The 110,412-nt window shown below is 39.9% G+C and overlaps 1 protein-coding gene across 2 annotated transcripts; it reads left to right on the top strand.

The window, feature by feature from the left end:
• Positions 1-18,850: 18,850 nt before the first annotated feature.
• edar (ectodysplasin A receptor) lies at positions 18,851-110,183 on the top strand. 2 transcript variants are annotated; one of them, XM_060826035.1, is made up of 13 exons: positions 18,851-19,032; positions 22,491-22,579; positions 55,288-55,350; positions 64,346-64,471; positions 70,848-71,029; positions 89,217-89,302; positions 91,209-91,295; positions 91,938-92,063; positions 92,160-92,234; positions 97,977-98,052; positions 99,703-99,859; positions 103,371-103,431; positions 105,866-110,183. In XM_060826035.1, the coding sequence occupies exons 2-13, from the start codon at positions 22,544-22,546 to the stop codon at positions 106,198-106,200; spliced, it is 1,410 nt and encodes a 469-aa protein (XP_060682018.1). In that variant the 5' UTR covers positions 18,851-19,032; positions 22,491-22,543; the 3' UTR covers positions 106,201-110,183. The 2 variants fall into 2 exon arrangements, with proteins under 2 accessions (XP_060682018.1, XP_060682019.1); XM_060826036.1 differs by having other exon boundaries at positions 91,935-92,063.
• The last annotated feature ends 229 nt before the right edge of the window (positions 110,184-110,412 follow it).

Below are 110,412 nucleotides of genomic sequence, written 5' to 3'. Positions count from 1 at the left end.
CTAACCATTGAGCCACCTTGCTGCCCCATCTTTAACAGCTGGCTGAGCTTTCATTGTCATTTAACTAAAGCTCAGCCATTAATTTGGCTTAATCAAAGCTTTTACTGATTTTCTGACTGACCTTAAAGGCTTTTTGTATATTCGGCTCAGTGGGAATGATGGAATTGGAGGGATGAGGGATATATTAAGTTTGATGGGTGCAAAATGATAAGAGGTTTGAGGGTATGAGGTGTGGTGTAGGGGATTGAGGAGGGAGAGGTGTGGGGAAGATAGAAGGCTAAACGCATCTGTGCTAATGTCCGGGAAGAAGGAAATGGGCCTTTTTACTTCGGCCAACATGGCATCAGCCCACCTCTATCTCAGCCGTAACAATTACATGCAGAGATATTGTCATATAGGAAGTAGGATTATAATGTTGGGAAGTTACCCGACACCTAATTCCTGCCGCCAAATAAAAAAAAAATTGACATTTGCATCTGACTTTATAATAAAACAGAGGGAAAACATTTTGGAAACAGTGAGGAATGAAGTTGAGCAAGAAAGAAGATCTTAAAGAAATCAGGAAAAGTAAAGAACTACTGAAGAACTTATTGGGAGCACAAGTCAACACATCTCTGAACCAAATTGGCCTGCAATGTAGAGTTTTTGAAAAGGTGGCTCCAGATGATTTTCCAATGGTTTTCGTCTTCTGGTTGGTTCAAGATTCTAAAATGAACCCCAGGAGTGGTCGTTTTCCTATTCAAAAATGGAGACAGAAAGAAGCGTTGAAACATAGGCCATTAGCCTTACAGTAGTTGTTGGGAAAATGATAGATTCTTTTATTTGGGACATTGTCATAAATTAATTAGTTAGAGGCAACATGGATTAAGCAAAAACATCAACAACATTAAAATGGACACATAGTTTTCCAACTAAAGATATAGTAAACTTCAGACTTGTTCCAAATTAAAGAAAAATTTAGTATGTTATGTGTGGACTTATCTTGGATGGCTAATATGAATCAAGCCCAGATTTTCTGATGGCCAGACAATTGCTTCTGCAGCATAGTTGGGAGCTGTGTTTGGAGACTGTGAGGAATCCACGATGTATCAGACTCTGAGGGAATAGCTGGGGAAATTGAAGTTTTTGATGCTAATTCCCCTTAAGCATCCATTTAATCAGAGAATTCAGAGCTAATTAGCTGGTTACTCAAGAAAAGTTAGACTGTTTAAAATCTAGATAAACTCACAGGTAACTATTTAAGTGACTCCCAACTCCCCACACACACACACACACACACACACCATTTATACTTCCTCCACACCTGTTACATCTTCCAGACTCTGAGCAGAAACTCTCCTTTAATCCTCGGAGCCGAACCCCTGACTACCCCTGGAATCCAGCAATATCTTCTTTCCTGAGACTCAACAAACACTGCCCCACCTCCAGTACCTGAAACCCTTCCTTTTGCTGACCTGACATTCCACCAACTCCACCTCTCCACATCTCCAAGGACCTGAACCTCCTTCCTCCTACCCTGGACTGGAACCATTTCCACCCTTGGATTTACTAATCTCCTAGACTATCCTGCCCTAGGACTGTCATAGTCACTATCTCCCATCCCACATAGCAATCCCTGGGAGATCATCCCATCCCCACCAAATCCAATATCATCTACCTACTCTAACCTGCCATGAACATTCCATCACTTAACTGGCTCCCTTATCACATTGTGTTCTGTCACCCTATCCACCTGACACCCCGGCACTCTACAGAGTTCCATACTTACTTAGCGCTGTACCCCTAATAACCTGCCCCTTACATAACCCTGAAGCTGACTGATCTGGCACTACACACTCTTGGCATGAAACCTCACATTTACCTTACGTACTCATCCTTTCATAGGAGCTGTCAAAGTCTGTGATGTTGGACCATTAAGTCACAGAGGTGAAAGTGAAGACTGCAAAGGCTGGAGGTTAGAGTCAAGAGTGTGGTGCTGGAAAAGCATAGCAGGTCAGGCAGCATCTGAAGAGCAGGAAAGTCGAATGAGGCTGAGAGCCTTGGGGATGGAGAGATAAATGGGAGGGATGGAGTTGGAGGAAAGGTAGCTGAGAGTGCAATAGGTAGATAAGGTGGGGGCAGTGGTGATAGGTCAGAGAGGAGGGTGGAGTAGATAGGTAGGAAGGAGGATGGACAGGCAGGACAGGTCATGAGGGTGGTGCTGAGCTGGAAGGTTGGAACTAGGGTAAAGTGGGGGGAGGGGAAATTAAGAAACTGGTGAAATCCACATTGATGCCATGGGGTTGGAGCATCCCGAGACGGATGATGAGGCGTCCTTCCTCCAGGCGACTGGTGGTAAGGAAGTGGCAATGGAGGAGCCCAGAATCTGCCTGTCCACGGTGGAGTGAGAGGGGGATTTGATGTGTTCAGCCATGGGGTGGTGAGGCTGGTTGGTACAGGTGTACCGAAGATGTTCTCTGAAGCACTCTGTGAGTAGGCATGCTTTCTCCCCAGTGTAGAGGATGACCACATTAGGAGCAACAGATACAGTAAATGACATATGTGGAAGTGCAGGTGAAATTTTGATAGATGGAGAAGGCTCCTTTGGGGCCTTGGAAGGAGGTGAAGGGGGAGATGTGGGCATGGGTTTTGCAATTCCTGCAGTGACAGGGGAAGGTGTCAGAAGGGGGAATGGGTTGTTAGGTGGCGTGATCCTGACGAGGTAGCCGTGGAGGGAACGGTCTTTACAGAAAGCAGATGGGGTGGGGAGGGAAATATATCTCTGGTGGTGGGTTCTGTTTGTAGGAGGCAGAAATGGTGAAGGATGATGTGATGTGTGTGAAGGTTGGTGGGGTAGAAGGTGAGGACAGGGGAGTTCTGTCCTTGTTGCAGTTGGAGGGTTGGGGTTCAAGGGTGGAGGTGTGGGAAGTGAATGAGATGTGCTGGAGGGCATCATCAGCCATGTGGGAGGGGAAATTTGCAGTCTTTAAAGAACATCTAGTGTGTTCTGTGATAGAACTGGTCCTCTTGGGAGCAGATGGGGTGGAGGTGGAAGAATTGAGAATAAGGGATAGTATTTTTACAGGAGGCAGGATGGGAGGAGGTGTAATCCAGGTAGCTGTGGGAGTCGGTGGGTTTGTAGAAAATGTCAGTGTTGAGTCGGTCACCATTGATGGAGATGGAGAGGTCCAGGAAGGAGAAGAAGGTGCCTGAGATGATCCAGGTGAATTTAAGATCAGGGTAGAATGTGGTGGTGAAGTTGATGAACTATTCAACCTCCTCGTGAGAGCACGAGGTGGCGCCGAAGCAGACATCAATGTAGCAGAGGAAAAGGTGGGGAGTGCTGCCCATGTAATTGCAGAAGATAGACTGGTCCATGTAGCCAAAAAAAAAGACAGGAGTGCCCATGGTTACCCCTTTCATCTGGAGGAAGTGGGAGGATTCAAAGGAGAAATTATTGAGGGTGAGGACCAGTTCATCCAAGCAAATGAGAGCGTCAGTGGAAGGGTAATGGTGGGGACATCAGGAAAGGAAGAAATGCAGGGCATGGAGGCCCAGGTCATGGCAGATGGAGGTGCATAGGGACTGGCTGTCCATGCTGAAGATGAGGTGTTGGGGGCCAGGGAAACAAACGTCTTGGAGGAGGTGGAGGGTGTGGGTGGTGTCCCGAATGTTTGTGGGTTGTTCCTGGACTGGTGGGGATCGGACAGTATTGAGGTAGGTGGAGATGAGTTAGGTGGGGCAGGAGCAGGCTGAGATGATGGGTTGGCTCGGGGTAGTCAGGCTTATGGACCCTGGAAAGGAGGTAGAACAGAATGAGGCCATTTGATCCATTGTGTCTGAATGGGCTCTTTAGCCCACCTCTGTAGACTTGTTACATTTCTCCATTTTGCATTTATTATTCTCTTTTGGCTGATATTATTGAAAATGTTTCCACCATCTTTTCAGGCAGTCTATTACACATAACAATTCCTCACTAGATTGATTTCGCTGCTCGTTGGATGTTGCCTGAACTGCTGTGCTCTTCCAGCACCACTGATCCAGAATCTGGTTTCCAGCATCTGCAATCATTGTTTTCACCCTGTAAAAGGTTATAAGCCATATAAATGATTTAGACGAGGGAACAAAGCTTGTTTGACAACGGAATAAACTTCGATGGGTAAGTGAGCAGTGATGTGGACAGAAGCAGGCTGCAATGGAGTATGGATAAGTTAATGGAGTGAGCAGGAATGCAGCAGATAAATTATAATGTGGAGAAATGTGAAGTTATTGACTTTCGTAGAAAAGATACAAAAGCAGAATACTTTTTCAAATCCTGAAAGACTGCAAAATGTTCATATTTAGAAGGACATGGGTGTCATACAGAAAGTTAACATACAGGTAAAGCAAGCAATCAGAGAGCCAAATGGTACATTCATGTTTATTACAAAGGGATTAGTGTTTATGATTACAGAAGATGTGCTGAAATTATATAGTCTTAGTGAAACCACACTTGTGACTCCCAGAAACCCACGTCCAGTGGGGAATTGTTTGGAGTGAAGGATTTCATACGAGTCAATTCCTAACTAGTACGGAGATAGGTTTCCTGTCCAGCGAGAACTAGCAGGGACAGGAACAGAAGCTGATCAGATGAAGCATTGAATCCCTATGGCAGCTGTCACTGAGATACCTGCTTGTCCTGAAAGAGAAATCTCCTGTTGCAAATCCAGAGGTCTGGTACCCAAATCAGTACTACTTTTACTACATTAGCTCTAATCTAGATCTAACTCTTTAAATATTCTACAATATTCATCCAATAAATTTTTTAAAGGTTTTTAACTTGTTTAATTGGCCTCAATAGGAAATTGGCCCGTCATTTAGACTTGTAACACCTGCCTTTCACACCAGATCAGTTCATTTCCATTGACCTGAAAACTGGGTCCTTTAATTCAATAAATGGACCACTGAGCTAAACATATGCATTCTGTCCTGCTTTATATTTGAGCCAATGTTCTTGGCCTGCTGGCACTGGATTTCTCAGCCTCCACCATGACAAAAATTATTTATATGATATATCTTGCAACCGAAAGACTGGCCCCAGAATTTTCAGACCCTTCCCTCCATGCACTTATTGATTTCAGGGAAGAATCCCCTGTACCATGTTGATCGCCTTAATTAAGAAAGTATATACCTGCCTGAGAGAGAGTGCAGTAATTCATTAGACACATTCCTGAGTTCAGAGCTTACCCTATGAGGAGAGATTGAGTAGACTTGGCCATTATTCCCCAGAATTTGGAAGAATGAAAGGTGATGGTTTTGGAAATAAATAAAATTCTTAAGGGGGTTGATGACATAGATGCTGGGATGATCTTTCCACAAGTTGGGGAATCCAGAATACAGGGTCACAGTCTCGAAATAATGCATTGGTTATGTAGAGCAAGGATAAGGAGAAATAAGTCTGTAAGTTAGCTCATTGAGATGAAGGTTTGTTTTCAGAAATTTTGTCACCATACAGGGTAACATCATCAGTGAGAGTCTCTGGTGAAGCGCTGGTGGTAAGTCCCACCTCTCTATTTATAGGTCTTGGTTTCTTAAGGTGGATGATGTCATTTCCGGTTTTTTTTCAAGGGAAGGTAGATAGGGTCTAATAGGGTTTATTGATGGAGTTCTGGTTAGAATGCCATGCCTCTAAGAATTCTCATGCGTGTCTTTGTTTCGCCTGTCCTAGGATGTGTGTGTGTGTTGTCCCAGCCAAAGTGGTGTCCTTCTTTGTCTGTATGTCTAGAAACTAGAGATAGTGGGTCATGTCTTTTGGTGGCTAGTTGGTGTTCATGTATCCTGGTAGCAAGTTTCCTGCTTGTTGTCCGATGTAGTGCTTTTTAAACAGTTCTTGGCATGGTATCTTGTAAATGATGTTAGTTTTGCTGGTAGTATCTAATGGATCCTTAGGGTTCATTAGTCGCTGTTTAAGTATGTTGTAGGTTTGTGGGTTAACATGACGCCAAGGGTTCTGAGTAGGCTGGAAGTCATTTCTGATATGTTTTTTTCTGAAATGTTTATTGGATACCTGTTTTTCAAATCCTGAAATGTAGATATTTTTCTGCTGCCTAATTTCAGAAGTAAGCACCCCAACACCCACAAGTGGAGCTGGATTAAGACACTATCTTAATGAGTTACATCACACTGCAGCACCCAAGAACTACAAAAAGCAGAAGAAAAATATTTACACAACAGTTTCAAGAAAAACGGGTACCCAATAAGCACAATCCGTTGATTCCTCAGAAACAAACCCAAACAAGCAGACACAACCCAACCAAAACCTATAGCCACATTACCTTACATCAAAGATATATCAGAAGTGACTTCCAGACTACTCAGACCCCTTGGCATCATGGTAGCACACAAACCTACAACACACTTAAATAGCAACTAATAAACCTTAAGAATCCATTAGATACCACCAGCAAAACTAACATCATTTACAAGATACCATGCCAAGAACTGTTTAAAAAGCACTACATCGGAAAAACTAGCAGGAAACTTGCCACCAGGATACATGAACACCAACTAGCCACTAAAAAACACAACCCACTTTCAATAGTTTCCATACAATCAGACAAAGAAGGACACCACTTTGACTGGGACAACACATACATCCTAGGACAGGCGGAACAAAGACATGCATGAAAATCAGTGTTACGCATGAGAACTAAAACTCCATCAATAAACATATTGACTCAGATCCTATCTACCGTCCCTTGAAAAAAAAACGGAAATGACATCACCCACCTTAAAAAACTGACCTACAAATAGAGAGATGGGACATACCATCAGAGCTTCACCAGAGAGTCTCACTGATTATGTTACCCTGTATGGTGACAAAACATCTGAAAACAAGCCTTTAAGCTCAGCGAGCTAACTTACAGACTTATCATCAACCTGAGCTACTAATCTCAAAAATTGATAAGGAGAAATTTTTTCACTTAAAGGCTTGTGAATCTTTGGAATTCTCTATCACAGAGACTTGAGATTCTCAACAGTACTGAGTAAATTCATATAGAAGGACAAAGGTAACGAATGCTTGGAAAGAGCCCCATTATATGTTTTCTACCTGATCACATGGGGATATTATTAAATTGAAGAGGATTTAGAAAATACTTACCAGGATGTTGTGAGGAATGGAGGGTTTGTGTTATAAAAATAGGCTGGAAAGGCTGGGACATTTTTCACTGGAGTGTAGGAGGTTGAGGGATAACCTTATAGAGGTTTACAGAATCATGAGGGGTATAGATAAGATGAATAGCAAGGGTCTTTTCCTTAGGGTAGCGTAGTTCCAAACTAGGGGACATGTTTTTAGGTGAGAGGAGAAAGTTTTAAAAAGTATATGAGGGGCAATACTTTTACACAGAGAGTGGTTCATGTGTGGAATGAACTGTCAGAGGAAGTGGTGGATGCAGGTACAATTATAACATTTAAAGGACATTTGGATAAGTACATGAACAGGAAAGGTTGGCAGGGATATGGGCCAGATGCAAGCAAGTGGGACTAGTTTAATTTGGGAATATGGTTAGCATGAAATAGTTGGACTGAAGGCTCTGTTTCCATGCTGTATGATTCTATCACTCTATCCTGATTTGAACTATACTGCTATTCCTTCATTGTCACGGCTCAAAATCCTTAATCTCCCTTTCTAACAGCACTGTGGATTATATTCCACATAGACTGCACTGACTCACAAAAGTGGCTCAACTCATTGCTCAAGAATCTCACTAATCCATTGCATCATGCATGATGTACAGACTCACTCCATGACATTTAGTGATTACATTTTAATGATATTCAGCGTTTATGAGGTTGACATCCTGCTAATTTCTATAACCATCTCACCTCTGTCCCATCAATGAGAATGATCTCTTAATATTCATTTTGTGGAGATATGCTCAAAGTAAATGACATCAGTATGTTTAGGTTTCTCAAATCCACCCAGGATCAAACCACCTGCCTCCTTCCTCTGGAACTGATTTCTCCTAATCAACATCCTTTAACTATGACATAACTACACATATTCATCACTTATCAACTGGCAATGTGTCTTGAAGTTGGAAACTTTCCACTCACTCAATTAGGGAGTCAAAAGTTTTCATCAACGAAGTTCAGACATCTTAGTGCAAACAGTGGATTGCTAGTTGTCAGGTTAAACCATTTCTCAGGATATAAACTTGTGTGGGTGATGGTGTTGCTTTCTATTTCTCTGTTTTTGTGATCAGGAAGATAATCTGTGTTTGGTAGCCAAGGAAATAATCCATTGAGTATTTGCATAGCTCACTATGTAAGTGCTGAATTGCATCATACATCTCACGTATAGTTGTTTGCATATGCTGTAGCTTTGGTTTCTTCAAACACAGGGAACAAGTTGGCTAAGAGCATTAGGTAGATTATGACAATAGCTCTACTGACAGTTTTATTATCGCCCCCCTACCCCATGCTGCTCTTCACTTATCATAAAGAGTATTCACTAATAATTGGCACAATTGATACTGCTGAAATGTGAGATAACTCAGGCCATACTTTCAAATTACGACTCACAGCTTTTTCCCAAGGACAACGAACATGTATCAAATGTTTGGTGAGCTCAACCAACTCTATATCAACAAACTATAAACATTGGGCTTTACACTCTGTACTGTCAATGAAGACAAGTGATCAGATATTTTGAGAACTACTTCATCTGTGTTAACATCTAGCTCATGCAGACCTGCACTGATACATTGTTGACACCATGAAGTTAGTAACAAGATTTTTGTTTTTATTTAATTGATCTATTTTCCTCATCCACCTGTTCAGAGATATTAGGAGACACCTCTGGCACAAGTAGATCTTGAACCTGGGCCTCCCAGTCCAGAGTTAGATTCAGTACTACTATCCCACAAGCTTTTAAAAATCCTTACAAAAGTATTGCAGAATGATTAATTCAAAAATTGCTATTGGAATTATCCGCTTAAAGAGCTGACACTCGTAGGAGCTCCAATCCTTCCGACTACAGAGCTCTCAGAACAGGTTCTGCACAATCTCAACTGATTCAGAAACTTTTAGCAGTTTGGATGTACTTCCTTTTATTTTGACAGTATGACACAGTAAGCAAATATGGTAGATATGCTTTTTCTTTTATTAGAGGGGATCATTGCAATCAAGAGAAAGGAGGGGAATGGTGATATGACTTAGAACGTTTCGGTTCAGATTCTAGCCTAACTTGCTAAGAGTATTTATGACAATCTGTTCTGCTTTTGCCCCATCAATATGATGCTCTTTTTTTAACATGGAGGAATCAGTGTACAGCTGGGACTCAGCTTCAAGACACAGCTTCGTGATATAAGTCATAATGCTTCACAGCTTGTTATCCAGTTCAATTAGTGATCCATTTTCAGCCTCTGGAGAATCTTTATTGGGGAAAAATGCTTGCATTTCATTCTCTTATCCAGGAACTCCCCTTACTTTCGCCTTGTGCCTTTGTCCCACAGCATACTGTTCCACATTGCTCCGTTCACTGTGAGAAACATCAGGAATAGATAGTACAGCATGTTTCTCAGTGTAGAATTTTAGGTAGTAGTGATAGAGGCCTCCCCCCTTTCCACAAAGATGGTCCTTTCAGCCATTCTTCATTTTTAAGTTTTCATCATGCTTCAGAAAGTGTCCTTTTGAAGTAGCCTTCTGATCTCCTATCCGTTTCAACAATGTCTCACATCTCCCGATGTGGGTCATCTGATTTAGCCTGTCGCTTCAACGTGCCCATACTGCGTATTTGAATGTCAAAAAGTTTGGAGGTGGCCAGTTAATTTTGTTGTTTCCTGGAAGATAGGATCTGTCAACATATCTCTAACCCAATGCAGGCTGAGACTTGAAATGGAAATAAGCCCTAAATTATTCAAAGACCTGAACATTCCCCCCAATGCTTCTGCTGCTCATCAGTTTTACCATTTCTGCCCACTTACCCAAAGCCCCTGACCTGGAGAACTTGTTTCCAGTGAAGAGAAATGCCCTTCTTCCTGCTGGCATCCTCCAACCATAACCTGAATGCATCATTGGAAAGCCAGGTGAGGAGAAAATCTTGCAGCTACCAGCTTCATCAACCTTTATTAATGGTTACTTGTAGCCAGAATGAGCTTTTTCTTTAAATGGAGTCAGTGATGTGCAATATTTATACACTCCATTAGGCAAGTTGCCTAAAAGCAGCATAAGTAATGCTGGCTGGTATCTTTTTATATGCAAATTAGGATGAGGGAGCAACTGTGAATCAAAGTGGTATCCATGAGGCTGGACAGCCATTTTGCTCTAGTGACCAAGTCCTCCTCATTTCCATCACACACAATGATTTTCATTTAATTAATAATTGTTTTTCTTGTCATTAACTTAACTTTTAAACAAAATATAAATAAAGTCATATTATGCAAGGAAACAGAAAGTAAGTGAAAATGCTTGCAAAGATTAAATGACGATCGCAGTACATGGAACACTAGCAAACCTAAGTATAGCTAAAAACACTTGGTGCCAAAGTATGTCAATAACAATAATTCCCAAACATGATAAAATCCAGAAAATAAGAGTTTCAACAAAGGCTGAATGGGAAGAATCACAGTAGTTTAATACAGGTAGGAATTAGAAAGTGTCCTTTCACAGAGTGAAGGGGAAGATTTTATCGGGTCAGCCAAAAAAAGCTCTAACAACAGGAAACAAGGACTTGGGTATACAAGGGGCATAAACACTAGACTTGTCTGTAAAACAAGTGCAGCAAGGAAAGGAATATGGGGTAATACAGTGGGCATTTCTACCTTCCCGATGTAGTGATTGGAATAGCATCAGCCAAATGGATCCCGTAGAATATGAGTTCCCTGATTGTAGTTGTTCACCTAGTCCAATCAGGGAATCCTGGCTGACAGATATAAACAGGAGTGCTGTGGTACTGTGGAGTCCGTGGACCATGTGTATATTGGGTGTGGGCGTTTGCACTCCCTTTTTGATTTTCTTCAAAACCTCTTCCTCTGTTTTTGGTTGCACTTCAGTCCCATGCTCCTGATCTTCGGGCACACGGTACGGAAGAGGGAGGGCAGGTCTGAAGACCTCCTCGTGGGTCTGCTCCTGGGCCTGGCCAAACTGGCCATAAACAGGTCCATGCAGTGGGCCATGGAGGGTGTCGTTAGGGCTGACTGCCTGCCCCTCTTCCCCAGTTGCGTTAGAGCCCGGGTGTCTCTGGAAAAGGAGCATGTGGTGTCCACCAACACCCTGGAGTTGTTCAGGAAGAGGTGGGCACTGCAGGGAGTGGAGTGCATTATTTCCCCCTCCAACTCTATTTTGATTTAATCCCTGCCCTCCCCTTCACTGTTTGATCACACAGCATTGCCCTTTAATGTGAAGAGCCTTGTTTGTCACCGGCCACCCGGGTGTTTTCTTTCTTCCTGGTGGTGGAAATTGAATAGAGATTCATACACCTTGTGTGGCTCACTGTGTCTCACACCTGCACACACAAAACAAGGGTGCTGGGGAAAAAATAAGCACTACCGCAATTAGGCAGTAGTGTGGGGGTAGAAAAGAAAACAGGAGTGTCTGCCCATTTGCCACCGGGCTGTGGAGATCCCCAGTGGATGGCTCTCTGCATGGGAGCCTTTCTCTCGGGGATCTGGGGTGGAGGGAGCTGCACGCAGCAGTCCCCTGCAACCGCAGATTGAGGTGGTTCACGGACTCCCAGCCCAACTGCTTGTTCTGTTGCGCTGTGGAGTCCGTGGATCACGTGTACATTGGATGTGGGCATTTGCACTCTCTTTTTGATTTTCTCAAAAACCTCCTCCTCCTCTGCTTTTGGTTGCACTTCAGTCCCACTCTCCTGATCTTCGGGCACCCGGTACGGAGTGGGGAAGGCAGGTCTGAGGGCCTCCTCGTGGGTCTGCTCCTGGGCCTGGCCAAACTGACCATAAACAGGTCCAGGCAGTGGGCTGTGGAGGGGGTCGTTAGGGCTGACTGCCTGCCCCTCTTCCGTGATTACGTTAGAGCCCGGGTGTCTCTGGAGAAGGAGCACACGGTGTCCACCAACACCCTGGAGTTGTTCAGGGAGAGGTGGGTGTCGCAGGGAGTGGAGTGTATTAGTTCCCCGTCCAATTCTATTTTGATTTAACCCCTGCCCTCCCCTTCACTGTTTGATCACACAGCATTGCCCTTTGATGGGAAGGGCACTGCTTGTCACTGGCCACTCGGGTGTTTCCTTTCTTCCTGGTGGTGGAAACTGAATAAAGATTCGTGCACCTTGTGTCTTTCACTGTGTCTCACACCTGCACACATGCAACATGGGAAAAAAAATAAACAGGAGTGTCAGAGATTCTGTTGACTCTAGGAGCTGGCTCTGAGCCAGTTGGGCGAATACACACGAGTAAGTAAAGGGTGACTTGGTGACAGGATACTGGCCTTTGTGGAGTTATTTCACCCTTCTGATGCAAACTCAGAGTAGAAAAATTTAGCTTGTACTATCTTATTGGACGCAATGTAAAATGGAGGCCTGCAATGAATGCACATAAGTACATTATTGCATTTCTATCTCAAAATCCCTTTTCATAGAAAAAGATTTCACACATTATAATTTACACTATGATTGCTCCCTGCTATCCATGATGCACACAACTGTTTTCATGGATTAACAGTGTTTAGCAGCTCTGAACACTCCTGGGATCTTCTTTTAGTAACTATGCTTCCATACAGCTCTTAAATATACCAAATCAACTCCACTTTGAAACCTTGTTACAGGCTCACAGGAAACCATTCTAGTTTGTACTGGGTCTTTATTGAACTGACTGTAAATTGAAGACCCACTATGAATGCCTCTTGGTAGAGTTAGTGATGAGGAGATTGTGCTTAATTGAGAAAGGGGGCACACACTGTAAGAAAACTATGCATGAGTGAAATGTGGATATTATCCTCGAATCAACCTACTCAGATGTATTATGAAACACCTCTAATACAGGTGAGTCATGAACCCATGCCTCCTGGCTCAAAGGTGGGAATATTATTACTGCACCCAAAGTCTCTGAGTTAAATATGGATTTTTTTTGTTAGATATCTTTTCAATTCAACAAAATGATACAAAGAAATGCAAGAGATCTGAAATAGACAAAGACAGAAATTGCAGGAGAAACTCAGCAAGTCTGATAGTATCTGTGGAGAGAAAACAGAATTAACATTTTGAGTCCAGTGACCCAGCTTCTGAACTAGAAGTTCTAATGTGACTCTTCTAGAAAACTCTCTGTTATTGCCTGTTGGAAACAAAGACATAAACAGAGTTCATGCAGCAGGTCAAAAGTACAATTAAGAATCTTCAAGATAATTTTACACATTGGAACTTAATCTGTCAATCCTGCAAAATAATTATTGCAGGGTGTAACTGTCAAGGAGGCTCAGGTGCCAATATATCTCACCTCAGAATATAAAGTCTGTAAGGAAACACGGACAATATGCATTAAAACCAGAATGCTCTAAATGACATGTAAAATTGAGTGTAGTTCAAAATGAAGATTCCCTTTAGCTTGTTGAAACTGGCTTAACACAGAAATCAATTGCCTTTTAGATCCACTAATTTCAAGTTAAGATAAAACAGAAACTGAAGACAATTAAGAAATAAATTATGAATGACTGAGGGCAAAAGTTAGGGGTGGGGCACTGGGGCATTGAGAGTAAAATGAGAGACCCAGAAATACATGAGCTCTTGATCCATAATTCTTCTCTAGGTCTTGCCAATTTGTCTTTCTTTCTAATAAATTCCATGCTCTTTTGTTCAATGACAGCCCAGAATCCAGGATAAGATCCAATGATCTGTACGCAGAGCTGGATGTGTGGTTTGATACAATCCCAATGCAAAACTCTGGTCATATATTCTATTGAAGTTATAAGATACAACCTTCACATGGCTGAGAATTCTTTGTCCCAGTGTTATCAGAGACTAATAACTTTGAAGAAGAAATTTGAATTTCTATTTACTAACTGAAAGAAACTTGACAAAATCTCACAAATATAAATTTTTACAGGAATGAATGATTAAAACACATTGATGAAGCAGTAATTCATTTTGCTGGCAATTTATACTTTAGCTACATATAGTAACATTCCCCATTTAGAACCAACACCTATCACACTCCCTGTAGAATTACGATTCTTATAGCAAATAGTCCACAATTATTCCCAGTTTTCAAAGAATATTTGTCTCCCTATCTCACTGAAAAGCAAGCTTGAGTGACCACCTCCAAGCACTTCCTTCAAATTTCAGAGAATTCCTTAAATCACCAGCAGTAATAAAATCTGTCCTGAAGATTTGATTTTTCTCAGCCTTGTCAGTGTATCTCCTGGAATGCTTAGATGGTTGTACATGTGCCTGAACCTGGAAGGTTTTTCTCCTATATTGAACTTGGTGCTCACACAAAGCGAAATAGCCTTGTCTTTCTGCTGACTACACAGAACTGCTATCTGTGTTATTTGTGGATTAATAGGGAAGTCTGTAACCTGTTCTCAAAAATGGCTTCCTCCGCCTTTTAGATCCACTAATTTCAGGTTAAGATAAAACAGAAACTGAAGACAATTAGTTGAAAGAATGAAACACCTTGCATTCAAATAGAAATTCTAATTTGTTATCCTTGAACATAACTCTTCTTCCTGTTGGAACCTCACATTTCCATCATCTTCTTGGGACTTTTGGGATCAGAGCTGAAAATGTGTTGCTGGTCAAAGCACAACAGGTTAGGCAGCATCTTAGGAACAGGCCAGAGCCCTTCACCCGAAACGTCGAATTTCCTGTTCCTAGGATGCTGCCTAACCTGCTGTGCTTTAACCAGCAATACATTTTCAGCTCTGATCTCCAGCATCTGCAGACTTCACTTTTTTACTTTTGGAATCAGAGTCTATGCATTATGATCTTAAAGGCCACTGCCATTACATCCACAAGTAAGTACCTAGCACTTCTTTCTCAGGGAAACAATCTATGCTTTTCATTGATTTCTAACAATCAAACCTGCCAGACGTACGAACAGGCATTCTGTCAAACAGATCACATGCCCCCTCTTAATTTACCCAATGTTTAAGCCACAATCCTAAAACATAATTATTTTATGAATCTCATTATTGCAACATATAGGCAACTTACATTTCCTTACTGAAAGGAAGGTGGTGAAAATGGTGCACAGCACAATGAAGACTTTTCTGAAACATTTACACATTACAGACTCAAAACTGAGTACCTACGAAGTACTGACATCATCTCATAGCCCTGCGTATGCCTCAGTCTACTTCTCTAATATCAAATTGAGAAATTGACATCGGCTTAATGAGCTGTGCAGGAAAGTGTGCCAAAAAAAGCAGCATTAGACATTCCTGAAAATGATACATGTACCTCAAACAGCAGAAGCAACAAGCAATAAACAGGGCTAGAGAATCTCAAAAATCAGTGCATCAGGTCAAAACTCTGCAGGCCTGCCACATCCAGTCAAGAATGGTAGTGGACAATTAAAGAACTAACAGGAGGAGGAGGCTCCACAGATCGCCCAACATATCAATGCAAAAAAAAGGTTGAATCACTTGCATTCATCTTGAACTAAGAACACCAACTAGATGTCCTTCCAGATTTTCTATGAGTACAGGAGCAGAGGGACTTCAAGGTTCAAGTGCATAATTCTCGGAAGGTGGGAAGGCAAGTTAAAACAGTCATTAAAAAGACTTATAGGATCCTAGGATGCTACACCTCTACAAAACATTGGTCAGACCATATTTGGAATATTGTGCTCAGTTCTGGGTACCTTATTTAAGGAAAGATTTTAAAGCATTGGAGAAATTGCAAAGGAGATTTACTAAAATGATACCAGGAATAAGAGATTTTAAATACAAAGAAAGTTTGGAGCAATTAGGATGGTTTGGTTGCTCAGTTGTTAGCACTGCTGCCTCACAGCACAAGGAACCTGGGTTCAATTCCACCTTTGTATGACTGTCTGTTTGGAGTTTGCACAGTCTCCCCATGTCTGCGTGGGTTTCCTCCCACAGTTCAAAGGTGTGCTGGTTAGGTGGATTGGTCATGCTTAATTGAACATAGTGTGCAGGCCAGGCAGATTAGCCATGGGAAATATAGGGGGATGGGTCTGGCTGAGACATTTGCAGAGGGTCAGTAAGGGCTGAAACGTCTGCTTCCACAGGGATTATATGAAATTGGGCTTATTTTACTTGGAGCAGAGGTATCCAAAATTATCAACAATTTTGACAGAGTAAGAAGGACATTTTGTATCCACCAGTTGGTACGTTAGTAACTAGGAGGTTATAATTTCAAGACTGCCAGCAAAGAAGCTAGAACTGAGATGAGGAGAAAGTATTTTTATTCAGAGAATTGTTCAGATTTGAAATGTGCTGCATGGGAGAGTGGTGAAGTTGGATTCCATCTGAGGTTTCAAAAGAGAACTGGGTATATATTTGAAAGTGATGAATTGAGAGGGCACGGAGATAGGCCTGAAGGATGAGACTAAATGTGTAGCTTTTTTTGGGATTCGGTATAGACACAATGGACCAAATGGCCTCCTTCTGTATTGTAAAATTCTAAAGTTCTGACAGTCTGACCCAGCTAATTACAACCTCGTCAGTATATTCTCAGTCATCAACAAAGTGATGGAAGAGGTCATTAGCAGTGCTGCCAAGCAGGACTTATACAGCAACAACCTAATTCCAGTGTTCAGTCTGGATTCTACTACGACCACTAAGCACTCATTTTAGCCTTAGTTCAAACACAGGCAAAAGAACTGAATTTAAGTGGGGAGAGGAGAATGACTTTTCTTGACAATAGGGCAGTATGCTCAGTTGTTAGCATTGCTGCTTCACAGTGCAAGGGACCTGGGTTCAATTGCACCCTTGTATGACTGTCTGTTTGGAGTTTGCAGTCTCCCTATGTTTACGTGGGTTTCCTCTGGGTGCTCTGGTAGGTGCGTCATCAAGGAGTTTCAGTAAAACTGAAATCCATGGATAGTTGTATAATGGAATAACAGAAAGTTATTCGCTGACTGAAGTCATACCTAGCACACTGAACTATGTTCCAGGGACATCACTGCAGGAATTGCTGAAGGTAAAATCCGACGGCCAACTGTCTTTAACTCCTTTGTCAACACCTTCTGTCCATCTTAAAGTGCGCATTGGGGATGTTCACTAATGATTGCACTTTGTTTAGTGTATGCATTCATAACTTCTCAGATACTGAAGCAGATTAAGTCCACATGCAGCGAGATCTGAAGACAATTCAGACTTGGCTGGTAAATGACAAGAAACATTCGTACCACACAAGTGCCAGACATTGACAATCTTCAATAATGTAGAATGTAATCATCCTCTCTTCACAATTGAAAACACCGCCACCTTTGAATACCACTCCATTAACAAAAGTACAAGACCAGGTCAGAGGCTGAAAATTCTGCAGAAAATAATGAATCTTCCGGAATCATAGAATGGTTACAGCACAGAGGGAGGCAATTTAGCCTGCTATGACACACTAGCTCTTTGCAAGAGTGATTCACCTAGCACCAAACCCCAAAGATAGCATCTTCTATAGTGCAATGCACGCAGTGCTGATCAGGAGCGTTAGTCTTAAATTTTTTTTCTGTTCTTGAGTAAGATGTGAACCTGGAACCTGTGATACTGAGGCAGGTGCTCTGTGAATAGAGACACAGCTGTTGTGGGCCTCCCTTTGAAATGCAAGCAAGAAAGAAGTTATTTTATGACTATGTGGATGAGTTAATGAATGTTACTCCTGGATAGTAAAGGTTGAGTCAAAATGCCTCGTGATGTTTTGCTCACATTTTTAGCCACTTATGAACCAGATCCCCATCATTTCAACCATGCAATGTGAAAGGCAAACAACAAAATCAGACAGAAGACGACCAAACAAATGACAAAGCAGGAGAGTAGAAACAACCACCAGAAGAAGGGCACACAAGTTAACTTATAATTTTACAGAAATTCCATTGTAAATGAGAGTGTATGAGGGAGATGGAGAAATAGAGAGGGAGGGAAACCCAGTTGAGAGGCAAAGACTGAGAGGTAGGGGTACAATAGGGATGAGAGTGATGCGACACCCTCTGAAACAATGAGGAAAAAGATATTCTTCCAAATGAGGCTAATAAAGATCAGTTCAGGAGGGTAAAGATAGATGCAGACTTGTAGTAGGGAAGGGGGAAAGCACTTTTAACATTCCCTCAGGGGTGTTATTGGTTAAGCCATCTTGCTATCACATCCCTCCAAGAAAAGGAAGGAATTGTTACAGAAACAATCAGTGAAAGCATTGGTGACAATGTGACACAAACATATTGATAAAGGATGTGGGAGGCATGTTGAGAGAATCAACGGAAGCTACAAAGTACAACAAAGAAGAAGAGGCCAACAGTAAAAAGCTACATGGATGAACTAGATTTTGTTTTATTAAAAACAGCCTGTATAGGCATGTTACCTATCCAAGGTAGGTGGAATTTGAACTCATACCATTCTAACTCAGAGGGTTAGTATACCATTACCAATGCACTACAAGAACACGCAATGGCAGAACAAAGCTAGAGAAAAACTGGAGTAAATAATTACTTTGATCCACGCTCCAAATTCCTTTTTAGTCAATGGCGCACAATGAATCTCGTATTTTTCTCTCCACATACTCTTGGCTGGGGATACATACATTCAGAATTCTTACATTGTCCTATTTCAGTGAAAGTGCTGAAGTATTAGCCCCGGCCCTACAGAGGGCGCAGGTTAGTCGCCGCTCTCCAGCTGTTAGAAGCCGAGCCTCCAGATGTTGCACCTTACGTCAGGAGAAGGAGGTGGGCTGAATTCACTCAAACTTGAAGATTCAGGGAGAGAAGCTGAAATTCCACCGGAGCACAAAGATGGTTCAGCGAAAGTGACAATTACCCGGGGAAAGAGGCTGCACACATTAATCTCAACAGCTCAGCGTTTACTTCAGGTTTATCTGTGTTGTTCAGTGCTATTGAAGGAAGAAGGGTTTTTGCCGCCGTCCTGAAGTTATTATTATTTCAGGTAAGTTTCTCCTGTCCCCTGGCTTTGCACGGAATGAGTTCCAAATAGGTGCATGTCCATTCTCAGTATCCAATTATTATAAGCATGTGTTCAGGCGGTGAGAATTGGAGGTCACTTCAAAAATGCAAGTTGTATTAAACTGGCAGCTGTTTCAGCATTATTGTATTGCTTATTCTCCAGCAATTTAAGAATATTTAACGAGGCAGCCTTATTTTGTTTGCTTGAATAAGAAAAAGTGTTGTTCAAGAACAGTTTTAACAGAGTTTCACAATTTATACGTAGTTTTATTTTGTAACAGCTTTCAAAATAATCTAGCCTAACCGTAGAGAAAATGCACTTAACTATTTACATACCAACTTAAAATTCTATTTTCCCAATATACTATGTAATCGCACATTTAGATACCTACAATATATTTCTAAATTCATAATGTTTTGCAAAATCCAACACAAGTTCTTAACTCACAGTAGTTTACTTAAGATAAATTGTGAGCATTAAAAAAACTCATCAAAAAGTGTTAAATTAAAAGGGTACTGTTTGTAAGGACGATGTAGTTATTTCAAATAAACAGTGGACAACTTTTGTTTGTGGTAAATTGATTTGACCTCAAGTTTGAAATCCATCAGAAAATAGATTTGCGTTTCCCACCTCAAAGCATCTCACTGAGATATGAATACAACTCCTACTTTACTATTAATTATGAATACCTTGGTGAAGAGACTCACTGGACTGCTGCAGAGGCAGAAATATTGCTTTTATTCTACCTGGTGGAAATGAAAAGATTATCCAACTGACATAACTGAAACAGCAACCTGCAGGCCAAGAAAATGTGGGGGACAGAGGGGTCAACTAAGGATAATGGAAGGGTATGTTAAACAAGAATACTGCCAAAGATAAGAAGCATCTCATTCAAGATTTTCATATTTTAAAAATTATTAAACTAATACTAAAAACAGTAAAATGGATATGCTAATGTGTTCAGTTTATGAATGGTATTTCATTTTAATTGCCCAGTGAAATTTCCTTTCCAATTATTATGCCTTGATTTCAAGGGATCCTATCATAATTAAATTTTTAAAATGGACCCAAAAATCCAACTTGTATGAATCATGGTGATGGGAATTTTATTCCTTATTCCAGTAAGTTTTCAATTTCAGCCATATCACTTTGGGAGATATTAATTACAAATAAAGTTATTCTGTATTGAACGGGGGATAAGTTTAAAAAAAAAGGGATTGTTTTCACTCATATGACTCTCAATAGCTGTTTGATGGTGACTTAGACAAAAGTCAGGGACCTAGGCTGAACTATAGTGAACCAAAGGAATTAGAAGTAGGAAAAAATTTGGACTAAAGATTACCATCTTGAGGAAAAAAAAACATTCAGTTGTTCTGAATGTAAAGATACAATTGATTTAAATTGATTTCTGATTTTACAAAAAAAGACATGCTGTTGAATTGCACTCATCAGGACAGATACAAGAAAACCAAATTCAAAGGGAACAACAATTTATAGTGCATGCTCCTCATGCAGTATACATTGCTGCTTCCTTTGAAATTTGACGTTCTTGCATCTGTCCTGATGAGTACAAGACAAAGAACTTCAACACCATATCCCTCTTACAGATGTATTTAAGTTCTAAACCATCAAGAAAGAGTATCAGAGTTACGGAATCAAAAATTCTTTGCAAGTCTTGCAACTATTAAGTCATAGGAGAAGCTGAGGAATTTGTAAAAAGTATCCAAGACATGAAGTTCACTGTAAGACATGAAGTAGGACCAAATTTATGTCAATTACTGTTAAACAAACAATGTACCAGTCACACTTTTTCCTTCATATGTAACAGATTATTAACTACTGTCTTTATTTTGAGATGCTGCATCCAAGTGTAACCATTTCCAGAAGGATAATAGAAAGCAGAAGAGCATTTCTACAACCCAATTAATAAGTCACTGTAACTTGAATAAATTCACATTTATTCCACATGGTATTACAAATGAAATTATAGGGTTGCCAACTTCATATCTACTTTTATTATAACCTGTAAGATGATTGTTAGTATTTATAACATTTATCTTGAATCCAGATTAAAATGAACCAGGAAACTGAATACAAATTCCTGTGCTACTTTAAAATTCTGTAGTTAGATATCCTAAACTGTTTACATTTCAGAATTTCACATCAAGTGCTAAATGTTAATGTTCTCTCAGAATTTGAAAATTTAATTTTAACAAATATGACAGATACACATTTATGAGGAAGTGGTTAATATGCTGGTTTATTGCTATTTTCTTCCTACTAACACAAATTTAATTATGCAAGTCTAAGGCAAAGCTTTTTATGTCACATTTACTTCATCATCCTTCAAGTAGAATTTATGGTTAGTGAATTGCAATTAATAACAGGAACTGTACAGCTTTCAACAAAGGAGTAGTCCAGGCTAACTAATAAAACTAACAAAATCACAGAATTGAAGTTGCGAAACTGCCAACACATCTGCCTGTAGGCATTTTTAGTACTGTACTTTGGTGAGAAGGAGGAGATGATCTGTATGTTCTCTGTGTTTTAGAAAAAGAAAACTTTCCTGGCCTTTTTCCTGCATATATTATTTCTAATTGATCCCCAGTGCAACACAAATCCCATTTAGCTGTGAGGGAGAACATTTGGGATCAAAAGCATTTCTGTAATTTCTTTAATGTCACTTCATGAGAGGAGGCTGATTTTGGGAGAGAAATATGAGAACGAGATCTTTCAAATGTGTCCCCAAGGTAGAACTGTTCAACTGACCAAAGTTCAATATACTGACGTATGCAGAGAAAGTTAAATATTCAAACCATACCTGCTGGCCACAACCAGGTCGTGAGGAAGCTAAAGTGCTGACAATAAAAGTTAGGCTTTTATTTTGGAAGTAGGATTTTTATTACTTCTGTATTTTTTTGCTCATTTGTATTAATCAAGTTTGTATTTAATTGCTAGAATTGTTTCCAAAGAGTGATAGGGAAAGTCACAGGATATGTAATCCATAAAAAAAACAAATCCTGGAGCTCTTTGTAAAATCAACTTTAAGTCGACTTTTTCAATCAAAATTAATCAGTGACAGAATTCCAGATTGTATTTCCAAGACATTGATAATAATCCTAGAGTTCCAAATTGTCTGTTCAGTCCATGAAAGAGTGACTATGTCTGTCATTTTTTAAAATCCTGCTGTTAGTCAGAATGAGCTGACAAACCACAATTAAATAAACACAGTTTTGGCAATATCTTGGGTGTTAATGCATTCCAGCTCGTTAAACAATTAAGAAGTTATCATTCATTAGAAACGCAACAGTGATATTTATAACTTCATCACTGCCACAGTTATTTGAATCCTGCCTTTAATATGGCTACAGAATGCATTTTAAGAGGTTTTATTCAGAAAGATACCATTTTACATTAATGTAATATTAAACATTTTGCAGATTTGTTCCTGTTAATCCCTTGGACGATCTACAATGTAAAATTCCTGAAGGCTATGATTTTTGATTTCTCACAAACAAAACACCAAAAGGTATTTTTTTTTCAAAAATGGAATGAAACAATGTTTACTCTTTTGAACTCACTGTCACGGTTTAATTAATGAGTGTGTCAAGAATGATTTGCCAACCTAACTGCACAGATTACCTTCCCCATGAAAAACAATTTGAAATTAGCTTTAGCAAAATTTTCAGTGTGATGCTTCTTCCCTCATGATCCACTGCTTTAACACTTGGACAAGGGAGTGTACTGTTAATATGAAGTTGGATGTTATCATGAATAAGTAGCGATGTATGTGACTAGTCCAGTTGAAACTGGGCAGACTGATCCTATGATCCTTGGAAGGAATCATTTAGAGGAAACAGAGTCGATGGAGAGAAAATTGAACAATGCGTATAATCGATGACAAGTCTTCTGCCTCCAGTTTTGTAACCTTGTCAAAGTTGAATTTTTAATCAGTGTTGTTTCCTCCTCAATGAAATTAAACCTCCATAAAACTTCATCTGATCTCTCCCGATACATCTAGAATATCACTAGTCACTGGCTGGTGTACAGTAAAGGCATAATAACTGACGTCAATATCTCTAGGTTAGGGTGGGAAAATTGGTTAGGATCCCGTTTGTGAACATAATTCAGCAATTCAATTGGAAGTAATGGTGTGTGGACAATCATATGTGGACTACTGCAATATATTGCATAGTCAAAGAGTCTACTGTTAATAGTCACAGTTAAATCTCACTCATAAATAATAGGTGTTTTGGGTGAACTGTCAGAGGTTGGCCATTTTCCATAGTAGGAGAAAGTGAGGACTGCAGATGCTGATGAGTCAGAGTTGAAAAGTGTGTTGCTGGAAAAAGCACAGCTGGCCAGGCAGCATCCAAGGAGCAGGAGAGTTAAGGTTTTGTGCATAAGCCGTTCACTAGGAATGTGGTGGGGGTAAAGTGGGCTGAGAGATTAATGTGCGGGTGGGGGGGGGGGAATGCGGGAAGGTGGCTGGAATGGCGATAGGTGAATGCTGGTAGGAGGTCATTGTGATAGGTTGGTGGGGTGGGTGGAGCAGAGAGGTGGGTAGGAAGATGGGCAACTAGGACAGGTCAAGAGGGTGGTGCCAAGTTGGAGGTTTGGATCTGGGATGAGGTGGGGGGAGGGGAGATTTTGAAACCGGTGAAGTCGATCTTGATGCCTGGTAATAGTAGGGTCCAGAAGTGAAAGATGAGGTGTTCTTCCTCCAGTTGACGGGTGGCTTTGATTTGGTGATGGAGGAGGCCAGGACTTGCATGTCCTTGGGGGAGTGGGAGGGGGAGTTGAAGTGGTTGGCCACAGGACAGTGAGGATGTTCGGTGCATGTGTCCTAGAGATGTTCCCTGAACCACTCCACAAGTTGGCCTCCATTTCCCCAATGTAGAGGAGACCACATCAAGAGCAAAGGATACAATAAGTGAAGTGGGAAGATGTGCAGAAAAATCTCTGCCAGATTTGAAATAATCCTTTAGGGCCTTGAGTGGAGGTGAGTGGGGAGGTGTGGGCACAGATTTAGCATCCAGTGTGGCAGTGAGGGAAGGTGCCAGATATGTAGGGTGGGTTGGTGGGTGGCGTGAACCTAACAAGGGAGTCATGGAGGGAATGGTCTCTGCAGAACGCAGATAGGGGTGGGGAGGGAAATATATTTTTAGTGGTGGGGTCTGACTGTAAGTGGTGAAAATAGCAGAGGATAATGCACTGTATCTAAAGACTGTTGGGATGGAATGTAAGAAGCAGGGGGTTCTATCCTGGTTGTGGTTAGGGGTTTGGGGTTTGAGGGTGGAGGCGCAGGGATTGGAGGAAATGTAATGGAGGGTATTGGTGATCACATCGGAGGGAAAATTACAGTACTTGAAATAGGACGACATCTGGGAAGTCCTGAAGTGAGTTTGAAATAGATGTCTGTGCTGAATCAGTCGCTAGAGACGAAGAGGTCCAGGAGGGGGAGTGAAGTGTCAGAGATGGTCCTGCGACTCCTCCCGCTTCCTGCAAGTAAACTGGGTAGCCATGACACTTGCATGGGGCCCAGCGATGCCTGCCTCTTTGTAGGATACATGGAACAGTCCCTCTTCTGTAGCTACACTGGCAGCATTGCCCACCTTTTCCTCTGCTACACTGATGACTGTATGAGAGCCTTCGACTTCACCAACACCATCTACCCATCCCGAAGTTCACATGGACCATCTCTGACACCTTCCTCCTACTTGTGGATCTTTCCATCTCTGACTGTTGCGACTGACCCAACATGGACATCTATTTCAAACCCACCGACTCTCACCGCAATCTTGACGACACCTCCTCCCACCTCCACCCCCATCCCCCTCCTGTAAAAACACAATCCCTTTCTCCAATAATCCTCTGTCTTTGCCATATATCCACCATCTTTGTCACATATCTGCTCCTAGGAGAAGCAATTCCATTCCAGGACTTCCCAGATATCCTATTTTCAAGAACAGCAATTTCCCCTCCCACATGATCAATGTCCTCCATTCAGGCCAGCACATTGGCTCAGTGGTTAGCACTGCTGCCTCACAGCAGCAGGGTCCCAGGTTTGATTCCAGCCTCGGGCAACTGTCTGTGTGGCGTTTGCACATCCTCCCTGTGTCTGTGTGGGTTTCCTCTGGGTCATCCGGTTTCCTCCCACAATCCAAAGATGTGCAGGTCAGGTAAATTGGCCATGCTAAATTACCCATAATGTTAGCTGCATTAGTCAGAGGGAAATGGGTCTGGGGTGGTTACTCTTCAGAGGGTCAGTGTGGACTGGTTGGGCTGAAGGGCCTGTTTCCACACTGTAGGAAATCTAATCTAATCATTAAATCTCCTTCATTACTGCCCTTGAGCCCCACACCCCCAACCACAAGGATAGAACCTCCCTGGTCCTCATATTCCATCCCACAAATCTCTGGATACAGCGCATTATCCTCCACCATTTTTGCCACCAACAGTTAGACCCCACCACCAAGAATATATTCCCTCCCCAACCCTATCGTGGGCCTCCTCCACTGCCCAATCAAAGCCATCCACCTCATCTTCTGCCTCGGGACCCTACGACCACACGGCATCAACATTGACTTCACCCATTTCCAAATCTCCCCTCCACCCACCTCATTCCAGATCCAACCCTTCAACTCATCACTGCCCTCTTGACCTGACCTACCTGTCCATCTTCCTTCCCACAACACCCTCCTCACCGACCTATCATACGGCACGGTGGCACAGTGGGCGGCACGGTGGCACAGTGGTTAGCACTGCTGCCTCACAGCGCCAGGGACCTGGGTTCAATTCCCGCCTCAGGCGACTGACTGTGTGGAGTTTGCACGTTCTCCCCGTGTCTGCGTGGGTTTCCTCCGGGTGCTCCGGTTTCCTCCCACAGTCCAAAGATGTGCGGGTCAGGTGAATTGGCCATGCTAAATTGCCCATAGTGTTAGGTAAGGGGTATATGTAGGGGTATGGGTGGGTTGCGCTTCAGCGGGTCGGTGTGGACTTGTTGGGCCGAAGGGCCTGTTTTCACACTGTAAATAATCTAATCTAATCTAAAAATAATCACCTCCTACCTGCATCCACCTATTGCCCTCCCACTACTTTGCCTCCAGCCCCACCCTCACCCCCCTCCCCCAATTTATCTCTCAGCCCCTTTCCCCCTCCACATTCCCAGTGAAGGAGTTATGCCTGTAATGTCGATTCTTCTGTTCCTTGGAAGCTGCCTGACCTGCTGTGCTTTTTCAAGTGCTACACTTTCCAGCATTGTCACTTTGGCTAAATCTTCACTGATTGAAGTTAATTTGAAGCATATTTTCAGACAATCAGCTTTGGATGGGAACACATATTAAGTATTAATTTCAAGTGGGTTCAAACCTTATAATTCTTCCAAACAAAAAGAAATGTGGATAATACAAGAATACACAGGAAAGATATACTTAAAAGTAAAAACCTGTAAAAAAATTGACATTTTTTGTGTGTTTTCATACATATAGTGTTTCACTTCCATTTCTGAAAAAAATGTTTAAGCAGAGAATATAGGGAAAATAATTGAAAAAAATCATAAAATTAAAGAAAGTCTGCAAAGGAAGGTTAATGAAATTAAGTTGAGTGGCACTTTGAACTAAGTTGCACTCTGCTAGATAGTAGAATTCTCAGGGATAAAATTGCAGTAGGACTCATGCTGATTTCTTTCCATTTTACAAGAATTAAAACAATTACTTGCTGAGGTTATGTCAGAAGATTGATGAAACCATTATAGAAATGTTTTATTTATTATTCTAAATAGTAAGGCAGCAAGAGTGGGAGACAAATCAAGAGAATCCTACGTTGAATCAATGACATCCAAGTATTCATATTGTACTTTATGCCGTCAGCAATCACATATGGTGTTATTTTGCAACTAATTCTCATACATGTTTAGGAATGGTAAACAGGACCATTCCAAACAGCAAAGGGATGTAGGCATTTTGGTGCATGACTCACAAAAAGTTAGTATACAGGTACATCACATAATCAAGGCAGCTAATGGAATGCTATTCCTCATTATGAGAGGAATTGAACATTGAAGTAAGCAGTCAAACAGAAATGGCTGGAAAAACTCAGCAAGTCAGGCAACATCAGTGGGAAGAAAGCAAAGTTAAGGAAGTAGGCGTTTGGTTTGCTTTCCTTTATTGGTCCAAATATTGACTACAGGAGTTGGGAGGTCATGTTGCGACTGTATAGGACATTGGTTAGGCCACTGTTGGAATACTGCGTGCAATTCTGGTCTCCTTCCTATCGGAAAGATGTTGTGAAACTTGAAAGGATTCAGAAAAGATTTACAAAGATATTGCCAGGGTTGAAGGATTTGAGCTATAGGGAGAGGCTGAACAGGCTGGGCTGTTTTCCCTGGAACGTCAGAGGCTAAGGGGTGACCTTATAGAGGTTTACAAAATTATGAGGGGCAAGGATAGGATAAATAGACAAAGTCTTTTCCCTGGGGTCGGTGAGTCCTGAACTAGAGGGCATAGGCTTATGGTGAGAGGGGAAAGATATAAAAGAGACCCAAGGGGAAACATTTTCACACAGAGGGTGATACGAGTATGGGATGAGCTGCCAGAGGAAGTGATGGAGGCTGGTACAATTGCAACATTTAAGAGGCATTTGGATGGGTATTTGAATAGGAAGGGTTTGGTGGGATATGGGCCACGTGCTGGCAGGAGGGACTAGATAGGTTTGGGATATCTGGTCGGCATGGACAGGTTGGACCGAAGGGTCTGTTTCCATGCTGTACATCTCTGACTCTTCATCAGAACTAATATTCAGGAAAAAGTGGTATTTATAGAAGGAGGGTGGGGGATGGAGGAGAAGGGGTCGGGGGGAAGAGAGACTTGTTAGGCATAGGAATCAATGGTCAGCAGGGATAAATGGGAAACAAGGAACTCAAAACAAAATAAGTCAAATCATTATCTGAGAGCCACCCCAAACACATTTTGACTCACCCGTCCCCCTTTCCCTGCAAACCCCAAACTCAGATAGGCCGATGGGGCTCAGGGAGGGGATGGTGTATCAGTAGCACTGCCAAGTTGGTCAGATGTTGGCCTCCTGGTGAGCAAGATGTCAAACTCAGGGGTCATAATTCCAGCAGAAAGCCCACTTTCACCCAACCAGTTACCTGATTTCCAGAAGATCTGGTGGGCTTTCTGAACAGGATATGCTTTGGAGTTTCTCTTTAAGAAACACTTCCACCTTCAGACCTGCAGGAGAATCCCAGCCTCTAATTTAAATGCTAACCCTGCACAGTAGCATTAAAAGGATAATTATATAAAATAGCTTCTCTAATTTATTATTGGTTATAGTGATGCCTATATTGATCTAGTTCCTAGACATTACTTTCCCTGTATGGAGTAGATGTTTGATCTCCTCAATCACAGTGTGAAGATACTCCATGTCTATACATTTCAGTTCGTCATTACAATTACCATTTATTTCCAGAGGCAACAAGTCTGTGGTTGAATAGAAAAAGGCATGTCCCTGCAAACAGCTTGAACAATCACAACCAACTCCGTTTGCAAAACCATCAATCTCCTCATCTTCAAACACTAATACACATTCCAGACTTGCAAGCAAGTACCTTTGTGCATAAATTTGCAGACTAGAATATGAATAAAGTCTAGGGGGTGTATACATTTAGTCTGTTAATGAGGCAGAGACTTGCATTAGAGCATTTGACCAAAGCCACACTTCCTATAACATTGTAAAAGTGCTGAGGGCTTTCTTTTAAGAAAACAGTTCTACTTCAAATTTGTGGTTCACTTCAAGAAGACATCTAACAGATAATTATACACACTTTAAAGAGGTAAAGAATCTTTGAATACTTAGTCATGTCTGTAATTAATAATCAAAAATAATGTTGACAAACCAATTTCTTTCATGTGTGATTGTGCTTCATGCATTTCCTCAATTATTAAGTTCAAAAGACAGACTCGCAAAGAATAGGTTATACTATCATACTTATGTGGTTAAAATTATACATTGTGGCTAAAATTTTTATAACAAATACTGCTAAAAGTAATACAGCTGGTTTTGTAAAACACCGATGCAAGAGTTGGACTTCAAGTGGACTGTTAAGTATTTCACATTTTAATTTAGCAAAAACAAGTCCACATCCTTTAAATAAAAAACTTGATGGGCTTTCCAAATTTCTTAACTTAAAAAAAAATCAAACCTAGAGTATTTCAGTTACCTGTTTGTTAAATCTTGTTGACATTGCTTCTACCACATCAAAGAAATTCCTTTTAATTACAGCTTCCCAACTTGGCAGAGTGTCTTTATAATGTATCTTTAAGGTTCTCCAGACATCAAACAATTTTACTTTTTCCTTTAGGGCTAAAAGAAATCTTAGTTCTATCCAAAGGTTTTAGGTTTCACAGACCCTGGAAAAACCTATTGATTTCAGTGTTGTGCTTAAACATAGTTGGTATGTTTAGGTAAATAAACAATGTAATTTTTCCAAGAAGTGCAATGAGAATAGAGATCTTGAGCAACAGCTTTCTTTCTAAAAATGCATATTGTGCCTGGAACCCACACAAAAAAATTTATCTTTCATGCTTTATGGAAATTGGTAGTTTAATCAGTGCAACAAGTTGCCAGGGATGCAATGGCTTAACATGTCAAAATAACATTGTAAGTCATTTACTATCCAAATGGGAGACAGCACAACAGCAATACATAAGGAAAAAATGCAATAGTCCTCTCTCTAACAATATCTACTTAGTTATAATTTGGAGCATACTGTAAGGAATAAACTTCTATGGAAGCAAACTAAATGACAGCACAGAGGAGGTCATTCTGCCTATTACCCCTATGGCAGCTCTTTAAACGATCTTTGTAGTTTAACCCTACATGACAGATCTTCCTCACTCCACTTATCTGCCTGCCATAACCCTGGAGAAACCTGCAAACCTTACCACCCAGATGAATAAGGGCAGCAGATGCAGGATACCACCACTGCCTTCAACTCCCCCACCAAACAACACAGCATCTTAACTTGGAATTACATTGCTGTTTCTTTACTGTTGTTATGTCAATGTCCTGGAACTTCCTTCAACACCATATTATAGAAAAGCCTACACCATATAAGAACTGGGTGCAGGAGTAGGCCATCAGACCCTTTGAGCCCACTCTGCTATTCAATAAGATCATGGCTGATCTTTTCAGGGCCTCAGCTCCATTCCATCCTCTGACCATAACCCTTAATTCCTTTATTGTTCAAAAAAAATCTATCTTAGCTTTAAAACATTTACTGAAGTAACATCAACTACTTCACTAGGCAGGGAATTCCAGAGATTCACAATCCTCTGGGTGAAGAAGTTCCTTCTCAATTCAGGCCTAAATCTGTTTCCCCCTAAATTTGCAGCTTGTTCTAGTTTCACCTGTCAGTGAAAACTTCCTTTATACATCTATCTTTGCTATTCCCTTCACAATTTCATATGTTTCTATAAGATTCCCCCACCCCCTTCTAAATATAATCACAATCTACTCAGTCTGTCTTCATAAGTTAGCCCCCTCAACTCTGGAATTAACCTAGTGAACTTCCTCTGCACCCCCTCTAGTGCCAGTAAATCCTTTCTCAAGTAAGGACACCAAAACTGTAGGTGTGACCTCATCAGCATCCTATACAGCTACAACATAATCTCCCTGTTTTTAAACTCAATCCCTTTAGCAATGAAGGACAACATTCCATTTGCCTTCCTGATTACCTGTTGCACCTGCAGACCAATTAAATCATCTATTTAAATTGGGCATAATTATGGTCCTAACACTGATCCCTGAGGAACACCACTAGATACTGATTACCAACCAGAATAGCACTCTTGTATCCCCACTCTTTGCTTCCGGTTAGTCAACCATTCCTCTCTTCATGCCCATACTTTACCCGAAACATTATGCATCTTTATCTTATGCAGCAGCCTTTTGTGCCTTTTGGAAATCTAGGTACACCGCATCTACTGGATCCCTGTTGTCCACTGTGTTCGTAATGTCTGTGTATGGCCTGCAGCAGTTCAGGAAGGTGGGCCATTATTCTCTCAAGGACAATCAGAAATGGGTATTAATTGCTGGCTTAGACAGTAATGCCCACATCACATGACCAGATATTAAAAAAAATATGAAATGGTGAAGGAACTGCAGTGGCTGTGGGGCTGTCTTAGCAGATGTATTGAAGTCTCGTGCTCCTGAATGAACCATGTTTACCTAAATTGCTACAGTAGAGCTACAATGCTGGCATGTACCCCACAGTGCGGAAAATTGCATAACTATGCCTAGTCCACCAAAGAAATAATTTGTTCACAGATGCTCAGTTTAGGTTCCATTAGAAAACTTGGTTCCTGGTCTTATACATCTTGGTTCAATAATAGACATATTATTATAAGACATAAATAAGAGATGATGTCAAGATATGAACTAAGAATAACTGCACTTAACACCAAAGCAGCCATTGACTTGAGTGCACTATCAAGGAGCTCTAATAAAACTGTAATCAGTAGGAATTGGGGGATATCTCTCCACTGATAGGAGTCATACTTAGCACAAAAGAAGATGGCTATGATTATTGTGGTCAATCTCTCCTGAGACTCCAGTACAAGAGTAACTCAGGGTAGTGTCCTTTGCTGCAGCTGCTTCATCAGTGGCATTCCTTCCATCGTAAGGTCAGAGGTGAAGATGTTCACTGATGATTGCACAATGTTCAGCACCATTTGTGACTCCCTCAGTTAATGAACTGGTCTAAATGCATATCCAGCAAGTCTGGTCATCCTAGGCTTGGGCTGATTAGTGGTAAATAATATTCATGCCATGCAAGTGCCAGGGAATGACTCATTTTCAGGAGACCATCTAACCATCACCCCTTGAAGTTGAATGGCATGATCATCGCTGAATACCTCACTATCAACATTCTGGGATTACCATTGACTAGAAACAGAACAAGTTACATAAATGTTGTGGCTACAGGAAATGGACAGAAATTGGGAATTTTGCACTGCTGATTCATCTCATAACTCTTCAGAGGCTGTCCACCGTCTCCAAGGCACAAGTCAGGAGTGTAGTAGAGTACCATTCATTTGACTGAATGAGTGCAGTTTTGACAATGCTCAAGAAGTTCAGCAGAACCCCAGATGAAGCAGCTGCTTGACTGGCAACCTGTCACTGCCTTCAACATTCAAACCACTAAGGTAAAGTCGCAGCAGGGTGCATAAAATACACTGCAGAAAATCACTCATTCTCCTCCAACAGGACCTTCCAAAGCCATGACCTCTACATCAAGCAGGACAAGGACAATAGATACAGGTGAATGCACCTGCAAGTTCACCAGCAAGCCACATACCATCCTGACTTGGTACAATCTCACCATTCTTCCTCTGTCACTGGGTCAAAATCCTGGAAAGCCCTTCCAAACGGCACTGGGTATACCTTTGGTTATATATGCAGCTGAATTGAGTCTGATTCTCACCCAGTGGAATGTCTGCTACCACCAATCTCTTTAAATGTAGGGACCTACAGGGCCTGCTTGGTCTTGAGTGGTGATAGAAGAACATTTCATGGTCTAACTAGAACAGGCTGTCATATTAAAGTAGAAGTAGTTTATTGCATGTTAGCAACAGGTCATGTTGATATGATAAACCTTGTAACAGAGACTTTGAGGAGCACCTGGATGTTGAGTTTTATACTTCGAAGATCCTAAACTGTTCTGCCTGCAAGTCCATATGACATCATCATAGTGAGTGGAGTTTATGCCTCTCCTTAGTATTAACACTTTTATCCATTTTTAAACTTAATTACAACACATAGAGCAAACAAGTCAGAGCAATTCAAAAACGCAGCACATCACCATCCTCTGAACAGCAATTAGAGACAGATAAAAGGGCAGTACAATAGTTAGCATTGCTGATTCACAGTGTCAGGGACCTGGGTTCGATTCTATCCGGTGGTGACTGTTTACACATTCTCCTTGGAGCAGCGTGGGTTTCTTCTGGGTTTCCCAGTTTCCTCTCACGATCCAAAGAGGTGCAGGTTAGGTGAATTGGCCAAGCTAAATTACCCATGGTATCCAGAGATGTGCAGTCTGGATGGATTAGTTGTGGTAAATGCAGGGTTAGAGGGACAGGGTAGGAGCATGGGTCTGAGTGGAATGCTCTTTGGAGGGTTGGTGTAGATGCGATCGGCCAAATGACCTCCTTCCATACTGTAGGGATATAATGAACAGGTGCAGGCCTCACAAGTGATGCCCAATCATGTCAAAGGATGAATTGTAAATAGCCATGCAAATTATCTTTGAGTTTTGCATATCCGTTAATCTTTTAATAGTTATTGTAAAGTTTGTTTACATTACTCTGTTTATTGGTACATTCCAGATCTTTACAACCTGCTGTGTGCAGAAATTTCTTTTCATTTCCTCTCTCATTCCTCTGCCAATTATTTAAAACCTATTGTCTTTGATTACCGACCAGAACGCACAGTTTCTCAATAGTTACTCTATTGAAACTCCTCATAGTTTGTAATACTTCTCTTGGTTTTCTGTTAACCTACGCTACTTTCAGAACAGTGGCAGGTTTTACAATCTTTATTTAAAAGAATACAATCTCACAAATAATTTCTACCTCCTATTCCCTAGCAATTGTGCATCTAACTGTCAATCCTGCAAGCTTTTATTTGATAAATAAATCCTTTATGGCGTAATGTATCAAATGCCTTTTTAAAGTTTGTACATAGAATGTCTATCACACAATCTCTTTAAATTCATAAAAAAAAACTTTATTAAGTTAGTTCGACACAATTTGTCTTAAAATCCCTGTTGGCTGTTGCTTATTAAATTAAACAGTATTGTGCCAGTTTGTAGCAATTATGTGAGTTATGCCATGATAAGATCACACAATGTTACTCAACATAGTAGGCGAGTTTGTGCCCATGAAGTCTGCGTTGGCATTTTTCTTGCCATCAGCGAGCTAGTTTACTGCCTCGTTACTGTCTGTTTCGCACTCCTTTGATAATTATTCATCCTTTTCAAGCAAATTTCAGATCACTTTTAAAATAATTCATGGATTCTGCTTGTTCAGCGTTATGTAAACTACATTCCAAGTTAATCTCCAAATACCTGCCTGTCTTGATAGCCCTTTAAAGTTATGCAGTTTCTCACAATATTTTTTACCATGTGTCATGGTTCTCAAAGTAGTGTCTCCAGCACATTTTTAATACATTTTATAATATATATGCATCGCAGAATTGATGCAGTGCAGAAAGAGTCCATTTGGTCCCAAGTGCCTGGATCAGCTCTTCAAATCAGCACCTTGGTGCTAATCTCCTGTTTTCTCCCCTCTTGAATATCTCAATGGAACCTGCCTCCATCAAATTTCCACACAGTGCATTTCCCTATTACTCAGTGTGAAAAAGGTTTTTCTCAGATTACTCTTGCTTCTCTTTCACATCAATTTAAATGTATGTCTTCTTGTTTTTTGTTCCCTTTTAAAATGGGAACAACTTCTCCTGGTCTATTCGATCCAGCCCATTCATGCTTTCGAAAACTCCTATCGAATTGCATCTTTGCCCTCTACTGTCTAATGAGAACAGACCCAATTTCTTCAATCTATCCTTATAAGTGAAATTTCTCATTCCTGGAAGTATTCTTCTAAATCAGTTCTGTGCTTTTGCCAATGCATTCACATCTTTTCTATAATGTGGTGTACACAATACTCCAGCTGAGATCTAACAATTGTCTTGTACAAATTCAACACCATCTCCTTGCTCTTGTACTCTATGCTGCTATTATAAAAGCTGTGGACATTTTTTGCATCATTAACTACTCTCTCCAACCATCTTGCCACCTTCAATGATCCGTGCACTTACGCACCCAGGTCTTTCTGCTTCCGTATCCCCTTTGGAATTGTAACCCCTATTTGTATTGTCTTTCAGTGTTCTTCCTATCAAAGTGTATCACCTCACACTTCCCTGCTTTGAAACTTATCAGTCACCTATCCATCTACTCTAATAACTTGTCAATGTCCTTAGTTCCATACTGTCATCTTCGCAGTTTACAATTCTTCCAAGTTTTGTGACATCTGCACACTTTGAAGTTGTTCCTTGCACACCAAGAGCCAGATCATTAATATCTCTCAGGAAAACTATATTGACCCCTGGGGAACACCACTCCAAACCCACATCCAGCCCAGTAAATATCAATTTACCATTACTGTCTGTTTCCTAACAATCAACCAACTCTAGTTGCACATTGTTACTGTCTGTTTTGTAGCATGACTTATAACTTTCCTCATAAGTGTGGCATTGTATCAAATGTCTTCTGGAGATCAATGTCTCCTATATCAACAGCATTACCCTCATCGCGTTCTTCTGTTATCTCTTCAAACGTTTCCAGTAAGTTTCATAAATATGATTTTCCCCTTTAGAAATCCATGCTGGCTCTTTTTAATAGACCCACCTTTTTCGTGCAACTACCAATTTAATCTCAAATAAGCTTCCTCAACACCAAATTTAAAACTGGTCTGCAATTGCTGAAATTATCCGTAAAACTTTTCTTGGACAGGCCATAATGTTTGCAATTCTTCAGTCTTCTGGCACTTCATCGAGGGAAGATTTAAATATCTAGGAAAGATTTAAATATCATGGTCGGTACCTCTACAATTTCTATTCTTACTTCCTTCATATTCCTTGGATGTTTCTTATCTGATCCCAGGGTGTTTGTCAACTTTAATTGTCAACAGTCTACCAAAACTTCTTCCATATTAACTTTGAACCCTTCTAGTGACAGAATTTACTCCTCTGTCACCATGGCTTTAGCAGTAGTTTCCTCTTTTGAAAAAAAAAGATGCAAAGTATTCATTTAACACCTCAGCCATGCTCCATATGTAAATGCCCTTTTGGTCTCTAAACAGCCCTACGTTCCCTTCAACTGCTCTTTAACTATTCGTATGCCTATAGGAGACTTTAGGATTCCCTTTTATGTTAACTGATAGTCTTATCTCATAATTTCTCTTTGTTTCTCTATTGTGCTTTCTCACCTCCCTTCAAAACCTTTAGTAATTCTCTTCATTCTCAATTTTATCTGTAATACCTGTTTTTGTCTTTGTAATGTTAATTTTGTTATCCAGGAAACTCTCGGTACGTTTGCCTTGCCCTTCCTATTTGAAGGAATGTACCTCAACTGTACTTAAGCCAAATGCTCATTGAAGTTGGCATATTGTTCAGTTGCTGTTTTTTCTGCCAACTTTTTGATTTAGTTAATTGTCCCAGCTCTGTTCTTGCTTTGTTTATTAGATAATTAGGTCATCTCTCTCTGGCTTTTTCTATCTATATAAAATGCACACACTGTATACATTTAGTGAAAGCAGCTTCAGCATTAACCCCTGCGGATCCCCACAGACCACACTTTCTTGTCCAACTCTTTTATTTTGGTCCTGCAGTGATCTGTCTTCTCACCCAGACACCCATATACATCTATATTTCACCCTATTATATAAGAAAGGAGCAAGAGAGAAAAGCAGAGAACTACCAATCCATTTGCTTTACATCACTTGCAGGGAAAATGCTAGAAACTATCATAGGGGACATGATAAACAGACACTTAGATTAAAAATGACCTGATTGTGTGTAGTCAGCATGGATTTGCAAATGTAAAATCATGCTTGATGACATTGTTAGAGTTTTTGAGGATGTAGTTAACAGAATTGATAAACAGAAGCTTAAGAAAATAGGAGGTGGAGCTCAAGCCTGCTCCACATTCAATATGATAATGGTTGATCATCCAACTCAGTGCCCTGTCCCCATACCTTTGATCCCTTTAGCACTAAGAACTATATTTAACTCCTTCTTGAAAACATTCACTGTTTTGGCCTCCTTCCTGATGCAGAGAATTCCCCTGTCTCGATGAAGAACTTTCTCCTCATCTCAGTCCTGAATGGCCTCCCCCAAATCCTGAATTGGTGACCCTAGTTCTGGATTCACCAGTCATTGGGAACATCCTTCCTCCATTTGCTTTGTTGGTTCTGTTAGAATTTATAGGTTTCTGTAGGATGCTCCCTCAATCTTCTAAATAAAATCCTCACCAATCCAGTCTCTCTTCACATGTTAGTCGTGGCATTCCAGGGAAGCCAAGTCGATCGATGTAGTATATTTAGATTTTCAGAAAGCTTTTGATAGGGTCCCCCACAGGAGCTTGATTTATGAAATTAAGCACTTGCAATTGGAGGTAACGTATTAGCAAGAATTAAAGCTTGGCAAACAGGCAGAAAATAGAGAACAAAAATGAATGGGCCATTCTTGCATTGGCCGATTGTGACTGGTGGTGTACTACATGTTTCAGTACTTGGGACTACAGTTATTCTTATTACATAGCAATCATTCGGAGGTGGGATCCAAGTGTACTATTTCCAAAGTTGGTGGTGATACAAAGCTAAGCAGGAATGATTTCATTACTGTTTAAAAACCTGTCTATCTCAGCCTTGAAAGCCCTTAACAAAACAAACTCAATAACCTCTGCGCTAAAACATTCCAAACATTCACCAACCTCTAAGGAAAGAAATTCCCTTTCACCTCTGTCTTAAGCGGTTGACCCCCCCCCCTGCTCTGAGATCATGCCCTCAGCTCCTAGACTCTTCAAGAAGCAGAAACAACTTTTCCACGAGGCGAAAGTAAGGACTGTAGATGCTGGACATCAGAGTCAAGATTAGAATGGTGCTGGAAAAGCATAGCAGGTCAGGCAGCATCCAAGGAGCAGGAAAATTGATGTTTCAGGCAAAAGCCCTTCATCAGAAAAGAAGGGCTTTTGCCCGAAACGTCAATTTTCCTGCTTCTCAGATGCTGTCTGACCTGCTGTGCTTTTCCAGCACCACTCTAACCTTAACAACTTTTCCACACATAATCTGTCAAAACCCTAAAAATCTTGTATATTTTAATAAAGTTTCCTTCCAGTTGTTTAAAATCCAATGCAGGCCCAAATTAATCTCTCCTCATATCACAGACCCTCCCACCTGGGACCAACTCAGTGAACTGTTCCTCGACTGTCTCCAATGACAGTATATCGTTTCTTGAATAAGGGAACCAAAACTGTTCACAGCAATCTAAGTGTGATCTAACTGGTGACTTGAATAGTTTTAGGAAGACTTCCCTATTTTTTATACTCCATTATCTTTGAAATAATGGCCAACATTCTATTTATCTTTCCTATTCTCTGTTGAACTTGTATTCTAGCATTTTTGTGATTTATGTATGAGGACTCTCAAATCCCTCTGTGTTGTACTTTTCTGCCTTCTTTCTCCATTTAAATAATATTCAGCTCATCTATTTTTCCTGCCAAAATGTATAACCCGACATTTCCCACATCATATTGCATTGGCCAAGTTTTTACCACCGAGTTAACCTCTCTTTATCCCACTGCAAACTCTTACTGTCATTGTCAGCACTTGACTTCCCAACAGTTGTTGAGTCATCTACAAAACTTGGCTGTAATGCATTCACTTTTCTCATTCATTTCACAATTATACATTGTAAATCATTGCACTCGACACCAATCCCTATGGTACTCCACTAGTTATAGATTGCCATCTTGAAAATGCCCCCTTATTCAAAGTCTTTGTCTTCTATGAGTTAGACAATCCTCAATCCATGCCAATGTCCTACCTCCAACACTATAGGCTCTTTCCTTATTAAGTAATTAAGTGTGGTATCCTATCTAATGCCTTCTGAAAATCCAAATATGTTACATGCTTGGCTTTCTCTTGATCTATCTTACTTGTCACCTCCTCAAAGAATTCTAATAAACTCCTCAGATATAATTTCTCTTTCATGAAGCCATGCTGACTCTCCTTAATCATATTATGTATTTATAAATGCTTTGCTATTAGATCCTTTATATTAGACTATAGCATTTTATAAACAACAGATGTTATGTTAACTGGTCTATTGTTACCTTTTTTTCTGTCTCTCCTTTTAAATAAAAGTGCTATATTGGCAGCTTTCCAATTGTCTGGAACATTTGACCAGAATCTAAGGATTCTCAGATAATTGCTACCAATTCATCCACTATCTCTGTATGTGTTTCCTCGGATACATCCCAACGGGTCCAGAGAGCTTACATTTAGCCCTATTATTTTCCCAAGCACTTTTTGGTCTTACGATTAGTGTCTTCTATTCTGAAGACTGATGTAAAGTATTTATCCAACTGCTCTGCATTTCTGGGTTCCCCATTATTATTTTCATAACCTTGTTCTCTGAGGGATGTACGTTCATTTTGGCCTCGGTCTTATTTTTCATATGTTGAAAGAAGTTCTTACTGTCTATCTTGATATTGCTTGTAAGTTTATTCTCAATATTTATCTTCTCCCTCTATTTCTTTATAGTCATCTTCTTATTGTTTCTAAAATGTTTCTAATTGTTTGGCTTAGCACTATTCTTTTCCACAATGTAGCATTCTCTTTCCATTTGATACTACAGTTTCCTTAACTTGTCTGGTTAACCATCATTGGCTTGTCCCCTTTGTGGAATTCCTCTTTCTCACTGGGATATTCTTTGTTACAAACCATTAACTATTTTCTTAAATGTTTGCCTTTGTTCCTTAATTGTATTTGCTGCTAAACTCCTTTCCCAGTCCACTCCACAAGCTCTACCCTCATTCCTTTGTAATTGCCCTTAGTTAAGTTTTGCACAGTTGTTTCTCTCCCAAATTTCTCCCACTCAAATTGAATGCTTGATTCTACCATGTTATGTTTGCTGCTATCTGGAGGATCTTTTACTCTGAGATTGTTTATTAAACCTGCCTCATTATACATAACCAAATCTAAAATAGCACAATTTATGGCTGGATCCACAACATATTGTTGTAGGAAATTGTCCCAAGTACATTCTATGAATCCTTTCTTTTGGATACCTCTGTTAATCTGACTTCAGTATCTACATAAAGACTAAAGTCACCAATGATTAATGTACTGTCTTTTGTTTTCAAATCCTTCAGATTTATTCTGTCCTATAACATGACTATTGTTAGAGGGCCTATAGACTACTTCTATCAGTGCCTTTTTCCCCTTGTTATTTCTTACCCCTACCTATATGGATTCTACTTCTTTCGCTACAAGATCATTTCTTGCTAAGTTACATATTCCATCCCATATTAACAAAGCCACCCCAATACCCTGTCCTTCCTGCCTGTCCTCTAGAAAAACCTCATGCCTCTGAATATTTAGTTCACAACTTGGATTTCCTTATAACCATGTCTCCATTATGGCTCTAAAATCAGACCCTTTAATCTCTATTTGTGCTGTGAGTTCATTTATTTTGTTCCAAATGCTACATGTATTTAAGAAAAGAGCCTTTAATTTTTCCTTTTTATCATTTCTTTCCCCTTGATTCATAGCGCTGTCTACTTTTCTATATTTATACACTGTCCCTTACTGCCCCACTCTGGGTACTGTTATCCAAATGACTGTTCTTAATGCTGCAATATCACTTTACTTTGTAAACCTACATTTCTCTTTTCCCAAACTCTCCCCACTTCTAGGAGGAAATGAAACTTTTGTCTAATCCACAATGAGACGTGCTTAGATGTGTGGTCAGCTAATACCTGAGACCATTTTCAGTTAATGCCTTTGGTCCATTTTTAAAACATCAGTCCATGAATGTTCCAGGTATAAAGTTGGACATTGAAATTTGAAAGTTAATAGCCCCTATTATGTTGATATGGTATTATGTGATTGGAACCCTAACGTGTATGGGAAATGGGCCCACAGCATGTTCTAGGCAGATGCTTCAGCAGCTCTGCAGTAGACCCATGTGAAATGACAGTAAATTCGTTACCAGGGCTAACAATGTGTAAGCACCGAGTTACTGCTGGGCCTGCTCATGAGAGACAAGCTTTTGTTTCTTAAAAGTAAAGTTCATGTTTCTCCTAACTCCAGTAACACTTTCTAACCTGTTGTCAGCATGTTCTCACTTACCCTAGGATCCACTCCTGTGCCATTGGGCTTCATGAACAATCCAGCAAAGTTTTTCCTGCAGATCCCCTTGATGTTGTCCATTTGGTGATAGCAGCTCACACGCAAAATATACCTGAGATCTGAACCCAAAAATGGTACGAGTGTCTCAACTATTGCTTTGAGTGAGTGATGGCCCACCATTTTTGAGCCCAAAATATCACCCCCAAGAAAGGAAGGAAGATAGTCAGAGAGGAAAGAAAAGAAAGTGAGATTGATTAAATGGTGCTAACTTTCAGCACATGTTCAGTCAGCAAAATGAAACGTTTTTCAGTGGTTATTTAACAAAGTATTTCAAATATGACCATTTTTCAAATTTGTGGTTTTGTGGTTTCATATTTCTTACTGTGCCATAACATAAAACATTAAATCATATTATACTTGATGCTTAATCTGCAATAGTTATTCTGCTTTATATTAAAATTTGATATTAGCAACTGAAGAGAATAATGCATAATTTTGGATATAGAGCATTTAATAGTAATAATAGTATCATTTAATACTGAAAGAGGAAGATTTCTTCACACTCAGGGTATTGAATCTTTGGAATTATTTATGCCAGAGAGCTGTGGAAACTTATTGAGCATGTTCAAAACATAAATCAATCGTTTTCTAGAGACTTCTTTTTACAGCTATTGTTTATTAGATTAGATTCCCTACAGTGTGGAAACAGGCCCTTAGGTCCAACAAGTCCACACCTCCCTTCCGAAGAATAACCCACCCCCTTCTGACTAATGCACCTAACATTATGGGCAATTTAGCATGGCCAATTCACCTGACCTGCACATCTTCGGACTGTGGGAGGAAACCAAAGCAAACCCACGCAGACACTGTGTGCAAACTCCACACAGGCAGTTGCCTGAGGCCAGAATTGAACCTGGGTCTCTGGTGCTGTGAGGCAGCAGTGCTAACCACTGAGCCACCATGACACCCTACAATGAAACGGTAGTTGCCAAGAAGATTTGAGCCATTCAAAACAACTTGAGGAACAAGATCAATCAGCGGCAAATTTGGAAACAAATGTGGGTGTACTGTATCAACATAAGCAAATTCTGGTACAGCAACAGCAGCCCATGTAAGAAAACTCCAGACACAGTGACTAAACAACATCTGGATGTGCTAGCAAATTACCTATACACTTTTGAGTCTCGTAGGCTCATTTATTGTTGAAAGCAGTTAAAATTTCTTTTGGAAAACAGCAGGTTGTCGTATTTGTACCCTGTTTTAAGATAGTTCACTTTTAACGACAGTATGTATTATGTGGATATAACACAGCACCTCAGCCTGGCAGTTTAGTCTGCTTTCTCTTTGCAAGTTACAAACATACAAGTCATTTGATTGCTGTGATGTCTGCTTCATAATTTATAATGTGTTTACTATTCCAAATAAACCAATGCACAGAGTTAATCCCTAACAAGGGTTTGAATGTTAAACCATTACTACAGAAATGTCACAAAGTGCTCTGAATAATTAAAGCCATAAATGTAATTTTACATAAATAATAAGGACAATATGTTTTTTTCTCAATGAATGTGCAGAGATCTTTTCTGAATGAATCATGTATTTGTATAAAAAACATGGAACAGAAGTCGACCAATTAACCTCTCGAGCCTGCTGTGCATTCAGTAAGATAATGGCTGATACGATTGTAACTTTACGTCCACATTCCCTCTTACTCCTGAACCCTTGCTTGATAAGGATTTATCTACTGCTGCCTTAAAACTATTAAAGGACTAAGCTTTCATCACTTTTTCAGAAAAAGTTCCAAAACCTCACTACCTTCTGAAAGAAACATTTCATTTCATCTCCATTTTAAATGGTTGACTCTTGGGTCTAGATTTTCCCATAAGCAGAACTATCCTCCCCACCTTTACCCTGTCAAGGCTCCTCAGGATCTTATGATTAAATCAAGTCTCTTCAATTTTTTAAGTCATTTGGTTTTTTTTTTAAAGTTCTCACCTGCTACTTGTATTTATCTTTAACATTTTGACTTCATTCCCGATGATATGTTCTTTCCTTGAAATGTTTCTTACTCTTTGGAATGTATCTATTCTGTGTGTTCTTAAATATTACCTTAAATGGCTGCCATTACTTCTGTAATTAGCATATAATCTAATTGGTCAATTACTTTGGCCAACTCTGCTTTCATACCCTCATAATTACCTTTCTTTTAAAAGTTTATAAACTACTGTGAGCCCCTCTCTATCTTGCAGACTGAATATAAAATCCAATCATATTTTGATCACTGCCATCTAAAGGAACCTTTGCTTTGAGATCATTAATCAATACTATCTCACATTATCAGGTCTAGTATAAACTGCTCTTGGGTCAGCTGCAGAACATGTTATTCTAAGAAGCTATCATGAAAGAATTCTGCAAGCTTCTGATCTAGGCCACCTTTGCCCATCTGATTTTTCCAGTTTATATGTAAATCTCTCATGATTATTGCTGTGTCTTTCTGACAAGCTAGGATTGTTTATTTCTTTATATTCCACCCATTCATTTGGATAAAGTTAAAGAACTTAGAGGCTCACTCCCAAATGTGACTTTTTGCCTTTATCATTACTTATCTCTGCCCAAGTTATTTCCATAACCTGGTTTCCCAACCTTAGGACATTCCTATTTATTGTGTTAATACTATCATTAACTAACAGAGCTACTCACCACCTTTCCTAGCTTCCTGTCCTTACTAAAAGCTGGTACCCTTCAAGATTCGGGTGGCAATCCAAGTCATCCTGCTGCCATGTTTCTTAACAGCTAACAGATCATACTGATTGATTTTAACAGCTAACAGATCATACTGATTGATTTTAACAGCTAACAGAACATACTGATTGATTTTAACAGCTAACAGATCATACTGATTGATTTTTATTTGCATCATCAGTTCAACTGTTTTATTTCTTTATTTTCTTCATCATCTTCTTGAGAGCAATATGATAATGAGTTGTATCCTTGAACCACTGTACTTCAGGGAATTCCTGGACTTTCACTTAGCAACAGCGAAGGAATAGCAATATATTTCCAAGTCAGGATAGTGAGAAGTTTGAAGAGGACTTGCAGATGGTGGTGTTCCCATATATCTATTGTACTGAGTATTGATAGTTACTGATCAGTAGGCCACCAAGCTTTATCTACAAATGTACATATTGATCATAGCCAATTAGTGCTGCAAAGGTAATTCATTACCATCTTTTAGGTCAGTTTTGTTGTCAAACGATCAAAGTTTAGTTTCAAAGTAACAACAGCATGTACGCCTTCTGGGATCTGATGCATCACAGGGGGTGGCCTGGTGGTATTATCACTTGATTAGATTAGATTAGATTAGACTTACAGTGTGGAAACAGGCCCTTCGGCCCAACAAGTCCACACCGACCCGCCGAAGCGCAACCCACCCATACCCCTTACCTAACACTACAGGCAATTTAGCATGGCCAATTCACCTGACCGGCACATCTTTGTGACTGTGGGAGGAAACCGGAGCACCCGGAGGAAACCCACGCAGACACGGGGAGAATGTGCAAACTCCACACAGTCAGTCGCCTGAGGCGGGAATTGAACCCAGGTCCCTGGCGCTGTGAGGCAGCAGTGCTAACCACTGTGCCACCGTGCTGCCCCTGTGCCACCGTGCTGCCATTATTAATCCATAGACCCAGGTAAGGTTCTAGGGACTGGGTTCAAATCCTGCTGTGGGAGATGGTGGCACTTGAATTCAATGAGAATCTGGAATTAAGAGTCTAATGATGACCATGAATCCGCTGTCAATTGTTGGGCAAACCCCATCTGGTTCACTAATGTCCTTTAGGGAAGAAAACTGCCATCCTTACCTGGTCTGGACTCCATGTAACTCCAGATCCACAGCAATGTGGTTGATTCTTAACTGCCCTCTAGGCAATAAATGTTAGGTAAAAACAATGACTGCAGATGCTGGAAACCAGATTCTAGATTAGAGTAGTGCTGTAAAAGCACAGCAGTTCAGGCAGCATCCGAGAAGCAGCAAAATTGACATTTCGGGCAAAAGCCCTTCATCAGGAATACAGGCAGAGAGCCTGAGGTCACACGCTCAGTGAATTCCGCCCCCCCCCCCCCCCCCCCCCCCCCCCCCCCACTACTGCCATGGCTTGGCCAGCAACATCCTGTGAGCATATATAAAAAAAGAATTGCTAAAGTTTTGCTTGCTTGGATTAGTCTTTATGTTGATGTTTATTTAAGTTCCTCTGTCCAAAGCAGATGGCCGGGAAACTGGATAGCACCATGTTAAGAGACCCAACCATTAAAATTGGCATGAACTCCTAATGTTGCCATACGGCCTCATAGGTCTGAAATACTGCATGTTTTAAACCTGCTTTAATACTATGATGACTTCCCTTTCAAACTTCTGTGTTAATATTAATTGGTGTAGTCATGTTTAAATAGAAATAAGGGAGGAGAGTGAACTCTGTTTCTCCAGATGACAGCTACCTTTGATATAGGATGGAATAATATTTCTTTTGGCACCTACAGCAGATAGAGTATATGCACCTGCATGCAGCATGTTGGCACATGCCATTTATACATGCTTTGAAAACATTTTCCTTGTCCAGTCTTACATTGCTAAGTTAGGGTAAAATTAAAATGTGGTAAAATTGTTCTGAGTTGAGCATCGGAGCATATATTCAAGCTGTCAGTAAGATCATCAATTTCTTCCCCTGTAACGTGGCCCGAGTCTGTCCCAGATCATCTGCTGCTGGAAACCTCATTCACACCTTTACCACCTCTACACCTGATTATCCAAATGCATTCTTAGCTGGCCTGTCACATTCGACTCTTTGTAAATTTCAGGTTATTCAAATCTCTTCCACCCTTGTCATTTGCACTGAGTCCCAATTTCGCATTACTCGTGTGCTTGCTAACCTACATTGGTTCCGGGTTAAGCCAAGCCACCATTTTAAAATACTTATCATTGTTTTCAAACCTTGATGTGATCTTGCTCCTTTCTATCATTTTAATCTCTTCCAGTCCTACAGTCCTCCAAGCTATCTGTGCTCCTCTCAGTTTGAAAACTTCCACAGTTACACTGGGGTGCAAGAATCCAATCTGACTGGTAGATCATGCGCTTAGGCCACGGTTGGAGATCCTGGTCCTTACATACTCCTTCCTCAATTATCCAAAAGCTGAGCTGTTAAATAGGAGGCAATTATATATTTTCTCCTCAATGCTTGCCGTCATCACGCGGAGGCTCTCTTGTGGTTGAAAGTGGCTACATTTTTCTAGATCTCAGTATTGATCTTAAACAATGGGTTAGATGTTTTACTGTGGGTGTTGGTTGGAAGAGGAACTTAATTTTCTAGGTATCTATTGAAAGGTCCATTTGCACATATGATTCAGAAAATGGTCTGGAGCACAAACTTCACCTTCCTACGGAACCTCAACGACCTAATCACAGAATTTTTACAGTGCAGTAAGTGTCCCAATTTGGCCCTTGTATTTGTACCAGTTCTCCCAATGAGTAACTCACCTTGTGCTATTCTCCTGTCTTCTCCCTATAAACCTGTATATTCTTTATTTTGAGATAACAAGCTAATTACCTTTTGTATGACTGAAGTTGGAGAACTTTTCATTTGGGATTTAAGGAGGAGTCAGTTAAACATTTTTTCTATCCATTCTATAAATTATTTCCATGCCTGTGGGTAATTTACTTGTGGTGAGGCACAGTAAGAGGAACGGTGCAGTGGCACAGCCTTGTTTGACCCTAGTCTTCACTGAGACAGGGCCCGAAGTAGTTCAATGATGGCAGTTACAGCTGTTCTCATCTCTGAATGAACCTTTGCCATGCTCCCTAAATCTGTAGCTTCATTTTGTCCTTACATTTCTTTATTTATGAAATATGTGCACCATTGGTTGGACCAACATTTATTGCCCTCCCTAATTACTCTGGAGAAGGTGTTAGTGAGCTGCTTTCTTAAACCATTGCAGTTCTTGAGGAAAAGGAATACTCAAAGCATTGTTAGGAACTAAGTGCTAAGATTTTGACCTCGCATCAGTGTGGGGACAACAATGGAGTTCCAACTTAGAATAATGTGTGACCTAGAGAGGAACTTGTATCCACAGTATTTGTATGACTAGTTTCATTTAGTTTCTGTTCAATGGTAAGTCCTAAGGTGTAGATATTAGGAGATTCACTATGGTAAAGCCATTGAACATTAAGGGGCTATATTTAGGTTGTATCTTGTTGGAGATGGTTATTGTCTGACCAGTATCACATGAACATGACTTGCTTCCTATCAGCCCAAGCGTGGATATTGTTCAGGTCTTGCCGCATATACATGCAGATTGCTTCAATGTCTGAAGCAATGTAAATGGTGCTGAACACCAGCCAGCACCCCCACTCTGACCATATGATGGAGGAAAAGTCACTAATGAAGCAATTGAAGGTGGCTAGGTGCTCATTAGTCCTGGAGTGACAGTGAACAACTGCTACCTAATAGTACTGTCAATGACCCCGACTATCACTTCACTGATTATTGAGAGTTGACTAAGGAGTGGTAATTGATTGGGTTGGATTTTCTCTGCTTTTTGTGCCACATCAAGTACCTGATCACTTTTCCACATTGTTGAGTAAATGCCAATATTGTAGCCATACTGGGGCAGTATGCTATGGTGTAGGGCTAGTTCTGGACTATTAAGTCTTCAGTATTGTTTCTGGAATGTTGGCAGAGCCCATAGGTTTTGCAGACTTTACTGTCTTTGCCCACCTCTTGATAACATGTGGAGTGAATCAAACTGGTTGAAGATTGGATCTATGATGGGTTGTCAGGAGCAAATCAACATGGATCATCCACTTGATATTTCAAGTTGAAGATGGATGTAACTCCTTCAGACTTGTGTTTTGCACTAATGAGCTATGTTCCCCAGTCATTGAGAATGGAGATGCTTGTGAGGCTTCCAAATCCTATTAGTTGTTTCTTTATTCACCACTATTCATAACTAGATACAGTACAACTGTGATTCATTGGTTGCGGAATTGCCTACCCCTGTCTAATGCATACTGCTTCGGTTGTTTATCATGCAAGTAGTCCTGGTAATTTTATCGGGTTGGCACTTCAATTCTTGGTTATATCTAGTGTTGCTTCTGGAATGCCCTCTTGCACTTTTTGTTGAATCAGAGTCAATCTCTTGGATTGATGGCATTGGCCGAATGGGGACTATGTCACACAATGAAGAAACAGATTGTGCTTTAATATGGTTCCGCTGATGGCTAGCAATGCGTCACGGGTGTCTTGTTTTAAATGGCTAGATCTGTTCAAAGTCTGTCCCAGTTAGCACAGTGATAGTGCCAGTCAGCACACAGAGAGTATCCTCAATGTAAAGATTGAACTTGTTCTCTCCAATGATTATGTGCTAGTCATTCTTACTAATGTTATTGCGACTCACCTTTATTAGATCTTTTCTTGCTCATTTTCACTCAGGAAAACAGTGGCAGGTTTACTCATTTACACCTGTAACTAAAGTCTGTCATCCCTGAAACCATTCTTGTAAATATTTTTCACAACCTGTTCATTGCTTTTCCAGCCTTCCTGATGTATTGTACCCAAAACTGCTCTCACTATTCCAGCTGATTAAGGTTCAGAATAATTACCTTATTTTTGAACTCCATATTTCTAATATAAAGCTTAGGATCTCATAAGTATAATTAACCATTTTCTTAACCTATTTTGCCACCTTTAATGATTTATGCACATACATGCCCAAGTCTCTCTACTCTTGAACACTTTTAGAATTCTATCCTTGTATTACCTTTCTTTGTTCATCCTACCAAAATTATACCTTCACATTTTTGTGCATTAAATGTATTCTGCCACATGTTCACACGTTACATTAGCAGTCTATGTCCTTTTGAAGTCTATCACAACTCCCCTCATATGCATAATACTATCAAGTTTTTTTTGTGTCAAAAAATGTGCTTCCTCCACCTGAGTCTGTGCCATTGATATAGATCAAGAAATGCATCAAGATTGCAATGGTTTACTGAGGGGATGTCATGATGGGTGTGGGCAGGGGTCAGCTACTGACAACAATGGTGCAGCTAGTTCTGGAGCAGAAGTCTTCAACCACCTCTTGATAGCATATGGAGTCAATTGAATTGGTTGAAGACTGGATTGCTGATGCTGGGTTCTCAGGAGAAAACCAAAATGAATGAGTTTATTGAGTTGGTGGAAAGCATACTCACTGCTGCAGGTGGATATAGCACTGGAAATTCATCTTCCCACTGAATCGATTATATCCCCCTTTAGCTGCGCATGGAACAGAAAATTTTGATAGAGTATAAAATCTGAAGGCAAGCAGCATGACTAAAATATTTAAATGAGTGATGCACCGTTTGATAGCACTTTGCTTACTGGCCTCCTTTGGCCTCTGTTAAACCACAAGGGTTCATTGTAGGTTGAGGTTGGGTTTGCGATTTTTAATATTTTAACACTCCACCTGACCCAAGCTCATCAATCATGGGCATTAAAATTCTCTGGCATATTCATCATTCCAGTTCTGCAATTTTGGCAATAAGCCATAACTAATTGTTTTTGATTCAACCAGGGTGGGCTACTTGTAAGAGCTCGCTGGCTGGCACCGTGCTTGAGTTTTGCAACTGGGTGGATGAAAACAATTGCAATTTTCTACACTGCAGGAAGCTGCGGTGACTGTGGAGTAGCTAACTGGTACACAGGAAGTTTGAATTGGCTGGTTTAGTTGGATGAAAAGAACAAATGGTTTGCCAAATTCAGCAAAGAGACAATCCTTACCAAAAGCAATAGCTGGGAAATATTGAATTTCCTGCATTAGCTATAATTAAAGCTTAATTAAACCAATCTCAGGGAGGAATCATCTGGAATAAATGGGTGGTGCGGTGGCTCAGTGGCTCAGTGGTTAGCACTGCTGCCTAACAGCACGAGGGACCTGGGTTCAATTCCAGCCTCGAGGACTGTGTGGAGTTTGTACATTCTCCCTGCATCTGTGTCAGTTTTATCTGGGTGCTCTGGTTTCCTCCCACAGTCCAAAGATGTGCAGGTTAGGTGAATTGGCCATGCTAAATTGCCCGTGGTGTTCAGAGATGTGTAGGTTAGGTGCATTAGTTTACTATAAGTATAGGTTGATAGGGTAGGGGAATGGGTCTGGGTGGCTTGCTGTTCGGAGGGTTGGTGTGGACTTGTTGGGCTGAAAGGCCTGTTTCTACACTGTAGGACTTCTAAAAAAAGAAAACAGCATATTTAATTAGTAGAATGGTGTGAGTTTGCCGCCAACAAATGTTTTACTGGTGGGGAAATGCTAATGCTATCTCCTGGAAGATAAGAAAGTGGGAGTGGTGGCAAATCTTATGGTGATGGTAAAGATTTCAACATTTGTTACAATTAACTCTTAAGTACTAACATTAAATTCCACATGCACACAGGTGCCTGTGCTAATATTAAGCTATTCAGTTCAATAGAGTAGCACACACTTCCACTAAAGTGTCATGCTTCAAGGTGGAATATGAGATTTTTCTACCCCCCAGCTCACACTTATAGTACAACGATGACATCAAAAACATGTCTCTTAAAGACTTAGCGACATACTGACCATGAGACATAGTACAACAGTTGGAATATGTTTCTAATTCTTTCTTATATTAATCATTATTTTCCGGTATGTGCAAGAAAAAGAGAATTGTATAATAATTTATTATGGAACTTAAAGATACTGGAAAAATATTTGAAAATATAATTGTAATTATGGTTGTGTTGGTGAAGCACTTAAACTATGATTTTTGTGCAATATTTCATAATTTCAACTCCACTAAAAATAACTCACTTCAAGACATTCTGGAAAATGAACTAAATGAGGTAAGCAGTGTTGTGGGCTATGATGGCTCTTACTCACCATTTTAAAACACCTGCAGTTCACAAAAATGTGTTCGGATTGAATGAATTCTGAGGTCAATGCAAAACAATTTTTAATTGTAGAATGAAATAATTTTTAACAATGAACACCAATTTTGTTCACAATGACTCTTCTTTCCTTTGTTCACTGCAAACAGACATTTTTCAGGCTGAGATATACAGGATGCTTGGAATCCAGTGGTTAGCGAGAACTCCTTATGGTATTCTGGCATGTTTGTTCACACTGCAGCAAGGATAATGAACCTGGCAATGATTAATGTCTAATACACTTAATTATATTGAATTAACCTCTAAATCCAGTAATAATTATGTATAGAGAGGCCTCTTACTCTACATGCTGCCAATTTCCTTGTGATATTTAGACGTTGCATGATTGTACAAGAAAATTGAGACATGTTAATAAGTTGGTAACTATTGGTATGTTAAATATGTGTTTGTCTGTCTCCTTAAGTTCTCAAGGAGTTGCAGGGACACTAGACAACTGGAAGTAGTTCAGCAGAAACAGACCATGACTTCTGATAGCTATTCCTTCCAGAGTGCAGTTACAGTAATTGCGTTTACATTTTTGTAATGAACAATTACTGCTTTTAATTTATGGTGAGAAGCAGATAATTTACAAACAAAGCACTATCTTATTCGATTTGAAAGCATTGACATTCATGTTGGCAGAGCTGTGTAAAATGGAAGAATAGCATCCAGAGTGCTGGAAGTATAGACTCATAGTGCAAGTGAACCACCCAGCGTATTGATAAAGACAAAATAAAAAGTGGTGTCCATTGCCTGCATTTTCAATAGGTGTTAAACCATTTGAAGAAACAAATAAGATGTCCCAATCCTCTTGGATGCTTTCTGCATAATATAAAATTTGGCTGTCCTAAATGTAGCTGACATCAGCCTGTTACTTACAGATAAAAACACGTCCACACATGAACTAGCCAGTGGCCTTTGAAGGCCTTTGGGGAATGCCAAGAAAAGTTACATTTCTTTTTCAAGTGCTTGCCAGAATGTGAAGCTGGGAGTATGATATTGTGCAGAACATATCGTAATATTTCAAACTCTTGTTTTTTGGCAACAACCTTAGCTATAATTTTTAATCTGTGACTATACATGCTATTTCCCCTGTTTTGCTTTCAAAAAATCTTAACAGCAGTGAAAAAACAAACAATGCTGTTTAGACATTTTAGAATCAACAACATTCAACAGTGGCAAGAATTGATGAAAAGTCCAATTACTGCTTCCTGTTGTTCTTATTATCCTGTTTTTTTTATATTTCATCCATGGAATGTTGGCATTGCACACTAGGTCCACATTTATTTCACATCCTAGTTGCCCTTGAGAAAGTAGTGGCGAGCTTCCTTTTTGAATCACTGTTCGTGTTCTGTAAGTAGACCCATAATACCATTAAGGACAGAATTCCAGGATCTTGACTCAATGACAGTGAAGGAACAGCTATATATTTCCAAGTCAGAAGTTTGAGTGGCTTGCAGGGGAACGTGCAGATTGTAGTGTTCCCCTGTATCTGCTGCCCTTGTCCTTCCAGCTAGCAGCCATGTGGGTTTAGAAGATCATGTCTAAGGATTTTTGGTGAATTTCCACATTGCTGAGTATCAGTGGTGAAGGGAGTGGATGCTGGTGGATGTAGTGACGATTGATTGGCTGCTTTACCCTGGATGGTGTCAAGCTTCTTGAGTATTGTTGGAGCTCCCCCCATCCAATCAAATGGGGAATATTCCATCTAGCTGCTGATTTGTGCCTTGTAGATGGTGGGCAGGCTTTGAAATGTCACTTGTATTTATTTTTGTTGTAATTAACACTTAGGAATGAAAAATGTCCCCTTGTTTTGATTACCCGATGAATCAATGCCATTGCTTCACCGAAGCTGTTATTGTGCTCTCCCATAAATGACAAAGGTGGCAACACTCCACCAAAGACACAATTTTAATCTGGACTGTTGCATTGGCTCCCTCAATGACCCTCAGCCTCTAGCAGATGTACTACCGGCAGCTGTCACTGTTGTTGATGGGAGTCATGTGCAGTGCAGAGTTGTTAGCCTCTGAATGACCACCAGCTATAAGCAACACTGGGGTCCTGTATCCTGAGGAGGTTCTGATGACAGCACTTAAATATCTGAATTTATTGTTCTCCCTCTCTCAAGTTTGAGTTTGGAAGTGGAGGCATTCAGTCGCCAAGGGTTGCAAGGGGTATGCCAGATGGACAACCCCCAGCTTCCTGCCTGAACTTAATTATGCACTGTGCAGGAAGGCTTGTGAAAGGTCTTCCCACCCAGATACTCGTTAAAGCAATTAATGGCCTTCTGAAGGGCCTCATCCTGCTGTAATTGGCATTCAACCAGCAGCAGAGAATCACCACTCAGGATAGCTGCGCAGCAAACCCTTAGCAAAGTTGCTTGGAGGATTTCAGGGTCCTCCCTCATTCAAAGTACTTAGTGAATGATTGAGGGACTCAGCATCGAGTAGGGAGCAATGGGGAGTTTGGGATTGTCTTTTGAAAGTCAAGCCCTATGCGTGCCTTTGACACCCACCAGCAACTCTCTGCATTCAAACACTTTTGGCCTGACACCTCACTGATCCTGAACCTCTGGGGATGTGCATTGTAGGAAACTGCTGCTACTGCCAGTGGTACTGTCGGCAATGGAAAGCTGCTGGCCTTGGATTGGGTCTCAGGTCAGTGGGATTTCTGCCTTTGGGATTCTGAATCCTGGGGAAACTCAATAGTGGCTACTTAAATATATTGGGCCTTCAGCAACAGAGGCAATTCAGAGCTGATGCCAGCTCTCCATCCAGCTCGGGAGGCTCCCATCACCTGGATCACATTTGGGTCTATATTTGTTCTATCAATCATGTCATCCACACACCAGCACCAAGCAAGACTGACCAGAAAAACCATGATTAAAAGGTTTTTCTCAGTTTTTATTACTGATTGTAATGCATATCACTTCAAGTGCATTACATTTTACACATTAGTTGAAATAATGTTTGAGCAATTAAAAAAAAGTGGAAATACTTTTTAAACATGACCAGTTTTAAGGAGGAAAAGACATTCATAGTCATAGAGCCATTGGGGTCTACAGCCTAGAAAAAAGCCCTTTGGCGCATCAAGTTTACACTGGTCAAAAACAATCACCTATTCTAATTCTATTTCCCAGTGCTTGGCACATAGCCTTCTATACCTTTGCAGGTTAGTGAGCTCAATTGGCTGGACAGCTGATTTGCAATGCAGAGTGATATGTTCAATTCCTGCACTGGCTGTAATGACCATGATGGACTCTCCTTCTCAATCTCTTCCCTTGCCTGAGGTGTGGTAACTGCCTCTTACATTACATTTATGTCCCTCTGGTCAGTGATCCCCTCGTCAAGGGAAGATATTCTTACGTGTCTACCTTGTCTATGCCCCTTGTAATGTTATACATCTCAATCATATTCTCATCAGTCTCCTCTGCTCCAAGAAGAACAACTTCAAAATACCCAGCCTCTCTTCATATCAAAACTCCCCAGGCAACATCTTGATAAAATTCCTCTGCACCCTCTTCAGTGCAATCACATCCTCGGACAATCTGGATTCCTGAAGTACACACGACACCCACACCGTACCTAACCAATGTTTTAAGCAGATCCAGTATATCACCTCCCTGTTCTAGGCATCGACAAATAAAGACAAGTAAACCATATGCCACCTTAACCACTTTATCTTCCCAACCTGCTACTTAAGGGACCTGTGTACATGCACACCCAGATCCTCTTGATCCTCAGTGTTTCCCAAGGTCCTATCATTGATCATGTAATCCCTTGCCTTGTTTTTACTGCCCAATTGCATCACCTCACACTTATGCAGAATGAATTCTATTTGCCATTGATAGCTCATCTGACCAGCTCATCTACATCTTCCTGCAATCTAAGGCCATCCTCCTCACTATTTACCATCACAATGGTTGTCGGCAACATCCACGGACTTACTGATCAACCATCCTACATTCATGTCTAAACCATTTATATATAACCCAAAGAACAAGGGCCCCAAAATTGATCCCTGCAGAACCTCACTGGACACCGGTTTCCAGTCACAAAAACACCCTTTGACTATCAGTGGCCTTCTGCCTCTCAACTAATACTGATTCTGATGAGCCAAATTAGGCCATAAAATTCTAAAAGATTTCCTATTAATTTCCTTTTGCACAAATTTCACCCAGCCCAACTTGTTCAATTACGAACTTGCTCAATGAATAGAAAATGCTTACATTTCAAACTGTAAAGGGCTTGAAGTGATATTTTTATTCACATATTTTAATAAATGTGTTACAGGCAAATAAAAAGATGTTGCACTGCAAGACGCTATGGCGGGCATACATTTTCCCTTTACTATTGGTGAGTACGGAAGCTCAATTTAAAAGTGTTCAAATGTGAGAATGGCATTTGTACGATGGGCAACAATTTCAGGCATGGCTTCAAAGAATGTGTGTCAGGCAATAAATTCTAGAATTCTATGATTCAGAATTCAATCCTATCAAATACCATTTAATTGGTGGATCCTTATAAATGTAATTAGCAATAGAACTGAACTATTGAAACATAGGACAGTTGATAATCTTGGTTGTTTAAGAAGTCATGCTATTGTATCTCCAAACCCATCATAATAAGTGCAGCTAACATACAGATCATTTCCATCATGTAATGTAACAACTGACAATACAAATGGTTAGTAAGATAATAACATTTTATAAATCAGAACAAAAATGCTCAATATTTAAATATTACAAATAATATATCTGTGCAGCCCTTATCTTTCAACATCATTTTTTATGTAGTATTTTTAACTTGTGTCAGACCAGTGAAGTGTTGCTATAGCAAAAAAATGGACAAATTAACATTGAATTTAAACTGAAACATGACCGTGGAGTTAGAAATCACATTCCAGGTTCTATAACACTTAAATTTTTCCCGACTTTGTTTTCTATTGAGAAAGCGGTCCGAGTAGGAGGCTGACCAACATTCCAGCTTTCACAAATCAGAGCTCTTAATTGACATGGAGAAAGGCATACTGCTCATTTCAGTTCCTTGAATGGGGAGATAGAGGTGGGTCAGATGAAACATGAGGCTCATTTACAGCAGCCATGGCTAGGTTGTGCAGTGGGAAAGATCTATGGTTCACAGCAACGCTTCCTACTTCACCAGAGTAGAGTAAGATGTCACAGGGTAGCCCAGAGGCCTGCCACCTGGGACAGAACTGAGCCTCACATCATTGATACTGGCCTGAATACAATGCTTGAGGCCAGAAGGAAGACAAAGGAGGTACAATCATGGAGGGTAGGAGCCTGGCAGATGGAGAATATCCTTGTCATGCAGCAGGAATTAATCTTTCTGCTCAGAACCTTCTCCCTTCATTTCATATCTCTCTTTCTCTTGTCTACGTTCGATGCTGCTCTCCTACACTGAGCTTTTCCTTCCAGGACCTCATTGTTCTCAAGGTCAGTATCACTGTGGAGGTAATGTTCAGGAGAGAGGAGCAGGTCATCACAATGACCAGAATACTTTCCAAAAAGTATTTAAGGCACTATTTGTCTCGGAAGCTCAATGGCCTGCTTAATGACTGTTCAGTTGAGCAGATGGTAGAGGTGATATCAACTGTATGCTCCTCTCCGAGGTTCCTGTGCAAGGGCCAACAGCAGTCACCTCAAACCCTATAGGATCCATTTATGCACTTTGGAAGTTGGAGTGAAGATCTCAACCAGCCTGGATTGGCAGAGGATGAAATATTCAATGGCAGTGGCCAGGAAAATGAAGGAAGCTCAGCTAGTGCTTGTACACCAGTTGGATATTCAGGGAGTGGGAGCTTTCCCAGCTGTTGAACCAAATGGTTCGCTCGCTGGATGCCTTAACGGTCTCACTGATGCAGTCAATGATACTCCACATCTAAAGGAATCCAGTGAAGGAAGAGAAAAACTCAATGCCCTCATTGTTGCAACATTCCAGCTTTCGTTCAATTAATGTGCAATCTAATTCTGGCAATGAGATGCAATGGTGTGCACTCTTCTTGAGATTGCCTTGAAGTCACTACTGGTTCTTGGAGGGTGCCAGAAATAAAGAATGCTGCAATCTCTTTGATAGCCATTGGCAGGGCATGAGGAGCAATTGTGTGAAGTGTCAGGTTTTGGTGATGTAATCCTGTACCTGGAGTGTAATCCTCTTCCTGCAAAACTGCTTCCCCATCATTACCAGCCAGCACAACTTGTGCTGGAGATCCAACAATGAGGATATGGGCCCTATATCTTTCCTATATCCGCTCTACTGTATCCTTTTGATACTTAGTGCTCTATCTTTTATGTGGAGACTGTTTCCCCTTATTACAATTGTGTTCAAATTGGAAGAGTGGTGCCCCCATTTCCATCTGGAGCATTCCTTCAGGGCAAATATGTGGGGAGGTGATGGCCTAATGGTATTATTGTTGAACTGTCAATCCAGGGACCCAGGTAAAGTTCTGAGAATCTTGGTTTGAATCCCACCATGGCTCATAGTGGAATTTGAATTCAATAATAATCTGAAATTAAGAATCTAATGCTGACCATGAACCCATTGACAATTGTTAGGGGGAAGAAACAACCCATCTGGTTCACTGATGCCCTTTTTGGGAAGGAAACTGCTATCTTTAACCATCTGGTTGCACTTTTGTGTGATTCTAGACCCACAACAATGTGGGTAACTCTTAACTTTCCTCTGGGTAATTACAGGTGGGCAATAAATACTGATCTAGCCAGTGATGCCTGTATTCTGAGAATTATTCCAACAAAAAGCTATCTACCCAGGTGAACTTGACAGTCTTTGTTCTTTTGTACCCATAATGCCAGAGGGTGCTGACCTCTTCCAAAGCACAGGCAGGCAGTGTGGCCACTGTTTGGTATCTGTGCTACCACCCAGGCATCTCCTCACCAAGAATCAAGTGCCCCTTTGCCCCACTTAACCTTAGGGTGGTGTCAAAAGCAGATATGATGGCTCCCCACACTTTACCTGCCTTCCCCAGCTAACCTGTTTGAGAAGCTGCATATCCTTTATGGGCAACTTTGAAACTCTAGCCTCCTACCCCTGACAAGCTCTTAACAAGTTTGTCAAATATCTTAATTTGCCTGATTTGGATTCATGTCCCATTCTGGTGTCTCCAAATGCTTCTCATTGCTGGTGCTGGATTGGGTCTAGAAATTTCCATCTTTGGGAGGCCCTTAAAATTCAGTGCATGAATCGCACCAACCAGAATTGTAGTTGTAAAGGAGAAAGAAAAGGAGAAATATTTGTTTCCTATATAAAGTTTTTCCCAACCTTAAAATCCCAATCAACATTCATGACTGGTGCTACTTTTGAAGTGTTACATTCTTATTTTGTATACAAGGATGGATTCACTTTGTATGCAGCAAGATTCCACAAGCAGCAATTAAATATATTACTGTACTAACTAATTCATTTCAATGGTCTCTTTTGAGAGGCGAATGCTGGTCTGAGCACCTTTGAATTATGCTGTGAGATGTTAATTACCAGTATGCCAATGCTTCCTCAGTAATGCACAACACAACTAGTAGGTTTGAAGGAAAAAATACATTCCTGAATATAGCTTAAGGCAATGAAAAATTAGACTCTTAAACATGAGTTTAATGTGTGTGTGTGTTTTTACCAAAACATATAACTTGTTTGGAGTTTCATCTTCCAGAAATAGCAATTGTAATTTTGCCCTTCTATTAACTGTAACCTACCCTAATTTCAAAAACCATTTCATTGGCTATAAATTGCTTTGGGGCAACTTGAGGTTATGGGACATACTCCATAAATGCAAGTCTTTTCTCATATCAGATCTTGACTTTTCATGCTCTATCTATTTAACAGAAAACAAAACAAAAAGTCAATTTCCTTTAAATAAAACGTTGAAAGAATTCAATTTAAACATTTGCAAAACCAAGTTGGTTTGTAAGAGTACCCGTGAGGGCTTCACTCAATGTGCTTTAGTTACACAGACTAGTATATCATGTCCAGAAAAAAAGAGATGCAAAATCACCGTGCTCACCCATTATAAGCAAAAGTCAAAGGGGATGAACTTGATATTTCCTAGTAGCACAGATTGATGGTAAACTAGCAGTTCATTTCATACCACACAAGAAGTTGTTTCCCATTAAAGTCAACAGAGAAGAGTTTTGGAGAGGATATAAAATCCCAAAAGTGAGTGTAAAAACAAAATTATCTGCACTTTGGTCTAAAACAGCTTAATTTCATTACTATGGCTTCTGAACTCAGTTTAACTGTTCTCCTAACTGATATACAAGAGAAATTTTGTGAAGTCAGCCTCCCAACTCAATGTTGCACCTGTCAGAAGCACACACTGTGCCAGGAATCACATTTAGCAAGTTATTTTCTTTAAATGGATGGAAAATCCTCCAGATCTAGCTGACCGCTGCACCAGAATTCCCCATAACATTCTCAGCTGGCAAAGTGTTGGTAAAAATGCCCATTTAATACCCAGAAGAACAATCATTTCTTTTAATGCTGCAAAAATCCCACTATAGATTAGGACGATGGTCTTTTATCTCTCTACAAATCTTGATTTCTCTCTCATTTTGCTCTTCGCTGCTGCTATCTGTGCCTATTTTAATTTGCAAACCAATTTCATATTGGTAATTTGCACTATAATTCTATACAGCTCCCATGCTTTCTCCAGGCAGGTCATTACCACCTTCAATGCCATTTGATAGTTTTCCAGGACTTATATCATATAATTTCACCAGGCTCTCAGAGGAAAAATATTTTTTAATAAAAACAGCATTTTTCAAAACCGCACTCCAGAAAAGAAACATGTGGTACAAATAGAATATGTTAGGGTTTTGCTTCAATAATGGTTATTTTAGCTGGTTTAATTGAGAAGAGGTGACCTGATTTTGCTTTACACTGGGCGTCTCTCTAATTGACATTGGGTATTTATCAAATATAGTGTTACAAAAGCAATCGCTACTTGTAGTGATTATAACGAGATCAGACATAGACACTGAGTTCCCTGACGGGGACTGTTAATCTTGTTCAATCAGGGAGCCCTGGCTGACATTTAAGAACAGGAGTGTCAGATATTCTGTTCACTCTGAGAGCTAGCTCTGAGGGAACTGGATCAGGATCAAGGACTCTCCACATTTAAATAAAAGGCTGATTGCTGACGGGATACCGGCCTCTGTGGAATTATTTCAGTGGCACCGAGAGTGGGATTAATAATGTAATCATGCAAAAGCACCTACTTGCTGAAGCCCAACTGGACTTCAAGCAGGCATTACAACTGGCTTTATCATTGGAAAATGTACCAAGTGGAGCACTCCATTGCAGGGTATTCGGATGGAAGTGGATACCCTTGCCTGTCTGACTGAGTTTGGGGAACACTCCTTCAGTGAAGGCAATTGCAAAGCCACACTTAGGACATAACCTGAGCAGAGGGACTTTAGGTCAGCCCACAGCAAAAAACAAAGCCAGACCTCACCCAAATGGGTACAATTTTCTGCAGGAACCAGGCTGAAAGCTATTGTAGTTTGTGGTTTGAGGACTCAAGAAAGCAAAAGAGTCCCACTGGACCTAAATTCATAGGCCAGTATCCAGGAGAGTATGCACCTTGGAAAATCCACCTACATCTGATTTGAAATAGTTAAATTGCTTAGTAGCATCCAAACCAGAACCAATTGAATCAAATGTCAAGTGAAGTGGTTACCTGGTTCTAATGTAGCTCGATACCAGCACAACAATCTCAGTGATCGCAAAAGTCGCTTTGGGTTCCAACCCTTAAGCTTGTGCAAGACCTCAGCTAGGTTGAGAAGCAATACCAAGGAACCTTTACAGATTAAGGATACAATTTTGGTTTCAGTCTCTTATGAGGAGTAGCTGGTTGAGTTACCATTGTTTATAGTAAAAGGCTTGGGCCCAATGTTGACAGGGCAAAATTGATTGAGAAAGATTCACCCAGATTGGCTTAACATTTTTTGAATAGAAAATGGCTGCTTGAGTGAAATCCTAATTAAGTACCTGAAAGTTTTTCAGGAAAGACCAGGGACTGTCAAAGAGCCAAGACCACCTTGCATGTTGACCAAGAATCAATTCCATCCTTCCACAAGGTCCACCCAGTGCCATTTACTGTAAAAATTAAAGGCAGAAATTGAAAAGCTGGAAAGTGAAGGAATCATCAAGCCAGTACACATTATGGAATGGATGTAGTGATTGCGAAGCCAAGTGGGGTGATTCGCCTTTGTGGGGATTTTAAACAAACTATAAACTGCTTCTTGCGGCTGGATAAATACCCAGTCCTTCACACAGAGGATTTAGACACACAGCTTGAAGGGGGCTGCCTTCATGAAGCTGGACATAGATTAGATTCCCTACAGTGTGGAAATAGGCCCTTCGGCCCAACAAGTCCACACCGACTGGCTGAAGAGTAATCCACTCAGCTCCATAAGTGGGCGGCACGGTGGCAGAGTGGTTAGCACTGCTGCCTCACAGCCCCTGGAGACCCGGGTTCAATTCCCGACTCAGGCGACTGACTGTGTGGAGTTTGCACGTTCTCCCCGTGTCTGCGTGGGTTTCCTCCGGGTGCTCCGGTTTCCTCCCACAGTCCAAAGATGTGCGGGTCAGGTGAATTGGCCATGCTAAATTGCCCATAGTGGTAAGGGGTAAATGTAGGGGTATGGGTGGGTTGCGCTTCGGCGGGTCGGTGTGGACTTGTTGGGCCGAAGGGCCTGTTTCCACACTGTAAGTAATCTAATCTAATCTACCCTTCCCCTAATTTCCCTCTAACTAATGCACCTACACTATGGGCAATTTAGCATGACCAATTCACTTGACCTGCACACTTTTTGGACTGTGGGAAGAAACCAGACCACCCAGAGGAAATGCATGCAGACACAGGGAGAATGTGCAAACTCCACACATACAGTCACCCAAAGCTGGTATCAAACCTGAGTCCCTAGTGCTGTGAGGCAGCAGTGCTAACCATTGAGCCACTGTGCTGCCTAGAACCATGTGTACTTGAAAATGTGGTTAGATAAGGATTCCCAGAAGTATGCTACAATTAATACTCATAAGGGTTTGTACCAATATACAAGCTTGCCCTTTGGGTATTGTAATATTTCAGTGGACGATGGATTATCTAAGTGACATGCTAATAACAGGGGAAACCAATAAGGAGAAGTTAGATAATTGGGATATATTCCTTAGATGTTTCTTCCAGGAGGGCATATGCCTTAGAAGGGGAAAATGTGTGCCCCATGCACTCCGAAATGACCTACTTGGGCTGCAGAATCCATAAGTCTATGTTACACCTGGGTAGATTAGATTAGATTACTTACAGTGTGGAGACAGGCCCTTCAGCCCAACAAGTCCACATCGACCCTCCGAAGAGCAACCCACCCAGACTCATTCCCCTACATTTACCCCTTCAACTAACATTACGAGCAGTTTAGCATGGCCAATTCACCTACCCTGCACATCTTTAGACTGTGGGAGGAAACCGGAGCACCCGGAGGAAACCCATGCAGACACGGGGAGAATGTGCAAACTCCACACAGACAGTTGTCTGAAGCGGTTTGGAAGAAAAAATGAGGGTGATCAAAGGTGCCCCAGTTCCCACATCTGTACTGGAACTTCGGTCTTTCCTTGGGCTGGTGTCCTATTAGGGAAAGTTCAGACATAACCTGGCCTCCATCCTGGCACCTTTGCATCAACTCTTAAAAAAAATGGTCAGCCTTGGAAATGGTCATGTAGGCAAGCCATAAATTTCAGGGAAGTGAAGAAACAGTTATCATCCCTTAAGGTGCTGGCATACTATGATCCCAAGCGAGATCTGGTATTAACATGTGATGCCTCCCTGTATGGCATTGGAATAGTATTAGCTCATAAGTGGCCCAGTAGAGAGGAATGCCCAATAGTGTATGCATCTGGGACTTTGGCTAATGTAGAGGATAAATACATCCAGATAGAATATGAAGGTTCAGTGGTCATACCTGGACTCAGGAAGTTCCACCAATTCCTTTACAGATGTAAATTTTTAATAATAATGGACCATAAACCCCTGTTAGATCTACTTAAAGAAGACAAGGCAGTACCTCCCATAGCTTCAGGCTGAATTCAGCAGTGAGCTCCAATATTAAGTGTGTACAAATACAAATTGAAACACTCTTCTGGAGGCCAATTAGTGATTGGGGATGCATTGAGTCGCCTCCTGCTGCCAGATACATCACCAGTGCTACCACCAATGGAAGAGTCCGTAATGGTTTTAAATTTTCTGGATGCACTTCCAGTCACAGCTGACAATATCAGACTTTGGTCAAAGAAAGATCCGTCCTGGCAAAACGGTAATACATGATCAGCAAGTTGTATATTGAAGCCTTCTCCAGGACTTGAGCACAAAATCATAGCTAATTCTCCATCACAGCATTTTCTCAGTAGGAGTGCCTTCTTTTGCAGGAGATGGCAAACCCACTTTTATTAGTATAAAAGATTCCCTGGCATTGTTTTGAAGAAAGACAAGTGAGTTGACATAGATGTCCTAGCTTTTATACATCTCTAAATGAACATCACAAAGAAAATTGAAAAATCTAGCCATCATCATCTAGCTTATGAGAATTATTCTAGTTGGCTGTTATATTTTCTACATTACAGCCACGACTCTGAGTCAAAGGTAAATCATTGACTTATAACAATACTTTGAGTTGTCAAGTAGGCATGAAAACATCACATAAATGCACATCTTTCTTTTTCTGTGTTAAAAGCATTGTAAATTGAATGTTTATCTTACCATCTCAGTGGTACAATTTCACTGGTGTTTTTGAGATGCAGTAATGACTTCAACACAGTTTTCAGATTTTATCAATTATTTTGCAATGTTCTTTAAATAGTTCTAATGAACTCTCAAGTCAGACCACTGGCTTATTTTACCTTAGACACAGCAGTCACAAGATATTTGCCAGGAATTTATTAACATAAATCTCAAACTCAATAATTTATAGCCAGGCTTATAGTCACATAAATACAAAACTAACAGGAAGAGCTGAGCATCTGCAAGGAATCTTGTCTATCCCCTGAGGCAAGTGTTTTAGCAAAGTCTCACTTGTCTGTAAATTATAAGTAATGTCTGATTTTAAACTTTGGTGCTTTGTGATTCCAGAATTAGTCATAAGAATAGATATAACTGGCCCTAACATTTATCACATCCATGAGTAATAACCCAGCAGTCTTATGGTGAAGTCATTTTATTTTATGTCTTAATGTTTATTTGCTTCAGGAATATTTATTGAAATAAATGTGAATATTTTAGTAGTGGGAATGTTTAGCAATCTGATAACAATCTATTCTTGAATGTCAGGTATCCCTGATCTCTTTAGTTATTGCTGACTACTCCTCAGAATGTGGGGAGAATGAATACTTTAACCAAACAACTGGGTCTTGCCATGCCTGTCCTCAGTGTCACTCAGGTGAAGAACCTGTTTCGGTAAGTTACATTTAGAAATAAGATAAGTTTTACAAAACTATTTTTTTATATAATAAAACTTGCAGTGCACTTAGAAAATTATCAGAAATATATAATTTTGCATTTGACTAAACAGGACAGTAAGCAAGAGTCTTGAAATTGAGAGCTCCTGTGGAATTTAACTAGAGTAAACACAAATCTGCGAAACAAACATAGGCATAAATTTATGTGATTGGCTCCTGATTTTCCCAGCATTGATTAACAGATTTGTACTCCCATCTCATTAGAACATAAAGGCGTTTCTAAAATTCAAGGGTTACGGTTGAATTCAAGTAATGTTGCGAATAGTAATTCCTATGACTGTTTTCTTGTTATTGACTTGCAATTTTGATATCACAATCATAAAATTTGGGCCAGATTAATCCTTTGGTATCATGAACCCTTGACACACATAAGTGCAAAAAGTCATGAAATAAAAACCCATCAGTGATTTCCTTGACAACAGATTCTAAGTCTAACCTTTACACCCCATCATCATGTCGATGCCATCAGTAATTCATTTCAGTCTCAAGGTAATGATGTAACTGACAGTGATTTTTTTTTAGATTAGATTACTTACAGTGTGGAAACAGGCCCTTCGGCCCAACAAGTCCACGCCGACCCGCCGAAGCGCAACCCACCCGTACCCCTACATCTACCCCTTACCTAACACTACGGGCAATTTTAGCATGGCCAATTCACCTGACCCGCACATCTTTGGACTGTGGGAGGAAACCGGAGCACCCGGAGGAAACCCACGCAGACACGGGGAGAATGTGCAAACTCCACACAGTCAGTCGCCTGAGGTGGGAATTGAACCCAGGTCTCTGGCGCTGTGAGGCAGCAGTGCTAATCACTGTGCCACCGTGCTGCCCAAAACCTCTTTCCAGGTGTGAGTTAACAGCTATGTTTTTGGGTTGGGTAAGGAAGTAATTGCATCTTTTTTGTCAAGAAGCTAGTTATTAATGGCAAGGTTTCTGGTTAGCAAACAAAAGGAACCCAAAATAACTGCGGATGTTGAAAATCAGAAACAAAGACAGAAATTGCTTGAAAATTGGCAGCATCTGTGGAGAGAAAGCAGAGTTAACATTTCAGATCCAGTGACACTTCTTCACAACATTGGTCACTGTCCTGACGCATTTGTTGGTGGATGGCTGATAGGTCCCAAGCAGGTCACCCCCTGGAAGGAGCATGTCACCATACAAATTCAAAGCAGTTGTCACCTTCATAACCACCGGGAGAGGATGGCCTACTCCTGCATTACCGAGGTCCTGATCAAACACCTTTCACAGTCACATCACAATGTTCTGGGACATATGATGCCTGCATTGACACTGAGACTCACTCATCCCCAGGAAATGGAGTCATGGCCAAAAAACACTGATCCTCCTGTGGGTCAACCCATCTTCAGGGGCCCAGCTGCTGTTTAGTCTATCCTGTCTGACCTATTTGTGAATGAATGCATACGTCTATGGATTTTAATGGGGTGTGGTTAATGTTTGTAAAGTAGTAATTAATAATCCATTTTGCTACAAATTAGAGTGTTTGTTACAATAATTTTGCTTTTTGTTTTCTTGTTTATGTTAAAATCTGATGCATGTTTCTTTATATTTTAGACAGTGGTCACACTTAGGCAAATTAACAATCCTAGAGATTAAATTACCCATACTTCATATTTGTGATGACTTGTGGAATAGCAAAGTTTGATTTTCAGCACATCCTTTCTATTAGGATCATGAGACAATTAAAATTGAATGGATTTTTTTCTCACAGTTGACAAAAATTGTAAACCTGCTAATGAGCTGTAATTAAAATTTATTAAAATGTAATTAAAAGGTGAGTGAGTTCAAATTTCAGCATCCAACATAGTCAAATCCATGTCCCCAAAATATTAGCCAAAGGTTTAGGATGGCTAAACCAGTAACAATACCATTACACCAATGCCTCCTGCATACCGGACCTTCACTTAACAATTCCATTTGCCAAGGTTGGAAAATTACCATGTCATTTTAAAATTAACCCCTTTAAATCCATTTTGATATGAACAACAGACTATTGCCATAGCTCTGTTTTACGATTCAGTGTTTGTAATGTTACCTACTTTGGTTATTATGAGGAATATCAGTGGTCATGGGCCTCATTTACAACTTAACAAGCTTGACTCACATTACAATTAACTGTAATTGTTCTCTAGATTGGAATCATTATAATGAATTCCAGATTTCAGTTTTATCACATTTCTATCATAGAATTCACTAACACAGACTTCTTGTAAACTCTGGAAAACAATGATCTGAAATGTTTACAGAACAAAATTCCTTATTTCTGAAACCCCAGAATTAATTGTGACTATCCTGTACTGTATTTTGCTTACAAGAACAAGGACTGCATTGTCTGAAATTACAGAGTCTTGGTGAACAATTGTGTGGAACGCACAACGTTTTCCTCCTAAAGTACAGAATGAAAGAAGTACAACTGAAAATTCTTCCTAATGCCCACGTCTTGTGAATTGTGATAATTCATCAATATGTTATTTGAAAAGAACTTTACTATTTAAGTCTTTTAAAGCTACTTCCAAACTATTATTTTGTAATGACCAGCACTTTCCTTTGCTAGCATAATTGAATTTTTTGAAAGGTAAGACCAGTTTGTATTAATATAGAGTCTTTCATATCCAAAACAAGCTCAGAACTAATAAATCCAGCATTCTTTTCCACATAGCAAGGTCATGTAAATGTCATTGAGATGAATGGTGGTTGATTTTTGTTTTTCTGCAGTAGTTCAAGAAGGTAGATCACCATAAGTTTCTCCTGTGCAACTAATGATAAACGAAAAATGCTGGCCCTGTGAATCTTGCATTCCCTGAACGATATATCTATTACAATTACAGTGATATTGACCATAAGACATAGAAGCAGAAATTAGGCCATTCTGCCCATTGAGTCTGCTCCGCCATTCAATCATGGCTGATATATTTTTCAACCCTGTTCTTCCACTGTCCCCCCTTAACCTTTGATCCCCTTGACAGTCAAGAACCGATCAATCTCACTTTTAAATATACTTTCAAAGATAGTGAAAGATGCATTTAAGCTTGCTAAAGCAAAATAAAGAGCTGCCTTTGGCTGATTTATTAAAGTGTGGATTGTAATTATTTTTGTATTTTTGTACATTTTCATTTGAGTTAGTGTAAGAACTTCTATTAGTTTAAAATAAAAATGCAATGAACTACTTCTCCATTTGAAAAAAGTAGAAAAGTCAAATGTGTGAACGTAGTGTGAAGATATAATTTTAAAAATGTAACAAATGCATGGTTTTGTGCAATTTTTAATCCATGCTTGAATTCATTTTTTTTCTATTTTGTGCATGTGTTTTGACATATTTGCTTCCTTCTTGCTTGTTCAATTGGTAATTAAACATATTCAACTTTTTTTTAAGCTGAAGTCTGTTCTAGATTGAATATATTTAATATTCTTTGTCAATCACAGGCATACTGTTGCTAAGTTACCATGATTATATTCACTCTAACAGATTAACTGTATTTAGAAAAGGAACATATAAGTTACTAGGTGAGAAAAGATCACGTTGAAACATAGAAGATACTGATGGAACTTGACAGTGTGGATATCAAGATAATGTTTCTTCATGTGCAGGAGGTTTGAACCAGGAGTTTGAAAAAGAATTTGGAGATAAGGAGATTTACTTGTCTCTCAGAGGGTTATTTGTCAGTGGAATTCTCTTCCTCAAACAGCACTTGACATGGGGTCATGGTACTTTGTCAAGTTAAGTAGATTTTTGATAGACAAGGGAGTCAAGATTATATAGGCAGAGAGGAAGGTGGATCTGAAAGCACAATCAAATTAGCCACAATGTTATTGAATTCAGCTTGAAGGACCACTTGTGCTCCTCTGTTCCTACTTTATCTATAGCAGTGAGATTTTCATGATAGAATTTCAATGATATATCTTCATGAAGAGGCAAATACATTCACATAATTTTGAGAACATGAATCAAGAAAAATTGGAAAATATTTTCTTATGAAGATCATCAGCTGGCATAATGCACTGAGCAGCACATTTGGAATATCCTGTGCTTTTCTGGAATGAGAGGTTGTGGATTCATTTTCATGAATTTTTCCACATAAATTGCCAGTCATTGCCTTTTATGGCAGTGACAACAAGAGTCCAGGAAGTTGAAAGAGAGAATAATAGACTAAAGACTAGTAACAGCCAATGAATAGTGCATAGTCCAAGAACATGGTAAAGGATTACACCAGAAGGGAAGAAATTAGTTAAACATGAGCAGTGGGTCTAAGTTTACTGTGCTAGGTCGTTTGTGGCAGCACAGTGAGGGAAAGAGGTCATCTGGGATGTGAATGAATAATACAAGCACAAGTGTATCTCTTTAACTAATGAGCTTGAATGACTGCGAAATTGATATTGGGGATCAAGGAGGGTGAAGTAAAAGAGTTGATTTCTACATCAAGCCACTTACATTAAAAAAGGCTACATAAAGTGAAAGCAAAATTAGATTAAGAGAAAAAAGATGAGAAGGAAATGGAAGAAAAAACGTTTGACTTTTTTCATCTCCTAAAGTAAATCACAACTTAAACAAACCAGACTCCGTGGTTGATGTTGTTCAATTTTAGTGCAAAAGGTGTTGATTGACAGCCATTAACACTTGTCATTGCATTAAAACAGTCCATGCACTTGTACTGTAAAAGTGTCTGGTAGTTTTTGCTTGTGTCAGCATGTGAATACTGAAAGTTCACAATATTCAATAAATGCCAACTGTAAAACAGACAATGAGATACTTCTGTAAAAGAGTGGTGTAGAATAACTGAGCGCAATTTTAGAATATTCGCATTGAATCCAGCTCATCACTTTAGTTGTTATGCCTTTTACATAGAAGTAGGTAACTGTATGAAACCATGTGAATAGTTTTATTGCTACTCTTCAATAGTGTGTAACAAAGGCCAAAAAATTTAATTCTCTCTGACCCTATCGATTAGCAATGAGTTACAGTCAGCTATGAATTTGCCTTAGCACCTAACAGGCTCTGATATCATGAAGGGCTTGATTCATTTTCCAGCTTTTCAATACCAACTTCTGGAGATGTTTTTAATGTTTCGGGACTTTAGATTCCCCCCACCCCAATTTGAAAATAATGCCTGGATGATTTCTGGTTGGAAAACCATGCTGGGTCAATGTCGCTTATAGAATTATAGAATGCCTACAGTGTGGAAGCAGGCCATTTGTCCCATCGATTCCACCACCCCACAAAGATCAACTCATCCAGACCCAGTCCCCTACCCTATACCTGTGTTTCCCATGGCTAATCCACCTAGCCTGCACGTCTTTGGATTGTGGGAGGAAACCACAGCATCCAGGGGAAACTCATACAGGCACAAGGAGAATGTGCAAACTTCACACACACAGACACCCGAGGGTGGAATCAAACCCAGGTCACTGGTGCCGTGAGGCAGCAGGGCTAACCACTGAGCCACCGTGCTGCCTCATGTGACACTATCTTTAAATATTAAGACGTAATTATGCTCAATGTCAGCTTAGTACCAATTAGGGGTGCTGAGCACTGCTGGGAGGTAGTGATACTAGTTTGAGCATCAAACGGTAGCTAGCAGTCATAATTGAACCTACCATTGTCATATTCGAGAGAAGAAGCTGGATTTCAGAGGAATTGGATGGTATTGTGCCCAATCTTACGGTGCAACTCGTGGTGCCAAAAAAAACTCAGGCTGAACAGAAATATTCCAGCTCCTGCAATAAACCTGATAGCTCTACACCATTACATTTCAGACCAGTAGGATGTGGCAATATCCAATTGAAAATTGCTTTTGAGCCTCCTTAGTCCATTAATAAGATACTCAAAGAGCTTCATCCGTCATTGTTTGAAAGTGAATTCCTAGATTCACACCTGGTATCCTCCTTTTGAAAACAGAGTTGCATTTCAGAAGAATCAGGATCCATTATACTCAGGTAGAATGGTCCCATAACACTTAATGTTGCTACAGCCTTTAACAAAAAAGCAATGTTGAAACAGTGTACCTGAAATGTATATACTGAGTATACCTGTATTGAATCAAATTAAACAATACTCAACATCAAATTAAATAATCTTTAACAATATTCTACTTCACATCTTCCTAGCATGTCTGTGATGTAAAGAAAAATCAAAACTTCTTTATTCAATTTCATAATCATCAGTAGCGAACAAGTGGAATGAGTGAGTGTATTACAGCATGGGGAGAGTTGTTACTATTTCTTAAGTTGCACTCCTCGTATACAGTCAAATTTTCTAATTCCAATCATCTACAGTTCTAATGTGTGTGAATTCTTTTTAGAACTGTGGATATGGAGTTAAGGATGATTCCTATGGCTGCCAACCTTGCCAGAATGGCAAATTCTCAAAGGGTGTATATCAGATCTGCAGAAGACACAAAGATTGTGAGGGATTCTTTCGGGCTACTGTCTTGACACCAGGCACTGTAGAGACCGATGCAGAATGTGGGCCTTGTATCCCAGGGTAAGTATAGTTTATTAAAACATGCTGTTTTTCCTGGAGGTTTGCAGCCCAAACCAGACAAATACTGGTATCATTTTAAACTTCTGAGATTCATTATAGACAAAGAAATTTCAGAAAGCCACATTTGATGGGTTTACAGTGAGTGGTTATATAATTTGCTACACATTCTTGTCAGGAATTTCAGTTGGTTTTATTAGCCACAGGTTGTTAATCTTTTCACCATGTATATGGCATATATTTAATTATCCTATCTTTCATGTAAACATTAAATATTATTTGGGACAATGACTGGTGCAATTTCAGATTCGTGAAGTAAGATTGCAAGTGCAAAGTAGGCGACCACATCATTATGGTGACCACAAAGGAATATTGAGAGATATGCAGTAGTTGCTGGAAAAATTTAGTTTCAGCTGTATGTCATTCTTCACATCAATCTTGAAAAAAGGACAATAAACGTTTGAATACGTGATCAGATATGTCAAAGATTTGCTTTTTCTCTTGTTATTGGATTCATGTCCACCTAAAGTTTGCAGCAATCCCAAAAGTAGCTTTCCTTTTGTTTACTCATTCATATCCAACATTAATGCCAATTCTGTTTACTTTTGGGAGGGTGGAAATTAAGAAAGAGATATTTTTATTTTAGATTTTAAATATATCAAAGGAAATGGGGAGAAAATGAGATAGATCGGCCACGATCATATTAAATGGCAGAGCACATTTGAAGGGCTGAATGGCCTACTCTTGCTCCTAGTTCATGTTTATATGTAAATGAACTGTCTCCTGAGAAATAACTGAATTGCTTGGGTGGCCATTTCAGAGGCTGGTCAACCACTTTGCTAAATGTGAGGAGTCACATATAGGAGTGGCCAAGTATTGATAGAAGAACACTTCAGTAAATCAGATTGGGTGTGCTTCAGGAATATAACCAATATCTAAGTTAAATGCATCCATGAACACTGAAAAACATATCCTGTTTTCTACATTTGACATAGATATTTCCACCTACTACTTTGCAATTGAGATAACATCCTTATAAATGGGTCAGTACTGATGGCAACAGAAAGCTACTGGTAAATCCAAATTGTGAGATCCACTTCAAGGGTGGCATGAGAACTAACAGGGATCAAATTTGTCTTAAGCAGAACAAATCAGCAACCAGTTTTACTTCCAACCCTTAGAGCTGTTCCAAGCCATTATATTAGATCCTGGCTGATCTTTTACCTCAACTGCACCCTCCTGCTATATCTATATATCCCTTCATTCCTTTTGGTGCCAAAAATCTATCAGCATTTGAATTGAACATTTGACTCCATTGAGCACCCATAACTCTGAGTTCCAGAATTCCAAAGATTTGGCTGCCCCCTGATACTGAGACAGAGATCCTGTGTTCCAGGCTCTCCAGTCAGGTGAAACATCCTTCCAGCATCAATTTTGTCAAGGCCTTCACTCCACTAGGTTGCATGGAGGCTGGTCCTTGAACTTTATTTTTGTCTTCTATTGAATTTTGGGGGTTTTTACAGTTTCAGAATCCTGAATCTCTCATAGAATCCCCATTGTATGGAATCAGGCCATTCAGCCCATCAAGTGCACATTAACCCTCCGAAGAGCATCCCACGCAGACCCACCCCATTCCTGTATCCCTACATTTCCCACCTAGCCTGAACATCTTTGAACTGTGGGAGGAAGCCCACACAGACATGGGGAGAATGTGCAAACTCCACACAGACAGTCGCCTGAGGCTGGAATTGATCCCAGTTCTCTGGTGCTCGGAGGCAGTGGCCCTAGGAGGCAGCTGTGCTGACCACCGAGCCACCCTGCCGCCACAAACTCTGATTGACCCAGTCCCCAGAGATGTTGTTAGCACCATGAACACTGAAAAACATATCCTTAACCTTCCCCAATATGAATCCCTTGCTGCCTTCACATACCACCATGTGACCCATTCCTCTTCCACACCACCCATGATCCCGCCATCCCATGTTAACCTGGGAAATATTCATCTCGAAAAGGAGACAGCAGAAACTGGTTCACTTCATATGTAGGTTGATTTAAATTCCTCAATCCACATAAAAAGCTATTGTTCTCTTCTACAGATCAGCAGTACCTCCTTCCTTCATACCCAGTGTAAACCCAACCGTAAAGAAATACGTGCTCCAATTAACATTAGTTGCTTTTAATCACACAAGGAATATGCACATATCCACCACCACCAACCCCCGACCCACCCACCCACTCCCTGCCATTTTGCTGCCTCTATGCATTTTCCATTATTAACAAGGTGCAGAAACAAAGCAGCTTCAGTAACTTGGGAAGTTTTTGAAATCCTCATAAAAGTTGAAAAAACAATCAGACATTCAATGTTTCCCTTGAAGAGCCTTGGCCTGCTTACATTCTCATAACTGTCAATCAAACAGTGAAAGTTAAGGTTCGATTGAAGAAACTATTAACGTATCGTTTTCCTTCCCAATTGTTTGCTGTTTTTGCATGGTCTGTAACTCAAGTACAAGCTATCTCCAATTCCAAGATTTCCCAGTCTCTCACCATTTAAAAGATTTTCTGCTTTTACATTTTCCTCCCAAAGTAGAAAGCTCCACATTCTTCTGCGTTATATTTTGCATTCTTGTCCACTTACTAATCAAGATCGACAGCACAGAAAAATACTGTTGGGCCCATTGATTCCTCACTGGTCAGAAACAACCACCTATCTATTCTAATCCCATTTCCCAATACTTGGCCCACAGCAATGTATGCTTTGGCATCACAAGCTCACATCTAGATACTTAGAGCCATAGAGATGTACAGCATGGAAACAGACCCTTTGGTCCAACCCGTCCATGCCAACCAGTCATCCCAACCCAATCTAGTCTCACCTGCCAGCATCCGGCCCATATCCCTTCAAACCCTTCCTATTCATATACCCATCCTATTGCCTTTTAAATGTTGCACTTGTACCAGCCTCCACCACATCCTCTGGCAGCTCATTCCATACACGTACCATCCTCTGTGTGAAAGAGTTGCCCCTTAGGTCTCTTTTATATCTTTACCCTCTCACCCTAGACCTATGCCCTCTAGTTCTGGACTCCCCGACCCCAGGGAAAAGACTTTGTCTATTTATTCTATCTATTCCCTTCATGATTTTATAAAACTCTATAAGGTCATCCCTCAACCTCCGACGCTCCAGGGAAAACAGCCCCAACCAGTTCAGCCTCTCCCTATAGCTCAAATCCTCCAACCCTGGCAACGTCCTTCTAAATCTTTTCTGAACCCTTTCAAGTTTCACAACATCTTTCCGATAGGAATGAGACCAGAATTGCATGCAATATTCCAACAGTGGCCTAACCAATGTCCTGTACAGCTGCAATATGACATCCTAACTCTTGTACTCAATACTCTGACCAATAAAGGAAAGCATACCAAACACCTTCTTCACTATCCTATCTACCTGCGACTCCACTTTCAAGGAGCTATGAATCTGCACTCCAAAGTCTCTTTGTTCAGCAACACTCCCTAGGACTTTACCATTAAGTGTATAAGTCCTGCTAAGAGATGCTTTCCTAAAATGCAGCACCTCGCATTTATCTGAATTCAACTCCATCTGCTACTTCTCAGCCCATTGGCTGATCTGGTCAAGATCCTGTTGTAATCTGAGGTAACCTTTTTCGCTGTCCACTACACCTCCAATTTTGGTGTCATCTGCAAACTTACTAACTGTACCTCTTATGCTCGTACCCAAATCATTTATGTAAATAACAAAAAGTAGAAGACCCAGCACCGATCCTTATGGCACTCCACTGGTCCCAGGCCTCCAGTCTGAAAAACAACCCTCCACTACCACCCTCTGTCTCCTACCTTTGAGCCAGTTCTGTATCCCAATGGCTAGTTCTCCCTTTATTCCATGATATCTAACCTTGCTAACCAGTCTCCCATGGGGAACCTTGTCGAATGCCTTACTGAAGTCCATATAGACCACATCTACTGCTCTGCCCTCATCAATCCTCTTTGTTACTTCCTCAAAAAACTCAATCAAATTTGTGAGACATGATTTCCTGCGCGCAAAACTATGTTGACTATCCTTAATCAGTCCTTGCCTTTCGAAATACATGTACATCTGTCCCTCAGGATTTCCTCCAACAACTTGCCCACCAACGAAGTCAGGCTCACTGGTCTATAGTTCCCTGGCTTGTCCTTACCACCCTTCTTCAACAGTTATGAGGATTTCTGTCTCTACCACCCTTACAGGCCGTGAGTTCCAGATTCCCACCACCCTCTGGGATTGATAAAGGTTTTCCTCACATTCCCCATAAACCTCCTGCCCTTTACCTTAAACCTATGCCTTCTAGTCATTGATCTGTCCATGAAGCAAAAAAGTTCCTTCCTGTCTACTCCATCTATGCCCTCCATAATTTTATACATTTCAATCATGTCCCCGAATCTCCTGTGCTCATTTTGCAACCCCTTTGCATCTGCTCACTGTTTATTTTCCCACCTAACTTTGTATTGACATTAAACTTCAATACATTACCTTTGTCCCTTCAGTTAAAGTCATTAATGTAAATAGTAAATCTTCTGGCCTCAGCCACTTTCTCTGGCACAGACTCCCACAAGCTCACCACTTGCAGTGTGGAAACATTTCTCCTCATCTCAGTCCTAAATGGCATACCCATATCCTCTCAGAGACTTAGACCACTCCACACTCATGTACACACATATATACTCTCTCTCACAGACACTCACAACCTCCCACCTCAGACACGCACACACACTCCCACACTCACATGCACCCCCTCACAGACTTAAGACACTCTACACTCACTACACAGACATATACACTCTCTCTCACACTCACAACCCCCAACTCAGACAGACAGACAGACACACAGACAGACACAAAGACCCACATGCGCAAGTATATTTTGTGGGGTGAGTTTGTATTTGCAGAGTTACATTGTACTTTGCTCAAACACTGCATGGATTAATGTAAAACTCTGAGCTCATAAACTGCACAAATTCATGTAAAACTGTTATCTCACTTTTTAGATTAGAATCAATCTAAACATCATGGCATAGACAGAGAACACAGGGGGCTAATACCTTCAACATATTGTCTAGCTAACATCAATTGTTACAGCCAGCCTGAGAATGCAACTTTTAAAAAAAGATTTTGTGATTTACACATGAAAGAAGTGAAACTATCATGGTATTCGAACAGATGAAAGACTCAACAGACAATTAAGGTATTTTTCGATGTATAATTTCAGTTACATCACACTGTAATCTTTTGCTTTAAATTCTGTGCCTTACAATTGTGTCCTCCACAATCACCTGATGAAGGAGCGGCGCTCTGAAAGCTAGTGTGCTTCCAATAAAACCTGTTCGAATATAACCTGGTGTTGTGTGATTTTTAACTAAAGGGATTAAGTTGAAAGCAGGGAGGTTATGTTGGAGCTGTACAGGGTGCTGGTGAGGTCACACCTGGAGTACTGCGTGCAGTTTTGGTCACCTTACTTGAGAAAGGATAAACTGTTGCGAGATGGGGTGCAGAGGAGATTCAATAGTGTTATGGACTAGGCCAGACCTTTCAAAACATCCTCGAGCAGGTAGCCCAAACCATAATTTTGCAATTTGTTTCAGTAAATGTACGTGAAAATTACTCGGATTAAGTTAGCAAGGTTAACCACCGGGTTTAAAACGGACAAAAAATTTATTCACAAAATTACACAATGAAACACAAAGAACAGAATAAAGAACCCCAACAGAACCCAGTCTAACCAAACTAGACTTAAGTATGCTGTTCCAAATATACACAATAGTCCCAATGAGAAAATCCCCTTTAAAATGCAGTACAGAAAAGGGTCAGACGCTTACAGGTTGAAGTTAGAAATGAGAGAAGAGAGTTTCCACACAGCCCACTGTTGACTCCCAACCAGTTCTGGATGAAAATAAACTGCTCAGCTAGAGAGCTGACCACTCCCCTTTCATTCTACAGGTCACTTCTAAAGCATGACCACTTTGGCCTGAAGTCTCATCTGTTTACATATCAACAAAAAGCCTCTCAAAATCCTTTTTGTCTCTGCACCAAACCCCACCTGATTGGAGCCCGGCCTGGTTTATTACCCCTCTGAAAACAATCAAGGACAAAGTAACACTGAGCCAAGGAACAGCTTTTAGAAAAATAAGGATTAGCTTTGTGACACCTCCCCCCTAAAACAAAAGAACCTTCAATACCAAAAGATGGCCTCATTTGTAACCCTTCAAAAACCCAGTTAGTAGTCTAAACACACATATAAACTATACTAAGTATACACAGGCAAACATGCACATCCACATGCAAATTCAATCAGCGGTACACCCCCCTCCCACCACCGAATGTTTTGGCGACCTGCCACATGCACAATTGTCAAATTGAATGGCTGCAACAACAAGCTCCATCTAAACAATCTGGCATTTTTGTCCTTAAAGGTTTGCACAAATGTCAATTTGTAGTTGTGATCAGTGCATACAATTATGTCAGATGTTTTGCTGATAATATAAACGCTGAAATGTTATTATGCCAACACCAAACTTAAAGTCTCTTTCTCCACTGTTGAATATTTCTGTTGATGAACATTCAACTTCCTGGAAAAATACCTGATGAATCTTTCTATTCCCACATCGTCCTCCTGCAGGAGTACCGCACCGACACCCACATCACTGACATCAATAGCCACCCTGAAAAGCTTCATGTAATCTGGTGTGGCTAATACTGGGGCAGTGGTTAACACAGTTTTTAGGCTGTCAAATGCCTTTTGGCAGTCCACTGTCCGCTGAAACTTTTTGCCCTTTTTTAACAATTCGGTGAGTGGAGCAGCCACACTGCTAAAATTTGGCACAAACTTTTGGTAAAATCCATTCAACCCCACGGACCATAGAACTGCTTTTTTAGTCGATGGTGGGGGAGATTCTCCAATTACTTTCGTTTTTGCATTCTGTGGGGCCATTTGTCCATGTCCAATAACATGACCCAGGAAGGTCACTTGGGCTTTGGAAAATTCACTTTTAGCAACGTTTACCACCCAGCCAGCCTTCCCAGGTCAAACAAACAAATCTGATAAATGCTGTAATTGTTCCTTTCATGAGTGACTAAAAATGACCAGGTCATCAATATACATCGCACAATTGGGTAATCCAGCAATGACCTTATCAGTCAGTCTCTGAAATGTGCCCGGAGCATTTTTCATCCCAAATGGCATGACTTTGAACTGATATAGTCCATTTGGTGTTACAAAAGCCGAAATTGCCTTTGCTATCTCTGACAGAGGTACTTGCCAGTAGCCTCTGAGCAAGTCCCAGTTAGAAATATAAGTTGCTTGTCCCATTTTTTGACATAGTCTTCCAACCATAGAATTGGATATGGATCAGTCTTTATAATGTCATTGACTTTGCGATAGTCCACACATAACCATTGGGTACAATTGGGCTTTGGCATCATGACTACGGGTGAGCTCCCGTCACTGTAACTCAATTCGATTATGCCATCTTGGAGCATGCGCTCTACCTAAACCTGTGCCAACTTTAGAGGGTTATGCCTATAAAGAGGTTACTTAATCTCCTATCTCTACATCATACACAATTAGGTTAATACTTCCCAGTTTATTTCTGTATATCTCCCCATGTGATAGTAATAACTCTTTTCGGTCATTTTGATTTTCTTGTAGAAGGCAATGCAATAATTTATCCCAATTTTTGACAACTCCCTCATTGTCCAATTTATTATGAGGAAAGTCCAATTCAGAGTCCTCTGAACTTGGTTCTTCCTTCTGTGTTGTAAACATTAACACCTTCTCCTCTTGCTTTCCTTCCCTATCAAAATACCTTTTGAGCATATTCATGTGGCACACTCTGTGAGATTGCTTCCTGTCTGAGGTCCTTAACAAGTAGTTCACCTTACTCAATTTCTTCTCAATTCGATATAGTCCACTTGTTTTTAAAGGCTCACGTGTTACTGGAAGTAACATCAATACCTTATCCCCAGTTGCAAAATTGTGAAATTGTGATTGCTTATCCACTTCTTGTTTCATTGTGTGCTGCGATTCTTTTAAATGCTGTCTAGACAACTCTCCAGCTTTATTTAGTCATTTTCTAAAATTTGATACATAGTCAAATGGGTGGTCTCTGAATTCTAACTTACTAATTTCACCTCAATCAATTTTTTAACAGTCCTTTTACTTCATGCCCAAAAATTAATTCAAATGGACTGAATTTGGTCAATTCATTCAGTGCATCTTTGATTGCAAAAAGTACAATCTAGTGCTCTCTGTGATTCCGGATAGTACGCAGTAGATTTTAATTGCTTTATTCCCAAGTTATCCATAACTTCCTTGAATAGTTTGAATGTGAAGTTTGATCCTTGATCTGACTAGATCTCTATTGGCAGTCTGTATCTAGTAAAAATATTAAGTAATTCTTCTACAACCCTTTTTGCTGTGATGTTGCATCATGGGATTGCCTCTGGAAGTCGACACATCCATTATTGTTAATAAATACTTATTCCCAATTTTGTTTGTTGTAAGGGACCTATGCAGTCAATGAAAACTCTTGTAAAAGGTTCCTCAAATGCTGGAATAGGTATTAAAATTGCAGGGTTTTTTTGTCTGTAGTTTTCTGATTAGCTGACATGTATGACACATCAGGGAAAATTCAAGTACATCTTTGTGCAGTCCAGGTCAGTAAAAATGTCTTTGTATTTTAGCCTGTGTTTTCCTCTAAATGACCTCCAAGTAGTAGCTCATACGCTACTCACAGCACCTTCTTTCTCTACCCTACTGGCAAAACAATTTGTTGAATCTCCACCCATTTCTCATCTGCTTGAATTTGTGATGGTCTCCATTTTCTCATTAAGACATCATTTGTTCAGTAATAACACACAGGAATGCATTCACTCTCCTCTGTAAATGCCCTTTGATATAACTGTTTTAAGTTATCATCTTTCTGCTGTAATTCAATCAGCTTAGCAGAGCTAAAGATACTTGCACGTTTACTCATTTGCCCCTTCTTTGTGCCACTTATCTGATAAAAAAAATCAGTTAACACTATTCCAGCTTCCTTATTTGTGCCTTTTGATCCCTCCTGTATCAGCTTGTGCGTCTGTGATCTTGTGATCACATAATCAGGGAAAATACCTGGATAAACATTCTCCATGTCTTCAGTTGCCTCCGTCTCCACTGGCTTTTCAACTAGAGTGTGCAGCACGCCTACTGCTGAATCAGCTATATCATTTGCAAGGACAAATTGTATTCCTGGAGCTAAGAGTTTGTCCAGTACTCCTACCACAAATTTTCCAATCTTCTCTGGACTTTCTAGCCTTACTTTACACAATTGAGCACTTTTTGTCTCACCATGAATTTCTGTTACCAGTACCATTTCTGGAAATAGTCTCTCAGGAGCACATATCTCCTCATCCTTCAGCATTGCAGACTGAGAGAATCCTGTGTCCCTTAATATTGTAACCTCTTTACCCCTGGCCTATGAGAATAAACCTTACCCTTGTATGTATATATTTTTTAAGCAGATTGTCACTTCCTCCTTAATCAACCTCTGATCATCTTGTACACTCTGAGGCAGTTGCCTAACTTCCCTTCTGCTTTTTGTTACTAGTCCAACAAAAAAATCCAGATTTGTCCGGTTTTCCTACATCTGGTTTTCTTCTAGCCCACCAACACTGTGATTTTGTGTGGCCCACTTTACTACAATGAAAACACTGGGGCTTTTTAACTTCTTTGTCCCCCTCAACGGTTTCTTTTTTACCCTGTGGTAAGTTATCCTTATGATCTTCACTGAGATCTACCTTTCCCTTTCCATGTGAGGATTTCTCTTTACCCCAGTTTCTATCCCTCATGGACTGAAATTGATTTTGAAAGCCATACCGTGTTTTATGGACCAGCTCATATTCATCAGCCACTTCCAGCTGCTAACCTTGCTGATTTAATTTTCTGCTCTTCTACATGATTTCACAGTACTTCAGGCAGTGAATTTTTGAATTCCTCCAAAATAATTACCTCTCTAAGGATGTCATAGCTTTGCTCGATTTTTAAAGCTCTTATTAATTTATTGAAATTACTCTGTTTGATCTTTTCAAACTCAATATAGGTTTGACTAGGGTCCCTCCTTAGATTCCTGAAACATTGTCTATGGGCTTCTGGTACAAGCTCATATGCACTTAAAATGGTGTTTTACACCTCTTCATTCTCCCCAGATACCTCCTCTGATAGTGATGTGAATGCCTCACTAGCTCTACCTAAAAGTTTCATTTGGATCAACAAAACCCACATTGCCACTGGCCACTGCATTTGTTTAGCCACCTTTTCAAATGAGACAAAAAAGGCTTCTCATCAAATTTAGGCAATACTTGAACATACTTAAAACAGTTTCTCACGAGACGTCTGACTACCAGGGCCTTGCTCATCCTCACTTTCTTCCTCACTAAGCCTACCCTCAGCCATTACCTCCAGCCTTTTAAGTTGACTTTCCTTTTTAAGTGTCAGTTTTTGAAGTTCAAAAACTCTCTCTTTTTCCCCTTCTTCTGCTTTTGATTGTAACTCAAACGGTTTCATTTCTGATGCCCTTTCCTTATCTCTCACCTCTAATGCAAGCTGCTTCATCTGCAATTGAATTCTTGCCATCCCTATAGATTCTGATGGTTTCTCCAGCAAGTTTAAATGCTGTAATTCTCTCTCCTTTTCTCACAGAAGCAGATAGTTCCAATTGCAGCTTCTCTGCTAATCCCTGCAGCTTGGTCTTATTCTCTTTTTGCAAAATTTCCGAAGTCACTGCATTCACATCTGGAAAACTTTTGGCGACTGAAAGAGCCATTACTATCCCAAGCATTGTCTACCCGACCAAACCAACACCCGAAATAAAGACACTAGCACCTACCACTTGCTGTTTAAAATCCCTCAAAGAGCCACCACTCTGTTATGGACTAAAAAAATCAAGGACAGAGTATCATTGAGCCAAGGAACAGTTTTTAGGGAAAGAAAGGACTAGCTTTGTGACACGAGGTTGATTCTGGAGTTGAGGGGGTTGGTTTATGAGGAGAGACTGGGTTGACTGGGATTATAATCATTGGAATTTAGAAGAATGAGGGGGGATCTTATAGAAATGTATAAAATTATGAAGGGAATAGAAAAGGTAGATGTAGAGAGGATGAAAGTAGGACAAGAGGGCATAGCCTCAAAATTAGGGGGAGTAGACTGAGAAAGAACTTCTTCACCCAGAAGGTTGTAAATCTCTGGAATTCCCTGCTCAGTGAAGTAGTTGACATTACTTCAGTTTTTAAAGCTAAGATAGATAACTTTTTTGAACAATAAAAGAATTAAGGGTTACGGTGAGAGGGCGGGTAAGTGGAGCTGAGGCCACAAAAAGATCAGCACGATCTTATGAATGGCTGAGTAGGCTCGAAGGGCCAGATGGCCTGCTCCTGCTCCTAGTTCTTATGTTCTTACGTATGTTCTACCATAAGTGGTAGTGGTTAGTTTTGAGGCATATAACAATATCCACATGCCACATGACCATTGGTATGAGTCATCATAGAGATGCTCAGGTTTTATCAGTTGAGGACCAAAGAGCAGCAAACTTCAGGGAAAGCGGGAGGTCTGACAGCTACTTGCACAGTTAGCTTGATTCCTAGCAGGCTAATGCATTCATTGTTGGAACTATGTTCATTGTCTTCATACGTTGGTCACTTTCAGCAAGCATTGAGTGTACGTGGGATGCAGATGTGTCCAAGTGCTAGCTGCCTGTGTGATCTTTCCAAAGGCAACTGTAGCTGTTAATGCTCATTCCCAGAAGCCCATCCAATTAGATGGAGCTACTTTCTGAAGACTTCTAAAGCTTTTTAAACTAAATTAGTTTCCAACTTTAATTGTGAAGAGGGGCATTTAATAAAAGCATCAATGACCCATCAAACTGCTGTTGCAAGCCGTTTCCAGACAGCCAACACACTCTGCGTAACATGGAGTCGGAGCCCAAAGTATAAAATCCCACCATTCCCAAAATGGTTCTGGATTGCGTCCTTACATGGCATTATTAGAGGTTCATGCTGATGAAGTTGACTGCTGACTTTATTTCCGACTCCTCCTCGGGAAGCTCCCCAGACACAGAATTTTGCCAAGGAGCCATGTCAAACCAACTCCTCATATCCTCCAACCCAATCGACCTGGGCAGCAAAATATAGGCCCTGGTGTTTCTTCTGATAGTCCTACATCTTCCTGATCCCGCTATCATACTCTCTGTTGCATTTTCGTTGCTCTTCTTTTCTCTGACTCTTGATAGCTTAGCCTGTTTGGTATCCTTCTGCTGTACTGTCTCCGAGGCCTCATTCTTTACCAGGACTATTTAACCACATTCTTTCCTTCACTTTTCAAGTTCTGTTTTAGTTTAGGGATATCTTGGCATGGATCTTTCATCATTTTCGGGGTTTATTGTCCAGAAGTGCATCTCACTTTTTGTATGTTTGCATTGTACACAGCATTCCCTTGAATTATCTTAGTAACTTATTCTGCTCAAAATTTGCAAAATTCGGCTTTCCTGGAATAAATGCATATAAAGGCTTCAGTGGATTTTGTTTCTATATTGTTAAGCATTGTTTGGATAGCAGACTGCAACGTGTTCATATTTAATAACCAGTTTTCAGTGAATGCTCAATCTCCTTGTATCCTGGCCCTGTCATGAATGTGATTAGGTCAGTAATCACAAGTTGTTTTGGGAGTTGGACTGTTTATAAATTGCTCTGTGAAGCAGAAAAGTAACACCACCAGCTTTGGCCTTCCACACATTTGTGGTCTGGCGTCAGCTCTAATACCACTAACCACAAGGGGCTCGTAATGTTTCTTATTTCAGTTATTTATACTGATCTCGATACATTGAAGAGTTGGGAACAGAAGAATCATTTCAATTCAGCAATTTTGACTTTTAATCAACTGTTCAAATTTGATTGTTGCCATGGAACAGATTTTTGGTCAAGGGTATTATGGAAACAGCTGTGATAAAATAATCTTGTAGAGCGAAATTAATCTTACAAGTCATTAAATATTGTCTCCTGTATAAGATCGCAATAACCCTGGCAATTAAAATCTTAGGTTTTGGAACTCTACACCATCTTCATGTGCAGATAGTATCATCAAAGCTAAATTGCTATAAATTACACAAAAAAAGATCTTAATCTGAACAATCCCAATACCACTTCACTATTGTTCACGCTATGCAAGAATTTTCATATGGTTGAGTTAAATTGTTGCAGTATTTGAATTTTGGTAATTATTGAAAACGGTTCATTACTTAAATGGTTGCCATAATTTATTTTAATTTAAGTCAATTAATTGTTCATAAATAAGTTTTATTGATGAAAATGTGTTTTTAAATTCAGACAACATGCAATGGATCCCATAAACATTCTGATGCTTACTTCATTGAAAAAATATTGATAATTATGTGACCCCAAGCAATTTCTCTTAACTGAAATAAAAATAAAAATGCAGATTTGACAGCATTCATTAGTTGCAAAATATTGGTGTGGATCTTCCCGTCTCTGGATCATCAGTGACCAGATGTAGACTGAGATGTGTTTCAGGACTCCATGAAAGTCCTGGACCTCTGACACCCAAGGGAATTGCCCTGGGAATTTTAACTTCCAATGAGGAATTCTCTGAGACTGTCTGCAAAACCTTTGCTCTGAGGTAGAGTCAAGAATTTGGATTGTTCCATAGGATGTAAATGAATTGTTACTTAGAAAATGTCAGATGCAGACTTGCTTGACTAAATCCTGAGTAACTACAGAACTAGTCCCTCTATCACCCAGACTGATGCTCCTGCCTACAGCAGCACTCCCCTAGACTATTCCCAATCCCTTATCTATTCCCCGGAACCCTTACTACTAATCGATCCAACATAACTAGGTTAGTCTATGATCCTTTAACTATATCCCTGATCTCTGGACCAACTAATCCCTGACCTGATGTGACTAGTTCCTGTGCTGACTTCCTCCCAGCTCCCTATCAACCTCACCCACCAATCGCCCTCCCATCTGTAACCTCAACCACCTGCCACTGTACCCACCTGCCAGTCTACCTAGTTGCCTCTGACTGCCTGTCACCACGCCCACCTGAGTCTCACCCATCTGTAATCTACCTACCCTAGCACCTCACCAACCTCCCAGCATATGAATCCCATCCGCTTACCAGCTCGCGCAAGTATCCACCCTACCATGCTATCCATTCATCCAGCTACTCAAATTTACCCGTGACTTTTAAAAACATGCCCATAGAGCAGCCGATGTGTCTTGTCTTTCCCCCCAACCCTTAACTCCACTCTGCTGCGACATAGCCCTGGGATAGACACTGTGTTAGGAAGAGCAATGGGAGACTGGGAAACATTCAAATAGAACAACCATCCAACACTGAATGCTGCTCCCCAGATGATCCTGTGGGATTCACCAGTTGTATACAGTTTACACATGTTCAGTGAGCCTTGGAAGTGCTATCATGTAGCATAGGTGGTGTAACATTGGCCAGAGGAAATGGTTGAAGGTGCACAGGTTGGCATAGGAGACTTGAGGGGCCATGAGTTGGTGGAAGGGCAGAACCTGACATATGGAGCATGAGGAAAACCGTTTAATTTTATCTTGGTCACGACAGTAGGAAAATATGGGCTTTCTATTTTTGACTTGCAACATCCTGATTTTAATACCTGGGGTCTTCGTGCATTGAAATGATTTTAAAAAGCAAATAAAAGGCCCTGGCAAATAGCTGACCACAAGACAGTCCAGCTTCATGAAATTAATGTAAGAGATAAAAAAGACAGTCTGAACCGAAATTAATGTTTTCCAAACACACTGAATTTCAGATCTTATCTCCTAGTTGATTTACACAACTATGGATAAGTTTCACATATTGGAGATGAAAAGGTTGTCTGCAAATTATCCACCTGGAAATTATTCAGCTTGGAAAACAATGAGCGCAGACATGGGAATACACAAATAAGCTCTCACAAAGCATTAGAGAGAAAATAGAGATCTGTAACTGGAACTGGAAAAAGCTGGCTCTCTTGTTTCTTGTCTCTTTCAGACTCTCTGAAGGGCAACAACCTAGTAATATAGCAAAATAAAAAAATATCCCTTCACTGAAACCTCAACGAGTTTTGCAATATTCATAGAAATGTGTAGGATAGAGAAGGTCATTTGGTCCATGGTGCCAAGTCATTTAACAAAGATCTCACAACATTAATTCCATTTCCCAGCTCTTGGCCCATACACCTGGAGGCTATGGCAAAGGGAATGAACCTTTAAATATTGTATAAATGTTATCAGTTTTTGACTCAATTAGTCTTTCAGGTATTGAGTTCCAGACTGGGTGAAAATAAACCTCCTCAACCTTCCTCCTAGCCTTCTACCTCTTACCTTAAATCTTTGCCCCTGCCCCCGCCATTGTTGATTCATCTACTGATGGGCAAAATATCTTCCTATGCATTCTACCTGTGCCCCTCATAATTCAGATCACTTCTTAAACTTCACTGTTCCAACAAATACAAGCTGAAATATTCACTGCTGCTGCAAGGAACGTGATGAAATAATTGTGGTAGCAGGTGAAGATCTAACCCTTAAGGATGCTCTGAAAACTTTCAAATTGCGTATTCATTTATTTTCTTGTCTGTGCCGTGCACTCTCTCCATTTTAAATTTCCTATCTGTGTTGGTGCTTGTGTGTGTGTTTGATGCAATGTCTTTACTATTTTTCTTGGGCCAGCAGGTAATAAAATCACTTTTTTCTTTCTCTTAATAAAACCTTACAATTGATTTGTTACTTCATTCTGGTGAATGAGCAAACTACATCTGAATTGGCGTGAGATAAGATAATATAAATCTGGGAGCCAATTCCCAGCTGGTGGTAGCCCTTTACAAAAGATTCCCACTACCTTCTGAGGAACTGTGAATCATAGAGCTTTAAGAAACTGGTCAGACTCCATGAAAGTTGTGGAGTACTTGTACAAGTTGACCTGTGCAACGAAGATGGCCTGGGTTGGGATTGCAGGATGCAGGCTCAAAACCAAACCAGTGCTTATTCTGAAGAGTCTTTGAAGAAAATTGGAAAGTTTGGGACTGGAGTCAGGAATCCCATACTTAGCTGAAAATGTGTTGCTGGTTAAAGCACAGCAGGTTAGGCAGCATCCAAGGAACAGGAAATTTGACCTGATGAAGGGCTCTGGCCCGAAACGTCGAATTTCCTGTTCCTTGGATGCTGCCTGACCTGCTGTGCTTTAACCAGCAACACATTTTCAGCTCTGATCACCAGCATCTGCAGACCTCACTTTTTAATCCCATACTTAGGACCTGTTCACTATTTTATGAGGCTTACAAGTCATTCAGATTTGGTAAAAGCCCAAACCATAGTGCTAGAGGATAGCTAATGTAATTCCACAGCAAAATACAATTGTCAGGAAAAGTAATGGTATTCTGACTAAAGAAGAGAATAGAAGAACATCGAGAATTAAAAAAAAATCTTGGGTCAATTTTTCAAAAGGTAAAACTATCCTTGACCAGCACAGTTTGAATGTTTTGAAGAGATAACAGGGTATATAGACAATAGTAATGCAGTAGGTGGTAATTTTTCTGGAGTTTCAGAAGACCTTTGACAATTGACATATCATTTTCATGTTTAAGGACGCTGTATTAAACTGGTGCAAGGCCAAGATGGTTCCCACTACCTTTGTGGTAACAAATGAACATGCAGCGACAATTACAGTACAGGCCTTCTGAGGCTGTGCAATTGTTTCTGGCACCAGAAGGAATAGCATTTGTTTTGATTTGCAAGGTTAAAATTCAAACAATTATTTAGCAGCAACATGGAATTATCTGTCTTTTCATCGATCAAAGTGAGTTGACAGTGGTGTCATGTTGGGCCAGGCACTGGGGGGTAATTAAGAATGAAGTGATACACATAGTATAACAAATTATAAATAAAAACAGAAGGTGCTGGAGAAACTCAGCAGGTCTGGCAGCAGATGTGGAGAGAAACAATTAACATGCAGTTTAAAAATAGACCCAGGAAGAGTTATAGCAGTCTCAAGATGTTAACTCTGTCTCTCCCTCCACAGATGCTGCCAGACCTGTCAAAATTCTCCAGAACTTCCTGTTTTTATTTGAGATCTCCATAGTATTTTGTTTTCATAACAAACTCCATGTGTTCTATCAATTCTGGTTAATATTGCACTATTATGAATAGAGCTTAGCTTAACATATATGTTAAAACATTATTTCAATTTTCCACATTATCATTTGCTTTTTCTTCTGGCTGTTGACCTGGTCGTGTATGAAACACAATAACATATGATGAAATTTTACCTCCATAGCTGACAGACACCAAACAGTAATTAAATTAATGTGACGCACTGGTTCAGTAGTGAGCTGGGAATTCACCTAGCATGCTGTTACCTCAAAGACCAATGTCAGAAAACTATATTCACTTTCATACAAGGGCAGTTCCAAACAGTGTCTGAGAACCTCAGGGCACGTAGATGAGTTTGTGCAAAATTTATTCATGCTGAATAAATCTGCCAAAAACAGGGCATAGGATGAGAGCGGAAAGATTTTAAAGGGATCTAAGGGCAACTTTTTCATGTAAAGGGTGATGCATGTATGTAATGAGCTGCCAGAGGAAGTGGTGGAGGCTGGTACAATTAAAGTATTTAAAAGGCAACTGGATGGGTACATGGAAGGGTTTGGAGGGATATGGGCCAAATGTAGGCAAATAGGGCTGGATTAATTTAGGAGATCTGATCAGCATGAATGAGTTGGACCAAAGCGTCTGTTTCTGTGCTGTACTCTGACTCTAGTTATAGAATAGAACAGGTTTAGAGCCATATGGGCCAAATACAGGCAAGTGGGGTTTGTTCAGTTTAGGAAACTTGGTCAGTATGGAATAGTTGGATGAAAGGATTTGTTTCAATGCTGTATTAGTACTAGTATTAGTACTAAAATAATGGAACCCATAATACTTGCATACTGTAATTATGTTGATTTGTGATTGGTGTGCACTGACAAAGGACGGAGTACTTATGTAGTACTTATGACACTATCTTTAACTTGTCCACTGTTACTATTGACTGTTATTTGTGCTGAAACTGTTTTGCTAACTTATATATGTGATCTTTATTTTCAGTTACTACATCCTAGACAATAGATCCAGAAACACCTACACAAAGGTTTGCCATTCCTGTTTACTGGCACCTCCAAACACAAAAGAATGTGAGTTACCTCTCAAGTGTACATATACATTAAAAACATAATTTCAACACAACATCCCCCTTTACTGTTATTTTACAATAAGCTGGAATTTTGTCAACGATATGATGAATGTTCACATTACAGATTCATCTAGTCCAATCAAAGGCCAAAGCTGGATAGTATGGACCTGAGGCTACAGAGAATTATCTCAATGCTAGCCTGGTTAGCTGAATCCCCACAAAGCAAGATTCAAATCAGAATCTTCCTTAATTCAATGGTTCAATAATACAACAAGGATTAGAAAGTTTTCCTTATAAATTAGGAGCCAGGATTTGAAATGAATCAATATCAAAGGTTAAAGAAAGAATGGTCGAAATCTGAAACAAAAGTTAAAATTCACAGAAAGTCTGTCAACTCCTAAATAGAGCAAAGAATCATTAACTTTGAGGTATAAGCCTCTTTCTAACTATTAATATACACACAAGTGGAATGAATTTAAAGAAAAAGACCAGACACTAATTCACAAATAGACATAAAATGTATTGAATTATCAGCAAGCTGCTTAGTTGAAAACTGTTGGACAATATAAAAAATTGCTGAAAATGTTTTTAAGAAGATGTGCTGTTATTTGAAGCTGAAAAACGTCGTAGTGACCTACAGAATGAAAAATCTGAGAAATTGAACATGTGAAAGATAAAGTGGCCGTGAAGTCTGCAGAAAGAGCAAGTCAAAAATGAAGTACATACGGAAATCAGTAAGCTGAAAACCAAACCAATTCTGCAAAGAACAATTAATCCAATCCAAATGAGAATCATCCTAAAAAGATTAGACTACCATCAGCTTTGTGTTCTGTCTAAGGCAATTATCTAAAATATCAAGTCTTCCAGTTATTTTGAATTTTAAAAATGTTGACGTTATACATTGTAGAAAAAAAGACTTGGTTTAGTTATTAACTTTAGGTAGATTCTTTCTTTGAATAACAATATAAAAAAGTGTGATTTACATAACCACAACCACACTTCACAATTCCAAATAATATTGCTGAATAAATGTTTTGGTCCACCAATTCCTCATCATTCAACAGTATTGTAAGCACTACTTATGCAATAATACATGAACATATTTATTGCATTGGGCTTTGGAGTAAGGCAGCTAAATCTGGGCTGAAGCCACAGTCAGTCAGTTACCCAGCCTATCTCTACTGTGGTGCATACATCAGACCTTTGTCAAAAAGAGAGATATATCTCCTTCCAAGCCTCTGCAATTGTCTAAACAGAGATGTGAGGAGACAAATAATTATGCCCTTCTGTTTGGTGCATCATATACACAAGCATATGAATAACATACAACTCCATTACTACTGTTGGGCCGAAGGGCCTATTTCCAGACTGTAAGTTGTGGGCGGCACGGTGGCACAGTGGTTCAATTCCCGACTCAGGCGACTGACTGTGTGGAGTTTGCACGTTCTCCCCGTGTCTGCGTGGGTTTCCTCCGGGTGCTCCGGTTTCCTCCCACAGTCCAAAGATGTGCGGGTCAGGTGAATTGGCCATGCTAAATTGCCCGTAGTGTTAGGTAAGGGGTAAATGTAGGGGTATGGATGGGTTGCGCTTCGGCGAGTCGGTGTGGACTTGTTGGGCCGAAGGGCCTGTTTCCACACTGTAAGTAATCTAATCTTTCATCTTAAGTATAAAGAAAATTTACATTTCTCAAATTTGACTGCCAGTAGAGGGGAAACTCAGAAACTTGGCCTTAAGAGGTATTGTAATCAAATAAAGGTACCCTGATTCAAATAAGTTAATAAAGACACAAAGTTTCCAACTTGTATGAATGATTTTATGTTCTAAAAATGATTGTTAGAAAAATACATGAAATAATTGGACCCTGTTCTTTTGTCCTGATTTTAACTTCCCCTCTGATTGTTTCACAGGTTTGGGCATTACTTTGTCTTCAAGCTTTTCGAGCAGTAGCTCAGCTGTCACTGGAAATTCTGCAGTTCTACAGGAAACTCACAAAGGTATGAGGTATAAGGATGCTTAAGTATCTAATAAGTTAACACCTTTGAGTTTGAAACATTTTAAAACATGCACATTCTGTGTAGATATATAAATGTGTAACAACCTAACATGGAATAATATGTAACAACCTGACTTGGTCTACTCCGCCAGGACTACAGCAGTTCAAGAAGGTAGTTTACTACCACTTTCTCAAGGACTATTCCTAATTTTTTCCCTAACATTGCCATGCAGTGGCATTTATAATCTGTGATGCCTCTTGGTAGAAATAAAACACACTGCAATGCTGAAAGAAGTTCCTTGGCCTTGCCCATGGTTGTTTGATGAGAATCCTTGCTCTGATCTTCCCTGTGGCAGGAAGCAGAGACTCTCCACAATCAGGCTTGTCTCCTTTTTCAAGTATAGTCATTGAGATGTCCCAGATGACAGACATGAGATTGTGCACCCATGCCAGGATGGTATCTCTGTTGTTAATTGTCACCAAAAATATGATCATTGGTCACATTAGCCATTGATATCTGAATTGAGCTCAATATTCTCAATTTTCTACTTCATGTCTTACATGTTTGTGAAATTCATAACTAGCATAGAAAATTCAAACCTATGTCAGTATTTATTTTTTCAATTCTATCTTTCCTTAGTAGATCATGCTGGGCAAGGACACCTTGGCACTGCTTTGATAATTGCCATGTCCACCATATTCATAATGGCCATAGCCATTGTTTTAATTGTTCTTTTCTACATTTTAAAGACAAAGTCTTCTACTCAAGGTGAGTATGAATTGCACTCAGGAAGGAATATCTTTTTTCTCAATGTTATTCCTATTTTGTCAGAAGTTAAGTAAATCATTCTTGTTTTTTTTTTAGCTTGTTGCAGCAGCAATTCTGTAAAAAATATTGAAGCTCAGATCAATACCCAAGAAGACAAGAAGGAAGTACAAGGTGAAAAAGTGTTCAATATCTACATGAAGACATAAGAAAAAAAATAGGAACATCTCAGTACCCTGTATCTGCTTTCTCCCCGTACAACTACTCCTTGAAAGCATTCAATGTTTCGCTCTCAACTGCTTTCCAAGGCAGGTCATTCCACAGGATCACTGCTCTCTGAGTGAAGAAACCTTTTTTCATCTTGGCTCTAATATCTTTACACTGTGACTCCTTGTTCTGGATTCCATGGTCATCAGGAACTTCCTTTCTGCATTCACCCTGTCTAGTCCCTTTGGAATTTTATAGTTTTATGTTAGGTTTCTCCCCATCAAACCCTCCCAATTCTTCTAAACTCCAATGAATATAGGTTTAACCAATTCAACCTTGATTCATATGTCAGTCCTCTCACCTCAAGAATCAGTCTGGTAAACCTCAGTTGCATTCCCTCCATAGTCAAAATATCCTTTCTCAGATAAGCAGACCAGAACTGTACATACTACTTCAGGTATGGTCTCACCAAGGCCTGCACATTTGCGGCAAGACATCCCTACTGCTTGAGTCAAATCCTCTCGCTGTGAAGACCAACATACCATTTTCCTTCCTCACCTGCTGCACCTGCCTGCTTATTTTGTCTAAGACCTGTCTTAAAAGCATCCAATCCCAGCTAGAGTATAGGTATAGAGTATAGAGCATGTCAGCACCTGCATTAGTTTCACAATTTAATATCTAAGGGGCACACAAGTATAAAGTTACAATTATTAAATCCTATTCTAATTTGAAACTTCAAAGAAAAGCTTGGATAATGTTGATTTCCTAGACAGGTATTTGACAACCCATCTCCTAACAGCATACTGTCATTTATAATTATACAATGTCTATAAATCTTGACATAGCTTGGTTTTCCACTTTTTAAAATTAAGCATCAATTCATATCTGTACAAGCATTGTGTTTTAGAACATAGAACACTGAAAAGTACAGCACAGAACAGGCCCTTTGGCCCACAATGTTGGGCTGAGGTTTAATCCTAATGTAAAATATAGTAACTTAACCTATGTACCCCTCAACTCACTGCTGTCCATGTGCATGTCCAGCAGTCGCTTAAATGTCCCCAATGACTTGGCTTCCACCACCACAGCTGGCAACGCATTCCATGCATTCACAACTCTCTGCGTAAAGAACCTACCTCTATACCTTTATCCTAATATCTTAAAACTATGACCCCTCGTACCAGTCAATCCTGCCCTGGGGAAAAGTCTCTGGCTATTGACTCTATAAATTCCACTCATTATCTTGTATACCTCGATCAGGCCTCCTCTCTTCCTCCTTCTCTCCAGAGAGAAAAGTCTGAACTTATTCAACCTTTCTTCATAAGGCAAGCCCTCCAGTCCAGGCAGCATCCTGGTAAACCTTCTTTGCACCCTTTCCAAAGCCTCTGTATTTTTCCTATAGTAGGGCGACCAGAACTGGACACAACATTCCAAGTGTGGTCTTACCGGGGACTTGTAGAGCTGTAGCAAAACCTCACGGCTCTTCAACTCGATCCCCCTGTAATGAAAGCCAAAACACCATATGCTTTCTTAACAACCCTATACACTTGGGTGGCAACTTTGAGGGATCTATGTACTTGCACATCCAGATCCCTCTGTTCCTCCACACTGCCAAGAATCCTGTCTTTAATCCTATATTCAGCATTTGAGTTTGACCTTCCAAAAGCATCACTTCGCATTTATCCAGGTTGAACTCCATCTGCCATTTCTCAGTCCAGCTCTGCATCCTGTCTATGTCGCGTTGCAGCCTGCAATAGCCCTCAATACTATTGATGGCACCTTCAACTTTTGTGTCATCTACAAATTTACTAACCTACCCCTCAACCTCCTCATCCAAGTCATTTATAAAAATTACAAGGAGTAGAAGCCCAAGAATACAGCCCTGTGGGACACCACTCAACACTGACGTCAGGCAGAATACTTTCCATCTACAACCACTTTCTGCGTGAGTCTGTTTTCAAAGTGAAAAATGACAAAAATTTGGTTATACATAACTCGACTTTTACTGAAAAAGGACTCATTTTGTCAAAATCTTTCATCTTGCACTCATCAGCTCAATTTGTAAGAAAAAGCAGTGTAAATGGAAAACCACATTTATACTTTGAGTGGACAGTACTGATTGATTGGAAAATATACTTTGATTGTGGCGCTGTTGCCATGGAGAATACACCAGTTAGATGACTGACAGTTGACTTCTAACCTCTGTTTAAATTCATACCAGGCAGATTAACTGGTTAGTCAAAGCATTGACCTGAGAGATCAACCAGAGAATGGGTGTCACTGATTTTGTTGAATTTAAACACATGCAATAGGTGTACATTTTCTTTCTGGTTTCAAAGAGCAAGGTATAGTTTCCAATATGAGCAGGTGGAAGCCCAATTGGCAATCACAAGTTGTCAGCTTAATTATTAGCACCCGAGGATTGAATAGCAAATGTTTTATTATATCTAATGTTGGACACTGTATCGTGATCTTTGCAAGTGCAAGCTTGTTGTGTGTAGTCAGTACTAGTTGTAAATAGCTGAAAGAATATGCTATTCAAATTGATTGGCTAATCGATTGGCACAAAATTTACAAATATAGCATCACACCTGCACTGAAATTGCACTGAAAGCACAAATTTCAAAATGTTTTGTTCAACTTTGGAGTTGACTCTGCAATTCATGACAGATGTGAGAGGTCAGATGGGTGACCTGACTAGTACAATGTTGGCTTTAATAGTCATCAATTAACAGTTGGTAATGGTGATGTTAATGGTGTTAAGACAGGCCATTGGCAAGTGGACCTCCTTAACTAATTCTCATACTGGTCTAGGAGGCTGCAGAGACCTGTTTGAGAGCATATGGTATACATTGTCTGTTTACCCATTCTGTTTGTCTCTTTGTGACTCCTTGAAGTCATTTATAATCCTCAATCTTTGCAAAACATCTTACTCTGTATTCTTGGCAGGCCTATACCTAAGCCCCAATCATCTCTACGCCAAACGTTTCAGGTCCAGAGTCAATGTATTAATTCACATTTCTCTGCATTAAATTCCATCCGCCATGGTCTACCCATTTCACCAATTACCTTAACAGCTGTCATAGCCTATCATTCTCGAGGTCACAGTTCATAATCCTTCCAGGTTTTGTGACATTTGCAGATTTTGGAATATGCTTATACATCTAAATCCATGTTCTTAATATATATCAAGGAAAATATTGATATTAATACCAATCCCAAAGGAATCCCATCTTCCAGTCTGACAACCACTCTTCTGTCTCGGTCACTCTTCCACCTTTGTTTACAAGCTCCCTATTATTCCATAGGATTCAACTGTACTGTCAACCTTATGGAGCAATTTAGTCAAATATACTTTGCATGCCCACATGCAGATCAACTGTATAACCATCATCGTCCACTTTCTGTTAACTTTTAAAAATAATGCAGTTTGACTTTAACAAATTTTTACTGAGTCTCCTTAATTAATTTCTCCAAATGCCTTTTTTTTCTAAATTACTATTCTCTGGAAGCTTTCCATCTCTGAAGTTTTCCGTAAACAGTGGGGTTCTTCTTGTTGGTATTTCGTCGCTGTCATGATCCTTATACCGTTTTCAAACAACATGTAACATTTGTAACTCTCCATTTATCAAGTATCGATTCTCTATCTGATTGTTAATAGACCCTACCTAATCTGTTACCACCCTTTTACTGTTTGTATGCATGTAAAGACTCTTTATTTTCCCTTTTATGTTAGCTGCCAGTCTCTATCTCTCTTTGCCTTTCTTATTTCCTTTTTGCTTACCCTCTAAACTTTAATTATATAGCCTGGTTCTTATTTGCATTACCAATCCAACATGTGTCATATGCCTCCTTTGCCTTCTTCATCTTAGTGTCTATCACTCATAAAGAAGGTATCTCTGCCTCTGCTTACCATACCTTTCCTCTTTGTGGGATTGTTATTTGATTATATGTGAATGATTGCCTGTATGATGAGAATCGTATCAGGAATGAAAAGCTTAACATATGAAGAATGTTTGAGGACTCTGGGTTTATACTCGATGAAATTTAGAAGGATTAGGGGGAGCTAAATGAAACATACAGAATACTGAATGGCCTGGACAGAGTAGATATTGGGAAGATGTTTCCATTGGTAGGAGAGACTAGGACATGAGGGCATAGCCTTAGATTAAAGGGAAGACTTTTCAGAATGAAGATAAGGAGAAACCTCTTCAGCCAGAGAGTGGTGAATCTATGGAATTCATAGCCGCAGAAGGTTGTGGAGGCCAGGTCATTGAATTTATTTAAGACTGAGTTAAATAAGTTCTTGAGTATCAAGAGGATCAGGGCTTACCAGGAGAAGTGGGAGAATGGGGTTAAGAAACTTAGTAGCCATGATTGAATGGTGGAGCAGATTAGATGGGCTGAATGGTCTAATTTCTGCTCCTGTGTCTTATGGTCTTATGGTCTTTAAAGGTCAACTGTTGTTTTATTCCAGTTTTGCCTTCTAATATTTGATTCCAGTGAACTGAGACTGACCCATTCTGATCCACTGAAATTGGCCTCCTTATAATTGAGTATTTTAACTTTAGATTGTTCCTCAGCCTTTTTCATACTTAATCATAGAATCATCATAAATCATATTTGCTGTCCTAATGACCCAGAGATCACCTCATTCCCCAGAATCAGATCCAGCAATTCTCATTCCTTAAGTAGGCCTGAAACATACCAATGTAGAAATTTCCTCAGAAACTCTTCCTTTTCTTTTCCTTTTATAGTAATACTATCCCAGTCTATGTTAGGATAACTAAAGTCACATTGTCAGGTTTATTAGAATTTGTCATTTTCTGTGCTTTGCTCCTCCATGTTTTTCCCAGTAGCTGACAGTCTCTTGGACAGAGCCAGCAAAGTAATTGTACTGCTTCGTGGTTAAAAATATTCTACCCATTACCTCGCCAGTCCATATTCTTTCTTGAGCTCTGTAGTATTAGTAAATATACCAGCCTTTCATTCTACTTTCTCTTCTTTACCATTCCTTTTTATCCCTGGATTGGCTCACACACTTATGGGGCGAAAGTGAGGACTGCAGATGCTGGAGATTAGAGTCAAGATTAGAGTGGTGCTGGAAAAGCACAGCAGGTCAGGCAGCATCCAAGGAGCAGGAAAATCAGATTCCTGGTGAAGAGCTCCTGCCCGAAACATCGATTTTCCTGCTCCTCGGATGCTGTCTGACCTGCTGTGATGAAGGGCTCCTGCCTGAAACGTCGATTTTCCTGCTCCTCGGATGCTGCCTGATCTGCTGTACTTTTCCAGCACCACTCTAATCTTGACTCACACTCTTACCACCACTGATGCTGGTCATTTTCAATTGTTTAAAACCAGGTTTCTCAGGGATGGAGAACTTTGATTAAAAAAAAGAATACTAATCAAACTGCTGCAAGTTACCATTGCTGAACACAGGAATAATTCTTAAAACATACATTTTAAAAATGGTATGTTCTAAAACAATGCCAAATTACAGTAATGTACATCAGACTTTTGGGAACATATGGAATGAATTTGAGCAAAGGTTTAAGTGAAAGATCTACTTGGTAAAACAAGCACAATATTGGTTATAAGTTTTGTGTCTAGATTGACAATTGTGCAGAAAGTTTGCTCTCTGTTTTTTAATTATTTACATTCATGTTATCTTTAAGATCTTCAATCAATTTAAGTTTTATTTTTTCACAGAAAATGTTGTAATATTCTCCGAGAAAGATGAATTTGATAACAAACTCAATGCAGTTCCACCTAAGACTGAAAAAAAGTAAGTTAATTTGCTTTGATTTTTGTGATCTGTACTTTTTATTAGCATTTTCTTTATTTGTTCATCAGATATTGGCAACTTTGGCTAGAAGGTGGTGATGAGCTGTCTTCTTGAACTGCTGACAGGGAGATATGGGGTTTTGACTTATCAACAATTATAAAATGCCAATTTAAAAGTGACAGAAGTTAGTACGGTATGTGATTGAGAAGGGAACTTGCAGGGCGCAGTGTTCCTATGCATCTATTGCCCTTGTGCTTAGAGGTGGGGGGTTTGGAAGGTGCAGTTGAAGGTGCCATGGTGAGTAACTACAGTATATCTTGTAGATGTGCACAATTACAATATGTACATCTACATGTTGGTAAGGGGAGTGAGTGCTGAAGGTGGTGGAGGGGTTGGCAGTGAAGCTGTTTTGTCCTGGATGGCGCCAAATTTCTTGTATAAGTTTGGAACTACATCCATCCATACACGTGGAAAGTATTCCATCTTGTGCTTCGTAGATGGTGTACAGAAACTGGGGAATCAAGAGGTGAACTACTTGCAGGATTACTAACCTCTGACCTGCAGTTTTATATTTATATTTATAATGTATTGAAATGAAGATCCATTTTAATCTTTGGTCAATAGTAATACCAGAGTATTGATAATGGGGTTTCCAGCAGTAGTACTGACATTGGATGTCAGTGAGCAACTCAGATTCACTTTTGTTGGAAATGGCTTTACCTGGAACTGGTGTAATGCAAATGGTACTTATCATTTGTCAGCCCAAGTGTGAATATTGTCCATCTCTTGCTGCATTTGGACATGGACCACTTCAGTATCTGATGCATTGCAAATGGTGCTAAACAATGAGTAATTATCGGTGAGCATCCCCAGTTCTGATCTTATGATGAAGTGAAAATAATTGATGAAGCAGCTGAAGGTAATGGGGCTAGGACACTATCCTGAGGAACTCCTGCATAGATATCTTATGGCTGAGCTCTGAAGGAGATGAACCCTTGATGAGTATTTTGGAGATGAATGTTCTGAAATCCCATTATTAGGGAGATCAGTTCATTTGTGCGTAGGTTTATTTAGTACTCGTCCAATATCACCACAAGTAGTCCCCAATGCAAGGGAAATTTCAATGTTGCCTGAACATGTGAAATAAATGTTAATGTATTTCTATAAAGAAGCATTGAATATTTACATCCTTCATATATTTCTATTCAGATAATTGAGCTTTCAATAATTATGAAAATGCCAGAACTACTAATTATTTATAAGAGTAAGTCACAATTTGGGATATATGAAAACTGTGAAGGTGAAACCTTTGTAAGACCCTTAATATGTCTTTAGCCGTACAGTGGTGTAACAACATGATTCATGAATGAGAGAAGGTCAACTGGCATAATTATGCTCAGTACCGTACTGCACTAGCTCTTCCATGCTAGAATCTAAGTCTATTTTGAAGAATGCCAATATTTTAGCCTTGACTCTCCTTTTATCACTACATGAATACATTTGAAGGTTGCTGTTCTGAAGAATAGTACATAATTTCTACACTGAGGTCCAGATTAAATAATATTTTCAGTTCACAGATAAGCCTGAATGGAAAATATGTATTTGCTCCAGTATTTCCTGTTGTATTCATGTTCACAATGTGTTTTCCAGTGAAAATGATGCTTCGTCAGAAAATGAGCAGCTTTTGAGTCGAAGTATGGACAGTGATGAGGAAGCTGCATTAGACAAGCGGGGAATGTCCGATTTATGCCTCTTATCATTGGTTCCTTTAACAAGAGATAAATCAGCAAACAACAAAGCAAGTGGGGTAAGACTTTCTCCAAGAAAAAAAATGGATGTGGGATCTGAAAATCTTGTGCAGTACTCTAGATTCATATACTGTATCTATGAAAAAAATACAGGAGTAAAAGCAATCATCTGAACAGGCTGACTAATTGTCTTATAATAATTCATCAGCTACAAGATGCAAGCTTCATTAATCTTTGTCAGGCAATAGATACTGTATACTGAAGCTTGACTGCTGATGGAATCATAGAATTTTACAAGAGGAGGCCATTCAATCCCCACTATATCAATAACCCTGATAATCATAGTCATAGAGATGTACAGCATGAAACAGACCCTTTAGTACAACTTGTCCATGACATGCTAAAATAACTTAACCCCTTTTGCCAGCATTTGGCCCAGATCCCTCAAACCCCTTCCCATTCATATATCCGCCCAGATGCCTTTTGAATGTTGTCATTGTACCAGCATCCACCACTTCCTCTGGCAGCTCATTCCATACACACACCATGCTCTGCATAAAAAAGTTGCCCCTTAGGTCCCTTTTAAATCTTTGTCCTCTCACCTCCCGTGAGACTGGGGGAAAAGACCTTGTCTAAACCCTCCAACGTAACTCAACGATTTCCACCATGAGCAGACTTTGTGAGTCATATGAAGATAAAAGAAATGAATAAGGCCTAAATATGTATTATGGCTTTACTATGGTAAAAATGCTAAAAAAAATTACATTTGTGAAAGCTTGTTCAAAACATTTAAACTGCTTATACAAACAGACTTCTATTCATAACCCTGAGGTCTGTTTGACCTCAGCATTAAATTGAAATTGTCTTATCAAGTTTGGATTCCCCTCCTGTGTAAGTTACAACCCCTCCTCTTTGTCCTACTGGTGACAATGCAAGATTCCTCTATTCAGATACAACCCTTTTTTTTTCACTTTCTACGGACTTTTCATAACTCAAAGATTGCAGATGTCACGAAACTTGACAGAATTGTAATGTGTCAGGAGAACAATGTTGAACTTCAGAAGGACAATACCACATTGGTGAGTTGATAGAGAGATGTCAGATGAAGGTCAATGTGAAGAAGTATGAGGTGACAAATTTTGGTACAAAGAATATGGAGAGCAAGTATAGCATAGGTGCTAAAGTAAAGGATGTACAGGGACAAAGAGACTTATGCTTGGGACGCTAAAGCTGCCAGTATAGGTAGAGAAAGCTATAAATAAACCATACAGTATTCTTGGCTTCATTAACAGGGACGTAGAGCAGAGAGGTTATCGTGAACATATATGAAACACTGGTTGGACCTTATGTGGTATATTGTAAGTTCATTTTTGGGACTGTAATCTGAACTGGAAGCTGGATTGCTAATAAGTGATATATCAGGAGGTTTTTGCAATTTGAAAATCATTTGTTGCATATTACTGAACTGTACAATTGGAAGTTTCATTTTGGAACTAGTAAGGCAGAGAATATGAGGCTAAATGGCATTGAGAGTTCTCGAGTTAATAAAATTCCACCTGACAGCAGCTCTCAGACTGGTTGAGCTGCAGAACTTAAAAAAGCTGAAGGTGTAAAGAACATAGAGTGGAAGTAACATCCAGAACCAGCTCTCTCTCTTCCCATGTGAGGAAAGACAGACAAACCAAGAAAGCATTAAAGAAACAATTCATACAAGAAAAGAGCTAAGGGCACCTGATTAACCTTCAATTCAAAGAACAACCAGTAACCTACAAACAATGGTTTATCATCATTCCATAATTCAAAACAACCATGAGAAAGTCTGAACTTTTGATCTTTGGAATTTTGTTTACCCTGTCTATATTTTTTTCCACTCATTATATATATATTATCTTTTGTCTTTTATTGCTCTTGCAATTTTATATATTCTGTGATGGCTTGTGGAATAGAGTGGCATGTTCATTGGTACATTCTTCCCAGTTAAGTTGTGACAATTTTGTGTACAAACCTGGCCATGTTATAATAAGGATGGGAATTTACTGGAGAAAGTGTAGAGGAGTTTTTTATGCAAATGGTTCCAGGAATGTGATAGTTATAATGAAGAAACATTGGAGAAATTGGGACTGTTTTTTATTGGGAAGAAGACGCGAAAGGGAGGTTGAATAGAAGTTTTCAAATTCTTGAGAGTTGTGAACAGAATAGATAGGGAGAGACTATTGCCACTCATAAATGTTCAAGGACCAGAAAGTATGGTTTTAATGTTTGTAAAAGAAGCAAGTAATTAAGAAAAATATTTTAACACAGCATCTAATTAGGGTCTGGAATGCACTATGGAAGTGTGGTGGAACCATTCCAGACCATATTGAATGATTATCCAAAAGGAAACAATGTGCAGGACTATGGAAGGACTGGCATAATGTTAAAATTTGCACAGATAGCGCAGATAAAAAGGACTGATTGGCCTTCTACACCAAAATATGTAAAACTGATTTGGTAAATACTGTATCTTTCCTTCCCTTGAGGACATTACTAACTGCATTGATTTTTATGACAGGCACTTTTCCTGATATTAACATTAGTATCTACAGATTCTCTTGATGATATTAAGTACCTGATCATTGAATGTAATAAGGTAAATACGTGTTGAGTATTGATTAGTCAATTGGACACAAATCTCTATAGAGCTCAGTTGGCTAGATGCTGGTTTGACATGCAGAGTAATGCCAACAGCATGGGTTCAACTCTTGTATGAGCTTAGCTCATTGTGAAGGTCCTGACAACTCAACCTTACTTTAACCCTTAGGGTAAACTCACCAGCTATCTCTCTCTGCAGAAACGTGTAGAGCTTTTCATGGTTTGTTGGAATCACGGGCGTGCATTATTTCTTTCATTACCGCCATTTCAATTAAATTCCTTAGTTTTCTGTTCAGTTGCAGTGCCCTGAATAGGCTCTTATTTGTGTTTTATTGACATCAGTTACATGTTCCTTATCAGCCCCACTTGAGTATAATATATGCTCAGAGGTTTTGTCCTTCAGATGACATATTAAAACAAGTAGATTTCTGCAGTTCAGGTGGAATCTAAAGAATCCAAGGCATTATTTAAAGAAAGGCTGAAACCTTGACTCTTATTCAAATATATTAGATCTCAGGATATGAACGATGTGTCACCCAACCATTGTTACCTCAAACAATATTAATGGACTTGATGCATTCAAACACATTATTGCGGTTTGATTATTGCATTCTTTTAAGGACCTCAAATATTTTTACTGAGTCAGTTTCTTCAAAGAATCCCAAATTCTTCACAGTTTCGATGATGTGAATATGTTTGGTTGACTTATCTGCACTGCCTGCAAAAGCTTGACACTTACTGTAGTGTGGCAACTAAAATTGCATAAAGGGATGCATTGACTACCAATGCATAAAAGCCTCTGTGATGCAACCTTGACCCCTTTTATACCACTGCCAAGGATTAATAGTACTTTCATATATAGACAAATGTGACCAGTATCTGATTCTTAATCAAAATGATTTTTAAAAAAGCTGAATGTGGATTTTGTTAATTTTCCAGATACAGACGCGGAGGGAGAAGATACTTGAGCTATGCAAGAAAGTGTGCAGTTACACAGAAGGTAATGTATCAGAAATCTACTGTTTCCTGACCTTTTCAAGTAATAAATAATTATTAGCCTGCAAACTTTCCAAACCAATCTGCTTCCATTTAAGAGGGGGTTTTCTGATACGGTGGGGGCACCTCTAAGCCTGAAGCTTCAGGTTGAAGTCCCACTTCAGGACTTGATGGCCACAGAAGCTGTAACATAACATTGCCCAATGCATTGATTTTCAATCTGTAAATCCTTCTTGTTTTCCTGTGCAATGTGATAAGAGCAGGGCCTTTCTAGGTCAGCCAGAACCACCTGATCGCTGTAGTCCAACAGTCTCTCCATGTCACAAAAAGCATTCACATGCAGATAGATGGAGATGAAAAGTTTTGATAACTGAACCTTTCAATTACCCGTACAAATATATTAGAATATAGGTCCTGAGTTATATTAAGTAGAGTCACAGAGACTTACAGCATGGAAACAGATCCTTTGGTCCAACCCGTCCATGCCGACCAGATATCCCAACCCAATCTAGTCCCACCTGCCAGCACCCAGCTCATATCCCTCAAACCCTTCCTATTCATATACCCATCTAGATGCCTTTTAAATGTTGCAATTGTACCAGCCTCCACCACTTCCTCTGGCAGCTCATTCCATACAAGTACCTCTATGTGAAAAGTTGCCCCTTAGGTCTCTTTTATATCTTGCCCCTCTCACCCTAAACCTATGCCCTCTAGTTCTGGACTCCCCCACCCCAGGGAAGAAGCTTTGTCTATTTATCCTATCCATGACCCTCATGATTTTGTAAACCACTATAAAGGTCACCCCTCAGCCTCCATCCTCCAGGGGAAACAGCCCTATCCTGTTCAACCTCTCTCTATAGCTCAACTCCTCCAATCCTGGCAACATCCTTGTAAATCGTTTCTGAACCCTTTCAAGTTTCACAACATCTTTCCAATAGGAGGGAGACTAGAATTGCATGCAGTATTCCAACAGTGGCCTAACCAATGTCCTCTACAGCAACATGACCTCCCAACTCCTGTACTCAATACTCTGCCCAATAAAGGAAAGCATACCAAACGCCTTCTTCACTATCCTATCTACTTGCGACTCCACTTTCAAGGAGCTATGAACCTGCACTCCAACATCTCTTTGTTCAGAAACACTCCCTAGGACCTTACCATTAAGTGTATAAGTCCTGCTAAGATTTGCTTTCCCAAAATGCAGTACCTCGCATTTACCTCAATTAAACTCCATCTGCCATTTCTCAGCCCATTGGCCCATCTGATCAAGATCCCATTGTAACCTGAGGTAACCTTCTTCGCTGTCCACTACACCTCAAATTTTGGTGTCATCTGCAAACTTACTAACTATACCTCTTATACTCACATTCAAATCATTTTATACACCTCTATAAAATCACCCCTCAGCCTCCAACGCTCTAGGGAAAACAGCCCCAGCCTATTCAACCTCTCCTTATAGCTCAAGTCTTCCAACCCCGGCAATATCCTTGTAAATCTTTTCTGAACCCTTTCGTGTTTCACAACATCCTTCTGATAAGAAAGAGACCTTAACTGCACGCAATATTCCAGAAGTGGTCTAACTAATGTCTCGTACTTTAACAAGTAATGCTATAAGTTTAATGTAATTCTTAAATCTCTCCAGTACTAGTTTAAATTATTGCCACCTTTGAGAGGGATTTAAAAAAAATGCTCTCCAATCTGCTGAGCTAATTAATACCTTTGAATACTCACCAACTATTGAAAACTGAAAAACATCTCCTTTCTTCTCCACCCCTCATTCCCATTTTTACTAAATTCCCAAGTTACAGTTCATCACATTCCTTCCTCATTGTTTGCTTTTTGTGCTCCCGTTCTCTGAAGGGAAGTGACATGCAGAGGAATCTTGAATACAATTAAACATGTTACAAGACAGAATTGGAGCAAATTACTGCAGATGCTGGAATCAGGTCTGAAAACAAAAAGTGCTGGAAATCACAGTGGGTCAGATAGCATCCGTGGAGTGAAGAGCTCTGATGAAGAGTCATAGAGTCATAGAGACGTACAGCATGGAAACAGACCCTTCGGTCCAAACCGTCCATGCCGACCAGATATCCCAGTCATGTAGACTCGAAACGTTAGGTTGCTCTCTCTCCACGGATGCTGCCTGACCCACTGTGATTTTGAGCATTTTGTTTTCAGTGCAAAACACCACACTCTAGTTTGCCCTCTAGTAGTTCTATTTGATACAATTTTATTTCTTTAAGAGAGGTTCTGATGTTTAGGGTTGTTTCATTTAATTCTATGGATCACTTAATAATTTTGCAAACTGCTTTTGTGCATCTTGAAGTACAAAAAAATAGCAATGTTAGATTTAGGAGAGGGTGGCAGAACAATACTTTGTTCCTGCCAGTAACAAGTGATGTTTTATTTTAATCGATTACTATAATCTATAATTTCAGGGCTCAGCCCGACAGAACTACCTTTTGACTGTCTTGAGAAAACCAGCAGAATGCTGAGCTCTACCTACAGCACGGATAAAGCTATTGTGAAAACATGGCGTCATCTGGCAGAGAGCTTTGGGCTGAAGAGGGATGAAATAGGTGGAATGACAGATGGAATGCAACTCTTTGATCGTATAAGTACAGCAGGTTATAGCATCCCTGAACTGCTTACCAGACTTGTGCATATCGAAAGGATGGATGCTGTAGAAGCCTTGTGTATGGATGTTCTAGAGTGCACGCAATGTGCACCAATAGCTAATCCTGTTATCTTACCCAAATGTGCAAATGTGTAGTCAGCATCGTGTAACAAATACCATGAAGTATTGTTTGAGTCCAGAATATGTAATTTGTCAGTGCTTACTAAGTGCTCTAAGACCAATGAGGCAAAACATAATAGTGAAACTATAGAAGGAGGCTCTGTACTCATGCCTCTCAGTTTTAATTCAGGATCCTGACTGTTATACTTTGTTGTATCCTGTTCTCAGGAGACATTATGCTAAGGGACAATGTTAACAACCAGCAGTAATTTGAACTAGTTAGCTTTAGAATACCAAAATGGCAAACTTATACCTATTCATTTTGTACTGCAATAACCATGAAACACATGAAAATTAAGCAGAAGCATGCTGACATACAAATATTATCGAACTATCAAACATCCTGACCTGGTCCTAGATTGTTTGCAGATTAAGGGACAACTGATAACTGGAAGGCTTTCAAAAGTGTGGTAACGAGAGTTCAAAGATATTATGTTCCTATTAGAGTGAAAGATAAGGATGCTCAGATTACAGAACAATGGACGAGTAAAAATATAGAGGCTCTAGTCAAAGAATAAAAAAATTATTAGATATAAACAACTGTTCAAATGAATATCTTGAAGAGTGAAAAGAGTGTAGGGCATTCCTAAGGGTGAAATCAGTTTTGCAAACCTAAGAGATGGGAAAGATACTAAATGAATATTTCGCATCAGTTTTTAGTGTGGAGAAAGAAATGGGAGTTAGAGAACTAAGGGAAATAAACACTGGTGTTTTGAAAACAGTTCACATTACAGAAGAGGAAATGCTGGAGGTCTTAGAAAACATAAAGGTGTATAAATCTCGGATCTGATCTAGTGTATTCCAGGACTTTGTGGGGCCCCTTGCAGAAATATTTGTATCATCTATAACTACAGGTGAGGTGCCAAATGACTGGAGTGGCTAATGGTGTGGCTTTGTTTAAGAAGGGATGTGAGGAGAAACCTGAAAACTACAGACCTGTGAGTCTGACTTCGGTGGTGGGTTAGTTGTTGGGAGTGATTCTGAAAGATAGGATTTCTATGCATTTGGAGAGGTAAGGAATGTTTAGGGATAGTCAGCATGTTTGTATGCGAGTGAAATCATGTCTGACAAACTTGACTGAGTTTTTTTGAGCAAGTAACTAAGAAGACAGGGTTAGACATTGTTTACTTGGACTTTAGTAAAGCCTTTGACAAGTTTCCACATAGCAATTAGTAAAGTTAGATCCATGGCACTCAGGGTGAGTTTTCCAGTTGGACACAAAATTGGCTTAATGGCTGGAGACAGAGAAAAATGGTGGTGGATATTTTTTCAGACAGGAGGCCTGTTACCCAGAAGTGTTCCACAGGGATCAGTGCTGGATCTACTTTTGTTTGTCATTTATATAAATGATTTAGATGACAATATAGAAAGCATGGTTAGTAATTATGTGGATGACATTAAAATTAGTGGTGTAGTGACAGTGAAAAAAGTGCTGTAAAATTACAAAGAGATCTTGATCAATTGGGTTAATGTGCTAAAGTGTGGCAAAAGGAGTTTCATTTGGATAAATGCAAGGTATTCCATTTTGGTAAAACAAATAAAGGTAAGACTTATACAATTAAAAGTAGGGTCTTGGACAGTGTTGTAGAACAGAGAGACTGAGGGGTTCAGGCACATAATTCTGTGAAATTTGCATCACATATAGACTGAGTAGTTAAGAAGACATTTAGCATGCTTGCCTTCATTACTCAGACCTTTGAATATAGAAATTGGAGACATTATGTTGAAGTTGTACAGGAGATCAATGAGGCCTCTTCTGGAATACTGTATCTATTTCTGGTCTCTCTGTTACAGAAAAGATATTATTAGGCTAGAGAGGGTTCAGAAGAGATTTGCCATTATGTTGCTTGGAATGGAGGGTTTGAGTTAGAATGAGAGGCTGGATAGGATAGGACTTTTTTCACTGCAGTGTAGGAGGTTCAGAGGTGACCTTTATGAAGGTTTATAAAGTAATGAGGGGTATATATGATAATGAAATGATTCTTTGACTATTCATGGGCTACCCCTAAAGCAAACTGTTGTGCCTCCCCCATTCCATTAAATTAATGCAATAGGAAGTCCATAGAAATACTGCATGCTAGGTTTTAATTTTTTTCCCTTAGTACTGATGAATACCAAAATCACAGCATTAACATGGTGCTGCCCATTGTGCCCACAACACCTCTGTTATCTAGTCCACCTCCATTACCTGGTGCCAATCTCCTAATTTATCCCCATATTCCTGCACGCCATTTCTACCCAAATAACCACTCCAAACCCTCCTTGAATGCCTCAATTGAATCTGCTTTTACATTTCCAGGCAGGCTGTGTGAAGACAAATTCTTACATCACCCTTGCTTTGTTTGCATATCACTTTAAGTCTGCCCTCTCACTCTTGTCTCTGTTTCATTCATTTGTGGGATGTAGGTGTTGCTAGCTGGGCCAGGATTTATTACCTGTCCCTAGTTGCCCTTGAGAAGGTGGTCATTCTTTTACAAGGAGCAGCAGCAGCTTCTCCCTATCTGCATCATACAATACACTCAGCATTTTGCAAACCTCTATCAAGTTTCCTGTCAGCCTTCGTCCCTCCAAGATGAACAGTCCTAACTTCATCAATGACTGAAGTTTCCCATTCCTGGTAGCATTCTTGTAAATCATTTCTGCACTCTCTCCAATGCATTCATGTTTTTCCTTTAATGTTGATGCCCATAACTTTATAAAATATTCCAGCTGAACTCTAATAAATGTATTACATATGTTCAACATAATCTCTTGACTCTTCCACACTATGACCCTATTAATAAAATTGAGAACACTGTATACTTTATGAACTGCACTCCCCACCTGACCTGCCACCGTCAGTGATCTGTACACATGTATATCCTCTGCTCCTGTATTTCTTTTGAGTTATACCCCTTATTTTATGCTGTTTTTTAAATGTTCTTCTGACAAAAATGCGTCACTGCACACATCCCTGCATCGAACCTCATCTATCAACTGTCCACCACTCACCACCCTTTTTGGAGTTCCACACTATCTACCTAACAGTTTACAATTCTTCAAATTTCCATGTCATCTGCAAACTTAAGATTTCCTCCTACACACCGTGATCCAGATCATTAATATATATTGGGAAAAGCAAGGGTCCCAGTACTGACCCCTGGGTTCAGTACAAACCTTCCTGCAGCCCAAAAAATATTCATTACCATTACTTTGTTTCATAGAATAATAATCAAATAGAATAAATAATTATATTAATTTCGTATTTCAAGTAAGAGCAACAAACGTTATAGGCAAGAAAGTGTGGTCAACGTGATGACAGTTTGCATCAGATCATTTGGGAAAGCACAAATCTGGAGCATTACTTTATAATATTGAAGCTTTCTTAACAAAATACAATTAAAAGAAAAGTCAAAGTAAAAGATTTCATTTAAAACTACAAATGTTGCTGTAAAGTTAGTGTCAAGCTCAGCATGGTAGGGTTTGTCTTTTCATCCATCAATTATGTTTTGGACATGCAAATTGAAAAATGTTGGAAAATTCACAAATATTTTAGGAGGATACAAAATTTCAATATATGGCAGCTGGCAAAACCTATCAACAGAAGAGGCTATCCAAGAAATGTTCGGAGGGAAAACTAATCAAAAATTCATAAGCAGTTGTCAAACTCATAAAACTGGTTTTATTTTTAAGATAAAATACATTAAAATACTATTTCAAAGAACACGACAGGCAGGACAAATCTATTATCAATTATTAAAGTGTATATTTGAAACCAAGGTTGCAATTTCTTTTGTTTTTCCCCTGTCATTACATAGGGACCAATCAGTATTACACATTTAATTTTTCTTACATTTTCCCAGTCCTTTTTATCAGTAGAAAATTCCATAGAGATGAAGTTTATGTGCTGGTCTCTTGTAAACCACATAAGTGGGGAATACATTCTGCAGACATACTAAGTGTTTATTTCAACGCGTTTTTTTGGGAATGAACTGTATTTATAATTTATTCAAATGTACATAAATTGTATTATGAAACTGTAATAAATAAAATTTTACAAATAAATATTCAAATGGTTAATCTTTTATTTCATCTCCAATTGCTGCCTGGATAATATAGAAACAGGCTGTCAACCAATAAAATTAATTTCAGTATCACCACTGAAGTAATCAAATCACACACAAAACAATCCAACATTGCTGCTTTGTT

This window comes from Hemiscyllium ocellatum, chromosome 6, assembly GCF_020745735.1.
Source record: "Hemiscyllium ocellatum isolate sHemOce1 chromosome 6, sHemOce1.pat.X.cur, whole genome shotgun sequence".
Lineage (NCBI taxonomy): Eukaryota > Metazoa > Chordata > Chondrichthyes > Orectolobiformes > Hemiscylliidae > Hemiscyllium > Hemiscyllium ocellatum.
This window is presented reverse-complemented; position numbering and strand designations above follow the sequence as displayed.

Excerpts from the sequence above, each read along its gene's own strand:
- edar (XM_060826036.1), top strand. The coding sequence starts at position 22,544 with ATGATTTTTGATTTCTCACAAACAAAACACCAAAAG. Across the intron at positions 22,580-55,287 it reads CACAAACAAAACACCAAAAG|GCAAATAAAAAGATGTTGCA; the intron begins GTATTTTTTTTT and ends AATGTGTTACAG. Across the intron at positions 91,296-91,934 it reads TCTACAGGAAACTCACAAAG|TAGATCATGCTGGGCAAGGA; the intron begins GTATGAGGTATA and ends ATCTTTCCTTAG.